The sequence below is a fragment of the Caretta caretta genome, chromosome 1 (assembly GCF_965140235.1).
Source record: "Caretta caretta isolate rCarCar2 chromosome 1, rCarCar1.hap1, whole genome shotgun sequence".
Lineage (NCBI taxonomy): Eukaryota > Metazoa > Chordata > Testudines > Cheloniidae > Caretta > Caretta caretta.
This window is the reverse complement of record NC_134206.1, coordinates 350,298,494-350,434,107: the sequence shown is the minus strand read 5'-3', so window position 1 is coordinate 350,434,107 and position 135,614 is coordinate 350,298,494. Positions and strand designations below refer to the sequence as shown.

The 135,614-nt window shown below is 63.5% G+C and overlaps 5 protein-coding genes across 11 annotated transcripts in view; 4 read left to right on the top strand and 1 right to left on the bottom strand.

The window, feature by feature from the left end:
- CCDC136 (coiled-coil domain containing 136) overlaps positions 1–31,928 on the top strand; it is a 38,715-nt gene extending 6,787 nt beyond the window's left edge. For 2 of the 3 annotated variants that reach the window (XM_048836793.2, XM_048836792.2), the window contains exons 2-8: positions 3,117–3,320; positions 5,437–5,511; positions 24,535–24,861; positions 26,837–26,954; positions 27,407–27,668; positions 27,760–27,903; positions 29,993–31,928. In XM_048836793.2, the coding sequence (XP_048692750.2) occupies positions 3,117–3,320; positions 5,437–5,511; positions 24,535–24,861; positions 26,837–26,954; positions 27,407–27,668; positions 27,760–27,903; positions 29,993–30,100 (1,238 nt within the window). In that variant the 3' untranslated portion in view covers positions 30,101–31,928. Of the gene's footprint in view, positions 1–3,116; positions 3,321–5,436; positions 5,512–24,534; positions 24,862–26,836; positions 26,955–27,406; positions 27,669–27,759; positions 27,904–28,605; positions 28,709–29,992 lie in introns of all 3 variants that reach the window. The other variant, XM_075124595.1, reaches the window with a different exon arrangement.
- Positions 31,929–42,315: 10,387 nt separating this feature from the next.
- Positions 42,316–100,387, top strand: FLNC (filamin C). Of its 5 annotated transcripts, none has more exons than XM_075124590.1 (48): positions 42,316–42,982; positions 53,325–53,573; positions 55,527–55,624; positions 56,982–57,132; positions 57,491–57,609; positions 58,290–58,367; positions 60,214–60,376; positions 60,463–60,663; positions 70,050–70,187; positions 70,579–70,705; positions 70,973–71,109; positions 71,904–72,097; positions 72,877–72,990; positions 74,335–74,478; positions 74,794–74,917; positions 75,453–75,613; positions 76,427–76,517; positions 76,887–77,056; positions 77,472–77,589; positions 78,146–78,408; positions 78,993–79,590; positions 80,246–80,419; positions 81,221–81,383; positions 82,071–82,231; positions 82,796–82,963; positions 83,340–83,463; positions 84,088–84,244; positions 84,729–84,918; positions 85,404–85,427; positions 85,774–86,021; positions 86,599–86,697; positions 87,293–87,392; positions 87,847–87,987; positions 88,686–88,814; positions 88,990–89,163; positions 90,376–90,537; positions 91,066–91,269; positions 92,290–92,442; positions 92,837–92,959; positions 93,371–93,613; positions 94,351–94,620; positions 94,934–95,071; positions 95,671–95,786; positions 96,316–96,448; positions 96,854–97,030; positions 97,492–97,710; positions 97,973–98,182; positions 98,632–100,387. In XM_075124590.1, the coding sequence occupies exons 1-48, from the start codon at positions 42,331–42,333 to the stop codon at positions 98,817–98,819; spliced, it is 8,478 nt and encodes a 2,825-aa protein (XP_074980691.1). In that variant the 5' UTR covers positions 42,316–42,330; the 3' UTR covers positions 98,820–100,387. The 5 variants fall into 5 exon arrangements, with proteins under 5 accessions (XP_074980691.1, XP_074980692.1, XP_074980693.1 ...); XM_075124594.1 differs by lacking the exon at positions 42,316–42,982 and adding an exon at positions 43,542–43,567; XM_075124591.1 differs by lacking the exon at positions 85,404–85,427.
- Positions 100,388–103,279: 2,892 nt separating this feature from the next.
- ATP6V1F (ATPase H+ transporting V1 subunit F) lies at positions 103,280–104,960 on the top strand. The gene is made up of 2 exons (XM_048836790.2): positions 103,280–103,501; positions 104,172–104,960. Exons 1-2 carry the CDS (start codon positions 103,344–103,346, stop codon positions 104,371–104,373), a joined length of 360 nt encoding a protein of 119 aa, XP_048692747.1. The 5' UTR covers positions 103,280–103,343; the 3' UTR covers positions 104,374–104,960.
- A 3,890-nt stretch (positions 104,961–108,850) lies between these two features.
- SPMIP1 (sperm microtubule inner protein 1) lies at positions 108,851–112,728 on the top strand. The gene is made up of 2 exons (XM_048836789.2): positions 108,851–109,888; positions 110,950–112,728. The coding sequence occupies exons 1-2, from the start codon at positions 109,477–109,479 to the stop codon at positions 111,057–111,059; spliced, it is 522 nt and encodes a 173-aa protein (XP_048692746.1). The 5' UTR covers positions 108,851–109,476; the 3' UTR covers positions 111,060–112,728.
- Positions 112,729–112,763: 35 nt separating this feature from the next.
- LOC142071625 (uncharacterized) lies at positions 112,764–122,248 on the bottom strand. Its single transcript, XM_075127064.1, has 8 exons — positions 122,074–122,248; positions 121,533–121,603; positions 120,285–120,417; positions 115,703–118,168; positions 114,628–114,798; positions 113,987–114,115; positions 113,449–113,540; positions 112,764–112,851 (listed from the first exon to the last, which is right to left on the bottom strand). The coding sequence occupies exons 2-8, from the start codon at positions 121,559–121,561 to the stop codon at positions 112,764–112,766; spliced, it is 3,108 nt and encodes a 1,035-aa protein (XP_074983165.1). The 5' UTR covers positions 121,562–121,603; positions 122,074–122,248.
- Positions 122,249–135,614: the final 13,366 nt, after the last annotated feature.

Below are 135,614 nucleotides of genomic sequence, written 5' to 3'. Positions count from 1 at the left end.
AAAATACCCTTTGTGTGTTTAGCAAAGGGCCATGTCCCTTCGGGCCAGCGCAACAGAGACGTTGTCTCAGCCTCTTCCTACGTGACTGTCCAAATAGAAAACACTTAACTCTGCTCAGGTGGTGGGGAGAAGAGAATTTTGCAAGTGTAAAGGCACCATGGAGGTCAAATCTGCCCAAACCTCGGTTTTGTAAACAGAAGCTTAGAGTAGCTGTAGGACCAAGAGAATCCAGTCTCTGGGTTTATTTTAGTTTCTTGTCCTGTCAGTTCCCGTTAGACTGGATTGTTAAAGAACGCCCGCTTTGTCCTGCGGGGTCCGTAACCCGGCCCTGGCCGCCTCCAGCCAGGCCTGGCGAGTTGGCAGCAGGACCGGACTAGCCTGGTTTCACTCTCCAAGATGAGGAACCTGTGGAAAGTAACCGAGGGACTGGGGCTGGAAGAACTGACCGGTTTCATTATCTTGGGAGAGGTTTTCAAAAGCAGCAGGGGGAGGCAAATGCCCGGCTCCCATTGGCCTTCTGTGTGGGCATGGCCCGCTCCTATGTGTCTTTGAAAGTCTGCCCCCTGATTAAAAAACAAAAGGTTTTAACCTGATGCTGTTGCTTTAAGAACATAACAATGGCCAGACTGAGCCATGGTGTATCTAGCCCTGTCTCCTGGCTGGTGCCAGACGCTTCAGCGGGAATGAACAGAACAGGGTAGTTATCGAGTGATCCATCCACTCTCGTCCACTCCTAGCTTCTGGCAGCCAGAGGCTAGGGACACCCAGAGCATGGGGGGCTGCGTCCCTGATCCTCCTGGCAAATAGAGGCTCGGGATACCATCCTTGCCCATCCTCCTGGCTAATAGCCATTGGTGGACCTATCTTCCGGGAACTTATCTAATTCCTTTTTGGCCTTCACAATATTCCCCTGGCAATGAGTTCCACAGGTTAACTGTGTGTCATGTGAAGAAGTACTGTCTTTTGTTTGTTTTAAACCTGCTGCCTCTTACTTTCATTGGGTGACCCCTGGTTCGAGTGTTATGGGAAGGGGTAAATAACACTTCGCGATTCACGTCCCCACATCAGTCATGACTTTATAGACCTCTAGCCTATCCCCCTTTGGTCAACTCTCTAAAACACAAGGAGGCAGGAATACCACAAGAGTAACTCATTCCCATTGTATGGACTGGGCCAAGTCCATCCCTGGTGTGAGGCCACTGACCTCGTATTTCATACCCTGGCCCATTACACTTTGTCCGTAAGCTTGTCAGTTCCGCTCAGGCGGCTCCATGGATCTCTGTCCTGTGACCCTCCTCTCCCGTCGCTTTAACCCCGGGGCAAGGCTGTTGACGTCAGCGGAGTTAATCCAGACTGATGCTGGTGTAAACTAGAAGAGAATCTGACTGAGGCTGGGCCATGTGGGGACACTGAGGGCTGCTAGGAGATCCCTAACTTTGGGATTGCCCGGCGTCCTGCGGGAATGAGGTCTGATCCTATGTGCCCCGTGTGAGTAACTGGTCATGCTGGGGTTAGTCCTGGGTGTGACGTTATTCACGTTCACGAGCATTTGCAGGATTAGGGCCTACCTTTGTCATCTGGCCATTGCATGAACTCAGGTTTGACGTTTCTACGTGCTTAAACTAGCTGCATTCTCCCCAGACGCCCCCAAAGGGGGAGGTGCCACAGATTCCCTGAAGCCCACTGGGGACTTGGCGGATGCTACAGCTTGTATATGGCAGGCGCCCAGATGCCATGGTGAGGGGCAGCAGCGAGCGATGGTTCAAACCGAGCAGTCGATGATGTTCCCCATTGCGGGGGGGGGGGAGGGGTGTTAGATGGGCAAACGGGCAGGACGGAGGCAGTGGGTGGGGCCCTGTGTGGTCCATTTTTCCTCCTTGTAAGCTGAACCCCCCGCCCCAGGGAGTGGGGAGCTGCCACTGTCTGTGTTACAGGCAAAGTGAGGAAAGACAGCCGCCAGCCCCCCCTACCCCCGGAGAGCAATCCTCTCCCCAGCCCAGAGCACTGGGCGCCCCTGAGCCCACCTGCGGGGGCTAAAGCCCAGTTCGGTAATTCCTGGCAAGCGGCTGGATAAACACGTCCCCTCCTGACTCAGTGGCTCTGCTCCGTGGGCATGTTCAGAGACCAGCCTGCTCGCTCCAGCCCTGCTCCTCACCCCCGCGAGCCTGGGAGGGCAGGGGGGTGTCACAGGCTGGAGCCTTTGGGTCCCCCTGGGTTAGCTCACATCTGGCCTGGTGAGCCTGCCCAGCTGGGAAGAATCTCTGCCCCTGGAGGGTGCCGGCAACAGGACAAGAAGAATCCGCCCTTTCCCTTGAAGCCTGGGCGCCTCTGATGGGGTGGCGCTGAGAGGGGATCCCAGCCCTTCACCCCTGCCCAGGGTAGCAGGGACCTGCCTGCCAGGTCATCTGTCCTCTCCTGCCATGCCGAGCAAGCCACGTAGGGAGGAAACAAGTGTATGGAGGGATGGTGTGTGCTTGTGACGGGTGGAGAAACGGGGACTCTGCGGGGGACCCCAAGCCCCTGGGAAATGCCTGCCCGTGGCCCCGGAGCAGTGGTCCTGTGAGCGCCAGGGGTACACAGTGCCTGGCATGGGGGCTTAGCAGCATCGGTGGAGGTGACTCCAGCCCCTACCCCTTTCTCCAGTCACCATGGGGGCAGAATTTTAACGAGCGGCTCTGGGAAACCCCGTCAATTCTCCCCCATCTGCCTCCAGCCAAGCCATTTCTCTCAGGCCCCTGGGGTCAGCTCTGGATGCACCTCAGGAGGGGACCCCCTTTTTCATCCCTGTGGCTGCCTGTGTGGGCCCGGCGGGTGCCCCACCTCGAGAGCCAATTGGCTGGAGAGGTTCCGCCCGTTGCCGTCAGGTGGAGCCAGTGGGTCACGTGCGGCGGGGCGGAATCCGCTTCTCCAGCCGGGCCAGGGTGGCCTTTGCCCCTCCACGCTGCAATGACTCAGAGGTTTGTCTCTGCCGCGGGCTCAGAGGGCTGGTACCAGGCTGGCATGGCAGGGGGTGGTCTGGCTCCCTGCTGCGAGCCGTGGCCTGGGGCACAAGCAGTGAGTGCATTGCGAGGGGCTGGAGGTCAGCGGCAGGTGGCTCACATAGTGTTCCCTGCCAGGTGATGTGGATGCCCCGGACCCAGAGGAGGAAGAGGAGGAGGATGTGGGGAAAGTGGGCTTCACGGAAGAGGACGACAAACAGCTGGACCTGACGGACCAGGAGATGGACGACCTGAGGGCCCAGGTGCTGCAGCTGCTGAAGGAGCTGGAGGAGACGCGGGAGCTGGCAGTGAAGCACGAGGATGACTCACTGGAGCTACAGGGTAAGGGCGGCACACGCTGGCCTGGGGCCATGCGGAGTCGTGTGAGCAGGAGAGCACGGGAAGGTGACTTGTGTGCACAGGGCGTCTCTCGTGAACTCCTGGCACGGTGCATGTTCCACAGAATCATATAGACCTCAGGAGGTCATTGAGTCCAACCCCCTGCTCGAAGCAGGACCAACCCAACTAAATCATCCCAGCCAGGGCTTCGTCAGGCCTGACCTTAAAAACCTCTAAGAATGGAGATTCCACCACCTCCCTAGGGAACCCATTCCAGTGCTTCACCACCCTCCTCGTGAAATAGTGTTTCCTAATATCCAACCTAGACCTCCCCCCCTGCAACTTGAGACCATCACTCCTCGTTCTGTCATCTGCTACCACTGAGAACAGTGGAACCCCCCTTCAGGTATCATAGAATCATAGAATATCAGGGTTGGAAGGGACCCCAGAAGGTCATCTAGTCCAACCCCCTGCTCGAAGCAGGACCAATTCCCAGTTAAATCATCCCAGCCAGGGCTTTGTCAAGCCTGACCTTAAAAACCTCTAAGAATGGAGATTCCACCACCTCCCTAGGGAACCCATTCCAGTGCTTCACCACCCTCCTCGTGAAATAGTGTTTCCTAATATCCAACCTAGACCTCCCCCCCTGCAGCTTGAGACCATTACTCCTCGTTCTGTCATCTGCTACCATTGAGAACAGTCTAGATCCATCCTCTTTGGAACCCCCTTTCAGGTAGTTGAAAGCAGCTATCAAATCCCCCCTCATTCTTCTCTTCTGCAGGCTAAACAATCCCAGCTCCCTCAGCCTCTCCTCATAACTCATGTGTTCCAGACCCCTAATCATTTTTGTTGCCCTTCACTGGACTCTCTCCAATTTATCCACATCCTTCTTGAAGTGTGGGGCCCAAAACTGGACACAGTACTCCAGATGAGGCCTTATCAATGTCGAATAGAGGGGGACGATCACGTCCCTCGATCTGCTCGCTATGCCCCTACTTATACATCCCAAAATGCCATTGGCCTTCTTGGCAACAAGGGCACACTGCTGACTCATATCCAGCTTCTCGTCCACTGTCACCCCTAGGTCCTTTTCCGCAGAACTGCTGCCTAGCCTTTCGGTCCCTAGTCTGTAGCTGTGCATTGGGTTCTTCCGTCCTAAGTGCAGGACCCTGCTCTTATCCTTATTGAATCTCATCAGATTTCTTTTGGCCCAATCCTCCAATTTGTCTAGGTCCTTCTGTATCCTATCCCTCCCCTCCAGCGTATCTACCACTCCTCCCAGTTTAGTATCATCCGCAAATTTGCTGAGAGTGCAATCCACACCATCCTCCAGATCATTTATGAAGATATTGAACAAAACCGGCCCCAGGACCGACCCTTGGGGCACTCCACTTGATACCGGCTGCCAACTAGACATGGAGCCATTGATCACTACCCGTTGAGCCCGACAATCTAGCCAGCTTTCTACCCACCTAGTTGAAGGCTGCTATCAAATCCCCCCTCACTTTTCTCTTCTGCAAACAAAGTAAGCCCAGTTCCCTCAGCCTCTCCTCGTAAGTCATGTGCCCCAGCCCCTGGTCATTTTCGTTGCCCTCCACTGGACTCTCTCCAGTTTGTCCACATCCCTTCTGTAGCGAGGGGCCCAAAACTGGACGCAATACTCCAGGTGTGGCCTCACCAGATCTCTGTCATGTTCTCTCAGGTCCCCATGCATGGGGCACCAGGGGGGCTTGTGATCTCTCGTGAGCACCATGGGGCATGGGGGGGCTTGTGCTTGCACAGGTTCCCATGCACAGCTCCCTCGGTGCCATGTGCTTTCCCGTTCCCTTGGGCGGGCTGGGGTCCACGCAGGGCTCCCAGCCCTGCCCATGCCCTTCCCATGTCCCTTCTGTCTCTCTCCAGATGCTCGTGGCGTGGCTGGGGGCAATTCTCCCTCTCCCCCCTGGAGGGCTCAGCTGGGCTCATGTTCCCCCAGGACGTCCCTCCCTGTGTACCGTGGCATGTAGACCAGCTGAGGCGCTGGGGGCCTGCAGCCCCATTCCTCTGATCAGCATGGCAGGGCGGGTGCAGGAGCAGGGTCTCTGCACGCTGCCTGCTGACCTTGCGCTCTCTGCTACAGGCTTGTTGGAGGACGAGCGACTGGCCAGTGCCCGGCAGGCTGAGATCTTCACCAAACAGATCCAGAGGCTCCAAGGTAACCCCCCCCCCAGCAGTGAGTTCCACAGGTTAATTATTGCCCGTGCTGGGGATAAAATGGTTTCCTTTGCTGCCCGGTCACGCCATGGTGTGCTTGTTCCCAGACTGGGAATACATAGCACTGGTGGACTGGCCAGGGCCTTCCCTGAGCGAATGGCCTTTCACATGTCCTGCCTTGCTTCGTGTTCTGACTCTCCCAGAAATTAGATGGAGCAGTGGCTGGCGATGGGCTCATTTGGCAGACAGACAGACATTAATCCCAATGTCCTGGCCAAATTCCAACTCAGGCAATTCCGTTCTCGCTCCTTCCATCCCCTTGAAACAAGATTCCTCTTCGCTTCCTGTCCTGAATGGCCGGGCAGCATTGCTGTGGGCCTTTGAGCAGCTGCCAGGCCCCGGCCCAGCAGTGGCCGCCCATCACTGCTTGGCCGGGTGATCAGTTGGGTTTGCGGCTCTCTTTCCAGATCATTTAACCCTTTATTTCCCAGCAGCTGCCCCACTCTGCTGCAGCCCTGTGGGGCAGGTGGGGCAGGTTCCGCCCGTTGCCGGCTCCCCATTGAGCGGCTGCCGCTGGGCTCCCCCGTTGCCCCTGCTCCCAGGCACACGCAGCGCCCCCAGGGGTGTCAGCTCAGAGGGCTCAGGAGAGGCAGGGCCGAGCCACCTGCTGCTGCTCTAAACAAAGCACTCTCCAGAGGGCGAGTAAGATAGGGGACTAGAGATGAGCCCCAGAAAGGGGTTCCCTATGGCTCAGGGGGCTGTGTGCTAGCTAGATCGGGGCAAAGGGCAATATCCTGGGTGTCCAGCTCTACTCCACCCCCTACAGCAGGCCTGTGGGGCCTTCCTCGGGCTTGCGGGCGCACAGACTGCCAGTTATCACTCGGGGCAGGCCTTGGGGTTGCTCTAATCTGTGCTGGTGGCTTAAATGGATTAAAAACTGCCTAACTGCTGGGGCTCGCCCTGCTCGCTGTGTGGTAGCCGTGTTGGTGCCAGGGTATTCGAGAGCCAAGGGAACGTCTTTTAGCGGAGCTTTGCTGAAGTGGACGAGCCTTCGGGCTTCCCCGAGCTCTTCTGCAGGTCGGGGGAAGGGAACCAGAGCGGGCAAGCGAATTATAAGGTGGGCCAGATCAGGCAGAAGGGGCTCACTCCTGGGACGCTCTGGCCCAGCTTGTATTTCGCTGGGACGCTCTGGTTCCCTTCCCAGCTCGGGGGAGCTCAGACACTTGTCTGGGCCACTAACGAAAGAAAACAAATGACACCCCGCCCCCGTGGTTTGGGTCACCCGCTGTAAGTGTAAACCGGGAGCCAGCGTTGACGGGGTGTTTCCAGTGCGGTCCTGCAGGGATCGGCTCCTGGCCCTGTGCTATTTCCTTAATGACCTGGGAGGAAACATTCACTCCTCCCTGGCAGTTTGCAGAGGGCCCAGAGACGGGGGAAGAGGGGGCGGCGAAGAGGACGGGTCAGAGACACAGAGCGAGCTGACTAGCTGGGCACAAGCGGACAATGTGTAATTCAATACAGCCGAAGTGGGGTCCCCTGTGTCCAGCCCCCCCTCCCCCGCATCATGGCTGGGGGGTGGCTCTGCAGTGCCCTGTTAATTTCTTCCGACCCAAACTCCACCAGGGATTGCCTCACCCACCCGCCAGCCCTTTGCAATTCTCCTCATGAACCACCGAGTCCCAGGACGGCCCCCCTAGGGTGAGCCTCCCCTCGGGTCCTCCCACACTTTCCCTGCCTGCGGCCTCACAAGGGAAACCCCATATCTCAGGTCTTTCGGCTGCAGCGTGCCCACACCCAGCAGTCTCCAATTCCCCCTGCCCCAGGCCCTCCTGCTGGGGCCTTTGCTGCTTTGGCTGGAGCCACAGATTCCTGGTCTTGGGGCCCAAATCCTTTGGTGTCAGGGTCTTCTGCCTGTCTTCTTTCCTGCCCTGCGCTCCAGCAACCTGCTGCCCTTTATAGGAACCACCCGATCCAGCCCAGGGGTGCCTCAGTAGTTCAGCTAGACCCAGATCCGCCCGCCCTAAAGGGGCAAGTCACCCTGATACGGGGTGAGGCTGTGTTCAGAAGGGCTAATGCGATCCTTGGATGCAGAAGTAGGCGCAGGGAGGGTAAATTACATCAGTATTTGGCACTGGTGTGGCCATGGCTGGAATCCTGTGTCCTGGTCTGGGGGCACGCAGGGGTCTTCTGGGGGTACATCAACTCATCTAGATATTGGCCTAGTTTTCCAACAGGCTACGTAAAAAGCACTAACGAAGTCAGTACAAACTCAGATTTCGCCCAGATGAAATGAGAAAGTCGGCAATCTGTCAGTACTAGGGTGCTGGGTCACTTTGGTATTTTTATGTCTGATTTTGTAAGCAAGTGGTTTTTAAGTGAGGTGAAACTTGGGGTATGCAAGACACGTCTGACTCCTGAAAGGGGTCCCATCTTCTGGAAGGGCTGAGAGCCCCTGGATTAGAAAACCTGCCCTGTGGTGATAGAGGGGACAAGGTGGGCAAGGTATTATCTTGTAATGGACCAACTTCTGTTAGCAAAAGAGACAAACTTTCGCACCACACAGAGCTAGGGGGACCAGACGTCCTGGTGTTATTGGGACCGTCCTCATAGAAGGGGCTTTGTCTTATATACGCAACTAGACCCAAAAGAAGTGCTCCAATTTTTCACGCTTGCCATCTGGTCGCCCTACCCAGAGCCCTTCTTCTGGTCTGCGATAGTGACAGACTCAAGGAGCTCCACAAAGAGGAGGTTAAGGGGTGACTTGATCTCAGTCTGTAAGTATCTACTAGGGGAACAAATATTTGCTAGCAGGCTCTTCACCGTCGCAGAGAAATGTGTACTGCGACCGCAACAGCTGGAAGTTGAAGCTAGACAAATTCAGACTAGAAATAAGGCATGTATTTCTACCAGTGACCGCAATTAACCATTGGGACAGTTTACTAAGGGTCGTGGTGGATTCTCCATCACTGACCATTTGTAAATCAAGACGGGATGTTTTTCTAAAAGCTCTGCTCTAGGCGTTACTTTAGGGCCGTTCTCTGGCCTTTGTTATAGGGGAGGTCAGACAAGGTGATCACAATTGTCCCTTCTGGCCTTGGAATCTAGGAATCTAAACTTGGGGTGGTGCAAAGGCCCTACCCCTAAAGACCCTTTTCTCTACAGCTCCCTGCTTTGAGCACAGCCCCAGCCCTGGGAGGCATTCAGCCGAGATGGAGCCATGATGGCCCTTGGAGTGGGGCCGGCACAGAGATCTCGGTTCTGTACTCAGCTCTGCTACAGATTCCCTGTATGACCTTGGGCAAATCACTTGAGCTACCCCGTGCCTCAGTTTCCCATCTGTAAAACGTAACCTGTGTCTGTATAAGAATAACGTTTCCCCTTTCAGATCTTCTGCTTCCTTTGATTGACTGTATTTTCGGCTTTATTCCTCTCCCCCCCCCCCCCCGGCTCATTTTTAAAAAAAGCATGAACCTTGTTTTGATTTGTTTTTTTTTATCTCTGTCTGGGGAATATTTCCCTTGAATTCAATTACAAAACACCTCTGCTCACCTCAGGGCCACGCACTCTGCTGGTTGTGTTTTGGGCTATGGAACTCCCTGCCGCAGGAAGTTGTTGAGGCCAAGAACTCATCCAAGCTTCAGCAAGGGATTGGCCATGGCTCTGCAGCATTATTAATGACAACAGACATTCCCGCAGGGCTAGCAGAGCGCCTGGCTCAGGGTCTGAGCTGGTCTCTGATTAGTAGACACCTAAAGTGGGAGGCCGATTATTCCACGTCTGCTACTGTGGGGTTCTCACACCTTCCTGTTAGTTCCTCTGAAGCATCTGGTGCTGGGCACTGCCAGTGACAGGACATTGGGCTCGCGGGGTGTTCGTTGGCTCTCATCCAGTCCGGCTGTTCCTATGTTCCACACGAGGACAAATATGCGGGGTGGAGGACCCCCCAAACTCCTCAAACAATTGGTGACGTGGTATTTGGGGGACCTGCTTGGTCACTCACTGGCACCTTTATATTCTGATCCGTTTGACCCTCACACCCCAGACGTGTCCCATGCTCCTCTGGCGGCTGGGAAAATCGATTTGGGCTCAGCTTCCCTGCCAGCGTGTGGTGAGGTTACCGGGTCCCCTCTGCTGTGATTTCTAGCCCCGACTCCATTACTTAGCGCTGTGTGTGTGCACGCGTGCACAATGGAGCTGTAAATAGCACCTGCCCTGGCTGGTACGTACGTGTTCACACTCGTACGTGAGCACACACTCACACGTGTCTGCTACCAGGCAGGTGGGGAGTCTCTTCATAGTTCTGCAGTCCCAGGCCTGAGGAAATGGACAGCCAGGAAGAGCCTTACTGTTGCGGGACCAGCCAGAGCACAGGGCGCTGGGGGTTTGGAGCCCGTCTGATTTAAAATCCTAGTGAGCTAGGTCCCTCCTGGCCTGGACGCCACTGGCCTAGTGGGTCCCCTCGGCCCATCCCTCGGCCAGTGTGGAATTATTCTCTCCAGTGTGTGCACCCTCGGCCTCCCCCGAGGCATCGCTCAGCCCAGCCAGATGTGGTCAGAGCTGTTCTCGTGGGACCGCCTGGTCTCCCAGCCCCCTGTGCTCTGTCCCTGTCTGTCCTTGCTGGATGCAGCGCTGGGGCGATCCCCTTTGTGGAATGGAAAAAACACGTGAAAAGCGTGGGGCGGCATGTTCTTGTGCGGGACATTTCAGGGGAACACCAACTCCCGTAGCAGGGCGGGTACGTGTCTGCCGCCCTCAAGGAGACCACACAGTTCTCGTGAGCTTCCATGTCATGTATGAAATGCTCCTTCTGTTCTGTTTTAACGCCTTTCGGTACATCTGAAAATACGGGGCAGTTGCGCTAAGGGACAAATCAAGAACATAAGAATGGCCATGGTGGGTCAGACCAATGGTCCATCTAGCCCAGTCTCCTGTCTGCCGACAGTGACCAGTGCCAGGTGCCCCAGAGAGAATGAACCCAACAGGGCAATTATTGAGTGATCCACGTTTCCACCTGTTGCCCAGTCCCAGCTTCCAGTGAACAGAGGCTTAGGAACACACAGAGCGTGGGGTTGCATCCCTGCCCATCCTGGCTAATGGCCATTGACGGACCTGTCCTCTGGGAACTTGTCTGGTTCTTTTTGAACCCAGTTACCCTTTTGGCCTTCGCAACATCCCCTGGCAAGGAGTTCCACAGGTTGACTGCGCATTGTGTGAAGAAATACTTCCTTAGGTGTGTTTTAAACCAGCTGCCTGTTAGTTTCATTGGGTGACCCCTGATTCGTGTGTTTTGTGAAGGGGTGAATAGCACTTCCCTACTCACTTTCTCCACCCCAATCGTGATTTCATAGCCCCGTGGCAAGGCGCCTCCCCGCACCACGGCGGGCTCAGCGCTCCCCCCTCTGGCGGTGGGGGCTGGGAGGAAGTCAGCCCCTCTCTGGACGGTGTTTACTCTCCTGCTGGACAGGGGGGAGGCTTATTTCCCAGGCAGGCCCGCGCAGTGCCCCTCCGCTAACTGGAGGGAAAAAAGAAACGAGTTCAACTACAAACCAAGGGTGAATAACGCTCCCACTCTCCTTTGGAGTGCGGGTGGCAAAGGATGCAGACAGCCCTTAATTGGTCTCGGGGTCCCTAATTGACATGAGGTGACCCCTTCTCAGCTTGTAGGGAAAAGGACCTTAATCATTCTAGGGCTAATTCTCCTGCCTTCCAGCTGTCCGGCCTGACTTCGTCACGGCCTCTGTCACATCCCCCTCCATGGTCTCTTTCCCAAGCCAAACAGCTCCAGTCTTTTTAATCTCTCGTCACATGCAAACTGCTCCAGACCCCTACTGATTTGTGTGGCCCTCGCTGTACTCTGTGCAATTCCAATGGATCTTCTCTGCGACGGGGCAACCAGGGCTGCACGCAGTATTCAAGCTGTGGGCGTACCATGGATTTATACAGTGGCATTACGGTATTTTCTGTGTTATCTATCCCTTTCCTAATGGTTCCTAACACTCTGTTCGGTTTTCTGACTGCTGCTGCCCATTGAGTGGATGTTTTCTGAGAACTATCCACAGTGACTCCAAGATCTCTCTCTCGAGTGCTAACAGCTAACTTAGACCCTCTCGTTCTGTATAGTCAGGGTTATGTTTTCCAATGTGCATCCCTTTGCATTTATCAACAAGTTAATTTTATTTTCCATTTCCTTGCCCAGTCACCCAGGTCTGTGAGATCCCGTTGGAACTTTTTGCAGTCAGCTTTGAACGTAACTAATTGGGGATGATACCATGAAATCAGGGGTGGGGGGTCACTTTCCACAGCGCTGCCTCCCCAGAGCAACTCAAACCTTCTCAGCCTGCAAAGCCTCTGCTGGTGAAGTGCTGGTCTCCCACCAGAGCTAAGCACCGTACAGAAATCACACATCTCCTCTGTGCTCTCCCGGGTGGAATCAGAACTGCTCAGGTGTGTCTCATAGGCCCTATACTGCTAGCAACTGACAGGGATTCTTCTTTAGCTCCCCGCAGGTGGGGCTTTTGGAGCAGTTATTCCTACTGCTTCCAGGAGGATCCCTGTGTGCCGAAGCCCTGCCTGGGTGTAGAATCGTTACAACCGTAACCGAAAAGCTTCTCTGCTCAGAATAGCCCCCTCCCTTCTCTGACACCTCCCCCGGGCCCTGTGAGGCAGAGATTTGTAGAACATAAGTAAGGCTAAGATTTTGTCAGGGACATTTTTTGTAAAAGTCACGGACAGGTCACAGACAAAAAAGAAAAATTAACAGAAACCGTGACCTGTCTGTGACTTTTGCTAAAAACATCAGTGATAAAATGGGGATCTGTGGGTGCCCACACCACCTGCAGCAGCTGGGGGCTGTGGGGTACCCCTGCCACCCGCAGCTCCGGGGGTCCCCCCACTGCCTGTGGGGGCTGGGAGCTGGGGGTGCTCCCATCTCCAGTGTCAGCCAGGAGCTGTGGGGTACCCCCGTCGCCCACAGCTCCAGGGGCCTGCGGTGGCCAGGAGCTCGGGGTTCCCCTGTGGTGGCCAGGAGCTAGGGGGTTCCCTGCCACCCGCAGCAGCTTGGAGCTCCAGGAGTACCAGAGGTGGTGGGGGTACCCTGCAGCTCCCTGCTCCCACGAGCAGCCCCTGGGGGACCCTGTAGCTCCCGACCACTGCAGGCTGAAGTCACGGAGGTCGCTGGAAGTCATGGATTCCGTGACTTCCGCAAACCCGGTAACTAAATCATAGCCTTAAGCATAAGGACATAGGGAGCCTTGTGATGATCTGCTCTGATCTCCTGTGTAACCCTGGCCAGAGGACTCCCCTGAATTAATTCCTGTTTGAAAGAAGGAAGATCTTTCGGAAAAACATGCAATCTGGATACAGAAATGGTTAGTGATGAAGAATCGGCCACGACCCTGGTGAATTGGTCTAAAGGTCAATTACCCTCATTGTTAAAAATGACGCTTTCTTCCCAGCCCGAGTTTGCCTAGGTCAACTTCCAGCCACTGCAGCTTGTTCGACCTTTGTCTGCTTGACAGAAAAGCCTCTGTTATCAGATTCTGCCCCCATGTGGGTACTTATGGACCGTGATCAAGTCAGCCCGTTGCTTTGGATAGATGGAGCTCCCTGAGGCTGTCACTGTAAGGCTGCTTTTCTGATCCCTTCATCCTTCTTGTGGCTCTTAGAATCATAGACTATCCGGGCTGGAAGGGACCTCAGGAGGTCATCTCGTCCGACCCCCTGCTCAAAGCAGGACCAATCCCCAATTTTTGCCCCAGATCCCTAAATGGCCCCCTTGAGGATTGAACTCACAACCCTGGGTTTAGCAGGCCAATGCTCAAACCACTGACCTATCCCTCCCCGCCCCTTCTCTGGCCCCGCTCCAATTTACCAACATCCTTCTTGAAGGGCAGGCTCCAGAACCAGACACCGAATCCCAGCCGCGGTCGCCCCAGTGCCCAAGACAGAAGTAACAGAACCTCCCTTCTACTCCTGCTTACGTAGCCAGGCATCGCATTAGCCCTTTTGGCCACAGCGTGTTCAGCTGATTGTCTCTGTGACCCCCCCAGTCTCTTTCAGAGTCTCCGCTTCCCAGGATAGAATCGCCCTGTCTCAGAGCCCCTGGGTCAGGGCTTCGCCCCCAGCTTTGGAACAGTCTCTAGGACGAGCCCTTCTACGGGGTCTCGCTCTTTCTCCAGCGATGGCCACGCAGCCTCCCCGCCTCCTAGACTGAAGCTATGGGGTTCCAGCCCTTCTGTTTCGCACCGGGAACTCCGCTCAGCCAGTCCCACGGAGACAGCCCGTTGGGAGGGACTTGGTCACTCCGCAGGGATTACTGGATTTCTGGGGCATGGGCTTCCAGTGTCTGGGCCATTGGGCTTGCCATTGTCTTCTCGGACCCTCCATTGACATGAGGTCAGCCTCGGCCAGTCCTTTTTAATGACCCATCCAGCTCAGACAGCTGGGGGACATGCACGCCTATGTCTTCCAGCCTGCCCCGAAAGCAAACAGTCCCTTTCCCCACACTGGGTAACCATGTAGCGTATATGGGAAAGTGAGGCATGCGTAGGGGTTTCCGGGGGTTAGTTGAGTGCTCTGGGCTGACAGCGCTGCCTAATGGCAATGCTCTGGGGTGTGCCATATCACGGGGAGAGTCCAAAGGCCCCTTTACTGAGTGGCTATAGTTCAGGGGGTAGAGTCGCCTAGGGGTGGGGGAAGGTAGGGGAACCCAGGCCCACCCTACTCCACAGGGTTCCGATCCGGAGCCCTTCGAAACAGTGGATCCTGCCACAGGGTTCCGGTCCCGACACCCTCACGTGCATTCCCTGTGTCGCTTCCGCCCCTCATTCCCGTCCCTCTGGTGGTGTCTTGGGGTGGGATGTGGGGTCCTTCTCGTGTTCTCTCTGATTAGTCTCCAGATTCTCCTCTGCTGGCCACAGCAGGTTGTCCCCTTCGGTTCCCGCGGTCAAATGGCTTTCCGCGGCTAGGAGGCGTGACCCTGGTGGCTTGGAGCCCAGTGGCTTCCTGGCTGCTCTGCTCCTCGGTGAGCTTCAACTGAGCTGACCTGCTCCCTTTTTAATGCTCCCTCCACAGGGGCATGGCCTCTTGGGCCCAGAACAGTTTGTTAACCCTTGCCTCTCCTGTGTGCGGTTGGTGCAACCCGTCACAAAGGGTCATAAAAATACAACAGACAATTCCCATTTGGTCCCACCCCCATCCTGTAAGTCTGGCCTGTCTTGTTTGTTCCTCGATGCGTGACTTTACATTTGGCTGTATTAAAACGCATATTGTTTGCTTGTGCCCAGCTTACCAAGCGATCCAGATCGTGCTGAATCAGTGACCTCTCCTCTTATTCATTTCCCACTGCCCCAGGCTTTGTGTCACCTGCAAACTGCACCATGATTCTTCCAGGGCATTGATAAAAATGCAAAATGGCCCAGAACTGATCCCTGCGGGACCCCACTAGACATACACCTGCATTGACAGTTATGTTTTCAGACCTAGCAGTGAGCCGGCTTCTAATCCATTGAACGTGTGCCGGGTGAATTTTATATCACTGTTGTATCTTAATCAAAATGGCCTGAGGTAGCAAGTCACATGCCTTACAGAGGTCTAAGGACCTGACAACACTATTACCTTGTGTAACGCTGCCTGCAGTCACTCAGCAGTGAGTCCCAATCTCAGGGTGAAAAAACAATGAGGAGTCCGGTAGCACCGTAGAGATGTAACGAGGCTGCCTTTGGCGGGACCCAACGGAGAGTACCAATGCAGGACAAATTGCTTAGAGCAGGGCAGTCACAGCCCAAGGCTGGGGTTCCTTTGCATACCCAGGCAAACCAAACCAGCCAGACAGAGAAGACTTTGATTTTACCCCACCGGCTGACCACAAGTCACATAAGCAATTCCCTTAGACACTCCAGTTTCCCAGTATCATCACCAGGGCCACTTGTTATGGGGACGAATGGTTATGAAAACCAATATCCCAGTAAAAGAAAAACGGTTCTCTCGATCCCAAAGGACCAAACCCCAGACCCAGGTCAACATACAAATCAGATCTTACCCACAAATCCCGCTGTTGCCAATCCTGTGACGGGTTGGATCACAGAAACCCCCTTGGGAACTGCCACCTGATGTGCCCAGACTACTTCTGCTCGTGCTTTCCTGCCCTGTCAGCTTAGGACTTCAGTGCCCTGCCTGGTTTGAGCCAGACCCGCTAGCCTGCTGCAAACCCAGACCCAGGTCTGAACCACATCCCCTAACAGCTGTAGGCTTAATTGAAACCAGCTTAGGAAGTGTTCCTGTCCTTGACACTCAGATGCCCAACTCCCAATGGGGTCCAAACCCTAAATAAATCTGTTTTACCCTTTATAAAGCTTATACAGGGTAAACTCATAAATTGTTTGCCCTCTAGAACACTGATAGAGAGATATGCACAGCTGTTCCCTCCCCCCAAGTATTAATACATACTCTGGGTTAATTAATAATAAAAAGTGATTTTATTAAATACAGAAAGTAGGATTTAAGTGGTTCCAAGTAGTAATAGAACAAAGTGAATTACCAAGCAAAATAAAATAAAACATGCAAGTCTAAGTCTAGTACAGTAATAAAAATTGAATACAGATAAAATCTCACCCTTAGAGATATTTCAATAAGTTTCTTTCACAGACCGGACACCTTTCTAGTCTGGGCGCAATCCTTTCCCCTGGTACAGACCTTGTTCCAGCTCAGGTGGTAGCTAGGGGATTTCTCATGATGGCTGCTCACTTTGTCACCCACTTATATATCTTTTGCATAAGGCGGGAATCCTTTGTCCCTCTTATCTCCCACCCCTCCTTCTCAGTGGAAAAGCACCAGGTTAAAGATGGAGTCCAGTTCAGGTGACATGATCACATGTCACTGTAAGACTTAATTACTCACTTGCCGGCACACAGGTATACAGGAAGACTTACAAGTAAAACAGATTTCAGAGTAGCAGCCGTGTTAACCTGTATCCGCAAAAAGAACAGGAGTACTTGTGGCACCTTCTAGACTAACAAATTTATTTGAGCATAAGCTTTCGTGGATTAAAACCCACTTCATCGGATGCATGCAGTGGAAAATACAGTAGGAAGATATATATATATATACACAGAGAACATGAAACAATGGGTGTTACCATACACACTGTAACGAGAGTGATCAGTTAAGGTGAGCTATTACCAGCAGAAGAGAAAAAAAACCTTTTGTAGTGATAATCAAGATGGGCCATTTCCAGCAGTTGACAAGAACATGTGAGGAACAGTGTGTGTGGGGGAAATAAACATGGGGAAATAGTTTTACTTTGTGTAATGGCCTGTCCACTCCCAATCTTTATTCAAGCCTAATTTAATGGTGTCCAGTTTGCAAATACGTTCCAATTCAGCAGTCTCTCGTTGGAGTCTGTTTCTGAAGTATTTTTGTTGAAGAATTGCCACTTTTAGGTCTGTAATCGAGTGACCAGAGAGATTGAAGTGTTCTCCGACTGGTTTATGAATGTTATTATTCTTGACATCTGATTTATGTCCATTTATTCTTTTACGTAGAGACTGTCCAGTTTGGCCAATGTACATGGCAGAGGGGCATTGCTGGCACATGATGGCATCTATCACATTGGTGGATGTGCAGGTGAACGAGCCTCTGATAGTGTGGCTGATGTGATTAGGCCCTGTGATGGTGTCCCCTAAATAGATATGTGGACACAGTTGGCAACGGGCTTTGTTGCAAGGATAGGTTCCTGGGTTAGTGGTTCTGTTGTGTGGTGTGTGGTTGCTGGTGAGTATTTGCTTCAGGTTGGGGGGCTGTGTGTAAGCAAGGACTGGCATATCTCCCAAGATTTGTGAGAGTGAGGGATCGTCCTTCAGGATAGGTTGTAGATCCTTGATGATGCGTTGGAGAGGTTTTAGTTGGGGGCTGAAGGTGACGGCTAGTGGCGTTCTGTTATTTTCTTTGTTGAGCCTTTCCTGGAGTAGGTGACTTCTGGGTACTCTTCTGGCTCTGTCAGTCTGTTTCTTCACTTCAGCAGGTGGGTATTGTAGTTGTAAGAATGCTTGATAGAGATTTTGTAGGTGTTTGTCTCTGTCTGAGGGGTTGGAGCAAATGCAGTTATCTCGTAGAGCTTGGCTGTAGACGATAGATCGTGTGGTGTGGTCTGGATGAAAGCTGGAGGCATGTAGATAAGTATAGCGGTCAGTAGGTTTCCGGTATAGGGTGGTGTTTATGTGACCATCGCTTATGAGCACCGTAGTGTCCAGGAAGTGGATCTCTTGTGTGGACTGGTCCAGGCTGAGGTTGATGGTGGGATGGAAATTGTTGAAATCATGGTGGAATTCCTTAAGGGCTTCTTTGCCATGGGTCCAGATGATGATGTCATCAATGTAGCGCAAGTAGAGTAGGGGCATTAGGGGACGACAGCTGAGGAAGCGTTGTTCTAAGTCAGCCATAAAAATGTTGGCATACTGTGGGGCCATGCGGGTACTTAAAGGTGATTTAAAGGTATACATTTGTCCCCAAATGTGAAATAGTTTATGGGTGAGGACAAAGTCACAAAGTCCTGGTTAATGGGAGCCATTAAGATTCCAAACCACCATTAATGGCCCACACTTTGCATAACTACAATAGGACCTCAGAGTTATATTTCATATTTCTAGTTTCAGATACAAGAGTGATACATTTATACAAATAGGATGACCACACTCAGTAGATTATAAGCTTTGTAATGATACCTTACAAGAGACCTTTTGCATGAAGCCTATTCCAGTTACATTATATTCACACTCATTAGCATATTTTTATAAAATCATATAGAGTGCAACGTCACACCCCAGGAAAAGAAAAAGGTTCTCCCCATCCCAAAGGACCAAGCCCCAGACCCAGGTCAATATACAAATCAGATCTTACCCACAAATCACGCTGTTGCCAATCCTTTAGAATCTAAACCTAAAATGTAAAGGTTTATTCATAAAAAGAAAGAAATATAGATGAGAGCTAAAATTGGTTAAAGTTCATTTCGTAGCAGAGGTCAGAAGCAGGATTGAAGACAAGATGGAGGAGATGCAGCTGCCTTTTATAGTCTCTTGCCACGTGGAAGGACACCCCTCCATTCTTACTGTGGAAATCACAGCAGCAAGATGGAGCTGGAGTCACATGGGCAAGTCACATGTCCATGCATGACAGTTCTTTGAAGGCGGATGCCATTGTTTACATGTTAGTTTGAACATTCCCAGGAAAGCTCAGATGTGGACTGCCGTCTCCTAAAGTCCATTGTCAGTTAAGTGTTTCTTGTTTGAGCACTTACTGAGAATAGTCCCTTCTCAAGAAGCTGACCAAATGCTTCCCTGAGGCTACTTAGAATCAAGCACATGGAGATACAAGTACATAGCCAATGTTCATCACTTCAACCACAACCACGATAGACCCATCCAGACAGCATAATCCTACCCAGCCAACCCTAACCTCTCCATAGACACCTCACACCACAACCTCTGTACAATATTTGCTGCAAATATATAACAGTGGTTGCAGCAGTGACCTATACGGTCACAGGTCATGTCAATAACATCACAAAAGACTAACAGATTTATTTGGGCATAAGCTTTCGTGGGTAAAAAACCCCACTGAAGAAGTGGGTTTTTTACCCACAAAATCTTATGCCCAAATAAATCTGTTAGTCTTTAAGGTGCCACCGGACTCGTTTTTGTGGATACAGACTAACACGGCTACCCCTCTGATACTTAGCAACCTCAGGGCAGACTCTTAGGAACTGGGGCACAAACCCCAAACTGGCTGAGAGTTCTGTACTTCAGTTTCACCAACCAATTATCAAGTGTAAACTCCACAGCCTTACCATGGAGTCACAGACAGTCCCCTTGGGTGCTCTAAACTGTCTCGCCACCCAGGGGAGCCTGCCTTTGTGAGAGATGGTCCCTTGCACCAAGAATCACAGCAATATTCAGGTTACTGCCAGTCCCAAAAGACAAGTCACTTGCCCGAGGTCAATTGCACCTTAAATCTCACACCAAAGACAATGCTTGTTGCCAATCTTATAATAAACTAGCAAAAGATGGGAAAAGGAAACCAGAGAGTTATGTACCAGGTTAAAGCAGGTAACCATAGATACACAAATGAGTTCCAGTCTTAAGTTTCACAAAGTACTAGACGTTTCTGTAATAAGCAAGCTCTGCATGTCCTTCAGGGTTAACCCAGGCTAAGCACTGGTGATCTCTTGTTTATTCCTACAAACACCTTCCCCCCGCGTCCCCCCAGAGTCCAAGCATCATAGAGATACACACCAGGTCCTTTTGGCTTGGGGTTTTTATCCCCTTCCTGCCACATGCTCTGAGCTGCAAACTCAGCTGATGGGAGGAGTCCACTTGCCTGACTCTTCTCCACTGGGAGGAGAGCAGAACCTGTTGCTGATGGTGTGTAGGGAAATTCCTGTCCCACAATAGTCTGTCTGGTATCCATGGACCTTTCCTGCTGGGCAGGGCGTGACACCTTCTGCTGGAGATCAGCCCTTCCCACGAGTTAATGTCTCTCTCCTGGCTGGTGATTTACAGTCACAGAGGCTCACAACACAACTGCTCAAATATTACCATACAATACGGGACATAGATGTTACAGGTGGGATTAATATCAGCAGCAAGTCACAACCGGCCATCAAGGTTAAACACTCAACACATTCTTACAGTTCTAATACTGAGCTTGTCAGTGTCCAGCTGAGACAAGGGGACCATGGCATGAGCTGGCATCTGGCCTGCCAGCATCCCGTCTTTATCAACCAAACTTGTCATCTGAACACACTCAGGCTCTGATGATCTAAGCAAGCTCCTGCCTCCCGTCCTCGGGGCCTGCCAGTGACAATGCTCTGGTGCCCTGGGTGGGGAGCCAGGACCCAAACCCTATAGGCTTCCAGGGATCAAACCTGCCCCAGGTCACACCAAGAGCCAGCAGGTTGTGTGTGTCCTACAGCTGGCCCCATGCAGCATGGGGCACAGGGCACTTGCTGGTTTGAACTAGAGTAAATGATGGATTCTCTGTAACTTGAAGCTTATGAATGAAGATTTGGGGAGCTCAGTGTCTCAGCCCAGGGGAGCCCAGTAAGGAGCAGGGGTTGAGGGGCTGACTAGATGGTCCCTGCTGTCCTGAGAGTCCATGAGAAGCTGCATGGGGCACCAGCCAGGCCCTGTAGCCCAAGGAGGCAGTGCTATGCTGGGGCTTGTAGCCCATGGGGGCAGTGCCATGCTGGGGCTTGTAGCCCAAGGGGGCAATGCCACGCTGGGGCTTGTAGCCCATGGGGGCAGTGCCACCTGGGGCTTGTAGCCCAAGGAGGTGGTGCCATGCTGGGGCTTGTAGCCCACGGGGGCCGTGCCACTCTGGGGCTTGTAGTCCACAGGGTACATGCCGTACTGGGGCCTATAGCCCATGGGGGCCATGCCACGCTGGGGCTTGTAGCCCACAGGGGCCATGCCATACTGGGGCCCAAAGCCCACAGGGGCCATGCCACGCTGAGGCTTGTAGCCCACAGGGGCCATGCCATACTGGGGCCGAAAGCCCACAGGGGCCATGCTACGCTGGGGCTTGTAGCCCATGGGGGCCATGCTGCACTGTGGCCTGTAGCCCATGGGGGCCGTGCTACGCTGGGGCTTGTAGTGCACGGGGGCCATGCCGTACTGGGGCCCATAGCCCATGGGGGCCGTGCCACGCTGTGGCTTGTAGCCCATGGGGGCCGTGCTACGCTGGGGCTTGTAGCCCATGGGGGCCGTGCTGTACTGGGGCCCATAGTCCATGGGGGCCGTGCTATGCTGCGGCCCGTAGCCCATGGGGGCCGTGCTATGCTGCGGCCCGTAGCCCATGGGGGCCGTGCTACGCTGGGGCTTGTAGCCCATGGGGGCCGTGCTGTACTGGGGCCCGTAGCCCACGGGGGCCGTGCTAAGCTGGGGCTTGTAGCCCATGGGGGCCGTGCTATGCTGCGGCCCGTAGCCCATGGGGGCCGTGCTGTACTGGGGCCCATAGCCCATGGGGGCCGTGCTATGCTGCGGCCCGTAGCCCATGGGGGCTGTGCTACGCTGGGGCTTGTAGCCCATGGGGGCCGTGCTGTACTGGGGCCCATAGCCCACGGGGGCTGTGCTAAGCTGGGGTTTGTAGCCCACGGGGGCCGTGCCACGCTGGGGCCCATAGGGGTGTGTCGCACTGGGCCCTGGGGGCACCAGGCAGGGGGTGCACTGGTGGGGCAGAGGAGAAGGCCCCGGCCCTGCCGGTCCCTGGGCCTGGCCCCGCCAGCAGAGGGCGCGAGCCGCAGGCCGGGCCGGAGCAGCTGGAAACGCGCGGGGTCGCCCGGGCTGCGCGCAGGGGCCAGCCCGGCCTGGAGCCAGGGGAGGCAGCCATGGAGCTCACGCCCTCCACCTCCGTGGGCAGTGAGTGCCACCGGCCCGGGGACCCCCCGGCAACCGCCCCCCGGCAACCGGCCCGGGGACCGCCCCCCAGCAACCGGCCCGGGGACCCCCCGGCAACGCCCCCTGGCAACCGGCCTGGGGACCCCCCTTCAACCAGCCCGGGGACCCCCCCGGCAACCACCCCTGGCTACCAGCCTGGGGACCCCTCAACAACCACCCCCTGGAAACCGGCCTGGGGACCTCTCAACAACCGGCCCCTGGGGACTCCCCGGCAACCGCCCCCTGGGAACTGGCTTGGGGACCCCCTGGCAACCACAGCCTAGGGACCCCCCTAGCAACCACCTCCCGGCAACTGCCCCCCAGAACCTCCCGGTGACCGCCCCCTGGGGACCCCCCAACAACTGCCCCCTGGCAAGCTCCCTGGCAACCACCCCTTGGTGATCCCCCCAGCAACCACCCCCTGGGACCCTCCCTGGAAATTGCCCCCCAGGGGACCCCCTCGGAACTGCCCCCTGGAGATCACCCTGGCAACTGCCCCCAGGGGCCCTCCCAGCCACCCCCCAGGAGCTCCTGCAGCAACTGCCCCCTGAGGATCTCCCCTGGCAACCTCCCCCAGGGCACCCTGGCAACTGCCCCCCAGAGACACGCCCCAGCAACTGCACCAGGGATACCCCACCTCCAGCAACCACGCCCCAGAAACCCCCCCAGTCGAACTGCCCCCTGGGAACCTCTGCCTGCCAATCACCCCCAGGGGTCCCCCACACCCAGCAACCACCCCCCTGGAACCTTCCAGCAACTGCCCTTCAGGGATCCCCAGCCAGAAATCACTCCTTGGGGACCCCCCACCTGGCAACTGCCCCCTGCGGACTCCCTGCCCAGCAATCACCCCTAAGGATCCCCCACTCAGCAACCGCCCTCTAGGGGTCCCCCAGCAACTACCCCCAAGGGATCTCCTTGGCAACTGCCCCCTAGGAATCCCCTGCCAGCAGCCACTTCCCAGGGAGCGCCACCAGCAATCCCCGCCCCAGGTCCTCCCCACCTGACACCCATCCCCCCGGGTCCCCTCCGCCTGGCAACCATTCCCCAGGGAGCTCCTGCCCGGCAACTACCCACCAGAAACCCCTTGCATGGCAACCACCTTCTGGGCACCACTCCCCAGCAACCGCCCCCCATGGAGTCCCCACCTGGCAACCGCCTTGGGGACTCACTGCCCAGCAACTGGCCTCCCCCACCCCGGGTACCCCCTGGTAATTGCACAGCAACCACCCCTTGGGGACCACTGCACCCAGAAACAAGCCCCCCTTAGGACCTACCCCCCAGGGACTCCCTGCCTGGCAACCGCCTGGCAACCAACCCACAGGTACCTGCCTCCCAGGGACCACCCACCCAGAAACTGCCTCTCAGGGAGCCCCCGCCCCCGCCCCCGTAATCATCAGGCAACTACCCTTCCCGGGGACCTTCCCACCCCAGCAACTACCTCCCTGGCACTCTCCTGCCTAGCAGGCCCTGCCCCAGGAATCCCCCCGTGAGACAAGCCTCCCTGACAACCCTTGCTCGGGGACCCCCACCTGGCACCCTCACCCAGGGTCTCCACCCCCCAGCTCACCCCCCAGGGACCACTCACTCAGGGGACCGTAACCCAAAGGTCAGCCTTCCAGGGGGTACTCCCTGCTCCCACCCAGCCACACCCCAACTTCCCCCAATCACCCCTGCTCCCAAGGGATCCGCCCTGCACCTGCCAGGATTCGCCCCTCCCAACCACCCCCTCCCCCCCAAACTGTCATCCCCAGCATGGCTCTCTTCACCCCTACACACCCCCTCCCCCCACTCCCAAAGGCATACCCCACGGTTCCCTCACCACTATCACGCCATGGTTCCCCCTGCTCCACACTCCCAGCTCTTTGCCTCCACAGCCTGCCTGGCCTATATCCACCCCCCCCCGCAGCTCCCCCAGGCGCTCCCCCACTGCCTCCCCAACCCCACTGTCCCCAGGACTGCCCCCCCTGGCTTGTGCTCCTCATTCCACCCACTTCCCTCCCCCTGCGCCCACCCAGTGGGTGCTCTCCAGGCACCGCTCCTCCCTGCTTGTCCGTTCCTGGCCTGGTGGTCGGAGCAGGCCCCAGCGGAGGGCAGGTGGGTTGGCCAGGGATTAGGCTCCTGGGGCAGGACCAGGAGCCAGCCCAGAGGTGGTGCTGGAGCAGGCCAGCAGAAGGTCCTGTGGCAGCCAGCAGATGGGCTGGGAGGCAAAGCCGTTTGGCATTGTTGCAGGTTGGGGCCAGGCATCCTCAGGTGGGAGGTGTCTCTTGGGGGGCCTGGCTGTTCTGTGGGGACTGGGTGGGATGCGCCATTCGCCTTTTTTCATCCTGCCTCCCCAGATCCACTGCCCAGAGATTCAATTGGCTATGTGGTTATACCTTACTTCCTGTCCCAAAGTGCCACGTCCCGCCCCAGAGGTGGCTGCATTTCAGTGGTGGGTGAAGTGATCCTAGTGCATGCAGGCTGGCGGGTGCTTTGGGATCATTCTGGCTCTCGAACGCATCCCTCACTGCAGTCCCCTGGCCAGAAGGCACTGGACAGGCGACGGGGCAGTAATGGTGCTCTGGCGCCAGGCTCTCACCCCGCCTCTCCCCCCACAGCTCAGATGCGCACGCTGAAGGATGAGTTCAGCACCCTGCAGGATATGAAGGAGTCGGAGCTGGAGCAGGTGGAGCGGGAGCTGCAGGAGGCCAACGAAGAGATCCACGGCCTGCGGCTGGAGGCAGAGGAGGTGGCTGCCATCCACGAGAACGAGATCGCCGCCCTGCAGGAGCAGCTGTGCCGGCTGCAGGCCGAGCTGCAGCGCTTCCAGAGGGTCCGCGAGGAGTACGAGACGGAGATCACCACCCTGCGCGCCGAGATCACGATGAAGGCCAGCGGCCAGGCCCGGGCTGAGGGCCCCGCTGACAAGCTGGCTGTGCTCCAAGGTATTGCCCCTGGGATCCCCACTCAGCTGTGGGGAGTGGGGTGGGGGTGGGCTCAACAGGGGATGCTCTCCCCCAGCAGTAAGTGCTGGTCTCAGTGAGGCACTAGGGGGCACTGTGCTGCAGGAAGTGGGGGGCTCAGCAGGGGGCGCTCTCCCCTGGCAGTCAGTGCTGACCCCAATACCCGAGCGTGGCGCTAGGGGGCTGTCACGGGTGCCCAGGCTTGGGGCTCTGTCACCACTCTCAGGGGGGGCCCGACAGGACCCTGGGGGCAGTGTGACACCCCTCAGGGCGTGCTCTCACCAGGGCAATCCCCCTTGGGTACAGGTTTCAGAGTAACAGCCGTGTTAGTCTTTATTCGCAAAAAGAAAAGGAGTACTTGTGGCACGAAAGCTCATGCTCAAATAAATTGGTTAGTCTCTAAGGTGCCACAAGTACTCCTTTTCTTTTTCCCCTTGGGTACAGCGTCTCCTGGGTCTGACCTTGGAGTGTTCAGTCCCCCCCATCCATGCTCCCCACAGTGAGTCCACCTGGCTGGGATGCCTGGGGAAGCCTCACACACCCCCAATGGGGCCATGCACCCCAACTCTGCAGCCAGCAGTGACTCCCAGCCAGTGTGTGACACAGGAGGTTTATTAGTGGTCGGGAACACAGCGTAGAACAGAGCTTGTTAGCACAGAAAGCAGGAAGTTACAGCAAAGTCCAGCTTGTGGGGACCAGAGCCCTGAGCTCTCCCCTTGAGTCCCAAACCTGGAGACTGACTAGCCTCCAACAGCCCACCCTCAGTCATGCCCCATTGTCCCTCCTCCTTCCTTTGTCTCTTTCCCAGCAAGCCAGGCACCTGGCCTCCACCTCTCTTTGTTCTCCAACACCTGCAGAGGATGGGCCCTGGCCTCGTCTGTGCGCAGGCAGCCATCTGGCAGTCACACCTGCCTCCTAGGGGTCTGTGCAACAATCACACACCCTTGTCCCACCACCTAGCCCTAGATATTTGTGCAACACATAGGGGAAACCGAGGCACTCTGTCGTCATTCAAAACATTAAGAAAATTCCCACTTTGTCCCGGGGCACTGTGCTGTAAGGAGCTGGGTAGGGCAGCACTAGGGGGCGCTGTGCTGCAGCGGGTGGGGTGGGTAGTCCAGAATGGGGCAGGCTCCCGTCTGTCAGCATGGTGCTGGGGGTGTCGTGCACAGCCCCGGTGTCCTCCCCTTGTCTGCACCCAGGTGGATTCTGCTCCCAGCGGTTGGTTCCCAGCTGTGTCGCGTGGGTGGGAACTGGTAGCAGGGAGGTGGTGGTGGGTAGGAACCCCCAGCCCAGGGCTGAGCCAGGCGCAGCCCCAGACTGGTGGCATTGGAATGGAATGGGTGCTTGGAAAGCAGCCCCAGGGAGCTGTGGAGGTGGTGGTCATGGGGGGCACTGTGGTGTGTGGGTCTCCTGTGAGGCAGAGGCTGGGGGGAGGGTGTGACCATGTGACGCAGCAGGGAGGGGGGAGTGTTGACCTGGGAATGTGCCCTGGGGATGGGAGACCTGAGAGCCTGTAACCAGAGCCAGGAGGGGGAGGGGGAGGTGACACCTCTGCCCAGGAATGTGAACAGAGGCTGCAGCAGGGAACCTGCTGGGGGGGTTTAGTTTCAGTTTGGGGCTGGGTGGAGGAACGCAGGGAACCCCAGGGCTGGGGTCTAAGCTCCCTGCTCCCCCAGAAGGACTTGACTGAGGGGTCCTGGGTGTACCCACAAGCTCTGTTGTGGACTGTGTTCCTGTTGTCCAATAAACCTTCTGTTTTACTGGCTGGCTGAGAGTCTCAGTGAATCCCAGGAAGAGGGGTGCAGGGCCTGGACTCCCCAACACTCCATGACAACGTGGGGGTGTGGGTCTCCTGTGAGGCGGGGGCTGTAGGGGGCAGTGTGGGGGTGAAGGTCTCCTGTGAGGTGGCAGCCCTGTTGCGGGCTGTGCCCCATTGCAGCCTGTGTGTTTCCAGAGGAGCTGCTGTCCCTGCGGGAGCAGTACCGGGACCTGACAGAGGAGTACCAGACCCTGCAAGAGAGCAACAAGATCATGGTGCACCATCTGGAGAACCTGGAAGCCCAGAAGTACAGGTAAGGGGGCTGGAAGGGTCAACAGGGTGGGGCAGGCCGGGGAGCCCAGCCTCAGACCCCAGGTGGCAGCTGGGCTCAGGACCTGCCTCCTGTCCCCTCTGGCAGCTGGGGCTTGAACCAGAATCTTCAGGGGATCTGTGAGCAGGTGGGCAGGCCCCTGGCTGGGTCGTCGGAGCTGAGCTGGGGCAGGGCTGTGCTGGGCTGGACTGGTTAGTTCTGAACTGGGCTGGGCCAGGCCACCTCCCGCTGGCTGGGCTGTTGGAGCGGAGCTGAGCTGGGCTGAGCTGGGCCAGGCCACCTCTCGCTGGCTGGGCTGGGCTGGGCCAGTCGGGGCTGTGCTGGGCCGGGAGCCTTCTGCCCTTGGCTGGGCCAGGCGCCTCCTCCCCATGGGGGCCGGGTGGGCCAGGAGCGGCTCTGCAGTCTCTGCCCGGGGCCGCGGGCTCCCGTTGCAGATCCAGGAGCAGGTCGGAAGAGTCTCACAAGTCGACGGACTCGGAAGTGATCCATGCCCCGGTGTGCCGGACCCTCTCTCCCCGGCGCGCCAGCCCCCGCCTGAGCGGCAGCGTCTCCTTCAAGATGGTGGACAACACGAGAACCATCAGCGCCCCCAGCCCCAAGGAGCCCCTGAGCCAAGACGAGGAGGACGACTCCGAGCTGAGCCTGCGCTTCAAGCTGCAGAGCGAGGAGGAGAAGGTGCAGCTGGCCCAGAGCAAGGTACCCATCCTGGCCCTGCCCGGGCGGGAGCTGCAGGGCAGGGGGAGGGGCTCCCCAGGGGCTGCTCATGCCCCTCTCCCTGCCCCTGCAGTGTGACAACATGCAGACCGAGCTGCGGGAACTGCAGCGGCAGTATCAGGCCATCCAGCAGGAGCGCCAGCAGCTGCAGGAGGAGCTGAGGCTGTGCCGGGCGGAAATCCAGAGACTCAACGGCACCGTCCCCGCTGACGGGCGGGTAGGTGTGCCCCGGGGGTGCCACACGGCCGCGGGCAGGGGCGCCGCAGGTGACAGGCGTGGGTAACGACGCTGCCACGCTGCCGTGGGGGGTGCCCGGTGGGTGCTGACTGTGCCACGCTCCCACAAGGGATGGGGCTTGTGGGCGATGGCTGTGCCAAGCTGCCGCCTCGTGGGTGCCCGCCACTTTCCCACAGACCCCGTTCTTGGCTGGAGCCGCTGAGGCAGAGGGGGACGCTGCTCCAGGGAGCCAGTGGGGAGCCTGAGTGGGGGCGATAGGGGGGTCTCAGCCAGCGGCATGCAGGAAGCAGCGCCCAGTGCTGGGGGGAGGTACCAGCCGGGCACAGAAGCTGCCTGGACCCGGACGGCGACGGTTTGAGCCCGGGGCTGGTCAATAGCCGCTGGAGCTGGGGCTTGACCTGGTGCACACTGGGCCAAGGACACTCAGCCAGGGAGCCCCCACCCGCGGCCCAGCCTGACCCACGAGCCCACCCCAGCGCCCCCTCCCGTGGCTCAGCCCCCCAGCAGGAGCCGCCCCCTCCCCAGCTTTGAGAGCCCGCTGGGGCAGGGCTAGGGTGACACCGAGACAAGGCCAAGCAGCCTGTGATTTAATCTCTCTTTTCTCTCCCTTCTCATCTCCATCCACCCCCACCCCCCGGCCTGTGGCTGCCGCTCCATTCCATTCCCTGCTCTCCCCCCATAGAGCCACCCCGCCCCCGAGATCTCCCTCCCCCTCATAGGACTGGTTGTTATAGTGGCTCTGCTCTGGTGCTGGTGGGCCGAGACCTCTTCCTAATGCGGATCAGGTACTGGTATCTCCCCTTTCCCGCGGCCTGGCCCAGGCCCCTGCTTGGCTCTCCCCGTGCATGGCAGGCTGCTCCCAGTCCCGCCGCTGCTTTGAGCCTCCAGCACCTGCCCTCCGATCCCTGCCCCTCGCCTCTCCCCTCATCCACCCTTCTGCTCTCCATCTCCCCAGGCGCTTGCTCCGGCCCGCCAGCCAGAGACAGTGCTGGGGAGGGGCATGCCCTCTTGGGAAAGGGGCTGGTGCCTCAAAGGTCAGATACGCTAAAGACATGCCACCTCGTCCCCACTGCTGAGGGCAACAAGTGCCCCTGTGTGTGTGTGGGAGGATGGCGCTGGGGCAACCATCTCCCTTCCCCTGCTGTCACACCAGGCCCTTCCTGCCCGTCTGAGCCCAGTGGCAGGGCCTGCGCCCCAGGTGGCCAGCAGGGGGCACTGTGCACTGGCAGAGGATTTGAGGGGCATCAGTAATGAGGTATGATGCCCTCAGCACTGGGGCATAGCCCCATCTCCACTGCCTCCTCGGCCAGAGCCCCGGTGTGTTCCCCACAATCGGGCTGCAGCACCAGGTCCCTGCCCTGGTGAGAGGCTTTGGGATCTCCGGGCAAAGCCCTCTGAGTGCCCATTGCGGGGCGAGGAGCGCAGCGCAACCCCCCCTGCTAAGCAGCCAGCCCCCTGCATGCCTCAGACCCCTCACCATCCCCCCACCCCCTCACAGCATCCCCCAGCTGCCCATGGTTTTTTCCCAGGACTCAAATCCCGCAATCCTTTGTGGCCGCCAAGAATCGTGGGACAACGTTTGGCCCCCCAGAGGGTGGGAACCAGCGGGCTAGGCGAGGGGAGGGGCGGGCGCCCCATCACTGGGGCCATGGGAAACAAGACGGGGGAGTGGCCCTGGGAGATTGAGGCCCACTGGGTCTGAGCCCAGGGTCCCCCCAGAGAGGGAGTGTGTGAGAGCAAGGGACCCCATCTCTCCGTGCTCCCCTGGGGAAGGCTGCCCCCCACCCAGCTGTTAGCAGCTAGCCAGTAGCTCCGCAGGGCGGCTGGTGAACTCCGGGTCCGAGGTGCTCACCGCTCCCTGCTTGCCGGGGTCCGCTCCTGCTGGCATCACCCTGCAGCTCGGCCACGCGCGCGTTTGGAATGGGGGCTCCAGGAGAACCCACCCCCCCAGGCTCCAGCTGCCTCCCAGCCTGGCCCCCACCCTGCAGCCGCTGAGCAGCCTGGGCTCCCTGGAGGCGCTGGAAGGCTGCGGGGCACAGCACTGACCTCCCCCACATCTCCTCCCACAGGTCCCGGCCGGGGGGCTGAAGCCCATCATCCTCTTTGCGGTAGCTGCGGTTGCCTTGCTTCTGTACCCCTGCCTGAAGCGGTCCTGCGCCAGCTCCATGCCAGCCTGAGGAGCGCTGTGCCCGGGCCATGCCACACACGCAAGCCAGATCCGCCCCTTACCCCCCATGGCCTTCTGCCACTGGGAGGGCTGGAGACCCTTGCTCCAGCCCCCCTCAGTGCATGGAGGTCACCCCCCTCCCCCGGTCAGTCACGCCATGGCAGCATCTGCCCCCTCGTTACTGCATCGGGGCTCAGGGTCAGGGACACTGTGTCTGTGGGGCAGGGAAGGGAGACTCCAGCCTCCTGCAGGTCAGCCCAGGATGCTGCTCTGGTGGGTGCGTGGATGTGCGGGGTGGCTGGGATAGGGAGGGGGTGGGCTGCAGGCCCCGGGGGAGAGTGAGGGGCTCCCTGGAAAGCAGCCTCAGCCATCCCTGGTGCTCCCCCCTCTGAGCTGGGTCCGGTCCCATTGGATCATAGCACCAACTAGTGGGGAGGTGGGGGGTACAAGGGATCCCTGCCATCGACTCCCCAAACAGAACCTGTTCCAGTGGAGCCCCAGCCCCCGTTCTGCCCCCTCCATCCCAGCCCCCGCCCTGACCCCCCTCCATCCCAGCCCCCACCCTGACCCACACTGCTCCCCTGCCATCCCAGCCCCCGCCCTGCCATGGGGGAGCTGGGATCCCAAGGGAACCCCAGCCAGGGCTCTGGTCCAGTCCCTGCTGATTGGCGCCATTTCCAGCGTGAGTCTGGTTCCCAGCCAGGCCAGCCCAGCTGCGCCGGGAGCCCCTCTGTGTGCCCCGCCAGGGGAGGTTCACGTTGCCTGGTTCTCGGTGCCCCTATGTGGCCACTGCCATGGAGCATTGTTACCTCGGACAAGCTGCCGACAGCCTGGGAGTGGCAGGATAGGCTTTGGCCGGGGTAGGGAGGATGGGCACCAGCCTGCCACCCCCCCTTCTGCCAGGGACTGTGCCAGGTCTCCACCCTACACTTCCACCGAAGCCCAGTCCTTCCGAACTTGCGCCCACCTCTTCCTCCCCACTCCCCTCTCCAGAACACATTGGCTCCTCTCCAGATCAGCCCGAGGGGGGTGCTAGAGACCAATACCCAAAGCTCCCCGCCCCACCCACCAGAACCCTGCCCCCTGCTGGCCCGGCACTCGGCGTGATCCACTGCAATAAATTGAAAACCAAGGAGGTCACGTGGTGCTTGAAGCAGCGGGCAAGCCTGGGCCAGGGTTTTTAGTTGGCAATATTTAAAATCTGTCTTTACACTCGTGCTCCATGTCTGGGAAGGTTTGACTGTCTCGGTGCCATTCAGCAGGGAAGACCCAGGTGCCAGACAGTCCCTAGGGAGAGAGATTTATTTATTTTTAAAGCGGGAGCCCTCATGGTTTCCTCGTCTCCACCCGGGCATTGCATCTTGCTGTCACCCCTTTGCCCGAGGGCCCCTGCTACAAACCTTCCCCCGTCACCTCATTTCAATGTTAGTGCACCCCTTTCTTCTGCCCTCGGCATGCAAGCCGTGGGCGCTGGCCCCAGGGCTGTGTGGGTGGCGTTTGCAAGCTCACTGGTATCATGACTGCTCGTGACCGGTCAGCACGGACGGGCAGGGAGGGGGCCGTTGAAGAGAAAGGGGCTCTCATGGGGGCTTCAAAATGGCCCCGAAGCTTGACACCTTTCCCTGGGCATGTATTCTGGAAGTGCCTGCATTTGGGCTGCGGGAGGCTGACCTGGCCCCATGGCCGGCTCCTGTTCTGGTCTGTCCCCGCCCAGCCCTGCGTCCCTGCTCTCCAACTGGAGCTGCGGCTGCCCCCCCCCCCCCACTCGCGTGCTTGGGGGCTCCCTCTCTTTGTGGTTGTTGAATGTTGTAACTTGGTAAAAGAACTTTCTAAATCCACGGAGCCTGGATCTGTCCTGGGAGTTGCCTCGTGCTGGGCGGGGGCTGAGCCAGACTCACAGGTTGCGCCCGGGGTAGAGCAAGAACCCGGCCTGAGCAGGCCCTACTTCTGGGGACACCAAAGGGGGCTGGCCCAGCCTGTGCTGGGAGACAGACCTGAGGGGAGCCGCTGCCTGCTCTGAAGCCATGGTCAGGATCCTGCTCTGGGGAAGTCGATGGGAAATTTCCCCCAGCTGCAACCCTGGGCCCTGTCCAGAATGGCCCAGATGCCGTGGGGATGGGCACCTTCCGAGGCAGCATAAAGCCAAGCCCAGAAGGAGCTCCTGGCTGCGGGGGTTGCTGGGCCCCGCTGTGACTGCACAGGGGCGCTCTCCTCGGGGCTAGCTGATGGCACATCTGCATCGCTGCTCCGTGATGGTGGAGAGAACGCCAGGCTGGAGAAATGGGGCTCCAGCTTCTCCCCAGAGCCAGCTCAGGCAGGAGCCAGAGCGCTCCCCAGCTGCTCTCCTTAGCTCCAGGTTTCTAGCCCAGCCTGTCCCTGTCCAGCCCCCTCCTGAGCAGGCTCAGGGCCAGGCCTGGACCAGTTTGCCCCCCACGCACCGTAAGAGCCTTGAGCATAGCCCAAGCCAGGACACTCCCCCTTGCCCTGGGCACTGCAGGGAGCACGCGGCCCGCAGCCCCAGGGGCTCAGGGCGGCGAGCCAGGCAGAGGTCCAGGGATTGGGGCTATCTGGGCCAGGTCAGCTGGGCTGTGAAGTGCTGGCGTGAGTCTAGGTTCTCTACTCCCCCACACGGCCGGCGGCTGCTCGGTGGGACCCCGCTGGGGCTGCAGATGCAGAGGGTGGCTGGCTGGTGAAATGCCCCTTGCTAGCCCGAGGCCCCCTCCCCTGAGCTCTGACCCGCACCGCCCCTCTGCGGAGGGGCAAGGGCCCATTTGGCCAAGCACACCATGTTCTCTGCCGGCTGGCAGGGAGCGTGTTCCTCACCCCAGGCCGCGCCAGCCAGGTGCTTCGGGCCAGTGCTCAGCTGCTATATTGAGCTGCGAGGGTCAGGCACAGTGTGACTGTCTGATGGTGCCAGGCTCCTGGGGGCTGCCCCCCCCCCGACTCAGCAGCACGGGGGCTGAGTGTGTGTGAGGCCAGGGCCTAGCGTGGCAGATCAGCCCCCGGGGAGCTGTCTGCTTGAGGGGCCCCCCGTAACTGGAGGGCTTAGGCCACGCTGCCCTCCCTGGCCAGCCCCAGTGCTCGGCAGGCAGCCCCAGCTGGAGGTGCCCAGCGAGGCTCTGGGTTCTCAGCCTGCCCCTAAATCACACGGGCTGAGCCCCTTCCCCGCTGCCGGCCCCCTCTGGCCCAGGGCTCCCCTCCCAGCCTTCTGCCGCTCCATGCTGTGGGGATCGCATCATGCCAGAGGCCGCCCATGTGCCGGCTTCACCAAGAGCGGGTGTGAGGTGGCTGGATCCCATCTGCAGGTCCTGGGGCGGGGGGGGGGGGGGATTTCAGAGAGCGGGGGGCTCTGTGACCAGCTGATGGAGGCTGAGCGAGAGCCGGTGGCTGGGCGCTGAGGCGAGGCGGATGCTGGCCCCACGGTGCTATCTGTGGCCAGGGTGGCGACCGATCCCGGGATCGGCTCCCCCGGGGACAGGGCAGATTGGCCATCGCACAGGGTCTGTGCAGGGGGTCCCAGAGCTCATGCTGGAGCAGAACGGGCCACCTGACCCTCCGGGCTGGGCCTCTCTGGCTAGGCCCCAGCAGGGACCCTCCCCCCTGGGCTGGGGGAGCAGCCGGGAGCCCACCCGGGCCGGTGGGACCAGGGGAATGGGCCCCAGGTGGCGGCCTCCTGGGAAGGGCAGGGGCTGCATGGAGGGAGGGGCAACGCCTTCCTCAGCCCGTGCAAGGCTAGAGCCCCCCAGTGAGCCAGGGGGCTGGAGCAGGCCGAGCCCTGGAAGCACCTGGGCGACCCGGGCAAGGGGGCAGCGTTGGCCCTGGTGGAGCTGGACCCCAGGTGCCCCCCGGAGGAGCGCGCCCAGTGGTTGGGCTGGCAGCAAGAGCCATGTCTTGAGTGGGGCGGGGGGGTCAGTCCTGTGGGGCGGAGCCAAGGGGAAGGCTGAGAGCACATACACACCCCCCAGAACACACACACACCCCCCCAGGACACACACACACGCACAGCCCCAGGACGGACACCCCCCCCATCTCTCTCCACTTTCAAACAGCCCCCACTCCTCACCATCCTGTACAACCGCCCCAGCACCTGCAGCCTTCTTCCCCGCTCCCCACGCCTCATCCTCAGTGCCATGGTGCCGAGAGCTGCCAGTCAGGACCGGGGCCCTGGGTGCCAGGTGCTGCATGTGTACAGAGTCCTTGTCCCACCTCGAGGGGCCAATGTGCCAAGGGGGGGCACCTAAGTGTCGCCAGCAGTGTGGCCGGCAGGGCGCTCCTGGGCTGGCCGGGGAGCTGACGTGGGGGAGCATGGAGCTGGAGGACTAGGTATTATCCATCCCTGACAGGTGTTTGTCTAACTTGCTCTTAAAAATCCCCAATGCTGGAGAGTCCACAACCTCCCTGGGCAATTTATTCCGGTGCTTAACCACCCTGACAGTTGGGAAGTTTTTCCTAATGTCCAACCTAAACCTCCCTGGCTGCAATTTAAGCCCATTGCTTCTTGTCCTAGCCTCACAGGTTAACGAGAAGAATTTTTCCTCCCTCCTCCTTGTAACAATCTTTTATGTACTTGAAAACTGTCATGTCCCCTCTCAGCCTGGTCTCCTCCAGACTAAACAAACCCAATTTTTTCTATCTCCCCTCATAGGTCATGTTTTCTAGGCCTTTAATCATTTTTGTTGCTCTTCTCTGGACTCTCTCCAATTTGGCCACATCTTCCCTGAAATGTGGCATCCAGAACTGGACACAATACTCCAGTTGAGGCCTAATCAGCACGGAGTAGAGCGGAAGAATTACTTCTCGTGTCTTGCTTACAACACCCATTAATACAGCCCAGAGTGACGTTTGCTTTGTTTGCAAGTGTTACACTCTTGACCCATGTTTAGCTTGTGGTCCACTAGGACCCCCAGATCCCTTTCCGCAGTCCTCCTTCCTAGGCCGTCATTTCCCATTCTGTATGCGTGCAACTGATTGTTCCTTCCCATGTGGAGTGCTTGCCATTGTCCTTACTGAATTTCATCCTATTTACTTCAGACCATTTCTCCAGTTTGTCCAGATCATGTTGAATTTTAATCCTGTCCTCCAAAGCACTTGCAACCCCTCCCAGTGTGGTATCGCCCACAAACTCTCTAAGTGTACTCTCAATGCCAGTATCTAAGCATTGATGAAGATATTAGAACCGGACCCAGACCTGATCCCTGCGGGACCCCACTCGATATGCCCGTCCAGCCTGACTGTGAAGCACTGATAACTCCTCTCTGGGAACGGTTTTCAACCAGTTCTGCACCCACTTTGTAGCAGCTCCATCTAGGTTGTGTTTCCCTCGTTTGTTTATGAGAAGGTCACGCGAGATAGTATCAAAAGCCTGACTAAAGTCAAGCTAGACCATATCTGTCTAGTCTAACCATCTATCTATTTGTCTGTCTGTCTCCGTACACGCACCCTGCCGTTTGCACTGTGTGCTTTGTGACTGTCCCCAGCGCCTGGCGTGAGTGTGCAAAGGGCGAGGAGTATTTCTGGCTGCTGATGCCGGGTCCACTCTGACTCGGCCCTTTATTAATAGCGGCCCCGGCTCGGGTTCCCTCTGCTCCTGGTTATTCAGGAATCCCAGGCGGCCGGCTGCAGAGACCCCCATCCCCCACCCCGAGCATGGAGCTCCCCTCCCCCAGGGCCCTGCACATGACTCTCCCTGATGAGCCCAATGCAGGGACTGCAGCCTGGAGATGATGGCTGGGGAGTTGGGAGTTAGCTGGGGCTTGGATCCACTGGGCCCATTCCAGCCTCCTGGTACCTCCCTGCCCAGCCCTCTCCCCAACACAGCCCCCCCCCCCCAGCCTCAATAGCCAGTCCTGGAGGGGGGCAGTCAGGCCAAGCTCTCCACTGTACAGAGGGGGAAACTGAGGCAGAGTGCAGGGGAGGTGATCTGCCCGAGGTCACCCAACAAGCCAGGATTGGGACCCAGGATCCCCTGCTTAGCCCACTAGCCCATGCGGCCTCTCTCACTAGCCCCCACCCCAGCGGGCTGGCCACATGCTGCTGGGGAGAATACTGCCCCCCGTTCTAGGGGCAGGTGGTAAAAGGATGTGGGATGATTGCAGAGGGTGCAGAGCAGAGCCGCGGAAGCGAGCAAAGGCTGGAGGAAATTGGTGCCCGTGAGCAGCTGAAGGAGCTCAGCGGGTCAGCTCACCCAAAGGAGAGCGAGGGGAGACTGGATTACAGGGCCGGAGGCCATCCATGGGGAGAAACTCCCGGGCACCCCTGGGTGCTCCAAGCTGGCAGGGAAAGGTGGCACAAGCAGCCCCGGCCGGACGCTGGAGCTGGACCAATTTCAATCAGAAACCAGGCACGCCCTGTGAACAGGGAGCATGGGTGACTGGGGCAGTGGGGGATTCGCCATCTCGGGAGAGCTCCCTGGCCTTTGGGGCTCCAGGTCCTCGCGTGACGCCACGCTCGGGGATACCATCGGGCAGCCCCCCTCTCTCTGGTCAGGCTCCCATTGTGCCCCGGCTCCTCACCTCAGCCCCATGGAGAGGACACACCCAGGGCAGCGGGCGCAGAGCAAGCACAAGGCGCCACCTCTTGCGTGGAGCTGATCTGGGGAACTCATTGCTGCAGGGGATGCTGCTGCTGGATAGTGTTCAGAGCTGGGCAGCCTATGAATAAGGTCAAAGCTCAGGCTGATCCCTGCAGGGGTCTCCTCACTATGTACTATGCTGGCCAGGGCTAGGACCGACACCCCCCCCCCCCCCCCAGCAGCTGTCAGCACCTGTGCCAGGGCAGGACACAGGCTCCGCGGGTTGATGGCCTGCTTAGGTGCCGCAGGGTGGGGGATGCAGGTCTGGTGTGGCCTGGAGACGCAGCTCTGGGCCTACCTGGGATGCAGCACGTCTCTCACCCAGGGCAGGGTGGTGTTTGCCCCATGGCCTCTGGGCAGACAGTGCCCAGGTCCTCCAGCACCTGCTTGGCCACCGTGTCTGCTCCGTGCCTGCCCAGTGGGGCTCGTCTCCCAGGGCCAGCTCGGAGCTGGGGCTGGCTGATCCCTCACGGACTAAGTGCAGGGCATCGGGCACATGCCTGGCAGGGCCTGGGAGCTGGGGGTGCGACCAGCTGCCCCTTCCCTGTGCCCCGCTGTCCGTCCATCCGCCCCTGAGCCGAGGGAGCTCCGGCCTCGCAGCAAGGGCCCCGGCTGGGCTGTCAGCCACTCGGCTGGTTGCTCATTTGTTCCAGTTCTTTGCTCAGCTGGGTCGATGGAGCTTGTAGCACCAGCGGGGGAGTCACCTTGGCTCTGAAATATTGAAGGGCCGTTCCCGGCTCCAGCATCTGCCACGAGGGGCTCAGCGCCCTTGGCAAGCAATCCGTTCCCCCAGCAAGGGCGGCCGGCGGGATGGGTCCCTGTATCGCAGCTGGGGAAACCAAGGCAGAGTGTTCAGGGGACTCACCCAGAGGGGAGGGGCAGAGCGGGGAATAGAACCCAGGAGTCCTGACCCCCACTACCCCCCTGCTCTAACCACCAGACCCCTCTCCCCTCCAGAAGCCAGGGATAGAACCCAGGAGTCCTGACCCTCACTACCCTCTGCTCTAAGCACCAGACCCCCCTTCCCTCCAGAAGCCAGGGATAGAACCCAGGAGTCCTGGCCCTCACCCCTCCTGCTCTAACCACCAGACCCCCCTCCCCTCCAGAAGCCAGGGATAGAACCCAGGAGTCCTGACCCCCACTACCCCCCTGCTCTAACCACCAGACCCCTCTCCCCTCCAGAAGCCAGGGATAGAACCCAGGAGTCCTGACCCTCACTACCCTCTGCTCTAAGCACCAGACCCCCCTTCCCTCCAGAAGCCAGGGATAGAACCCAGGAGTCCTGGCCCTCACCCCTCCTGCTCTAACCACCAGACCCCCGTCCCCTCCAGAAGCCAGGGATAGAACCCAGGAGTCCTGACCCCCACTACCCCCCTGCTCTAACCACCAGACCCCTCTCCCCTCCAGAAGCCAGGGATAGAACCCAGGAGTCCTGACCCTCACTACCCTCTGCTCTAAGCACCAGACCCCCCTTCCCTCCAGAAGCCAGGGATAGAACCCAGGAGTCCTGGCCCTCACCCCTCCTGCTCTAACCACCAGACCCCCCTCCCCTCCAGAAGCCAGGGATAGAACCCAGGAGTCCTGACTCCGAGCAAACCGCTTCTCTAACCACTACCCTGTGCTGCCTCCCCCCCCCACCCCCCGCATTGTACCGCCCCTGGATCGTTTCCTAATTCTATCCTATCCCATTCCTCCTAGTCATTCTCTGGGGGTGACCATAACCTGCCCCCTGCCAGCTCTGGGGGGGGGGTGTGTCATGGGGCAGCCCGAGGCCCCTGCAACCATGGCACTAGGGGGCCTGCTGCCCTTTGCTATAGCAGGGCGCACGCTGGCTCTCCATGGGCTGGAAGGTTCCAGGGACTGGCGGTGAGCCGGGAGATCGGAGAGGACAAGTAATGAGGCAGGACCAGGGGATGATTCATGGCCTGGTCACAGGAGCTGCTTTAAACCCGAGCTGCTGTCTGAGTGAGAAACCGGAACCGACGGGGACACCCGACCCCCGCTGGCTGTCCTGCCCAGAAGGCAGCGCAAGAGCCGATGCCCCACGCCTGGGCCCCCCACCCTTGCCCATGTGCAGGGGACTGCGGATGTTCGTTATTTCTACTAATGGCCAGGCCTGTCCTGACCCCTGCTCAGCTCTTGGCCTGCATTCCATCTTGTGGCAATGAGTTCCACAGGCCAACTCTGCCTTGTGTAAACAAGGGCTTCGTTTGCCCCTTGCCAATGCCCCCTCCTCTTCGTTTCCTCTCCAAACTACAGCCTGGGTGTTTCCCTCTCTAGACCCCTGCCTCTCGGCGCACCCCCCCCCCGCCCCGCCTTCGCAGCCCAGGGCAGGGAGCTTCGCGACCAGGCAAACACAAGAGGAGATGGTGGGCTGTGCAGAGACGCGCGCAGCCGAGGTCGGAGGGAGGCAGAGCTGGGCAGCGAGAGCTGAGGAGCGGGATGAGGCCCTGGGGCAAGAAGCAGGGTGCGAGGCTGAGGCCGGATGGGCGGCAAGGCCAGGGCCGGGAGCCGAGGGAGGGCAGTGCTGAGATGTCAGGGACGCGGTGGTGGGCGCGGGTGGGGTGACGCGCTCATGGGCACACGCTGGCGGCCGGGATCTGGGATGGGGGGTGGGGAAGGGAACACAGGACCGGACGAGACTCCTGGGTCACTCCAGCCCCGTTGCGTGATCCCGTTCCCACATCTCCCCACCTCCAGCTGCAGGCCGGTTCATTTGCCATGCTGGCCCCACAGGAGGCCACCCTCTCATTGCCAGCTTCAGTTCCCTCCTGGCCAGTTATTTGGTCCTGTGCCGGCTCCATCCTTTAGCTTCCCTGGCTTTCCCCGTCCCTGGCGTTCACCCCCCGCCCCAACGGATCCCCTCCCAGGCATGTCCACTCTCCTGTCGTGAGACAGCCCCCCATCCCAGCCCTGGTCCGCCCCCAGCCGGGGCGCAGCCGGCTATCCTGCATGCGGGATTCCAGGCGACGTCTGGCCGGCGCTTTGTCCCACGCTACGAAGCCGGCCCCAGCTTAGCTGGAAGTGCCTCTCCGATGCCCCCGAGGGGCTGCCCGTCAGACTGTCTCTCTCCTCCTCGACCACTTTCACCTCAGGAGCCCCCAGCCCAGAGCTTGTGTGTTATTCATGCATGTCCCTTGCTTGCCCTGCGCTTGATTTCCATCCCCTTTCTGATCCTCCAGGGGTTAGGCCCCTCGGCAGCCACCAACGCTGGCCATGTGCCGGCGCTGGCCACCCCACGGGAGGAGCTGCTTGACCCCAGCAGCCCCGGCCCCCCCACTGGCTGCCATCCGTGCAGGGCCCCGGGGATGCACAGTGGGGAGGCTCTGGGTCTGTGCAGCAGAGCTGTGGGGTCTGACTCACGCGCCCCCACCGGGCCCATCACCCCAGTGTCCAGCTTTACGGCTCCCTCCCCGCTGTCTCTAGGGTGCAGACGTGGTAAGGAACGAGCCGGAGCAGAGAGAGCGGGAACGAATGGTCCCCAGGGCATCCCTGCTCCTAGGAGCTCAGCCAAGTGCCCGGGAGGAGCTGGGATGTCACGGGGCGGGCGGGATTCAGACACGCCGTGTCCTTTGTCCCTTGAGGAAACACGGCCTGATATTCTATCCGCTCTGGGTGCTATTCAGGCCTGGGTGACCAGGTGGGTTATTTCTATCCAGGAGAACTGGGTCGAATGCAATCTGCTGCCTCGGGAGTTGTGCTGCCAGCCAAGCAGTGGCGGGCGAGTGAACGGCACGTGGGCCGGGGGGCGGGTCTGGGTGGTTCCCACTGGGCTCAAACTGGGCGCACGGGAAGAGAAGGGAAAAGGGCAGGGCTGAAACAGGAGAAACCTGGGCCAAGCTCAGAGGGGGAGCAGGGGGAACCGGGCAGCACTGGTGCAATCACAACCCGGCTTCTCTTCGGGGGAGTTGGCGGCCCGTCAGCACCCGTGCTGCTGGAATCCACCCCTCCGTGGCTGGCGGGGAGCAGACGCGGGGCAGCACCCGGGGGCGTGGGGAGCGGATTTCGAGGACACGCTGGAATGCTGGGTGGGGGCGGGGAGTGGATGTGACACTGACATCCCGCCAGCATTCACCTGGGAACGTGACCCCAGTGCTACGCTCATTGGGGGCGGGGGGAGCCCCACCATGTGACATGGGAACCCCCCAGCGCCCCGGGATCCCATGGCCAGCCCCAGAGCAAAGGGAAAAGGCAGAAACATTGTGGTGAAGCCTGGCGGGGGGATCCCTGGCGGCCCGGAGCCATTCCCGCCTGGCAAAGTCGCTGGTTAATGACTCCTGCTCCTCCCTGACAGCCGGACTCTCAGCCCCGTGACACCGGCAAGGCCCGCTAGCAGGTGGGAGTGGCCCTGATGCCCCATGCAGGGCCCCGAGAGAGGTGCTGGGCCCACGTGCCCACCACGTGCCTGGGGCTTCCCATGTCCCAGGAGCAGAGCTGGTGTTACTGGAGACGTTGCCAGGGGACTGGGAGATGCCCAGATGCCTCCTGCAATCCTAGGGGTTGGCCAGTAGCTCCTGTGCCAAGGGAAAGAGAGTAGCCGCACGGGCTCCAGTCCTCTGTGCTGGGCTGCCCACCCTGTGGCAGTGGCGTGAGAGCTGTTTACCAGGTGTGGGAGCTGCTCACCAGGGGCAGGAGCTGCTTACCCCACACGGGACCCATTTACCAGGGGCGGGAGCTGTTTACCAGGCCCCATAGCTGTTTACCGGCCATGAGAGCTGTTTACCCCCGCTTGGGAGCCATTTACCGGGGCGGGAGTGGGAACTGTTTACCAGGTGTGGGAGCCGTTTACTGGGCGCGGGAGCTGTTTACCCTAACCTGGGAGCCGTTTAGCCGGGCGCGGGAGCCGTTTAGCCGGGCGCGGGAGCCGTTCAGCCGGGCGCGGGAGCTGTTTGCCAGGTGAGGCCCCGGCCGCGCTGTCGGGCCTGAGCCGTCCCATTGCTCAGCCAGCCAGCCAAGCTGCCCGTCACGTCACGCACTGAGCTGCGGGCTCACTGTGACCACACGGCTCATGGGCTATTCTGAGCGGCGCATCATGAGAGAAATATGAACCTCCGGGCTCCCAGCCCCCTCCGGCGCTCCAGGCCCGGCCCGTCCCCTCCCCCGTGCTCGCCAGGGCTTTCCATGAGAGGGCTTTTTCTGAGCGCTGATCACGCTCGGCCGCGCTCTAGCACCTTCCACCCGGGATCCCCAAGCGCTGGGCGCACATCCGGATGAATGAAGTCCGGCCCGCCCGCCCACGTGGGTTTGGTATCCCCCCCTCCGAGGGACAGAGGAGGAAACTGAGGCACAGGGAGGCCTGGAGCAAAGCCCCGGGGCGGGGACAGCGCCTAGAGCTCCAGGTGCCTGCTCGCCTTTGGTCCCCCCTCCAGCCCCCACATGCCCGGCCCCACTTCTTCCCAGGGTGCCCCCCGCGGACTGGGGTCCTGCGGCGGTTTGTGGGGGGTGCAGGGGCCCTGCCCCCCTGCCATTGTCTACAAGGAGAGAGGATCCTCCCCCTCCCCCTGGTTTGGGGCAGGTTAAAAATAGCAGCCAGATGTCCCCGGCGTCAGCCCGGGGGGGCGGCGGCCGAGCCAATCCCAGCCCCCCGCTCTCCTTAGCGCCCAATCCGCGGCCCGGGCGTTATCTCCGCGGGGAGGAAGAGAAAGTTCCCGCTCGGCTCTTACTTGTATATGGTCAGGGCCCGGCATTCCTGGGAGTCCTGCGTCCTGACGCGGGGCCCGGGGGGGGGCCGGCGGGCGGGCCGGAGGCGGCCCGTTAAAACCCCCCTGCGCGGGGCCCGCCGCTTCACTGGGGCGCAGCCGGGAGCCGCCGGCGCCAGCCCCCCTCGCCATCGCCGCGGCCGGGAGAGCCGCGCGTCGGGGAGCGAGTTCGCGGCCGGGCCGGGGCGCGTCGGGGAGCGAGTTCGCGGCCGGGCCGGGGCGGGTCCGGGAGCGAGTTCGCGGCCGGGCCGGGGCGGGTCGCCCCGCGCGGCGGAGATGAACAGCCACAGCTGCCCCGAGGCGCCGGCGGCCGGCGAGGAGGCGGAGGAGATGCCGGCCACGGAGAAGGACCTGGCGGAGGACGCGCCCTGGAAGAAGATCCAGCAGAACACGTTCACCCGCTGGTGCAACGAGCACCTCAAGTGCGTCCACAAGCGGCTGGGCGACCTGCAGCGCGACCTGGGCGACGGGCTGCGGCTCATCGCGCTGCTGGAGGTGCTGAGCCAGAAGCGCATGTACCGCAAGTACCACGCGCGCCCCAACTTCCGCCAGATGAAGCTGGAGAACGTGTCCGTGGCGCTGGAGTTCCTGGAGCGGGAGCACATCAAGCTGGTGTCCATCGGTGAGCGCCGGGGCGGGAGCACGTCAAGCTGGTGTCCATGGGCGAGCGCCGGGGCGGGAGGGGCCGGGGCGGGAGCACGTCAAGCTGGTGTCCATGGGTGAGCGCCGGGGCGGGAGGGGCCGGGGCGGGAGCACGTCAAGCTGGTGTCCATGGGTGAGCGCCGGGGCGGGAGGGGCCGGGCCGGGAGCACGTCAAGCTGGTGTCCATCGGTGAGCGCCGGGGCGGGAGGGGCCGGGGCGGGAGCACGTCAAGCTGGTGTCCATGGGCGAGCGCCGGGGCGGGAGGGGCCGGGGCGGGAGCACGTCAAGCTGGTGTCCATCGGTGAGCGCCGGGGCGGGAGGGGCCGGGGCGGGAGCACGTCAAGCTGGTGTCCATGGGCGAGTGCCGGGGCGGGAGGGGCCGGAGCGGGAGCACGTCAAGCTGGTGTCCATCGGTGGGGCCGGGGCGGGAGCACTTCAAGCTGGTGTCCATCGGCGAGCGCCGGGGCGGGAGGGGCCGGGGCAGGAGCACGTCAAGCTGGTGTCCATGGGCAAGTGCCGGGGCGGGAGGGGCCGGGGCGGGAGCACGTCAAGCTGGTGTCCATCGGTGAGCGCCGGGGCGGGAGAAGACGGAGAGAGCGGGATCGGCGCTGAGTGTGCCCCTGACACGCCCGTTCACGCCCACGGTGCTGAGTGTGCCCCCGACAGGCCCACGGTGTCGAGTGTGCCCCTGACACGCCCACCCACACCCACTGTGTCGAGTGTGCCCGCAACACGCCCACCCACACCCACTGTGTCGAGTGTGCCCCGAGACACCCACGCACGCACACTGATCTGAGTGTGCCCTGACACGCCCACTCACACCCACTGATCTGCACATGCTGCTGACCCTCACAGCATGTGCCACTGACACCCCCTCACCCACACACTGATCTCTCACACACGCCCTCACACCCACTGATCTGCACGTGACACGGACACCCCTGCTCCCACACCGTGATCTGTGTGTCCCTGACACATTCACGTACACCAGGGCTTCTCAGACTGGGGGTCGGGACCCCTCAGGGGGTCGCGAGCTGTCAGCCTCCACCCCAAACCCCGCTTTGCCTCCAGCATTTATAATGGTGTTAAATATAGAAAATATAGTGGTTTTAATTTATAAGGGGGGGTCGCACTCAGAGGCGTGCAGTGTGAAAGGGGTCACCCATACAAAAGTTTCAGAATCACTGACTTACACTGATGTGTGTGACACTGACACACCTGCTCACACACGCGCCGTCCCTCACATCCACTGACCTGTGTGTGCCCCTGAAACACCTGCTCACACACATTGATCTGCGTGCCCCAGACACGCTCACTCATACTGGTCTGGGAGTGACACTGATACATTCATACCTCACACCCGCTGGTCTCCGCATGTCACTAACACAGACGCCCCCCCATCTCTGTGTGTCACTAACAGTCACACACCCACCCGCACACATACACATCTGTGTCTCACGAATGCCCTTGTTCCCCTTACACACACACACACAGATCTCTCGCACACTGTGCCCTGCCACTGACACACCCACTGATCTCTGTGCCCCTGACACACACACCCATTTCCCCCCCCCCATCCCTTCACAGGGCGCCGCACACTGAAGCCGATGGCCTCCTTACACATGTACCTCGCTTTTTCTCCCCTAGACACACACTGCTCACCCTGACCCCCCAGATCTCACCCCCACGCTGATATCACACGTACACCCCCCAGGTCTCGCTCCCGCTCACACTCACACACACAGCTGCTGCCTCTCCCTGGTATGCAGTTCACTAGCAGGCCAGCCAGGTGCCCTTCCTCGGAGAGGTCAACACCGGGCCCAGGCGGCTCCTTTTCCTGTGCTGGTTTTGCTTGTGTGTGTTTTGGTGGGACAGTGAAACTCTCCCTCCTCTCTCTTGGGGGGGCTCTCCCCATACCAGGCTGCCCCCCCCCAAGAGTTTGCCCCAGCAGGCTGGACAGCATGGGAGACGCTGGCAGGGGGAGACCAGTGTGGGGGCCCGGGCGCTTGCTGCCCGTTGCTGTCTGTGAGCTGGCCCAGGGAATTAAGGGGATTAGCCGGCATGGGGGGGATGGCTGGAGCCACACGGGCAGGAAGGAAAAACAAACGAATCTGAGGGCCCCGGCTCTCACGGCCCCCGCTGAAACCTGCTGGGCCCCTGGCAGAAAGCTGGCTGGGGTGAGATCAGCCGCAGCCCCACATCTCTGTGCAGGGGGCTCCTGCCTCCCATCCCTGCGGCTAGCCCCACCCGGCCTGGCGAGGGGCAGGGGTTTCCCCGTGTGAGGAGGACAGGCGGGATCCGGCTGGGCTACAGGCCGGGGGGTGTGGGGGAGACCTGTGCCTGCCCCTGCCCCATCCATTGGGGGTGCTGACAGGCTGCTGCTGTTGGCAGAGGGCATGGGGGCAAAGCGAGAGGGGCAGTAAATGCTCCAGGGAGCTTTCTGGGCGGTCTGGGGCTTTGATTTGTTCAGCCTTCATAGTAGGGGAGGAACTGAGTGTTTGGAGCAGCCCCACCCAGGCCGCACACTTGTTCCCTGGCGTCTCTGAGCGTCCCTGTCTGGCTCACAGAGCGAAGGGCAGGGCTCACAGATCTGTTCCGAGCAGCGTGTGGGGCTAGCCCCAGCCTCCTGAGCAGAGAGGGGGCCCCTTGAAGCGTGGGGCGGATCCAGCCCCAGCTCTGGCCCTTGTTGTCTGCCCAGCGCTGGTTCCACAGGGGGCTCAGCCCTGAAACATGTGGCATTGCCCTGCCGCGGTTAAACAGCTGCCGCGTCCCACCCCAGAGGCAGCTGCATTCCGGCACAGGGCAAGCGATTCTCTTGGGTCCAGAGCTGCTTGCAGGGGCAGCAGGCCACTGAGGGTCGGCGTGGCCATTTGCAAAGCCCTGTGGAGCCTCCTCCCCCGCCCCCCCGTGGCCCCACGCCGTGACGGTCCATTTGTGATTTCATCCCTGCCTGAGCCAGGACAGATCTTTGGCCCTTCGCCCAGACCTGACCCGCGCCGCCCCACCTGGCTTCCCTCTCACTCAGAGGGGGCGGCTGCAGCCTGGCCCAGGCCCCCGCTCAGATCCCAGCCCAGGCCGTGCCGTGCCGAGACCTGATCCCAGCAGCTGTTGCCTGGCTGCAGAGGCGGCCTGGCCCGGATTTATTGTTCTCCCTCTGGGTGGTGCGGGCAGGAGGGGGGGGTGGGATTCAGACCTTGGATCTGAAGCCTAAAAAGGGCTGTGGAGACAGACTTAGCCTGCGGAGTTAACCCTTTGGTGTCCAAAACCGTCCCCCCTCCCCCCAAGTGGGCGGTGAGCTCCTGGGCACGGGGTGTGTTTGGGGGGAGGGGGGGCTTGGTAAGGGCAGATGCTGTGAGCTCTGGGTAGCTGGGATGGGAGCGAGTGAGAGCAGCCAGGACAGGGTCTGGACCCAGGGGGTTGCCCGCAGGCTGGGGCAGGGAGGAGCCGTGAGGGGGCGGATGGGGCAGTGGGACATGGCAAAGGGGCTGCAGGGCCAGAGGAGAAGGGGGGGCTCACAGCTGCCAGATACCCGGCCTGTGGCGCGGGGGCAGGGGCTAAGTCCGGCTTCCCACGCAGCCCCCGTGGGGCAGGGGAGGCGGAGAGGCCCTGGCCAAAGGAGGGGGAGGCCTGGCTCCCCCGTTCCCTACCCCGCTGCTCGGCTGGTGCCTTCTGAGCCCGGATCTGCCCCTGGCTGGGATTTGGCTGGGGGTTCCTGGGGGGCTGTTCTCCCCTCCCAGGCTACCTCCACCACCCAGGACCGTGTGTGCCCTGGGGCTGGCTCTCTATAGCCACGGGCACATGTCCCAGATCCCCTCGGCTCCCCAGGCACTGGACGGGTTTTCATCCTCTCTGCTAGGAGAGGGCTTGCCCTATTGCAGGGCAAGGGGGCTGGGGCAGGGCTGAGCCCCCAGTCTCTGTCCACCCCCAGCCCCACAGAAATCCAATCTGCTGGGTCTGGAGGGTTCCTAGCCCTGAGCTGGGCTAGCAGGGGGCTGTGGGTCGGGAGTGAGGGGCACCGGCAGACCTCAGGGGGGAGCCCAGAGCTGGGCTGGCAGGGGCTGTGGGTCGGGAGTGAGGGGCACTGGTAGAAGTTTGCTGTTAGTCTCGAGCCGTGAGCTGATCCCCGTGGGGCCCCTGGCAGCGGGGCCCCGTCTCCACACGGCCGTGGGGCAGGGAGCCCTCGGAGGCTGGTCTGCAGGGCCTGGCGGCATGGCCAGCCCCAGGCTGGAATTCCAGGAATCTCCCCAGCACCTGTCCCGGCTCCACTTCCTGCCCCACGGCTGGCAAAGCCCCTTGGGCCCAGAGCGCTCCCCCGGGCGGCCCACAGGCCAGGCGATTTAAGTCAGACCCACGGGCCCATCTGGCCTGGTGTCCTGCCCCTCCCTGCTCCATAGGCCCATCTACCCTGCCCCCTCCCTAGATCTCTCCCCACCCTATGGGCCCATCTACCCCAGTATCCTTCCCCCCCCACCCTGCCTCATAGGCCCATCTACCCCACTGTCCCCCCCACCACCTGCCCCATGGGTGCATCCAGCACAGCATCTCACCCCATCCTGGGGGTCCCAGGGAGATGGAGCCCTTCCTCCCCTCCTCTTCCCCCGCCCCCCCAGCCAGGGAGGCGCTGGAAGAAGCACCCTAAGGGGGCACCTAGGCCTGGTTCTTCCCCCCCACCCCAGTGTGGGGCTGGGTGGCAGCTGGTGGGTGGCAGGGGCTGGGGCGACATTCTCCAACTAATCCTGCTCCCGTTGCACGGGCCCAGCCCCTGCTCGCTCGGGGCAGCTGCCATGAGCAGCTGAGCTTGGGCCATCGGCCCCAAGCCCAGTGCCATCAGCCCCAGGCCCAGTGCCCCCCTCTCCCGTCCCCAGGGCTGTTCTCCCCCCACCCCCAGGCCGGGCAACTCCCCCACTGTGCAGCCAAGGAGCCTGGGAGCTGCCATGGGGAGTTTGGGGGGGAAGCTGGGGGGGGTGGGGGGACGGGGCAATGGGCAGACAGTGGGTGCCACATGGGGCTGGGGTAGGGGCAGGAGGGGAACAATTGTGGGGGCGGGGTCACTGGGGACAGGGAGGGGACTGACAGCAGGGGCGGGGTCACTGGGGAAGGGGGCGGAGTTACTAGGGTCGGGGCAGGGACAAACAGTGGGGTGGGGTCACTGGGGCGTGGCTGGGACTGGCTATAGGGGCGGTGTCACAGGTGGGGGGAGCAGGTGGGGTTACAGCAGTGGGTCAAAGAGAGCGATAATGTTGGGCACAACCCATTGGTGAGAGCAATGGGGCGGGGTCTGTGATGTCAGAGGAAACAGCCAATCAGCACATTGCTAACTTGTCGCACTCGGGTTGGTTCTCAAGCAGTGCGGGTGGGGTCGGGAGCCCAGGGATGGGCTTGAGTTGGCAGGTTCTGGGGCACGTGTGGCCCTGGGGCAGGGGGTGTGTCGTGCTGGGGGGGGTCAGAAGCCACTCTCCCGGGTAAGGGGCCCGTCCCACGTGCCGGGGCTGACGCCTCCTGACGTGGAAACGCCCTCTCCCCCCCGGCTCCGTCTGCCCGCCCACTCCCACCGTGACTCTGCCCGCAAGCCTGCCCGCCTGCCCGCTCCCACCACGGCTCCCTCTGCCCGCCCGCTCCCTCTGCCCGCCTGCCCGCTCCCACCGCCCGCTCCCACTGCCCGCCCACCTGCCTGCCCGCCCGCCCGCCCGCTCCCACCGTGGCTCTGCCTGCCTGCCCGCCCGCCCGCTCCCACCACGGCTCCATCTGCCCGCCCACTCCCACCGCTCGCTCCCACTGCCCGCCCACCTGCCCGCCTGTTCGCTCCCACCGTGGCTCTGCCTGCCCGCCCGCCTGCTCCCACCATGGCTCCATCTGCCTGCCCGCCCGCCCGCTCCCAATGGGGCTCCGTCTGCCCGCCCGCTCCCACTGCTGCTCTGCCTGCCCGCTCCCACCGTGGCACTGCCCACCCGCCCGCCTGCTCCCACTGCGGCTCCGTCCGTCCAGCCCTGCCCCCAGTGACCCCACCCCGCTCTTCGTCCCCATCCCTGCTCCCCGACTGGCCATGCCAGCCAGCCGGGCCGTGGCGCCGTGCGTGGGCCCGGTGGCTGAGGCAGACCCCTGGGGCATCGCAGGCAGGGACTGCAGGCAGGGCGCCCCCCCCACCCCCCCGGAGACAGCAAGGCCCGGCAGCTGTGTGGCCCTCAGTGAGCCCCCGTGGTCTGGGCCTGGGGCGGTCGTTGCGGCTCCCTGCCGGGGCCGGGAGGGGCCACGCCGCACGCCAGGCCCCCTCCGCCCCCGGCTGTGCTCACAGCCGCCCGCTGGCTCCCTCCAGTGCTGTGGTGAGCTCATCTCTCCGGAGACGGCGGGCTGGGCTGCTCGGCGCTGACCTCAGGCCGCAGCAATGAGCGGGGGGGTGGCCGGAGTCGCGAGGCCGGAAAGCCGAGCTTCCCGCTGGGGCTGTTTCCCCTGCTGGAGCCCTGGGAAACCTCGCAACCGCTCGGCCTGGGTCAGCCGGGCTCTGCCGGGGACCTGACCCGTCCTGCTGGCCCAGCAGTGCCGCAAAGCCCTCTGGAGGAAGGACGGCAGGGTCCGGCCCGCGCCTTCCCCCCCAGCCACCTGCCTGCCCCACCTGTCTGATCGCCCCCTCAGTCTGGTGGAACTGAGCCTTGTACACTCGTTACACGCATGGAGCTGGCATGTTCAGACCCGGTGGGGGGGGGATCCGCCCCAGCGGGGGGCCTCGGGTCTCCCCCTTGCTCTGGGGGGCCGGGCAGAGGGCAGAGCTTGGAGTGCTGGCACCAGGGCCTGCCAAGGGGTGACACGCTGGGATGGACTCAGCCGTCAGAAGTGCAGCAGCAGGGCTAGGTGGGGGGCCGGCAGGGGACCCCACAGCTGTTCACTGTCTCCAGTTGCTGCCCTCTTCTGGGTGGGTTTCAGGGGCCCCCGGACGTGCTGTCTTGCTCCCCGGCCCCTCTGATCCAGCCGCAGAGCTGACAGGCCGACCCCCCCCTTCCCATCCAGGACCAGGGCCCTTCTGGGGGAGGTTGGGGGGACCCTCCCAGTGCGGGGATGGAAAAGGGGGATCTGAGTGTGGCCTGCCCCTGGTCCCCAGGGCCTAGGCACGGCTGGGGGGGCAGGCCCAGAGCAGGTGTAGCTCAAGGGGGCCTATCCCCCCGACCCTCTGGGATTTAAACCTGGTGCCCCTAATGTTGGGTAGACCCAGGGCACCCCCCATAACAGCTGGGGGTAGGGAGAGCCTTTCATCCCGGGGTGCACACCTGGCCCCATGGGGCAGTGCAGCCACTTCTGGGGAATGTGGCAGTCGGCTGAGAGCCGCACAGTGACGCTGTCTTGATGGGGGGGGGGGCAGGATGAACATGAGCTCAGCCCTGTGGCTGGGGGGTCTCGCCAGCAACGGGCACAAGGACCCCTGGACTGTAACGATGCCAGCTCGGTAGGAGCTCACCTCTGCACCTCCTCTGCAAGGCAGCACCTGCATGAGGGGGCCCCGCTGCCCCCCAGTACAGCGCCCCCCGCTGAGCCCCCACCCTGCCCCTCGGCGCAGCACCCCCTGCTGAGCCCCTGCTTTGCCCACGTAGTATCTCCCTGGGACGCTGACCCCCCAGCTGGCCCCGCTGAGATCTCTGCAAGGCTCCCAGCAATAACCACGGGGTGGGGGGTGGGGAATGCACAGGTCATTTCCAAACCCGGGGGCCTAACCCCCCCCCATCTGTGGGGCGAATCCCCTGGGGCTGAGGCTCGGCGGCCTGGGTGCAGGATTGGGCCCCAGGCCTCTCTGCTCAGACCCCTGGCCCCTTGGAACAAAGGAGCCAGTTTCTCAGCGTGTCCCCCCCACAGCACCCCCCGCTCCCCCCCTCGCAGCTGCTGCCCGGCTGCCGCCCCTTCTGCAGCGAACAGCTGAGCGGCTCCCTTTGGTGGACAAAGGCAGCTGGGGGGGCCCTTGGGAACAGCAGCTGTTGCCCCCCCCAGCACAGCCCCCCTCCGAGCCAGAACAAATCAGGCTTCGAGCCCTGGCACTGCGGCTGGCAGAGCTGGGGGTGGGGTTGGGCCACTCTGGGCCACTCCCTTGGTCGCCCCATCCTGGGCTAAGCTGGGGCCGGGTGCTCCCCGGTCTCCCAGACCTGCCCCCCCCCACCCGCCGAGCGGGATCAGCCCCCCCAGGTCGCCTCAAGGTCAGAGGCTGGCTGGGCAGGACGCCCGGCCTGCGTCAGGGTCAGCGCTGGGCACGGGACCCGGCCCCCTTGCGCCTGCTGGGGGGGGTCCCCTTCGGCAACAGCTCCGCCCCTGCTCTGCCCCCTCCCCCGCGCTCCCCTCCCCCCACAGGGATCGATGGAGCCTGGCTGGGAACATCTGCAGCCCATTACCTCCCTGGGCCAAATCCAATCGCTTTTTCCATGTCCACCGCCCCTCCCCCACTCGCCGGGGGGGGGTGCCCACAGCGCAGAGCCCCTCCCCCCTGCCTAGCATCCGGGCTCCCCTCCCCCACACCCTGGGGGGCCACAGCGCAGGGCCCCCCACTCACCTAGCATCCCAATTGCCCCTGTCCCACATGGGCTGCCTGGGGGGAACCCACAGAGCGAGGGGGTGGGGGGGGGAGCTGAGCCTTGGGAGTGGGGAGGAGCGGGAGGCCAGGGGGCTATATTGGGGAGGGGTGTAGTGCTTAGAGCAGACGATCTGGGAGCCAGGACTCCTGGGTTCCATTCCTGGCTGGGGGAGGGGAGGGGAGTTAAATGGTTGGGGAGGTGTGGGGAGCCGGGACTCCTGGGTTCTGTGCTTGGCTTTTCCACTGATTCACTGGTTTATCTTGGTTGAGTCAGTCGCCCTGCCTCAGTTTCCCGGTGCTGGCGGGGGGCAGGGGGCTGTTGTTAGTCCGGGCGAGGAGGGTTTGTGCAGCGATGCCCCCTGGGAGCCCAGGCTCTACGCTGCTGGAAGGCCGCTCATGCTTTGCTGAGCCCGGCAGCCCCCAGCCTCGCGTCCCCGGCGTGCGGAGCTAGCGGCCCATGGACGTCTCAGACCCACACGCGGGTTGGACCGCCAGCTCTGAAATGCAGCCACCTCTGGGGTGAGGTGCGGCCGCTGGGTGATGCTGGGTACGAGACAGTCCCTCCCTGCCCCATGGGAGGGCAGAACATGGCCGGCAAAGCTGACAAGTGCCGGGATGGCAGGGGTCACGCCCCGCCGCGTGGCACCAGCACTGAGCGGAGGGCACCCTCGTGGGAAAGTCCTGCCCACCCGGGGCATACCCACTGGCGTCCAGCTGGGGCAGGGGGCTGGCACAGACCCAGCCTGCACCGCGCCCAGGAATGGGCCCACCATTCCTCCAGCATTGGCATCTCCCCGCTTGGCCCAGCTGCCCCCTCAGCCGGGCAGAGGTGCAGGGCCTGCTGGGGGTGTGAAGCAAGCCGGGCCGGCGTTCCCCTCTCCCACAGGCCATGGCGCAATGCTTCCGGGAGGAGCGCTGCCCCCTGCGGGCTGGGAGGGGGACTGGCCGGTTGTGTGTCAGAAGCTCCGTAGCGCTCCGCGCTGGCGGGGATTCTCCCGCAGCTTGGGCTTAGCAGGATGCCTGGCCGTGTGGGGCGGGGGGGGGGGGGGGGGCAGCGGAGTGACAGCATGGCGGGGGGAATCCAGGGCAGAGACCAGAGGCGCAGGGGGAGGGGGAAGGAGCTGCAGTGGGGCGGGGGGGGGGATCAGGCTGGATTGGAGGCATTCAGTGTTCGGCCTGCACTGGGCCCCCCTGCCCTGGGGCACCCCCTGTCCCTCCTGAGCCTAAGACCTGGGGGGGGTCCATTGTTAGGGCCCCCCCCAGCTCTGCTCTCAGCCCAGCCCCTGCGGCTCCGCCCGGCGAGTGTTTATGGAAAGAGTGAGGAGCAGGAAGGGGCGGGCGGGCGCATTGTTCCCTGGACCCAGGCCTGGCACGCTGCCAGAGCACGGGGCACAGGGGGTGGGGCGGGGCAGGGGAGGGTCACACAGCACCCCATGCACCCCCGCTGGAGAGCCATGGGTGGGGGGGCCCCAGGTCACTGCCGAGGGGAGCCCCCAGCTGCCCAGTTTGAGGATACTGTTGGGGTGGGGGGAGTACTGGCGATGGGGATCTTTCCCCCCGCCCCCGACCTGAGCAAGTTGCCTCTGGCTCTCCCCCAGGACAGGGGGCAGGATGGGGCTGCGGGTCGGGTGTGAGGGGCGCCGGGGGGGCTGCTTTGCACCTGCCAGCCATGTCCCGGGTGATCCCGGCCCGATGCCCACAAGGGGGCTGCTGATGCCCGTGAGACCCCCCTCAAGGGGCAGCCGGCGCCCCCTGCCTGACCCCCCTGTCCCCACAGACAGTAAAGCCATCGTGGACGGGAACCTGAAGCTGATCCTGGGGCTGGTGTGGACGCTGATCCTGCACTACTCCATCTCCATGCCCATGTGGGAGGACGAGGACGAGGAGGACGCCAAGAAGCAGACGCCGAAGCAGCGGCTGCTGGGCTGGATCCAGAACAAGGTGCCCCAGCTGCCCATCACCAACTTCCACCGGGACTGGCAGGACGGCAAAGCCCTGGGCGCCCTGGTGGACAACTGCGCCCCGGGTGAGTGACTCCCTGGACCTGCCCCGGACTCCCCGGATCCACCCATACCCCCCTGGACCTCCCCATACCTGCCCTGGACCCCCCATATCCACCCATACACCCCTGGACCCGCTGGACCCCACCATATCCCCTGACCTGCCCTGGACCCCCCGTATCCACCCATACACCCTTGGACCCCCTGCCACACCGTATCCCCTGCACCCCCCCTGACCTGCCCCAGACCCCCTGTATCCACCCACCCATACACCCCTGGACCCTCTCAGCCCTGCCCCGGATCCTCCCATATCCCCTGTCCCCCCGTCCCCATACCTGCCCTGTACCCCCCCATACCAGCCCCAGATCCACCCATACACCCTCATACCCCCTGTACCTGCCTCGGACCCCCCTGTACCTGCCCTGTACCCCCCATATCCCTGTACCCCTCCATATGCCCCCTGTACTCCCCATATGCCGCACACCCCGCATATGCCCCTGTACCTCCCCTGTTCCCCCATATGCCACCCATACATTCCCATACCTCCCTGTATGCCCCCCACACCCTTGTTCCTGCCCTGTACCCACCCTGTAGCCCTGTACACGTGCCTAGTACACCCCCTGTACACCCCCCTGCCCTGTACACCCCCAGACATCCACTATATACCCACACCCAGTACACTCCCCTACACGCACACCCTACAGACACCCACCTATACAAAGACCCCTACAGACATCCCCTGTTCACCCCCGCAGACACCCCCACCCCCCCTGACAGACACCCAGCTCCGATATCCACACACTGTACACACCTGCCCCCCACTCCCTGTACAGCACCCCCCCAGCACACACAGCCCCCCCCGGAACCCCCCCAGGGCCTGTGCACCACACTCAACACACAAGGCCATGCCCTGCCCTTCCCCCACTCCCAACATGCAGACCCCACAGCACACGGCAGTGCAAATCCCCCCCCAGACATGTGCCCCCATTCAAGATGCGCCCCCCCCACCACAGGTACACACACAGGTGCGCCCCCCCCCCAGCTTGGGGGTCCATGGGCTCCCTGTCCCCCTGCGCACATGACTTGGGGATCCCACAGGTCCCTGTCCCCCATGCACACATGGCTTGTGGGCCCCCATCTCCCCATTCCCCCCCCACGGCTCGGGGGTCCCCCAGCTCCCCCTCCCCCTGCGCACATGGCTTGGGGGGACCCCATCTCCCTATCCCCCCGCAGCTTGGGGGTCCTCCATCTCCCTGTCCCCCTGCACACACGGCTTGTAGGCCTGCCATCTCCTCTTCCCATCCTGCCCGGCTGCCCTGCTCTGGCAGACAGCTGCTGCATCCCACCCCAGAGGGGGCTGCATTTCAGCGCTGGGGACATGGTACCTGGCAGCGGCCGGGCTTAGCCAGACACCTTGGGTGCCACTGGGCAGGGTAGGGGGGAGCGCAGCACCATGTGGAGGGCGGCTCTGGGCGTGGCACCAACGGGCACATCGCTCTGAGCCTAATATTTGGAACAGTCCAGTTCTCTGCCCTTCGCCAGCTCTCACTGCCTGGGAGCGCCAAGCTCCCAACACGTTCCCAGCCTGGCCGGGCCAATACACCCGTGCCTGCTGCATGGCCCAGATGGGGAAACTGAGGCACGCACAGGGCCAGGCCTGGCTCTACCACTCGGCGCACTCCCTCCACAGGTAGCTCTAGGCTGGACAGGAGCAAGGAAGGAGCCGTCCTGAGTCCAATCGGGGGGCACAGGAATCTGGCTCCTGTTTGTCTCCTCCCCCCTGCAAGAGTGGGGGGCTCCCATGCCTGTGGAGACCCCAGCAGGGATCCAGGAGCCCCCAGACCAGAGCTGGCACAGTGCCAGGGAAGCCCACAATGCCCCATTGTCAGCAGGGCTCCTGGCGAGACGTATCTCTCTGCCAAGGCCGTGCCCGCCCCGCCCGCCGGTCTGACTCCGTCTCCCGAACTCCTGCCCCATAGGCCTGTGCCCGGACTGGGAGACCTGGGACCCCAACCAGCCGGTGGAGAATGCCCGGGAAGCCATGCAGCAAGCGGACGATTGGCTAGGTGTGCCCCAGGTACGGGACCCAGACGGGGGGCACCCCTGGGCACTCTGGGGCCATTCTCTGGGCGGGGGGGCTCTTGGTGGGGCTGGGGGTTCCCGGGGGCAGGGGTGCGTCAGGGCGGGGGTCTCTCGGTGGGGCTGGGGGGCTCTCGGGGGCAGGGGTGCGTCGAGGCGGGGGGGCTCTCGGTGGGGGGCACCCCTGGGCACTCTGGGGCCGTTCTCTGGGCTGGGGCATGCCCCCCCCACATGGGGGCCAGACGGGGGGGCACCCCTGGGCACTCTGGGGCCGTTTCTGGGCTGGGGCACACACCCCCCACCCGCATGGGGGCCAGATGGGGGGCAACCCTGGGCACTCCGGGGCTGTTCTCTGGGCTGGGGGCAGGCGGGGAAGCCAGGCATGGACACAGCTCCCACAGCCAGCACCCCGGGAACCAGTCGGGCCTGCTTCCCATCTCAGGGTATACATGGGAGAGTTGCCCCTGGGGCTGGGTGGGCCTGGGTGTCACCCCAGCCTTGTTAGGGACCCAGACAGGGCCTGTCCCTGCGCTGGGGAATGCATCCGGGGCAGCGGAAGGGGGTGTTACACTGGCACCTCAGGGTGAAGGGGTTGGTGGCTCCCACTCAGCACCTGGCACGGCCCCCAACAGGCTGGCCAGCTGCTGGGAACCCAGGTTGACATTTTCTGCCCCCTCGGCCCCCCCCCCAGTCAAGATTGGGGGGCAGCGGAGCCCTGGGGGCAGCACATTGGGGCTGGGGGCTCTTAGGAGGCTGGGAGCTCTGGGGGGGCATGTTGGGGCTGGGGGGTTCTCTCTGGGGTTGGGGGAGCTCTCAGTGGCAGGGGCACGTCAGAGCGGGGGGCTCCCGGTGGGGCTGGGGAGCTCTGGGTGTCGGCTCTAGGGGGCAGGGGCGCGTTGGGGCTCAGGGCTCTTGGTGGGGCTGGGGGGTTCTCGGGGACAGGGGCATGTCGGGGCTGGGGGCTCTCGGTGGGGATGGGGGGCTCGATGTTGGCTCTCGGGGGCAGGGGCGCGTCAGGTGGGGGGCTCTCGGTGGGGATGGGAGGCTCTCGGGGGCAGGGGCGTGTCGAGCGGGGGGCTGTCGGTGGGGCTGGGGGTTCCTGGGGGCAGGGGCGCATGGGGCGGGGGGGCTCTCAGTGGGGCTGAGGGTTCCCGGGGGCAGGGGCACGTCGGGGTGGGGGGTCTCTTGGTGGGGCTGGGGGGCTCTCGGGGGCAGGGGCGCGTCGAGTGGGGGGGCTCTCGGTGGGGCTGGGGGGCTCCTGGGGGCAGGGGCGCATCGGGGCGGGGGGGCTCTCGGTGGGGCTGGGGGGCCCTCGGGGGCACGCCCTGAGCACAGGCCCCGCTCCCTCCCCCCAGGTGATCGCCCCGGAGGAGATCGTGGACCCCGATGTGGACGAACACTCCGTCATGACCTACCTGTCCCAGTTCCCCAAGGCCAAGCTGAAGCCTGGGGCCCCCCTGCGCTCCAAGCAGCTGAACCCCAAGAAGGCCATTGCCTACGGCCCCGGTAGGGCCCCACCCCTGGGGCTGGGGGGGCCTGGGGCAGGGGTACCTGCTCCATTACACCCTGCCCCACGTGGGAGGGGCCCCTGGGGGCCAGGGCTGCAGGGAGGGGGAGCAGGCACAACTGGACAGGGCAGGATGGGGGCAGGAACTGGGAGCAGGGGAGGGGCAGGAACTGGGTGTGGGGGAGGGGCAGGGAGAGGGGCAGGAACTGGGAGCAGGGGAGGGGCAGGGAACTGGGTGTGGGGGAGGGGCAGGAACTGGGGCTGTGGGGGAGGGGTAGAAGCGCTCCGGGCAGGGCTATGGGGGAGCAGCCCCGGCTGGTGCCCCCCCCCCTGAGCTCCACTGTCCCGGCGCCGCAGGGATCGAGCCCCACGGGAACACAGTGCTGAAGCCGGCCCAGTTCACGGTGGAGACCCTGGAGGCGGGGCTGGGCGAGGTGCTGGTCTACATCGAGGACCCCGAGGGACACACCGAGGAGGTAGGGGCTCCTGGGGGCCGGCCTGCCACTCCCGCACCCCCTGCCCTGGGGATCCCCCTGGTGGGGCCAGGGCAAACAGAGAGCAGGAGCTCTGAGCAGCTGGGTCTAGTGGTTAGACCTGGGGGTCTGGGAGCCAGGACGCCTGGGTTCTATCCCCAGCTCTGGGAGGGGACTGGGTTCTGGTGGGTCAGAGCTGGGGGCTGGGAGCCAGGACGCCTGGGTTCTAACCCCAGCTCGGAGGGGGGTGGGTTGGGTTGGGTTCTGGTGGGTCGGAGCAGGGGGCTGGGAGCCAGGACGCCTGGGTTCTAACCCCAGCTCGGAGGGGGGTGGGTTGGGTTGGGTTCTGGTGGGTCGGAGCTGGGGGCTGGGAGCCAGGACGCCTGGGTTCTAACCCCAGCTCGGAGGGGGGTGGGTTGGGTTGGGTTCTGGTGGGTTGGAGCAGGGGGCTGGGAGCCAGGACGCCTGGGTTCTATCGTCGGCTCTGACCCTGATTCCCTGTGTGACTCTCAATGATGCCCTGCACCTTGCTGCTCTCCTCTCTCTGGTGGGCACCATGTGAGTGAGTCGCCCTGGGGCACAGCTGGGCACGGCTGGGGCCCTCCTGAGGGTGGGGTGCTGGGGAACAGTCCCCCCTGGCATAGCCTCTGCCCCAGCCTCACCTCTGGGGCCTTCCTCCGCAGGCCAAGGTGGTCCCCAACAACGACAAGAAGCGGACGTACTCGGTGACCTACGTGCCCAAGGTGGCTGGGCTGCACAAGGTGAGCTGCCCGCCCGGCTGGAGCCCCCAGCTGGTGCTGCGGGACGGGGAAGGGCTGGTACCGCTGGCTGGGCCCTGTCGGCCCCTCTGTCCAGGGCCACACAGCTGCTGTGTGAGGGTTGGGGGGGGCTCCCCATGTCCCGGGGGGTGTAACGATGCGGCCTCTGGCGGGACCCAACGGAGAGTGCCAATTCAGGACAAATTGCTTCAAGCAGGGCAGTTACAGCCCCGGACTGGTGGGTCTCCACCTCTAAGGCACCAAACCAGCCAGACAGAGAGGACGTCAGTCTCACCCCACCGGCTAACCACAAGTCACACAAGCAATTTCCTTAGACACTCCAGTTCCCCAGTATCACCACCAGGGCCACTCGTTATGGGGACGACTGGTTATGAAAACCAAGACCCCAGTGAAAGGAAAACGGTTCTCCCGATCCCAAAGGACCAAGCCCCAGACCCAGGTCAATATACAAATCAGATCTTACCCACAAATCCCGCTGTTGCCAATCCTTTAGCATCTAAAATCTAAAGGTTTATTCATAAAAGGAAAAAAGATAGAGATGAGAGCTAGGATGGGTGAGATGGAATCAATGACAGCCAGTGATGGCCAAGTTCTTGGTTCAGGCTTGCAGCAGTGATGGAATAAACGGCAGGTTCAAATCCAGTCTCTGGAGAACGTCCCCAGCTGGGATGGGTCGTTCAGTCCTTGGTTCAGAGCTTCAGTTTGTAGCAAGGTCCCTCCAGAGGCAGGAAGCAGGACTGAAGACCACGTGGAGATGAGGCAGCTGCCTTTTATCGTCTCCTCCAGGTGGCAGGTCCCCTCACAGCACCAAGATGGCGTTTGGAGTCACGTGGGCAAGTCACATGTCCCTGCATGACTCAGCTCTCTACAGGCCGACGCCATTGTTTACATGTTCGAATCATAGAATATCAGGGTTGGAAGAGACCTCAGGAGGTCATCTAGTCCAACCCCCTGCTCAAAGCAGGACCAATCCCCAACTAAATCATCCCAGCCAGGGCTTTGTCAAGCCTGACCTTAAAAACCTCAAAGGAAGGAGATTCCACCACCTCCCTAGGTAACCCATTCTGGTGCTTCACCACCCTCCTAGTGAAAAAGTTTTTCCTAATATCCAACCTAAACCTCCCCCACTACAACTTGAGACCATTGCTCCTCGTTCTGTCATCTGCCACCACTGAGACCAGCCGAGCTCCATCCTCTTTGGACCCCCCTTCAGTAGGCTGCTGTCAAATCCCCCCTACTTAGTTTGAAGGCTCCCAGGAGAACTCGGATGTGGATCGGCTTCTCCCAAGGTCCACTGTCAGTTAAGTGTTTCTTGACTGGGCACTTACTGAGAATAGTCCCTTCTCAAGAAGCTGACCAAATGCTTCCCTGAGGCTACTTAGAATCAAGCACATTGAGGTACAGGTACATAGCCAATGTTCATCACTTCAACCACAACGATGATACACCCATACAGACAGCATAATCCTACCCAGCCAATCCTAACCTGTCCATGACACCTCACACCACAACCTCTGTACAATATTTTCTGCAAATATATATATGATCTACCCGGTCATAGGTTATGTCAGTCACAGGGGGCTGTTGGATTGCTGGATGCGGGGTTCTCCTGCCCTCGCTGCCGTGTCCCCCCCCAGAGGTGGCCGCATTCAGGAGCGTTCAGGCCGCGAAGTGCTCTAGCAGGTCACAAGCCCTATGCAAACAGAAGCCCAGCCCCCTCCTGGCCAGGGGGCTCTGCCGCCACCCCAGTGCCCCCCTGGCTGCGGCTGACCCCTCGCCCGCTCCCTGGGGCCCGGGCAGGTATTCACCCAGCGCTCTCTTGGCCCAGGTCACGGTGCTGTTTGCCGGGCAGAACATCGACAAGAGCCCCTTCAATGTCCATGTGGGCATGGCGCTGGGCGATGCCAACAAGGTGACCGCGCGGGGGCCCGGCCTGGAGCCCGTGGGAAACGTGGCCAACAAGCCCACCTACTTCGACATCTACACAGCAGGTAGGGGTGTGGGGCGGAGGCCAGGGCCTGGGGGGGCTGGGGGAGCCCTGCCAGGGTCTGGCACTCACGCTGTCTGTCTGTGCCAGGTGCGGGCACGGGCGACGTGGGCGTGGTCATCGTGGACCCGCAGGGCCGGCGCGACACCGTGGAGGTGGTGCTGGAGGACAAAGGTGACAGCACCTTCCGCTGCACCTACCGGCCCATGCTGGAGGGACCCCACACCATCTGCGTCACCTTCGCCGGCACCCAGATCCCCCGGAGCCCCTTCGCCGTCAACATCTCCGAAGGTGAGAGCCTGCCCCGTGCCCCCTCGCTGGTGCCCACCCTCCATGCCAGCCCCACAGCCCACCAGGAGGTGCTGGCTGACCCCTCCCCGAACAGCCAGTGGGGCTGGGGGATCCCTGATGCCAGGACTGGGAGCGGGGCACAGAGGCGACCCTGGTCAGAGAGCAGGGTGGTAGGGAACAGTCAGCATGGATTCACCAAGGGCAAGTCATGCCTGACTAATCTAATTGCCTTCTATGAGGAGATAACTGGCTCTGTGGATGAGGGGAAAGTGATGGACATGTTGTTCCTTGATTTTAGCAAAGCTTTTGACACGGTCTCCCACAGTATTCTTGCCAGCAAGTTAAAGAAGTATGGGTTCGATGAATGGACTATAAGGTGGATAGAAAGCTGGCTAGATTGTTGGGCTCAACGGGTAGTGATCAATGGCTCCAGGTCTAGTTGGCAGCCGGTATTAAGTGGAGTGCCCCAAGGGTCGGTCCTGGGGCCGGTTTTGTTCAATATCTTCATAAATGATCTGGAGGATGGTGTGGATTGCACCCTCAGCAAGTTTGCAGATGACACTAAACTGGGAGGAGAGGTAGATACGCTGGAGGGTAGGGATAGGATAGAGAGGGCCCTAGACAAATTGGAGGATTGGGCCAAAAGAAATCTGATGAGGTTCAACAAAGACAAGTGCAGAGTCCTGCACTTAGGACGGAAGAACCCAATGCACCGCTACAGACTAGGGACCGAATGGCTCGGCAGCAGTTCTGCAGAAAAGGACCTAGGGGTTACAGTGGATGAGAAGCTGGATATGAGTCAACAGCGTGCCCTTGTTGCCAAGAAGGCCAATGGCATTTTGGGATGTATACGTAGGGGCATTGCCAGCAGATCGAGGGACGTGATCGTTCCCCTCTATTCGACATTGGTGAGGCCTCATCTGGAGTACTGTGTCCAGTTTTGGGCCCCACACTACAAGAAGGATGTGGAAAAACTGGAAAGAGTCCAGCGGAGGGCAACAAAAATGATTAGGGGACTGGAATACATGACTTATGGGGAGAGGCTGAGGGAACTGGGATTGTTTAGTGTGCGGAAGAGAAGAATGAGGGGGGATTTGATAGCTGCTTTCAACTACCTGAAAGGGGGTTCCAAAGGGGATGGCACTAGACTGTTCTCAGTGGTAGCAGATGACAGAACGAGGAGTAATGGTCTCAAGTTGCAGTGGGGGAGATTTAGGTTGGATATTAGGAAAAACTTTTTCACTAGGAGGGTGGTGAAACACTGGAATGCGTTACCTAGGGAGGTGGTGGAATCTCCTTCCTTAGTTATTTTTAAGGTCAGGCTTGACAAAGCCCTGGCTGGGATGATTTAGTTGGGGATTGGTCCTGCTTTGAGCGGGGGGTTGGACTAGATGACCTCCAGAGGTCTCTCCCAACCCTGATCTTCTATGATTCTGTGGCAGCCTCTGCCTCTGCTGGGTGCTCTGCAGCACTCTGCCCCGGACAGCCTCTGCCCCACGGGGTTGCTGTGCCCTGTCTGCTGCAGCCCGTGGGAAGGGGGACTCTTAACACCCCCCCACACCACAGTGGTGGTGCTGATCCCCCTGCTGACCAGGAGACACCTGTCCCTGGTATGCGGCGCCCGGGGCTGCTCTGTGACCCGGAAGCCCCAGGCGACCTCTCCATCCCGCCAGCCCCAGCCCCACCACGCAAACAGGAATCCCTGACTCACCGTGGCTTCCTCCCGCTGCTGGGCTGCCCTGAGATGGCTTCCCCCGCCCCGTTCACACTCAGCCCCACCCGTGGGGGAGCCAGGCCCCTGACGGTGCCCCCCAGGTCCCAGGCAGACCAGCTCCAGCTCCGCAGGCCAGGAGGGTCCAACAGCTCCTGGCCGGCTGGATGCCCGCACAACGAGGGTTGTGCGGCACAGTGCCTCCCCCAGGAGGAAGGCAGCGAGCCAGGGGTTTGGTCTCTGGGACACTGGCAGGAGTGGGGGGAATGGTGCTGCCGGGCTGGGGCCAGTGGGGTGGGCCTGCTAGGTCCCCTCTAGCCCATGCCCCGGGCCCTGTGCTGCGCCCCCCTATCGCCAGTGGTCTACATATAACAGCCCCAGATATTCCTTAGCTCGCCAGGGGTGTGGTGGGGGGCTCCATTCTTCAGATGGGTAAACTGAGGCACAGGGCAAGCCGGGGTTAGGATGCCCTTGCAGCCTGCTGGGAGCTGCCACCGCTCCCATTGCTCAGTGCCCCTCATTACTGCTAGCCCTGCCCCTCCATTTCTTCCCCCAGCTCTGTGCCTCTCCACCCACCTGTGACGTTATTGACATGAACTGGGACCGTATAGATCATCGTTGCAACCAAGGTCCTGTAGTGGCACCAAATCTTCTATAAAGGGGGTCAAATAAGGTGTCTAAGACAAGGTTAGGGTTTGCTGCTTAGGAATATGCTCTCTGCTTGCATGTATCATTGTTGTATTTAAAGTTATAAGTATTGGCTCTCTACTGTCTGTAGTTCAAACTTGTGCTGTGCTTCTGGGGGACACCCCAGACATGTTGGTTCAGCTCTGCCTAGCTGGCCGGATGGCCCATGAAGGACCATCAGCGACACACCTGACCCACTGAGAGAAGGCAGATACACCTTGCGACTCAGCCAGGTACACAGGGACCTGCCTATGGACAGACCTCTGAGGGTTTTCCAGGCCATGTGAGGGGCAGCTTGTCTCTGGGACAAGGAAAGCAGAGACCACCTGGCAAGAGACTATAAAAAGCTGCGGCAGCTCCTCCACCTGGTCTTCAATCCTGCTTCCTGCCTCTGGAGGGACTTGGCTACACTGAAGCTCTGAACCAAGGACTGAACGACCCATCCCAGCTGGGGACGTTCTCCAGAGACTGGATTTGAACCTGCCGTTTATTCCATCACTGCCACAAGCCTGAACCAAGAACTTGGCCATCACTGGATGTGATTGATTCCATTTCACCGATTCTAGCTCTCGTCTGTATCTTTTCCTTTTATGAATAAACCTTTAGATTTTAGATTCTAAAGGATTGGCAACCGCGAGTTTTGTGGGTAAGATCTGACTTGTATATTAACCTGGGTCTGGGGCTTGGTCCTTTGGGATCGAGAGAACCGTTTTTCTTTCACTGGGGTATTGGTTTTCATAACCATTCACCCCCATAACGGGTGGCCCTGGTGGTGATACTGGGGAACTGGAATGTCTAAGGGAATTGCTTGTGTGACTTGTGGTTAGCCGGTGGGGTGAGACCGAAGTCCTCTCTGTCTGGCTGGTTTGGTGCCTTAGAGGTGGAAAAACTACCCCAGCCTGGGGCTGTAACTGCCCTGCTTGAAGCAATTTGTCCTGAATTGGCACTCTCCGTTGGGTCCCGCCAGAACCAGCATCGTTACAGTGGCGTAGTCGTGCTAGGATCCACAGAACCAGGTCAATTAAGCTTTAGTTCAGAACCCCACACTATCCAAATTTGACTTTAGGTATTGAGAGTTTGGTTGGTTAAAGAGCAGTTGCAATGGGTGAGCAAAGAGCATATGAGGGGCTTGACAAAAAAGCCCTGAAAGATTTGTGTTCAGAAAAGAGGATAAGCTTTAGAAAGAAAGCTACAAATCAAGAACTGAGAGCTCTGTTAATGGCCAGTGATCAGAAGGCAGGAGCACAGGGCTTACCTGAGAAGCAATTAGAATGCAGAAGGCAGCAAGTAATCTGCAACTTGAGCATGAACAAAAACTGGCAGATATTCGAATGAGAGCGAAGCAAGCCTTGGCCCAGCTGGAGAAAGAAGCCAAAGAAATGAATGCTGAATTCGAAAAAGAAGCTGATGAAAGGAAGAAGAAAGCTCACCAGATGCAACAGAAGACGCCCAGACTTCTGCTTCCAGTCAAAAAAGCAATGGAAGAAGAGCAGAAACTGTATCCTCTTGGAAGTCCAGTTTATAACAATGTTGGTATGTTGCATGACTCTGAGCAGTTGTCTGGGTGTAACCAAATGTACCCCAACACTGCCACCTTATACGGAAATGCTCTTACTGTGAGTTCAGTAGAGGGTGGCCCCATACATTGTGCCAATGCTCTGGATGGGAGTTGTGGTGAAAAATTCAGAGAGTGTAAAAGTCAATGGTAAAAGCTGTTTAGGGCAAATTACGGCTTCTAACATCACTCTTGTTAAAGCAGATCTAGTGAAAGAGGAAGATTACTTACCAAATCATAGTGTGAATGTTGTAGTCCTCTGTGAGTTTACTGTAAGCTGCCTTTAGCCAGAATCCACCTTGAATGGGATGGTTCTAAGCATGAAGTTATATGTATGCATCTGATGAAGTGAGCTGTAGCTCACAAAAGCTTGTGCTCAAATAAATTGGTTAGTCTCTAAGGTGCCACAAGTACTCCTTTTCTTTTTGTGAATACAGACTAACACGGCTGTTACTCTGAAACATGAAGTTATAGTTGGTATAAGGAAGTTACTGCCTAAGGATCTTTTGATTGGGGAAAATATTAAAGCTTTGTTCAGTCCAGGTAGCCAGTCACAGGAAAGGAATGATCTTAAACCTGTGTCTATCATGGGCAATGATTTGCCTGGGGCGGGTTTCTCCGAAGGTTTGTCTAAGGAAAAGAGCAGTTTGTCTGTGAATGAGGTTTCGGAATGTCTGTCTAATGTCTCAGAAGTGAATCTGGAGTTAGATAAAGAGCAGAAAGAACTCATTGGTCAGGACAATGTTTCTCAGATGAAAGTGGATGGTCAGGTGGAAGCCCTAACTGAGGAAGGAAAGGGTCGATTTTTGATGGGTGATGGATTGTTGGCTAGTACAGCTTGTAAAAGTGAACCTGGAAAAGGTAACTGTGATTTGCTGGAAGTACCTCAGAGTAGTGAAAAGAGCAGCAGGTTATCTGTTGGGAGTGGCAATGTGCCTGGTAAGGAAAGTTTGGATGAGCCTAGGCGGCCTTGTGAGCTGATGGCTTTGTCTAGTCAGCAGGGTGGGAAGGCAAGGAGAGTGGAAGATGAGTGTCCCTGGACCTTACCTGTTAGCTGGGTGGAGAATTGGGACAGTGAAGGAAACGTGTCTGTCAGGGGTATTGACTTGCCTATGGAGGGAGCTACCCCGGTCTCCAAGCAGTTGTCTGTGACCAGCCTTGTGTGCTGGGGCTAGGGGAATGAGATCCCAAGCTGGGTGTCAGGTAAAGGAGAATGTGTCTCCAGCTCTTCTTTGTCTGTGGAGCAGACAGAAGGGGCCTTTCAGCCTGTGATGGTTGAGGGTCGTGCAGTTGTCTCAGAGCTGGTTCTGGATTCAGCTAAAGCCCAGGAAGGGAAGGGTCCTAAGTTTGTGTCTGCTCGGGAGAATGGCCCTGTAACTAGGTTGCATCCAGTCAGTGTCATGGCAAAATCCCAGAGACCAGACAATTCTGGTGCTTGTATTTTGCACGTTGCTAGTGTGTGGCTGGGAAAGGGTGTCGCAGCTCTGTCTGATCAGGGTGAGATCCTAGCCAGGGCACAAGGAGAGCATGAAGGGGATTTGATTGTGTTACCTACTGAGCGTGTGGAAACCTGTAGCAAGAAGGAAAAGATTCCTGAACTTGTGTGTGGCAAAGGGAAGGAGAATGCTTCTGACCTTTTATCTAGGAAATCTGTCAGTTTGCCTGAAAGGGGATTGTGTAGGAATCCACCTGATGGGCCAGAGGTGATTCTGGATGTAAGGGAGACCCAGAAAGAGTCTGTTGTTGCTCAGGAAAGTGTTCCTCTAGAGCAAGCCCTAGGTGAAGAGGGAAAAGGCAGAATTTCTGTGAAGGATGAATTGTTGCATAGAAAAGCCCCTAGGGAAAGGAATCCTCATGGAGTCTTTGCAAGCAGTTTACAGCAACTGAAGGGTGTGAAAGTGATTTAACCAAGAAAGTTTCAGTTCCTAACAGCCGGACATTTTCTGCTGTGAATGGATCCACTGACTTTCCTGTTGAAAGATCCAGTGTGGATAGCTCTGAGAAGGTCTCAGATGGAGTGAAAGCTGTTAAGAAAGTTGAACACTCCTTTAACCAAGTGGCTAGGTTTGGCCAGCTTGTGGGGGAGACAAGGTTGTCGAGAGAGGAGTGTCTCCATGCTGATTCGGTAAGTGAACAGTCTGTGTCTCCGGTTCAGAGGGAAGACAGGGTAGCTGAGTCTGCAGAGCAGAACAGCTGGGCAGTTAATCTCTTGAGAATGCAGGGGATGGCCGGTAAACTGTCATCTCCAGGCACTTTGGATATGACTTGTAGTATCTTGGTGAACTTAACATCTAATTCCATGTGGAATCAGAGGTTGGTAATGGAAGGACCACAGAACTTTGAGTCTAGCTTGTTAGTGAAAATGGACGGTATCTCTTTAAAACAGAGTCCAGCCTTGGAATTGGTAGCAGTTTAGGATCTGAAAACTGGTGAACTGGCTCCTGTCTGGGGTAATGCAAATTACTTGGCTGGCAGGGAGAAGAAGGACTTGCTAATAGCTGGTTTCAGAGGAACAGCCGTTTCCACGGTATGCATCTGATGAAGTGAGCTGTAGCTCACGAAAGCTCATGCTCAAATAAATTGGTTAGTCTCTAAGGTGCCACAAGTCCTCCTTTTCTTTTTGCTAATAGCTGTTAGCACAGAGAGCACACCCAACCAGCCAGTGAATTCTGTTAAGCAAGAGAAATCAGGGTTTGATCCTTCAGGAGGAAAAAGAGAACTTAATTTTATAAAGGGAAGCCACAGGTTAACCCTAAAATGCCAAAACCCCAATGGTATTGAGCCAAAGGTGTGGCATGACAAACATGACTGTAGATGTCAGGTTTCAGAGTAGCAGCCGTGTTAGTCTGTATCCGCAAAAAGAAAAGGAGGACTTGTGGCACCTTAGAGACTAAAAAATTTATTTGAGCATCAGATGCATAGAATGGAACCTATAGTAAGAAGATAGATATATACATACAGATAAGTTGGAAGTTGCCATACAAACTGAGAGAGGCTAATTAGTTAAGAAGAGCTATTATCAGCAGGAGAAAAAAACTTCTGTAGTGATAATCAAGATGGCCCATTTAGACAGTTGACAAGAAGGTGTGAGGATACTTAACTTAGGGAAATAGATTCAGTATGTGTAATAAGAAAAGGAGTACTTGTGGCACCTTAGAGACTAACCAATTTATTTGAGCATGAGCTTTCGTGAGCCACAGCTCACTTCATCAGATGTTTCATCTGATGTCAACATCTGATGAAGTGAGCTGTGGCTCACGAAAGCTCATGCTCAAATAAATTGGTTAGTCTCTAAGGTGCCACAAGTACTCCTTTTCTTTTTGCGAATACAGACTAACACGGCTGTTCCTCTGAAACCTGTCAGTATGTGTAATGACCCAGCCACTTCCTGTCTTCTGACTGTAGATGGACACTTGCAATGAATTTGTTATTATTGCTCATGGTAATTTTTGAACTAATGTGTTGCTATTAACAAGAACTGTAAAAATGTACAATGTGCCTAATCTTATGAAAAAACTCTTAAACCTGCTCAGAGTGATACATAAAAACACACTTTATGTTAAAAAGGCCTTGTAATACTGATGTTTCACAGTTAGTGCCTGTAAACAGGCTTGAAACTTTTCACTGGGGAAAAGACATTCCAGACCTAATGTGCTGTATGAAAAGGGAAACTGAGGCACACTACCATATTGCTTTCACGACTAACTGCCAAGATTCCTATACTATGGACAACATTAATATCTACATTGACTATGTTAATTGGGTTCCACACATTTGCCAGAGCTTGTATGAATAAAGTATCAGAGGGGTCGCCGTGTTAGTCTGGATCTGTAAAAGTGGCAAAGAATTCTGTGGCACCTTTACAATTGACCCATTGAGAGAAGGCAGACACGCCTTGCGACTCAGCCAGGTGTGCAGGGAGCTGCCTATGGACAGACTCGGACTGTAACGCTGCTGGTTCTGGTGGGACCCAACGGAGAGTGCCAATTCAGGACAAATTGCTTCAAGCAGGGCAGTTACAGCCCCAGGCTGGGGTTTTTCCTCCTCTAAGGCAAACCAAACCAGCCAGATGGAGAGGACTTTGGTTTTACCCTGCTGGCTAACCATAAGTCACACAAGCAATTCCCTTCGACACTCCAGTTTCCCAGTATCTCCACCAGTGCCACCCGTTATGGGGGCGAATGGTTATGAAAACCACACCCCAATGAAAGAAAAACAGTTCTCTCGATCCCAAAGGACCAAGCCCCAGACCCAGGTCAATATACAAGTCAGATCTTACCCACAAATCTCGCTGTTGCCAGTCCTTTAGAATCTAAAATCTAAAGGTTTATTCATAAAAGGAAAAAAGATACAGATGAGAGCTAGAATTGGTGAAATGGAATCAATCACATCCAGTGATGGCCAAGTTCTTAGTTCAGGCTTGTGGCAGTGATGGAATAAAATGGCAGGTTCAAATCCAGTCTCTGGAGAACGTCCCCAGCTGGGATGGGTCGTTCAGTCCTTGGTTCAGAGCTTCAGTGTAGCAAAGTCCCTCCAGAGGCAGGAAGCAGGATTGAAGACAAGATGGAGGAGCTGCCGCAGCTTTTTATAGTCTCCTGCCAGGTGGTCTCTGCTTTCCTTGTCCCAGAGACAAGCTGCCCCTCACATGGCCTGGAAAACCCTCAGCGGTCTGTCCATAGGCAGGTCCCTGCGTACCTGGCTGAGTCGCAAGGTGTATCTGCCTTCTCTCAATGGGTCAGGTGTGTCGCTGATGGTCCTTCATGGGCCATCCAGCCGGCTAGGCAGAGCTGACACCAGCTTGTCTGGAGTGTCACCCAGAAGCACAGCACAAGTTTGAACTACAGACAGTAGAGAGCCAATACTTATAACTTTAAATACAACAACGATTCACACATATAGACAGCATAATCATAATCAGCAAACCCTAACCTTGTCTTAGACACCTTATTTGACCCCCTTTATAGAAGATTTGGTGCCACTACAGGACCTTGGTTGCAATGATGATCTATAGGGTCCCAGATTATGTCAATAGCGTCTCCCCACTCCCCCCCCCATCCTCCCCCTCCAGGCTAGGTCTGTCTGCCCCCTTGTGAGACAGCCCCTTGCCCTTTGCAGGCTGTGTGTGTGTGTGTGTGTGTTTAATCCTTCTCCAGCCCCTGCTGTGGGCCTACAGGCTGCCTGGCCTGGGCACAGACACCTGGGTGCCCCGGCTGCAGGGGGTCTAGGCCACCCGGGATGTGAGATCTTCCAAGTGACATGGCCGGGTGCTGGTGCACCGCACATGCCACGCAGAGGGCAAGCTGCTTCCCAGCCTCGGGCCCAGTGCAGCCCCCAGGCCCAGGCCAGCAAGCCAGCTGGGTGACCTGGGTGAGGAGCAGGGGGGTGGCAGCCGGGGCACCTCCCCACTAAGCTCTCTCTTCTCTATCCCCACAGCCTGCAACCCCAATGCCTGCCGGGCCACAGGCCGTGGCCTCCAGCCCAAGGGCGTGCGAGTCAAGGAGGTGGCTGATTTCAAGGTCTACACCAAGGGCGCTGGCAGTGGCAAGCTCAAGGTCGTGGTGAAGGGGCCGAGTGAGTGCTGGGCAGGAGGGGAAGCTGTGTGGGGCCCGGGTGGGAGGCGAGGGCCAGTGCCCTGGAGCATCACGGGAAAGATCCGTCTCTCTCTGTCAGCCTGTCCTCAGCCGGGGCAGAGCAGCACCTGGGCCAGAGTGCTGGGGAAACTGAGTCACGTGACGAGCGGGGGTGTGGGGGGGTGAGTGTCACTGCTGCCCCCTGCTGGACAGAGCATGGCACACTGGCCGGCTCTGTAGCGCAGTGTGTCTGGAGCGGAAGGCGCCAGGTTCTGCCCTACTGGCAACGGACGCGGTGGCTGGGCAGCAGTCCCGCTGCGCGCACTGCCCAGGCCGGGCGGGGTGCTCCCCGGCCTGGTTCGGCTCTCACCGCCTTGCCCCTCTCTCTGCAGAAGGCACGGAGGAGCCGGTGAAGGTGCGGGAGGCTGGCGAGGGGGTGTACGAATGTGACTACTACCCCATGGTGCCTGGCAAATACGTGGTGGCCATCTCCTGGGGTGGCTACAGCATCCCCCGCAGGTAAGGGACCGGCCTGGCGCGTGGCACTTGGGGCTGGAGCCGTGTCCGGACAAGTGCCGGAGCCTTGCACGCGCACGTGCGCGGGAGGAGGAGCTCGGAGCGCCCTGGCGGCACTGCCTGCAGATTCCTGCCCAGGGTCGTTCTGCGCTCTCGAGCCGGGGAGTGGCTGAGCCCTGTCACGCTCGTTACACTAGTGGTGTCCCGGGCGCAGAGCAGCAGCCTGGCCGCCCGGGGTCCCCTGGCTCTGACCCTCTGTCTCCTTCGCAGCCCCTTCGAGGTGCAGGTGGCGTCGGAGCCGGGCACCCAGAAAGTCAGGGCCTGGGGCCCGGGCCTGGAGACTGGCGTGGTGGGCAAATCCGCCGACTTCGTGGTGGAGGCGATTGGCACCGAAGTGGGGACCCTGGGTAAGAGGGCGGGCGGCAGGGAGGGACCTGGAGGAGTGGGCAGTGGGGCCCTCGGGGGTGGAAGGGATCTGGGGGAGCAGGAGATGGAGACCTGAGGGAAGGGAGGGATCTGGGGGAGGTGGTGGCAAAGCCCCGGGAGAAGGAAGGGATCTCAGGGAGCAGGCGGCGGGGCCCGGGGGGAAGGAGGGAGGGATATGGGGGGAGTGGGTGGCAGGACCAGGGGGGGCGAGGGGTCTGGGGGAGCGGGGCCCCGGGGGAAGGGGGGGATCTGGGGGAGCGGGCGGCGGGGCCCTGGGGGGAGGAGGGGATCTGGGGGAGCGGGCGGCGGGGCCCCGGGGGGAGGAGGGGATCTGGGGGAGCGGGTGGCAGGACCAGGGGGGGCGAGGGGTCTGGGGGAGCGGGGCCCCGGGGAGTGGGGGGGATCTGGGGGAGCGGGCGGCGGGGCCCTGGGGGGAGGAGGGGATCTGGGGGAGCGGGTGGCAGGACCAGGGGGGGCGAGGGGTCTGGGGGAGCGGGGCCCCGTGGGGAGGGGGGGATCTGGGGGAGCGGGCGGCGGGGCCCTGGGGGGAGGAGGGGATCTGGGGGAGCGGGCGGTGGGGTCCGGGGGGGAGGGGGCAAGGGGTCAGGGGGAGCGGGGTGCGTGGAAGGAATTTGCTGAGCATCCCCTCTTTGGTGGGCTTGGGCAGCCTTTGCCATCGTCCCGGGGCCTCGTGGGCTGGGTGGGGGGCGGCGGCTGCGGGGCGGGAGGGGGGCCCTGGCCCAGCCGCTGATGCTGGCCCGCGGCTCCCCCGCAGGCTTCTCCATCGAGGGCCCGTCGCAGGCGAAGATCGAGTGCGACGACAAGGGGGACGGGTCGTGCGACGTGCGCTACTGGCCCACGGAGCCCGGGGAATACGCCGTGCATGTCATCTGCGACGACGAGGACATCAAGGACAGCCCCTTCATCGCACACATCAAGCCGGCCACCAACGAGTACTTCCCAGAGAAGGTACGGCCGCCCCGGCCCTTTCTGGCCTCCCTAGCCCCTGCCCCTGCCACTTGAGCTGCAGGAGACTCTCCATTAGCTCTGTGCAGTACAGGGCCTATGACACATCAGCTGCAGTCCAACCTTTCAGCCGCCTGTCTGCTCCCCCACTCCGGCTCATCCCCTCTCCCCCTGCCTCCCCAGGCGTGGGGGTCCCCTCCCCCAGGAGCCCAGCTCGGGGTGGGTCTCAGGAGACAGGCACAGAAGGAATTTTATAAAACTTTGGCCAGATGGATGAGTCTGAAATTAACTAGGGAAACTGAGGACAGATCCTCTTGGGGGGGGGGGGGGGGGCTGGGTGGCTCTCTCAGTGGGGCGGGAAATGGGGCATAGGGCCTTTCTCCTCCAGGGGGCACTGGTTCTGATCTGGCTCCAGGGCAGGGGACTGGCTGGCCCAGTGGGGTCAGGAATGGGGTACAGGGCTTTTCCCCTCTAGGGGGCGCTGTCTCAGCACAGAGTAAAGATCATTGCCATCCAATAGTTGCATTGGGGCCTGGGTAAAATGAGTTTGGGGGGGTCCCAGCCCCGTTCCCAGGGGTCCCAGCCCCCCATGCACCCTGGCAGGGACAGGCTCTCTCCCCGCAGCACTGGCATTCGGTGGTGGGAGGCTGGGGTCCCCTCTCCCCTGGGGTGTCCCTTTGGGGCAGGGAGCTGTTGCCCGGCCCACGCAGGGCACGGCGCACCCCGCCCAGTCGTGCGTTCCTGGCGGGCTGCCTGGCTGAGGTCCCGCTCTCCCGCGGCAGGTGAAGGCCTTCGGGCCCGGCCTGGAGCCCACCGGCTGCATCGTGGACAAGCCGGCGGAGTTCACCATCGACGCGCGGGGAGCAGGGAAAGCCGAGCTCAAGATCTATGCCCAGGTAGGAGGGGCCCCAGTGGGGGTCTCAGCGCAGGGTACCTTGCTGGGGCCAGCCCTGGCAGGGCATCCGGGGCAGTGCCCCAAGGGCCAATCTCTGCTGAGGACCCAAGCATTACCCAGAGGGCAGGTTCCTCCTTGTGGGGTACACTGGGGGCATTTCCCTGCCGGCATCGGCTGCTGTTGGAGGCTAGGAGACGGGGCCAGATGGGGCCAGGGTCAGGGCTGGTCTCAGTGGTGGCAGATGACAGAACGAGGAGCAATGGTCTCAAGTTGCAGTGGGGGAGGTCTAGGTTGGACGTTAGGAAACACTTTTTCACGAGGAGGGTGGTGAAGCCCTGGAATGGGTTCCCTCGGGAGGGGGTGGGATCTCCTCCCCCCGGGATGTTCCGTTGGTGCTATTACCACGCAGTTCAGCTATCGTCCCCTCTGGGGCCTGATCCTGGGCTCCACTCAGGACTAAATCCAGAGTTGCCTCTCCTCTCGTGGGTTCCAGAACCAGCTGCTCCAAGAAGCCGTCCTTGAAAGCGTCCGGGACTTTATCTCTGCATCCCGTCCGGAGGTGACGTGGACCCAGTCAATATGGGGATAGTTGAAATCCCCCGTTATTACTGAGTTTTCTATTTTTATAGCTTCTCTAATCTCCTGAGCATTTCACAGTCACTGCACCACCCTGGTCAGGCGGTCGGTAATACATCCGCACTGCTGTACTCTGCTTATTGCAGCCTGGAATTTCTCTCCAGGCAGAGTCTATGGGACAGTTTGATTCATTTGTGATTTTTACTATGAAATGGTAAAATCTTTACTGTAAAATCAGTTGGGCCCACGGCGCGAAGCAGCAGGCAGGCGGGATACCGGGCCAGATGGGCCCACGGCGCGAAGCAGCAGGCAGGCGGGATACCGGGCCAGATGGGCCCACGGCACGAAGCATCAGGCAGGCGAGATACCGGGCCAGATGGGCCCACGGCGCGAAGCAGCAGGCAGGCGGGATACCGGGCCAGATGGGCCCACGGCGCGAAGCAGCAGGCAGGCGGGATACCGGGCCAGATGGGCCCATGGTGTGAAGCAGCAGGCAGGCGGGATACCGGGCCAGATGGGCCCATGATCTGATCTGAGTTAGACCGGCTATAAATCCAGTCCAAAGTGAGGAATCCCCCGGAGCACGTGGCACTAGTGGGGTACCAGCCAAAGCCCCATCCTATGCAGTACCAGGTTCCACAGGGGGAACTGGAGGATCCTCCAGGGAGCAGGAGGGGTGGCTCTCTCTGGCCCGCACACAGCCTGGGGCGGGGGTGACCTTTGCCCTCTGGTGCCTGCCTTGCGGCTGAGCTCCCAGTTGTGCCCACAGGATGCTGAGGGCTTCCCCATTGACATCAAGATCAAGGACAACGGTGACAACACCTTCCACTGCGTCTACGTGCCCACCAAGCCCATCAAACACACCATCATCATCTCCTGGGGCGGGGTGAACATCCCCAAGAGCCCCTTCCGGGTGAGTGACCCTGCCTCTTGCTGGCCCTCCGGTGGGGGACTGAGCGGGCACCGGTGCCCGCCGGCTAGGCACCCTGCCAAGCTCCCAGAGGAGCGACGAGGCAATGGCAGGGCGCTGAGGGGGCTCCGGATTCAGGGGGATCCCAGCCCTCCACTTGGCTTGGAAACATCCCCTTCCCGGCGGTGTCCCAAAGGAGCTGGCCCGGGCGTCCTGCCCAGCCCGCCAAGGATGGAGCGGCCCCCTGTGGGTGTGGGGCGGGGGGCTGGGCCCCGCGGCTAGCCAGGGCCCATGGACACGGTGCGTTGCTCCCGGCAGGTGACCGTGGGTGAGGGCAGCCACCCGGAGAAGGTGAAGGTGTACGGCCCCGGCGTGGAGAAAACGGGGCTCAAAGCCAACGAACCCACCTACTTCACTGTGGACTGCAGCGAGGCCGGGCAAGGTAGGGCCGGCCGAGGGGCCGTGGGGCGTCCCTGCTCCTCCATGCCCTCTGCTGGGTGGCACGCGGCCCCATGGGACTCTAGCTGTGCTCAGGGCACCGCTGTCAGGGCTGCCGTCTGATAGCTTTTGGGGGTTCACGTGTGTAGCGAGCGTGATGGGTCTCAGCCCGATCTCTAGTGGGATGGGCACACCACTATTGCAAACGCCACCATGTTTGTGGGGCCTGGACTGGCCAGCTTGGCTGCGGGTCCGCGGGCTACATGGGGCATGAAGAGCAAGCTGCCCCTTGGCCTCAAAGAGTCTCTCGGGGCAGGCCTAGGGAGTGATGGGGGCTGCTTGTGTCCTCCAGCCTCCCCGCCCTTACCCAGGGCTAGAAAGCAAGTCCCCCCCTGTTACTCGGCCCCCACTGTGTGCCAGCCCCCCTGCCCCTGGGGCTCAGCCAGTCCAGCCCCCCATGACCAGCGCCCTGCGTGCCAGCCCCCGCAGCGGCTTGGCTAGCTCCCCGGTGATGGGGGCTGCCTCGGCTTTTGTTGCAGGGGATGTGAGCATTGGGATCAAGTGCGCCCCAGGTGTGGTGGGACCAGTGGAGGCTGACATCGAATTTGACATCATCAAGAATGACAACGACACATTCACAGTGAAGTACACGCCGCCAGGCGCCGGGCGTTACACCATCATGGTGCTCTTCGCCAACCAGGTATGGACTGGCGCCGGGCATTACACCATCATGGTGCTCTTCGCCAACCAGGTATGGACTGGCGCCGGGCATTTCGCCATAATGGTGCTCTTCGCCAGCTGGGTATGGCCTGGCGCCAGGCATTTCGCCATAATGGTGCTCTTCGCCAGCTGGGTATGGCCTGGCACCAGGTATTACACCATTGTGGTGCTCTTCGCCAGCCGGGTGTGGGACTGATGCTGGGCCCAGGGCAGAGGAATGGCGCATGGGGCCATCTCATCTCAGGGGGGCTCAGACCAGCGTCAAAGCCACCGTTTTCCCCAGGTGCCCCCCCCTTGGGGGGCATCTCAAGGGGCTCTGTAGGGGGCTCCCTGTGACCTCTCACCCTGGCACTGGGGATACTGGGAGGGACCTGCCATTGGCTGCCCCCCTGAGCCGGCGGGGGTGGGGGCTGGGCTGGGCTGGGCATGCTGCTGTCCCAGGCTAAGGAGGAGGCCCCTGGGGGAGAGTGATGGGAGCCCTGTGGCCAGCGCAGACCCCATGCCTGGGGGCGTCTGTGCTGCTGGAGGGGCCTGGCCGGGGCAGCTCTCGGACCCATGGCTGCGAATTCACGTCCCCACTGGTGGATCCAGCCCACCCGCCCAGCTGCCGTGTTCCACCCCAGAGGGGGCAGCATGTTGGAGCCGGCTGGGCGATTGCCGGGTAGGCGGGGGGCTCCAGGAGGAGAAGCAGGAGGGTCTCCCCCTGTCTGGCCCTCCATGGGATCCTGGCCCCCCAGCCTCAGGTTCCAGCCAGCAGGACTTCTCTCACCCCTCTCTTTCCTGTGCCCCCCAGGAAATCCCCACCAGCCCCTTCCGCATCAAGGTGGACCCGTCCCACGACGCCAGCAAGGTGAAGGCTGAGGGGCCCGGGCTCAGCAGGACAGGTGAGGGGGTGTCCATGGGCTAGGAGGCTGCAGTGCCCCCACCCCCCGGGTCAGGGGATGGGCCCCCCCCCAGGCTGGCAGTCCCCCCTGAGCAGTATGGGGCCTGCACAGCACCCGGATGGGAGACCTCTGAAGAGAACTTGGGGTGCTTGCAGGGACAGGGTGGAGCAGGGCGGGGCTCGGCGGGGGGCGCTGTGTGGGGGGGAGCGGGGCAGGGGCTCGGCGGGGGGCACTCTGCCAGGCAGTCAGTGCCAGCCCCGATGCCTTGCATGGCACCAGGGGGCGCTGTGTGGCGGGTGGGTGCAGGGCGCCCGGGGGAAGCTGGGCTGGCAGGATGCTGACCCGGCGCCTCGATCCCCTTCCCACCAGGAGTGGAGGTCGGGAAACCCACCCACTTCACCGTGTTCACCAAGGGCGCCGGCAAGGCCAAGCTGGACGTGCAGTTCGCTGGGGCGGCCAAGGGCCCAGCCGTGCGGGACTTCGAGATCATCGATAACCACGACTACTCCTACACCGTCAAGTACACCGCCGTCCAGCAGGTGAGGGGCCGGGGCGCGCGCCAGCTGGGCATCGCCCCCTTCCAGGGCTGGGCATCGCCCTCCCCCGCCCACACACCAGCCAGGCATCACCCCCTTCCAGGGCCGGGCATCACGCCCACACGCCTGCACGAGCCAGACACCGTCCCCCTACGAGAGCTGGGCATCATCCCCCCTGCACACACACACCTAGACGGGCATCGCCCCCTACTACAGCCAGGCATCACCCTCCCCGCACATGCAGAAGCCAGGCATCGCACACACCCCACCCCATCCCCAGCCGAGCATCGTTCCCCACACGCTCAGCAACCGGAGATCGTCCCCCCCTTCCCCCTGCACACCCACAGCTGGGCTTTGCGGCTCCCTGCCGGGCATCGCCCCCTGTCCGTTCCCTGACTCGGTTGCTCTCCCCGCGCAGGGCAATCTGGCTGTGACGGTGACGTACGGGGGGGACCCCGTGCCCAAGAGCCCCTTCACCGTCAGCGTGGCGCCTCCCCTGGATCTCAGCAAGGTCAAAGTGCAGGGACTCAACAACAGTGAGTGGGGGCAGGGCCGCGCCCAGAGACCCGGGGGATGGGCTGGAGGGGCTGGAAAATGCCAGGGTGATGGTTCAATGGGGTGCAGGAGGAGTGGGCGGAGATGGAGGTGGCACTGCGATGTGTGGCAGGCGAGTGGGTGGATGGCACTGTGGGGCATGGCGGGCGAGGGGCTGGCACCGTGGGGTGTGGTGGGCAAAGGGGTGTCACTGTGGGGCACAGCAGGCGAGGGGCTGGCATGGTGGGGTGCCAAGGGGGGGCACCATGGGGCTCGGTGGGAGAGGTGCTCGCACTGTGGGGCACGGCGGGCGAGGGGCTGGCATGGTGGGGTGCCAAGGGGGGCACCATGGGGCTCGGTGGGAGAGGTGCTCGCACTGTGGGGCACGGCGGGCGAGGGGCTGGCATGGTGGGGTGCCAAGGGGGGGCACCATGGGGCTCGGTGGGAGAGGTGCTCACACTGTGGGGCACGGCGGGCGAGGGGCTGGCATGGTGGGGTGTGTCGGGCGAGGGGCTGGCACTGTGGGCGCAGGTCCATTGCCCTGATCTCGCACTGCAGAGGTGGACGTGGGCAGGGACCAGGAGTTCGCGGTGAACACACGTGGTGCCGGAGGGCAGGGCCAGGTGGACGTGAAGATCACCTCGCCCTCCCGCCGGCCCATCCCCTGCAAGGTGGAGACGGGCACTAGCAACGACATCCACACCGTCAAGTACATGCCCCCCGAGGAGGGGCCCTACAAGGTGGACGTGGCCTACGATGGGCACCCCGTGCCGGGCAGCCCCTTCTCCGTCGAGGGGGTGATGCCTCCGGACCCGTCCAAGGTGAGCGGGGGGGGCTGCCTGCGGGCCGGGCACCATCCCCTGTCGCCCTGGTAGCATGCCACGGGTGGATTGCTTCACACCCAGCTTCTCAGGCTCCCCCCGGCTCCCCCGCCCACCCGGTCTGCTCCGGGGCGTCTTTGCGGTGCCCCCCAGCTCCCCTCTCCACACCAGGGGGCTGCGCTCCCAGCTCTCGCAGACCGGAGCGATGGCAGTGAGGAATTGACCCCCCGGTGCTCTGGTGCCAGGCAGAGAGCAGGCATTGCAGGACACAGGAGGGTGCTACCCGGCTAAGGAGATGCCAGGCAGTGTCCCAGGCTCCAGGGCTGGGAGGGAGGGCTGGGCCCGATGGGGTCCCTCCCAGCCTGCTCCCTGGGGCTGGATCTGGGATCACTTTTTGGGGGGCAGGGTCTGCCACTGCCCTGCCAGGCTGGGGTACCCCCCATGCCATGTAGGGAGACGTAACCCCGACCGGGAGCGGGCAGCCTTCGCGTCTCCTCCCATGGCCAGAGGGGAGAGAAGACATCGCTGGCAGCTGCCCCCAGGGCCGTTCCTGCCCTGCTGATGTGCGCCCGCTCCCATTTCAGGTGTGCGCCTACGGGCCGGGCCTGGAAGGCGGCTTCGTGGGCAAGCCGGCCCCCTTTGCCATAGACACCAAGGGTGCGGGCACTGGCGGGCTGGGCCTGACGGTGGAGGGCCCGTGCGAGGCCAAGATCGAGTGCCAGGACAATGGGGACGGGTCGTGCTCCGTGTCCTACCTGCCGACGGAGCCGGGCGAGTACTCCATCAACATCCTCTTTGCCGAGTCCCACATCCCCGGCTCGCCCTTCAAGGCCAACATCCAGCCGCTCTTCGACCCCAGCAAGGTGACGGCCAGCGGGCCGGGGCTGGAGCGCGGCACGGCGGGTGAGACCGCCACCTTCCTGGTGGACTGCTCCAAGGCGGGCGAGGCCGCGCTCACCATCGAGATCGTCTCCGAGGCGGGGGTCAAGGCCGAGGTGGTGATCCAGAACAACCGCGACGGCACCTACACCATCACCTACAGCCCCGCCTTCCCCGGCACCTACACCATCACCATCAAGTACGGCGGGCACGCCGTGCCCAAGTTCCCCGCCCGCGTCAACGTCCAGCCCGCCGTCGACACCAGCGCCGTCAAGGTCTTCGGGCCCGGCGTGGAGCCACGAGGTGAGGGCCCCGCTGGCTGTCCCCAGACACCCCCTGTCTACCTGTCTGTCTAAATCTGTCTGTCTATTTATCCCGACATCCCCTATCTACCTGTCTGTCTGTCTCCCCAAACACCCCCATCTGTCTGTCTGTCTAGCTATCCCCCGACACCCCCATCTACCTGTCTATCTGCCCGTCCCTGTACACATCTGTCTGTCTGTCTATCTATCCCCCACACACCCTCTCTCTGTCTATCCCTCTATCCGTCCCTGTACACACCTGTCTCTCTCTCTATCTGCCCCACATGCCCCTCCATCCGTCCCCCCCCCACACATCTCTCCCCCTCTGTCCCCATACCCCCATCCCGTATGTCCCCCTACCCACCCCCCATCTCTGCTCTTTGGGTGTGGCCAGGCCGACCTGCTCCCTCCTGAATGGGGTCCTTTCCCTGGCCCTGTGCAGCTCTGCCTGGCTCCGGGGGTGGGATGGGGGCCCCCCGGGGCCCATTGCCAGGGAAGGGGGTTCCACCAAACGTCCTGCCGGGTACCACCTCAGCCAAGATTCTGGCAGCTGATTGGCACAGCCCGGGCTCCAGCGCGCTGATAGGCCGGTGCGGCTCTCTCTGGGGGGCAGCGGCGCCCGCAGACTGGCACTCACCGCCCGCTCGCTCCGCCAGGTGTCCTTCGCGAGGTTACCACCGAGTTCACCGTGGACGCCCGCTCGCTCACCAAGACGGGCGGCAGCCACATCAAGGCACGCGTCATTAACCCCTCGGGTGCCAAGACAGAAACCTACCTCACAGACAACGGCGACGGGACCTACCGCGTCCAGTACACGGCCTACGAGGAGGGTAAGGAGCCCTGTCCCCCCAGTCAGGGCCACCCACAGCTCCAGCCCTGGGCTAGGCTATCCCTGCCCTCAACGTGTAGTAGCCCTGACATTCAGACAGCACCATATAGGCCCAGGGTCAGGGTAATTATCCCCAGCATAGAGGGGGAAACTGAGGCACACAGAGAGGTGCACCGACTGGCTGAGGTCACACTATAAATCAGTGTCCGAGTTGGGAAGGCTGGGACGCCGTGGCCGAGCCGGGGGATGATTTATCGCTGGACCGTAGGGAGCAGGTGCCCTGGGCCGGGCAAGTGGGGGGCGTTCTGGTGCCCAGGCCCTGCCAGCTGCCCTGAGTCTGTGGCTATTGTTAGAGACCTTGGTGTGCTCCAGCCAGGGCGGGGGACTCCAGGTGCACCTGTCGCCTGGGAGCTGGGTCCACAGCCCGACCCTGGTGGGGGTGGGGGTGGTGGATTTGGGATTCGGGGCTTCCTGAAGGAGGATTTCACTGGGGTGGGGGTGGGACAGGTTCCAGCTCAGCTTGGGGAGGGGTGTCCCAGGGGCCTCTATACCCCATGGGGCTGCCTGGGCTGGAGGGGAAGGAACCCATGTCAAACCTGGCCTGGTTTCTCGTGATGGGGAGCAGAGACCAGGCCCCCCCCTTCCCCCAGCTCCAAAATCCCAGTTGGCATTGCAGGCATTGGGGAGGGAGCTTCCTGACCCTTGTGTGGAACTGGGGGAACAGGGGCAGTTGGGGGGCAGGGGCAGTTGGGGGGGAGCAGAGGCAGCTCCTGACCCCTCCCCGCCCCGTCTGGCACACCAGGCCTGCACCGGGTGGAGGTGACGTATGACGAGGTGCCAGTACCCAAGAGCCCGTTCCGCGTGGCCGTCACCGAGGGCTGCGAGCCCAGCCGTGTGCGCGCCTATGGCCCCGGCCTGGAGGGGGGGCTGGTGAACAAGTCCAACCGCTTCACCGTGGAGACCAGGTACCGGCCCCTGTCCCGCCGGGATCTGCTGGGGAGAGGGGGAGACCACGGAGCCGCCACGGTCATGGCCCGGGCTGGGGTGGGGGATGGATGTTGGCGAGTGGCTCTCTGGGTCCCATTCCCACACCACTCCCTGCCCCGTGAGGTGGGCAGCTCCCGTGGTGTGAAAGCCCTGAGGGGGGACGGGCACGGCCCTGCGGGAAGGAAAACCCTGTCCTGGCACTGCTGGCCGGCCACGTGGCCTGGCTCCGGAAGGTCTGGCTGGGGACTCTGGGTAACAGCACAGGGCCAGGACAGACGCTTACTAAATGCATCCACTGCGATTGGCCTGTGGAACTCCCTGCCACAAGAGGCCAAGAGCTGAGCAAGATTCTAGCAAGCCTGTGCCATGCCTGGGGCGAATGGGACCCTCCTGGCTCAGAGCAGCCGCACCGGAGATAACTGAGGGCTGGCAGCGAGGAGGGGGCTCCCCGGGGCAGCTCACCCCCTATGCTGCCTTTGGCATCAGCTGCTCCTGGCCAGAGCCCCTCTTCAGCCCCCTGACCTAGGAGCGGTGCACTGCGGGGCCAGGCCCCAGATGCCCTCCCCCCACCCTCCCACGCCTCTGCTCTGGCCCATGGCCGAGGCGGAGCTGGATTTCCCGGGTGGTCAGCGGGGGCTCTGACCGGCCCCGGGCTCTCCTGGCAGGGGTGCTGGCACTGGCGGGCTGGGCCTGGCCATCGAGGGGCCCTCGGAGGCCAAGATGTCCTGCAAGGACAACAAGGACGGCAGCTGCAGTGTGGAGTACATCCCCTTCACAGCCGGCGACTACGATGTCAACATCACCTTCGGGGGGCGCCCCATCCCAGGTAGGAGCCGCAGCCAGGGGCCACGGACAGGCTGGGGGATGGGGTCACAGCCAGCTGGGCTGGGAGGCTGGGGTCACCTCCTCGTCCTGCCACGTGCGCCTCAGGCCGGGGTGCAGCAGGGTGGCTTGGTAGGAGCTGGCCAAGGGTGTGTCAGGGTGGGCCGGGGGGCACCGGGCCGGCTGGGCCGGTGGCTCAGGTCCGGGGCCGGGGGGCGCTGGGCCGGCTGGGCCCGCGGCTCAGGTCCGGGGCCGGGGGGCGCCGGGTTGGCTGGGCCCGCGGCTCAGGTCCGGGGCCGGGGGGCACCGGGCCGGCTGGGCCCGCGGCTCAGGTCCGGGGCCGGGGGGCACCGGGCCGGCTGGGCCCGCGGCTCTGGTCCGGGGCCGGGGGGCAGCAGGCTGGCTGGTGTGGTGGTTCCCGGCCAGGCTGGCGGCCCCTGGGGCGTGGGGTTTGTTCCCGATCTGGGTGTGAAGTCCCCCTGAAGTCAGTGCGGGCCAGGCTCCCTGCCTTGCCCTGGGGGCTGGGGTCCAGCTGCCCCCCGGTTGGTAACCACCCCTTTCCCCACAGGGAGCCCCTTCCGAGTGCCCGTGAAGGACGTGGTGGATCCCAGCAAGGTGAAGTGCTCGGGTCCTGGGCTGGGGGCTGGCGTCCGGGCCCGTGTCCCCCAGACCTTCACCGTTGACTGTAGCAAGGCCGGGCTGGCGCCCCTGGAGGTGACGGTCCTCGGGCCCTCAGGTACCTGGAGCAGACCCCTGGGCTCCCCCCACCACGGCTGGGCAGTGCCAGGCCGGGCATGACAGGGCTGGGCGCAGGGTGGGAATGGGGCATCAAACCCCCTGGGGATGGCTTGTAGGGGGGTGGGATAACTCATGGGGTGGGGAATGGGGTGGCTCATAAGGGGCGGGGGATGGGTCAGCTTGGGGTAGGGGGTGGGGGATGGGATGGCTTGGCGGAAGGGGTGGCTCATCGGGAGAGGGGGCTTGGGGCAGCCCCTGCTACCCATCCCCCCTCATTCTCCCCCCCCGCGGGGCTCTGAGCAGGGCGGTACCCATTGGGGGAGGCTCCCCTGGTGCCCGCACTGAGCCTGCTGGGCTGTGCCCCTCTGCCGCAGGCCTGGCCGAGCCAGTGGACGTGCGGGACAACGGGGACGGGACCCACAAGGTGAACTACACCCCGGCCAGCGACGGGCCCTACACCGTGGCCGTCAAGTACGCCGACCAGGAGGTGCCGCGCAGGTGAGCCTGGTGGAGGGGCTAGTGTGGGGGAGGGGGCTTGTGCCGCCGGGGGGGGAGCACAAGGCCGAAGTACAATGGCTCCTGGAGCCCGCGGGCCTGGCTGGACAAATAGCCGGCCGGAGGCAGGGGGCTGGGGCAGGCTCCGGAGTAAGGTCAGATTGAGTCCTAACCCTCCCGGAGTCCCAGGCTCGGGGCTCCTGCCCCGCTGGGGATGGAGCCGGGCAGGACTCTGGTGCAGCGTCTCCCCGCAGGGCAAGGAGCCTCCTCGGCTTCAACGCTTCCTGGGTCTGACCTTGGAGCATTCAGCCGCCGGCTCACCCCGTGAGTCCACTTGGCTGGGACACCTGGGGCAGCCTCGCACACTCCCAAAGTGGCCCTGCACCCCCACTCCGCAGCCCGCAGGGACTCAGCCAGCGTGGGACACAGGAGGGTTATTAGTGGTCGGGAACAGAGCTGGTTAGCCCAGAAAGCAGGAAGTTACAGCAAAGTCCAGCTTGGGGGGACCAGAGCCCTGGGCCCTCCCCCCGAGTCCCAAACCTGGAGATGGACCAGTTTCCACCAGCCCAGCCTCAGTCACGTCCAGCTGGCCTGACCCAGCTCTGACTCCGGCCTCTCCACCTCCAGCCCGTTTAAGATCAAGGCGCTGCCGGCTCACGATGCCAGCAAGGTGCGGGCCAGCGGGCCAGGCCTCAGTGCCGCGGGCATCCCCGCCAGCCTGCCCGTGGAGTTCACCATCGACGCGCGTGACGCCGGCGAGGGGTTGCTCACTGTGCAGATCCTGGTGAGTGCTGGCAAGGCTCCGGGGTGCTCTGCAACCAGGCGCTGGGGGCCGGGGCCCAAGGCTCTGATGGGGGTGCTCTGCAACCAGGCTGGGGGGCCCATGGTGTTGTGATTGTGGGGTACCAGGCTGGGGGGCCCAGGGCTCTGTTGGGGTGGTACCGGGCTGGGGGGCTCAGGGCTCTCATGGCGGGGTACCAGGCTGGGGGGCCCATGGTGTTGTGATTTGGGGTACCAGGCTGGGGGGCCCAGGGCTCTGTTGGGGTGGTACTGGGCTAGGGGGGCCCAGGGCTCTGATGGCAGGGTGTCAGGCTGTGGGGGCCCATGGCTGTGATGGGGGGGTACTGGGCAGGGGGGCTCATGGCTGTGATGGGGGCACTAGCCCCCTAGGGGGTGGAAGGGAGGGCCCCTAGGCCAGGCTCTGCCCGCTGCCCTGGGCTGGGGAGCTGGGGTGGCCGAGCGGCTGTGACCCGTCTGTGCCTGGCCAGGATCCCGAGGGCAAGCCCAAGAAGGCCAACATCCGGGACAACGGGGACGGCACCTACACGGTGTCCTACGTGCCCGACCTGACGGGGCGCTACACCATCACCATCAAGTATGGGGGCGACGAGATCCCCTTCTCGCCCTTCCGCACCCTGGCCCAGCCCAGCGGCGACGCCAGCAAGTGCCTGGTCACAGGTGGGTCCAGCCCCACACGGCCCCCAGACTCTGCCCCACACGTCCTCCGGCCCCTGCCTGATGCAGCCCCTGGGCTCTGCCCCACAGGCCCTCTGCCCCATGCGCCCTCTGGCCCACGCGTCCTCCAGCCCCTCCTGATGCAGCCCCCGGACTCTGCCCCATGTGTCCTCCGGCCCCCACCCCAAGCAGCCCCCAGACTCTGCCCCATGCGGACTCCTGTCCCCTGTGGCCCACAAACTCTGCCTCATGCCCCCATGCAGCCTCTGACCCCCGCCCCACGTGGCCTCCACCCCATGCAGCCTCCACGGCCTCCGGCACCCCCACGCAGCCTCTGTGGCTTCCAGCCCCCCTCCTGCCCCACACAGCCTCCAGTCCCCCACCCCACATGACCTCTGGCCTCTGCCCCTCGCTCCTGACCCGAAGCCCCATGCCCCAGCTCTGTGGCTGGCCCTGTTCTCACAAGTTTTCCCTCCCTCTCTTCGCAGTGTCCATTGGGGGCCATGGACTGGGTAAGTCCTGCTCTCTGTGGCTGAGGGAGGCTCTGGCCATTGTGAGCCATGGGGAGGACCCGGGGCACGGCCAGGCTAAGCGGCCAGAAGCCAGGGCCTCTGGTGGCTGCTCTGAGCCCGACTCCTAAGGCATGGGCTGCCTGGGGTGGGATTTGAACCCCTGGCTGAGGGCAGGGATCACAGCTCCCCCCAGTGGCTGGCCAGAGCCCCTACAACACCCCGGCCATGCTCAGCTCCCTTCAGCTGGGTGGGTGGAGCGGCAGGGCCAGATGCCATCCCTGCTTATGGGCACGGCCCTGGCACCTGTTCCCCCCCCCCCGGCCGACCATATCCCTCCACCCCGCAGGCGCCTGCCTGGGCCCCACCATCCAGATCGGGGAGGAGACGGTGATCACGGTGGATGCCAAGGCGGCAGGCAAGGGGAAGGTGACGTGCAAGGTGTCCACGCCGGACGGGGCCGAGCTGGACGTGGACGTGGTGGAGAACCACGACGGCACCTTCGACATCTACTACACGGCACCCGAGCCGGGCAAATACGTCATCACCATCCGCTTCGGGGGCGAGCTCATCCCCAACAGCCCCTTCCACGTGCTGGTGGGTCCGGGGGCGAGTGAGCTCGGCGGGGTGGGGCTGGGCCAGCCGTGGGCAGGGAGACCTGCTGGGAAACCCAGGGATTGGGGGTCCTGCTGGGACAGTTGGGGTCAGCGCTGACCGCAGTGTGGCACTAGGGGGCGCTGTGCTGGGAGGGAGGATGGGGGGAGCTCAGTGTGCTCCCCTTGTCAGTGCTGGCCCCAGTGCGGCACTAGGGGGCGCTGTGCTGGGGCTCAGGAGGGGGTGTAGGTCCCTTGTCAGTACCGCAGGGTAGCACTAGGGGGCGCCGAGCTGCCATCGTGCAGCGTGTGGGGGCGCTGGGTGTTACAGGTCCCCCAGCCAGGGTGCTGCAGGGGAGCACCCCCTTAGCTGCGGGGCCCCTTCCTCGCTGGATGCTATTGCTGCGGGGCTGTTAGCCAGCTGCTGCGTCCCACCCCAGAGGTGGCTGCATTTCAGTGCCGGGCGAGCGATCCCTGTGCCTGGTCTGAGGGATCCTGCGGGGCACCCCCCAGGAGCGTGGCTACGAGCCATGGAGCCCGGCATGGCCGCCTGCGTTAATCTGTTCCTTGCCTCCCGCCAGGCGTGCGAGACCATCCCCCACGTCGAAGAGCCGTGCGACTCGCTCCAGTTGCACCAGCCCTTCTCTCCGCACCAGGCTGGCGGCTACCCGGCGCGCTGGGTACCAGGAGCCCCCCTCGGCCCCGCTGCCTCTCTCTGCCCTATCCTGCTGCCTCTCCCCCATCTCTGCCCAGGACGCTTCTTGGTTCTGAGCCCTGGGCTCGCTTGGGCCCCCCTCGCCCTCGGCAGGGCACCCACCAGCCTCCGTCGTTACCCACCCTTGTAGGTGCCCGGGCATCTGCCCAGGGGCGAATCCCCCCGGTGCCTGGTGCGCCGTGGCCATGCGGAGCCAGCGGCACTGTCTGTCTCACACCCAGCTGGCACAGGCCCCGGCTCCAGGCAGGCTTGGGGGCAGTCGCAGGCCCGGGGGGACCCCCACCTGTCTCCCTTGAGAGGATTTTGGTGCCACGGGATGAGGGCCCCCCCAAAGCTCTGGGTGCAGTGATTTCCCCCCCCCCACAATGAGCTCCAACCATCTGGGGTACCTGCGCCAGGTCCCCGCACCCCCACACCCCCCTTCTCTTGCAGCTCTGTCTCCCATGGGCCTGTGCGGGGCCCTGGGCCTGTCGCTCTCTGCTCCTGTCCTGCTCCGCCTCGGGCACCCTGCCTGCCTTGCCAATGCTCTCTCTCTCTGCCCCCTCCCTCCACCCCGCCAGGCCACGGACCAGCCCGTCGCGCCCGCCGAGAGCCTGGACTCCATGCTGCGGCCCTTCAACCTCGTCATCCCCCTCACCGTGCAGAAAGGGGAGATCACCGGTACGGGCGGGGGGAGCCTGGCACCGAGCCACAGGGGCCCTGTGGGCGGGGCACCAGCCTGGGGTGGGCGGCGTGGGGCCTCCAACCCAGTTCCACAGCACCAGGCAGGGCGGGACGGCACTGCGGGGGGAGGGGTTGGAGCGAGTGGGTGGGAGAGGAGGTTGGGGGTGGGTCGGGGTGGGAGAGCTCAGGAGCAGAGCAGGTGTGGGGGTGGGAGAGTTGAGGGTGTGGGAGAGCTGGGGGGGGTTGGAGGGAGGGGGTACGGCTGGGAGAGTTCAGGGGGGTAGTAACGGGGGAGAGCTCAGGAGCAGAGCAGATGTAGGGGTGGGAGACCTGGGGGGGGCGGACCAGGGGGAGAGCTCGCGGGGAGTGGAGCAGTGTGGGAGGCATGGGGCAGTACCCGGGCAGGCCGAGGGAGCCCACTGATGGTGTCTCCCCCGTTCCCTCCCCCCAGGCGAGGTGCGCATGCCCTCGGGGAAGACGGCCCGGCCCAGCATCACGGATAACAAGGACGGGACGGTGACCGTGAGGTTCGCACCTGTGGAGAAGGGGCTGCACGAGATGGACATCAAATACGATGGCAACCACATCCCCGGTGAGCGATCGGCCGCCCACAGCTGGGGGGCCCCGGGACCCACCCGGCCATGGCTCCTGGGGGGGTTGGGGAACACCCGGGACCGGCCCACCCGCAGCTCCCCATGGGGGTGATGGGAGTACCCCGCCCTCATCCCTTCCCCTTGTTGCCAGGATGGGATGCTCCCGACAGGGCCTTGCCCTGTATGCCAGGCCCCAGGCCCAGGGGGTCCCATGGGGAGAAGGCCCCAGAGAGCCCTGGGGCCACCCCCTCAGCCCCCAGATGATCCCCCCCACCTTGGTGCCATGGCCCCTTCCTCCCCAGCCCCCAGACTCTGCCCCCTCCGCAGAGCCAGCACCCCCTAGTGCCAGCCTGGTTCTGAGGAGCCGGCCCCCCATGGCCCCTGAGAGCCCAGGCCTTGTAGGCGGGGGGCCCTAGGGCTCTCTCAAGCCTTCTCCCCATGGGACCCCCTGCCCCTGGGGTCCCCAGGGCTCAGTGCCAGCCTCTCCCTCCAGGCTGGGCCAAGCTGGGGGGCTCTGAGCCTGGCCCAGCCCCTGGGGCCATGCCCCCCAGAATCTCTCTGCAAGCCCCCACTCCTCCCTGCCCCACAGGACCCCCAGTGTCCCATGAGCCCCCTATCAGGGTGCCCCTGCCCCCCAGGACCACCCCACACACCCCACCAGCCCCCAGTCACAGTGCCCCTGCCTCCCCTTCCCCAGGGAGCCCCCTACAGTTCTACGTGGACGCCATCCACCCCCGCCACGTCAGCGCCTATGGGCCCGGCCTGAGCCACGGCATGGTCAACAGGCCGGCCACCTTCACCATCGTCACCAAGGGCGCCGGCGAAGGTACCAGGGGGGCGGCTGGGGGCAGGGAAAGGAGGGGTGGGGCAGGGCTGGGGAGCTGGCAGGGGAAGGTTGACGGGAGGATGGGGGGCTGGTGGGGGGGAAGGGCAGGGCAGGGGGCAGGCAGGGGAAGGGCGGGGGGCCATGGTTGCGGCACCCCTGACGGCCGGCTCCCCAGGGGGGCTGTCGCTGGCCGTGGAGGGCCCATCCAAGGCTGAGATCACTTGCAAAGACAACAAGGACGGGACCTGCACCGTGTCCTACCTGCCCACCGCACCCGGCGACTACAGCGTCATCGTCCGCTTCGACGAGCAGCACGTCCCGGGGAGTCCCTTCACCGCCAAGATCACCGGTGAGCCCCCCCGTCGGGCCCCCGCCTGCCCCCAACCAGCCCCCGGAGCCACCACCACTCCGTCGGGCCCTCACCGAGCCCCTGGAGCCCCCACTACCCCGACAGACCCCCACCTACACCTGATGGACCCCCACTCAGCCACCGGGGCCCCCGCCAGCCCACTGGGCCTCCACCGAGCCCCTGCGGCCCCCACCACCCAGACGGACCCCCACCTGCCCTCACCCAGGCCCCGGAGCCCTCGCCACCCCAACGGACCGCCACCCAGCCCCCAGGACCCCTGCCTGCCCCTGCCCGGCCCCTTCCCCCTGCAACAGGCCCCTCCCTGTGGCCCAGCTGCACCCCCCAAACCCTCCCCCCGCGCCGGGCTGTGCCCCCTGGTAACAACCCCCTCTCCCGCCATCTGGGGTTGTCAAGGTTCCCTGCCCACTCTGAACTCTAGGGTACAGATGTGGGGACCTGCACGAAAACCCCCTAAGCTTATTCTTACCAGCTTAGGTTAAAACTTCCCCACGGTACAAACTATTTTACCTTTTGCCCTTGGACTTTATTGCTGCCACCACCAAGCGTCTAATCAATATATAACAGGGAAGGAGCCCGCTTGGAAAAGTCTTTCCCCCCAAAATCCTCCCCAAACCCTACACCCCCTTTCCTGGGGAAGGCTTGATAACAATCCTCACCAGTTTGCATAGGTGACCACAGACCCAAACCCTTGGATCTTAAGAACAATGAAAAAGCATTCAGTTTCTTAAAAGAAGAATTTTAATAGAAGTAAAGGAATCACCTCTGTAAAATCAGGATGGTAGATACCTTACAGAGTAATTAGATTGAAAACATAGAGAATCGCTCTAGGCAAAACCTTAAGTTACAAAAAGACACACAGACAGGAATAGTCATTCTATTCAGCACAGTTCTTTTCTCAGCCATTTAAAGAAATCATAATCTAACACATACCTAGCTAGATTACTGACTAAATTCTAAGACTCCATTCCTGTTCTGTCCCCGGCAAAAGCATCACACAGACAGAGAGGGAGAGAGGCTTTGTCCCCTCCCTGCACCCCTCCTGCTTTGAAAGTATCTTGCCCCCTCATTGGTCATTGTGGTCAGAGGCCGGCGAGGTTACCTTTAGCTTCTTCACCCTTCACAGGTGAGAGGGTTTTGCCTCTGGCCAGGAGGGATTTAAAGGTGGTTAGCGTTCCTTTGTATTTATGACAGGGGATGACTCCATGCGGACGTCCCAGCTCAACGTGGGCACCTCCACCGATGTGTCGCTCAAGATCAGCGAGAGCGACCTGAGCCTGCTGACAGCCTCCATCCGGGCACCCTCCGGCCACGAGGAGCCCTGCCTGCTCAAGAGGCTGCCCAACCGCCACATCGGTACAGCCCCGGGGACGGGGGCACTGGGCTGGCACGGGAGGGGGCACTGGGGCCGGCGGGGCCCGTGGCTCTGGCGTGGGCGGCGGGGCAGGGGGCACCGGGCCGGCATGGGAGGGGGCACTGGGCCTGCTGGGCCCGTGGCTCTGGTGTGGGTGGCGGGGGAGGGGGTACCGGGCCTGCTGGGCCCATGGCTGCGGCGGGGGAGGGAGCACCGGGCCAGTGGGGCCCGTGGCTCTGGCATGGGGAGGGGGCACCGGGCCTGCTGGCCCGTGGCTCTGGCGTGGGCGGCGGGGGATGGAGCACCGGGCCAGCTGGGCCCGTGGCTCTGGCGTGGGCGGCGGGGGAGGGAGCACCGGGCCAGCTGGGCCCATGGCTCTGGCGTGGGCGGCGGGGGAGGGAGCACCGGGCCAGCTGGGCCCATGGCTCTGGCGTGGGCGGCAGGGGAGGGAGCACTGAGGCCGGCTGGGCCCGTGGCTCTGGGCAGCGGTTCCCATCGCCCGCGGGCACTGACCTGCCTGTCTCCCCCAGGCATCTCATTCACCCCCAAGGAGGTGGGGGAGCACGTGGTGAGTGTGCGGAAGAGCGGGAAGCACGTCTCCAACAGCCCCTTCAAGATCCTGGTAGGGCAGTCGGAGATCGGCGACGCCAGCAAGGTGAAGGTGTGGGGCAAGGGGCTGGTGGAGGGGAACACCTTCGAGGTGTCTGAGTTCATCGTGGACACCCGCACCGCAGGTGAGGCTCATGCTGGGGAGTGGCGGGGGGGTTCCCAACAGGGCTGGGATCTGGGGGACGTCCTGACCAGAGTTGGGGGGCATGGATCCAGCCTGGAATTGACCCCAGGGGAAGGACGGGGAACCCCATTCCCCCTGACAAGGGGGGTTCTGGCGATTAGGTCTAGCTGGGGCTGAGCCCTTGGGAACGAAGTGTGGGGCTGACCCCCACATGCCCAGTGCAGGGGGGGCTCCTGCTGGTGCTGTGGGGATCCCAGGCACTGTGCTGATGGGCAGCGTGCCCTGTGGGGGGCTCCGGCTGGCGCTGTGGGGGTCCCAGGCGCTGTGCTGATGGGCAGCGTGCCCTGTGGGGGGCTCCTGCTGGTGCTGTGGGGATCCCAGGCACTGTGCTGATGGGCAGCGTGCCCTGTGGGGGGCTCCGGCTGGCGCTGTGGGGGTCCCAGGCGCTGTGCTGATGGGCAGCGTGCCCTGTGGGGGGCTCCTGCTGGTGCTGTGGGGATCCCAGGCACTGTGCTGATGGGCAGCGTGCCCTGTGGGGGGCTCCGGCTGGCGCTGTGGGGGTCTGAGGCACTGTGCTGATGGGCAGCGTGCCCTGTGGGGGGCTCCGGCTGGTGCTGTGGGGGTCCGAGGCACTGTGCTGATGGGCAGCGTGCCCTGTGGGGGGCTCCGGCTGGTGCTGTGAGGGTCCGAGGCGCTGTGCTGATGGGCAGCGTGCCCTGTGGGGGGCTCCGGCTGGCGCTGTGGGGGTCCCAGGCACTGTGCTGATGGGCAGCGTGCCCTGTGGGGGTTTCCGGCTGGCTCTGTGGGGGTCCCAGGCGCTGTGCTGATGGGCAGCGTGCCCTGTGGGGGTTTCCGGCTGGCTCTGTGGGGGTCCCAGGCGCTGTGCCGACGGGCAGCGTGCCCTGTGGGGGGCTCCGGCTGGCGCTGTGGGGGTCCCAGGCGCTGTGCCGACGGGCAGCATGCCCGGTTGGGGGCTCTGGCTGGCACTGTGCCTCTGATGCTCATGCTCACTCGTCCCCAGGCTATGGCGGGCTGGGCCTGTCTATCGAGGGGCCCAGCAAGGTGGACATTAACTGCGAGGACGTGGAGGACGGCACCTGCAAGGTGACCTACTGCCCCACCGAGCCCGGCAACTACATCATCAACATCAAGTTCGCCGACAAGCACGTGCCAGGTGCGGGGGGCATGGCCGGGGCACAGCCAGGCTGGCTGAGACTGGCCACCGGGGACGGCGGCCTGCCAAGGGGAATGTGGTTCAGTGGAGCAGCTAGAGCGGGGGGAAGGGCTGGGAGCCAGGACTCCTGGGTTCTATCCCCAGCTCTGCTCCTGAAGGCAGAGAAGCAACCCAGGTGGCTCCTGGGCATTGGGGAAGCCGTTTCCGTGCCTCGGTTTCCCCTCAGCCCAGGGGGTGCAAGCACCAAGCCCCTGGCTGAAGTTGTTTGGAAGTGCCAGGCGCTGCATTGTGTCAGGCTCCCCCGTGGCGCCCTGCCACCCCCCACGGGCGGGGTGGGTGCCACGGGCAGGGTTGGGGCAGGGCGGGCGCGGCTGACTGGCATGTCCGTGCACAGGGAGCCCCTTCACGGTGAAGGTGACGGGCGAGGGGCGCATGAAGGAGAGCATCACGCGCCGGCGCCAGGCACCCTCCATCGCCAGCATCGGCAGCACCTGCGATCTCAACCTCAAGATCCCAGGTACAGCCTGGGGGGGAAACGGGGGGCAGCTCTGCTCCGAGCCTGCGGAACCTGCCCAGCCCCGTGGGCCTGGCCTGGGGCCCCCAGCCCTGTGCCCTATGCAGCCGGGCAGGAGGGAACACTGATGTGGGTCGGGGGGGGGGGGGGGGGGCTGCCTGCCCCGCCTGGGCCCCTGGCAGGAAGGCTGAGCCCTGTGGATGGGGGGCCAGGACTGGGAGCCTTTCGCAGCCCTCGGTGGGCTTGGGGCCGGGGTGGAGATGACGGGGAGGGCCCTTCCCTGGCAGTGGGACACTGCTGGCTCTGGGGAGGAGCAGGCACTGCAGGGGGCGGGCGGGAGACGTGCGGGGGCCCAGGCCTGGGGGCGGGGGCCCAGCGCCCCCCCTCTGATTCCCTCCCCCCGGCTCGGCGCAGGGAACTGGTTCCAGATGGTGTCGGCACAGGAGCGGCTCACGCGGACCTTCACACGCAGCAGCCATACGTACACGCGCACGGAGCGCACCGAGATCAGCAAGACGCGGGGCGGCGAGACCACGCGGGAGGTGCGGGTGGAGGAGTCCACGCAGGTCGGCGGGGCCCCCTTCCACAACGTCTTCGGCGACTTCCTGGGCCGCGAGAGCCTCGGGTCCTTCGGCAGCATCGCCCGGCCCCAGGAGGGTGCGTGCCCGGCACGGGGCGGGGGGCACATGTGTGCCTTATCCATGGGCAGCAGCATGGCAGCTGTGGGGGGGCGTCCTGCCCTTGGGGGCACTGGGGGAGGCGGCTGCCCCCCGTCATGCACAGGGCAGCCGGAGCTTGTCCCTGGCTCTGCCGGGGCAGGCAGAAAGGATGGGGCAGCGCTGGGGGTCTCATGGGCGCATCGGGTTTGCAGGCGCGTCCCACGCAAACGTGTCGGTGTCTTCCACGCCTCCGGGTGTGCGAGCCACGAGGCACTAGGGGGCGCTGTGCTGCAGGGGGTGCTCTCCCCTCACAGTCAGTGCTGGACCCGATGCCCCAGGGTGGCACTAGGGGGCGCTCTGCTGCTGGCCCCATCTCTGGCTGTTGTTACCCCTGGCTCTTTGCCCCACGGGGGCGTTAGCCCCGGTACCCTGCCCAGATCCCAGGGCAGGTGTCTCCATGCCCACTCCCTGCCCATTCAGCCCAGGACCCTCCTTCCTTCCTGTCCCAAACTGCCCTGGGGCGGGTGCCGCAGCTGCCTGCCAGCTTGTGGCTCAGCACCCCCCGAGTGTGGCAGGCAGAGCCTGTGCCCGCTGGGGCCGTGCGGGTGGTCAAGTCTGCGGATGTCAGACAGGTGGTGCCCCGCCCCAGAGGTGGCTGCATGGCAGTGCTGGCGGCAGGGGGAGGGCCGCAGGGCTGTGATTGATTGACGGCCCCGCCCGTCTCTCATTGCCCAGGCGAGGCGGGCGCCCCGACCATGACGGCCCAGGTGACCAGCCCGTCGGGGCAGACGGCTGACGCGGAGATCATCGAGGGCGAGGACAGCGCTTACAGCGTGCGCTTCGTGCCCCAGGAGATGGGCGCCCACACCGTCCACGTCAAGTACCGCGGGCAACACGTGCCTGGCAGCCCCTTCCAGTTCACCGTGGGGCCCATGGGCGAGGGGGGCGCCCACAAGGTGCGGGCTGGGGGCACTGGCCTGGAGAGGGGCGTCGCTGGAATGCCAGGTAGGGGGTGGGCACTGCGCCGGGTGGGCACCAGAGCCCGCAGGGCTGGAGGGGAGCATGGGGCATTGGGGGTGGGGGGAGAGATTGGAGGGCTTGGGCATTGGGATGGGGGTGGCTCAGGCATTTGGGGGGGCTTAGGCATTGGGATGGGGGTGGCTCAGGCATTTAGAAGGGGCTTGGGCATTGGGATGGGGGCAGCTCGGGCATTTGGGGGCGGCTGGGATGTTGGGGGGGCAGCTGGGGCCCCAGGGGAGCTGGAGTGTTGGGTGTGCTGGGCCCAGGACCCGCCCCTGACGGCGCGCTCTGCCCCCAGCCGAGTTCAGCATCTGGACGCGGGAGGCGGGCGCCGGGGGCCTCTCCATCGCCATCGAGGGGCCCAGCAAGGCCGAGATCGCCTTCGAGGACCGGAAAGACGGCTCCTGCGGCGTCTCCTACATCGTGCAGGAGCCAGGTGGGTGCGGGGGGCCGGGCCCTGGCTCCTCACTGCCCCGCCAGCCCCCCATCTGCCCCCCGTCTGCCTGGCTGTCCTCCATAGCCTGGGCTGCTGCCGCCCGTGGGTCGGACCCCTCTTGTCCCGCTGTGGGGTGGCCGGCGGTGCAGAGGCAGGCAATCCCTGGGCTCCGTCCTCTGCACATTGCTCCCAGGCGTCCCCCCACCGGCATGGAGGGCCCTGCACGTCCCCACAGCCATCCCACACCCCCAGCCTCCTGCTCCCAATCTGGCAGCTTTGGGGGACAAAGGAGTCCTTCCCCCACCAGATCAGGCTGCCCTTTTCTACCCCTAGACCCCCAACGCCTGCGGGGCCCCTTGAACCCGGCCTGGCCGGCTCTCTGGGTCCTCCGGGGCCAACTGCCTGGCCTGGGAGCTGCAGGACTCAGCCCCCAGGGACTCGGTGGCCCTGGGGCCAGCACCCAATCCCTGCTCCCGTCATGGCGCCAGCCCTGGGCCCATGGGACCCGGCACAGGTCGGCAGCCTGGCCTTTAGAGCTGCGCCGGTGCCCCGGGCTGCCGGGCCTGAGCCTGACCCATCCCGCTGGCTCTGCTCCCCAGGGGACTACGAGGTGTCCATCAAGTTCAACGAGGAGCATGTCCCCGACAGCCCCTTCGTGGTGCCGGTGGCCTCCCTCTCCGACGACGCCCGCAGGCTGACGGTGACCAGCCTCCAGGTACCACGTGGCCAGCCTGGCGGGGGGGCGGGCGCTCGGTGCCAGGGGCCAGTGCACAGTGTTGGCACCAGAGGGATGCGAGCCACGGTCCCACCAGGGCCGCTCAGTCCCAACTCGCAGCCCCCTGATAGCCCAGCCCTGAAGTCCCCCTCCCAGCTCTGCCGATACCCCTCAATCCTGACCCTCAGCCCCCCCCCCCCCCCCCCGCCAGGGCCCCTCAGTCCCAACCCGCAGCCCCCTGCATGTCCCCCAGCAGATGGGGCGATTGCATTGGGGCCATGGTCCCTGCAGCCTGGGAAGACCCCAGAACCGCGACCATGTGCCCATCTGGTCCGGGGGGGCAGATTTAGCAGGGGGCAGGGCTTTGACGTGCCCACTGCTGTGGGTCTCCCCCTGCCCCCCTCTGTGCTGGGGGGTGATGGTCCCACCCTGGGTTAACCCAAGTCTCCACTGGCCTCCCCCCGGGAACCGGCCCCTGCCACTCCCAGCATCGCCCCGGCCTTGGCGTCACCCTCCTTTGCCATTGCAGGAGACGGGGTTAAAGGTCAACCAGCCAGCGTCCTTCGCGGTGCAGCTCAACGGGGCGCGGGGCGTGATCGACGCCAAGGTGCACACGCCCTCAGGCATGGTGGAGGAGTGCTACATCTCGGAGCTGGACAGCGGTGAGGGCGCCCGGGCTCAGGGCAGGCGCGAGGGTCGGGCCATGGGCAGGAGGAGGTGCCCGGGGCTGGCCAGATGGGCGATTGCACCAAGGCTCCGGGCCGGGAGTGGTTTTGCCCCACGGGGGCCTGGAGACTCAGAAGATGCAGAGCCAGTCACTGGCCTGAGGGTGGCGCCGTCTTAGCTGGACCCCAGTGAGCAGCCTTGGAGCCTGTGCCAGGCCGGACGGGTTCCTCAGAGCCGCTAGGCGGGTTCCTCACACCCCCTGAGCCTTGGGTGGGCTGGACGGGTGCCGGCGAGGGGCTGGGCGGGTTTCTCGGACCCACCGAGGCTCGGTGTGTCTTCCGGGCCAGGCGGGTGCTGGTGAGGGGCCGGGCCGGGCTCTCTAAGCCCTGCTCTCCCCACAGATAAATCCACCATCCGGTTCATCCCACGCGAGAACGGCGTGCACTCTATCGACGTCAAGTTCAACGGGCGCCACATCCCGGGCAGCCCCTTCAAGATCCGCGTTGGGGAGCAGAGCCAGGCTGGGGACCCGGGCCTCGTCTCGGCGTACGGCCCAGGCCTGGAGGGCGGCATCACAGGTAGGGGCGCGCGGCCCGCTCCCAACCCTGCCGCCGGCTGCTCTCCGCAGGGGGGAAGGACGCGGCACCGGCTGGTGCCCTTGTGCCCGGCCTGGCGCCACTCGAGGGAGGGGATCCAGGCGCCGGAGCCAGTCCCCGAGCCTGGATGGGAGCCTGCCAAGGAGATCCAGCGGGCAGTGGGGTGGGTTGGGGAAGGGGGCACTCTGCCCTGGGCTGCCCCCACATGTGCTGGCACTTGGGGGACTGTGCCCGTCTCTCTCCCAACACCCAGAGGTGTAACCCTCGGAGGTTGGTATCTCCCCCTTGTGGGCACCCACAGCCCTCACTGTCCCCGGCTCCGCGTAGCTTCTGGCACTGCAGCCCCCTGCCCCTCCATTGCGGAGGGTCCCTGCTCCTGGCACCCGGGGTCTGGGTCCGGCAGGCCCTGCCCCTGCTGCCCCCTAACCCCAGTCCCGTCCCAGGCGTGTCCTCGGAGTTCTTCGTCAACACCGTGAACGCTGGCTCGGGCGCCCTGGCCGTCACCATCGACGGCCCCTCCAAGGTGAAGCTGGACTGCCAGGAGTGCCCCGAGGGCCACCGAGTCACCTACACGCCCATGGCGCCCGGCAGCTACCTCATCTCCATCAAGTATGGCGGCCCCCAGCACATCGTGGGCAGCCCCTTCAAAGCCAAGGTCACAGGTACGGCCATGCATGGGGAGGGGGGTGGAGCCTGGCCATGCATGGGGAGGGGGGCGGAGCCTGGCCACGCATGGTTGGTGGGGCAGGGTCCCAGCCATGCCCTCCGCTGGGATGCAGGGGAGGATCCTGGTCGGGCTGGAGGGCGTGAAAGGTGGGTGTGGGGCTCAGGCAGCAGGGGCTGGCTGGCTGGAGGCTGCAGGCCAGAAGAGGGTCACTGCGTGGGTGGGGGTGGTTGGTTACGTGTCCCCCTGCCCCTCTCCAGGGCCACGTCTCTCCGGCGGCCACAGCCTCCACGAGACGTCCACAGTCCTGGTGGAGACGGTCACCAAGTCCTCGTCCTCCGTGGGCAGCAGCTTCAGCTCCATGCCCAAGTTCTCCTCCGACGCCAGCAAGGTGGTGGCCCGGGGGCCCGGGCTCACCAAGGCCTTCGTGGGCCAGAAGAACACCTTTACCGTGGACTGCAGCAAGGCTGGTACGGGAGGGGCGGGGCCTGGCCTCATGGGGCGGGGTCTAGTGGGAAGGGCGGGTTCTGGCCTCCAGGGGTGGACCTGGTGGAGAGGGATGGGGCTTAGTGGGGAGGGGATGAGCCTGTCCAGCAGGGGGCAGGATTAGTGGGTCACATGGCTGGGGGAGGGGCGCTAATGTGGGGTGAGCTCTATGGGGCACAGGAGGTGACTCAGCAACCAGGTCTCCTTGGGCACCGCTGAGGGTCAGCGTGAGCCCCCCGAGAGCTGGGGGGGACGGTGGGCGGGCATATGGGGGGAGGACGTGGGCCCTACCTCCATCGCTGTGGCTGCCCTGCTTCCATGGGGTTTCTGGTGCTGGGGGCACTGTGCTCTGCAGGGACCTGGCCCAAGCTGAGCCTGCCCCCCCGGGACATGCTCTCCTCCTCACCCCCAGCTGCGCTCTCTGTCCCCCCAGGCACCAACATGCTGATGGTCGGTGTGCACGGCCCCAAGACGCCGTGCGAGGAGGTGTACGTCAAGCACATGGGCAACCGGGTGTATAACGTCACCTACACTGTCAAGGAGAAGGGGGACTACGTCCTCATCCTCAAATGGGGCGACGAGGGCGTGCCGGGCAGCCCCTACCAGGTCACCGTGCCCTAGCCAGGAGCCAGCGCCGGGAGCTGCGGCGCCTCCCCTGGGCACGGCGAGGCGCCCACCCCCTTCCCCTCCTCTCTCTCTCACACTCACTCACACTCACACACACACACACGCTTTCCCCCCCCTCCCCCGGCCGGTGCCCCACGAACTCCGTCCTGTCCACTGGTGAAGAGCCGTCAGCCACGGACTCCACTGTCCTGCCCGGCACCAAGGACTGTTCTTGTCCAACGGCACCCGCCAGCTGCCCACAATGCTCCTCTGCGAGGCTGCCCTCCAGCTGCCCACAATGCTTCTCTGCAGGGGCACCAGCCAGCGGCCCACAATACTTCTCTGCGGGGCCCTGTTAGGGGCATTGAACTGGGTGAAAGAAAGAGAGGAACTTTTTATAGTGGTTTTTCATCACTTCCTCTCTCGCTTTCCTCCAGTACTAGCCTAGCTGGAGGGGCAGAGGACATGGCCAGGGCACAGAGCGGGCACAGGCAGGGCAGAGGGCATGGCTAGGGTGCAGAGTGGGCACAAGCAGGGCAGAGGGCATGGCTAGGGTGCAGAGCGGGCACAGGCAGGGCAGAGGGCATGGTCAGGGTGCAGACTGGGCACAGCTGGGCACAGCTAGGGCACAAAAAGGGTGGAGGGCATGGCTGGGGTGCAGACCAGGCACAGATGGGGAGGAGGGCATGGCTGGGATGTAGGTGGGTGCAGGGCATGGCTGGGCACAGACTGGCAGAGAGCATGGCCCAGGGCATGACAGGGCAGATAAGGTTGTAGACAGGCTAGGTTTGAGCAGGAAAAGGGCCAGGGGCAGGAAGCCGCTTTCCAGGGTTGGGGCTCCCGGTTGTACGTGAGCAAGGGGTGAGCTGCTGTGGTGGTGGGGGAGGGAGAGGTCAGTGTGCACCCTAGGGCTCCTCTCCCCACTCTGAGCGAGAGGCTCAGCCCTGAGGACCGAGGGAGGTGCCTGGGAGGGGCTGGTTGGGGGGTGCCACCAAGGGACATGCCAGCCCATCTCAGGCGGAGATTGAGGGGCCCCTGCTTCACAGGTGCTGAGAGGGGCTAGGCTGAGAGGGGCTAGGCCAGTGGGCAGGAAGTGTCTGGGGTCCGCTCCGCAAGCCCAGGGCAGCAGGCCGTGGAGCCGGTGCCAGGGAGGGGAAAACCAAGTGGGCTGTGATACCCACCACCCCCCAGGCCGGAGCCCACTGGCCCCATGCACACAGCCCGGAGAGCCAAGCCCTGGGGAAGTGGGGAGCTCCCAAGGGTGCTGGGGGCCTGGTAGGTGTCTGGTCATCCCCTGCCCTTGGCCAATGCCTGCTGTGCCCTTCTGCCCCTCCTTGGCCTCTGGCGCTGCCCACTGCCTCCCTGAGCTGCTCAGTGGCCGACTCGCTGTCTGGCTTCTGATGCTTTTTGAAAAAAACCACACCCTAAAAATACCCCCGCCCGGGTGCCCGGCCCCGGTGCGTGGTCTGTGAGTGCCTCTGGGTCTGTACGGGCGAGGGGAGCCCCTGGCGCTCCCAGCTTCGTTCTCTGCCGAGCGCCGGGGCCGGCCACCTGCCAGGGAAATAAAGTGACTTGCTAAGGTGCCCTGTGCTGCTGCCTGTGTGTCCTGCGCCGTGGGGCCACGATGGGGCGACAGGATAGGCCCCCGCCCCAGCCGCTCCCAGTAGCAGGGCTGCCTCCGTGGCCTGGGGACGTTGCTCCCCAGGGCCAGGCATTCCCAGCCCTATGCCAAGTCTTACCCACCCAGCCGGGCCCCGCATGCTCTGGCACCCACTGAGCTGGGGGGAGCTGAAGGGCAGGGGGAGCGGCTGGCCCCCTCCTGTGTAATGTTAGCCTCGGGCTGGTTCATCCCCTCCCTTCCCTGCCCCCCCCCCCGATTCTCCATGAGTGGGGCTGGCTGGTGTCCCGGCGTCCCGGGGTGCTGCTCTGGGACTGCTCCCGACGAAGCCAGGCAGGACTCTGGGGGAGCCTCCTCTCCGGGAGCAGCCTGTCTGCAGGACACACAGCTCCCCCGGCTCCACCTTCCTGGGTCTGACCTCGGAGCATTCAGCATCCTCTGCCCTCCCTGCGCTTCCCCCAGCGAGTCCCCCAGGCGGGGTCCTGGGGGGGCCAGAGGGTCCTGCCCCCCGACTCCGTAGTCAGACGGGACTCTCAGCCAGCCAGTAACACAGAAGGTTTATTAGACGACAGGAACGTGGTCTAACACAGAGCTTGTAGGTGTAGAGAACAGGACCCCTCAACTCGGTCCATTTTGGGGGGGAGTGAGCCAGACAACCCCGTCTGCACTTCACTCCTCGTCCCCAGCCAGCCCCCAACTGACTCCCCCTCCAGACACTCCTCCTCTGGGCTTTGTCCCTGTCCCGGGCCAGGAGGTCACCGGATTCCTTTGTTCTCCAACCCTTCAGCTCTCAGCTTGCACGGGGGAAGGCCCAGGCCATCAGGTGCCAGGAGACAGAGTGTCGGCCATTTATGTACCCCGGCCCTGTGCTCTGCAACAATTACACCCCTTATCCCACCACCTAGAGACTTAAGTAATGCATAGGGGAAACTGAGACACCCCGACAGTATTCAGAGGAAACATTAGGAACAGTCCCATTTCGTCACAGCTTGGCGACTCCTGCCCCTGCTGCCAGCTGCACTGAGCCCCCCAAGGATGGGGCAGCCAGCCGTGCCTTGCCAGGGGATCCCGGTTTAGATCGGGAAGGCCGAGAGACTGTGGCACAAACAGCGGGTGCAACAGACACTGGTCAGGGCCAAAAAGTGGTGCCTTGCTCCTGGAGCTTGCTGGGGGTGGATCCCCCTAGATGGGGCCAGCAGCCGACCCCCATGGTGCCCCCTAATGTGGGGGCTGGGCATGGGCCCTAAACACAGGACCAGGCTACCCAGAACCCAAATTATGGTCTGGGCTACTCTGGATTAGCTGGGTCCCCCGCCCTGTGGAGCCAGAGCTGGTGACCCCCACCCCTCCAGGAGCTGGGGAACAGCCGGCGTGGTTGCCCCGTGGCTGGCACAGTTCAATGCAGTGTGGCCCAGCTGGCGAGGGGGGGGGAGGGAAGAGCCAGGTGCCTCTGACCCGCCTCCCCCCCCCCCCCCGAGGCTGGGGTCATGCACAGTGGCTGGGGGTTGAGCTGGGCTCCCTGGGCTGGCCCTGGCCTGCTGGCAGGTGGCTCCGTAGCGTGATGCCATCAGTGCAGGCCCAGGGTTCCCGCCTCCCGCTCCACGTGCTGCCGGAGTGGCTGCCACCCCGGGTAGGGCGGGTGCGCCAGACTCCCAGGCAGTGCTCTGCCCGGGGGTTTGCCAGTCGGGCCGCCCAGAGCAGAATGACGCCGCGGGGTCCAGAACCAGGCCCTGGCTCGGCAGCGAACAAAGGAGCCTCTGCAAACGTTCCCCAGGGCGGCTGAGCACCCACAAATCAACACCCCACGCACCATGGCGCACGAGGGCCTGGCCCTACACGAGCTCTGGGAGCGGACAGGTCAGAGCAGGGGGCTGGAGCCAGGACTCCTGGGTTCTATCCCTGGCTCTGGGAGGGGAGTGGGGTCAAGTGGTTAGAGCAGGGGGACTGGCAGCCAGGACTCCTGGGTTCTCTCCCAGCTCTGGGAGGGGAGTGGGGTCTGTCGTGGACCCACATGGTCAGCGCTGTGTCCCCAGTTTTGACTCAGTCTCTGGGAGGAGCCCTTCAGTGGGGCAGACTCCCAAGGGGGCTCACGGCCTCCAGGCTAATCCCCCCCATCTCAGTGTGCCCTGAGGCTGGGCCTGCAGCCCCCCAGGCTCCCCCCCCCCATGAGCTCTGCTCAGGGCGTCCCACCGCGGGGGAGCCGTGCAGGGCCTCTGGGGACTGGCCCCGCGCCCGGCATCTGCGGCACCGCTGCCCCGGCTGGCAGCACAGGTGGGTGTAGGCAGTAGCGGGCGCCCCGCCCAGGAGGCCTCGGGCAGCCCAGAGCCCAGCCAGGCCAGGCCGCAGGGAGCCCCGGGGTCAGGCTCCCTCAGCCCATGGTCCGAATCCACCCACCCCTGCCCCCCGGGCCCTGTTCCCGCAGCTGCGGCCGGGCGGGGGGTTCGGCGCTCCGGGGGCACCGGGTGCTCGGGGGCATGCCCAGGGCCCAGGGCCCAGCCAGCTGGGGCCACCCCGGTGAGTCCTCCCAGCCCTGCCCCGCTTGGGAACAAAGCCGCACACCCGGGAAACTGAGGCACGGCCAAGCGCCAGAAGAAATACTGCAAACAATTCCCACTTCGTCACATGGCCTGGGGGGGTAGAGTGGGGGAGGGGGCAGGACTCCTGGGTTCTCTCCGAGCTCGGGGGGGGGGGGTCACAGCGCACAGGCGCAGGAGCCCGCGGGCCGCACGCAGCGCCCGCGCACGCGTGGAACCGCTCCGCCAGCCTCCCAGCGGTCGGCGCGCGATGCGCATGCTCCGAATGGCGGGGGGCGGGGGAGCCAGCCGCGCACGCGCAGGCGGGTGCTGCAGGGGCCGGCCGCGCCTGCGCCGTGCGCGCCGAGGGTCTCAGGGGCCGGCGGCGAGCGGCGGCGGAGTCGAGCCATGGCCGGGCGGGGGAAGCTGATCGCGGTGATGGGGGACGAGGACACGGTGACGGGCTTCCTGCTGGGCGGGGTGGGCGAGCTCAACAAGCACCGCAAGCCCAACTTCCTGGTGGTGGAGAAGGACACGAGCCTGACCGAGATCGAGGAGACCTTCCGGTGCGCGGCCGGGACCACCGGGGCGCGGGGGGGGGGGGAGCCGGGCGGGACCACCGGGGCGCGGGGGGGGGAGCCGGGCGGGACCACCGGGGCGCGGGGAGGGGGGAGCCGGGCGGGACCACCGGGGCGCGGGGGGGGGAGCCGGGCGGGACCACCGGGGCGCGGGGGGGGGAGCCGGGCGGGACCACCGGGGCGCGGGGGAGGGAGGGGAGCCGGGCGGGACCACCGGGGCGCGGGGGGGGGGAGCCGGGCGGGACCACCGAGGCGCGGGGGGGGGGGAGCCGGGCGGAACCACCGGGGCGCGGGGGGGGGAGGGAGGGGAGCCGGGCGGGACCACCGAGGCGCGGGGGGGGGGAGCCGGGCGGGACCACCGGGGCGCGGGGGGGAGGGGAGCCGGGCGGAACCACCGGGGCGCGGGGGGGGGGAGGGAGGGGAGCCGGGCGGGACCACCGGGGCGCGGAGGGGGGGCAGCCAGGGGGTGCGGGGAGCTGACCCTGGAGCTGTGGGGGACCCAGGAGTCCGGCTTTGCTTATCCAGTGGAGGGTGCAGGTGCTGGTTCCCTGGGGGGTCTGCAGGTGATGGTTTGGGGGGGGCAGATGCTGGCTCGGGGGGGGGGGGTGTCAGTTCCCCCTGGTGCAGCCCCCCCCCATTCCCGCTTCCCCCCCCCCAGGAGCTTCCTGAGCCGCGAGGACATCGGCATCATCCTGATCAACCAGTTCATCGCGGAGCTGATCCGGCACGTGCTGGACGCGCACACCCGCTCGCTGCCCGCCGTGCTGGAGATCCCCTCCAAGGAGCACCCCTACGACGCCGCCAAGGACTCCATCCTGCGCCGCGCCAGGGGCATGTTCACCGCCGAGGACCTGCGCTAGGGGCTGCGCTGCCCGGCCTTGCCGGCCCCGGGCCCCGGCCGGCTCCCTCCCTCCCTCCGGCCTCGGGCCCGGTCGCCCCAGCGGGCCCCAGCTGAGCCCCGGGGGAGCGGCTGCTCCTGCCGTTCTTCGGGGGCACGGAACAGCATCTGCCCCTCCCCAGGGCTGAATTGCTGCAGCCCCCTGTGCTGGGGCGTCCGGGCCCAGACTGGCTCCCTGGGGGGGGGGGGGGGGGCGTGTTGGGCCTACGTGGCTGTCCTCCCCACCCTGCTCCTCTGACCCCCTCTGGGGCTCCAGGGGCCTCCCACCAGCTGTGGGGCTGAGGGCCACATGCACCCAATCCATGCTGCTGCCCCCGAACCCTCCCCGAGCCCCTGTGTGCTGGGGGCAGGAGCTGTGTGCCAGTTGGCATGGGGGGGGCAGCAGCAAGGTGGGTGCCAGAGCTGGCCCATGCCCCTGGCTCGGCCGCACCCCTCCCGTTTCCCAGAGCCCCGGCTCCCCTTGTCCCTCCGTGTGCTGCCGGCGGATCCGCCTCGTGTATGTTCCTGTGACGGTTGAGCTGTTACATTAAAGCAGAGGAGCCCCCCTCCCCCCCCGATTCCTGTGCTCTGTGCTGGGGCAGACGCCCTCCCGAGCCGGGCTGCGCCCCAAAGGCCCCGGTGTGGGCAGAGCACCAGCAGGGAGGGGGCTCAGCTGGAGGGCGAGGGGTTAAAACCGAGCCAGGCTGAGGAGCTGGCCTGTGCTGAGCTCCCTGCCTGTCCGGGACAGCTCCTGCCGGCCGGGGCCAGTCCCAACCCAGCTCCCGGTTCGCTGCACTGGCATTCTCCCGCCTGCCAGGAGCTCCCTGGTTAGGCCGGTCATTTGCCCGCAGTGGAGATGGGGGTGTGCGCGCAATCCTGACCTCCCCCCCACACACACACCTGCCCCCTCTCCTGCACCTGCCCTTGGCGGGGGCTGCGGGGAGGCTGGCAGCTCTCGGCAGTCACCAGCCTTCGCTCCCAGTGACGCTCTGCCAGCAGACCTCCTCCCCAGGCAGGCGCTGGCCTCTCCCCGGCGGGGGGGCTGCTTATGAGCCCGTCCCATGACCCCGAAAGGGGAAGTGGCTGCGACTCACCCGCATGCGGCTCTGAGGAGCCAGCAGCTGCTTTGTCCTCAGCACCAGCCCGAGGCCTGGTGGCCCTGACCTAGGCGGGCGGCATCCAGGCTGGCCTGGCTCCTGGCCCTGACCTAGGCGGGCGAAGGGACGTGCAGCGACCTGCACCCCTGCTGACCGCACTGCGCTCGCTGGCTGCTGCGCGTGGGGCTGCCACGGTCCCAGGGAAACCGGCTGCGGAGCCGCGGCTGGGCCGGTAGCTGACCAGCGGGTGATGCCCTCTGCCCTTCCAGCCTGGCCGTGCCGGTGGCACCAGCTAGTTCATGAACGCAGGCGCTGGGTGGGGAGTGCCAGTGGCTGGTGAATCTGCTGCTCCTGAACGGGAGGAGGGGCCGCTGAATATGGGTGCTGCTGTCTCCTTGCCCCCGGGCTCTCTCCCTCTCCCTCCCTTGGTGGCTGCTCCTCTCCCTGCCCTGGCTGCTTCCTGCCTCCTGGGTTCAGTTTCACCATGTCCCAGCTGGCTGCAATGCTGGGCAGAGCCCTGAAGGGAGGAGCTGGCCTGTGCCAGCTCCCTGCCCGCATGGGACAGCTCCAGCCGGCCGGGGCCGCTCCCAGCCTGGTTCTGGGCCTGCCCTCCTGCCTGGGGGCAGCTCTCTGTCCCCTTCCCAGACCTGGCTCTGCACAGAGCGTGACAGACCCAGGGGGACCCTGCTGCTGCCGGCAGGGCTGGGGCGGTGGAAGTGCTGAGCCGTGTGGGCCGGCTGCTGCTGCAGAGCGGAGGGAGAGCCGGGGAGCTGCTGGGACTCTTTAGCCAGGCCACTGTGCCCGGGGTGCTGGGAGCCGGCCAGGAGCTTCCACGGTCGGTGTTACAGGGTGCCCGCGTGGCAGGGGGGCGCTAGAGCGGCCTGGCCAGATGAGCCAGGAGGGCACTGAGCTGGGGCCAGCGTGGCCCGGGGGGACTGGCTCAGGGCCAATGAATTAACCATTGGCACAGCTCAGCAGGGCTGGGGGTGGCATGGTTGATACAGCGAGCTGGGCTGGGCTCTGGGCTGGGGTCAGGGAGATGATCACAAGGGGGGGGTCTCTGGGTCTGCCCTCAGGCGGGTCCTGCTAGGGAAGCCCAGTAGCCCACCCCCATTCCAGGGCCAGCTGAGGGTGCAGTGATGATGCCCCCCTGCTCCTCGCTCCCTGGGCAGGCCGAGCGGAGCCCAGGTGCTCTCTAGGGGGCATGCTCTGCCCTGGGGCATTGCCCACCAGCCAGGCTCTAGGGGCGTTGGGGCCTTGCCAGTTCCACGGCCTGGTGCTGGCAGCCCTGTCCCAGAGTTTGTCAACACAGAGCCTTCCCCAGCCCCCGAGGTGCCAGCCTGGGGCATGTGGCATGTGCTGCTCTGGGGGACATGATTTGAGCTTGTGTGTCAAGAGCCAGAGACGGCCCCTGAGCCCTGGGGAACCAGGGGCCGGGGAGCCTGTCTGCTCTGGCTCCCAGCCGCCCCCTCCCCACCCCATTCACTGCCCATCCTGTGGGGCATTCAGGTTAGGGGCTGTGCCCAGTCTATGAGCCTGAGGGGCACCCCAGGTGGGTGACCCCTCCTAGTGGGGCAAGAGCCCCCCTATCCAGCTGCTATCTGAACTGCATCACCCCGTGCTGCTCCCTCTGAGGGTGGCCTAAGCTTCCTGTATGCCACTGATCTGCCCCCTGCCTAGCTGGCAGTGCCTTTGGGGGACCCCCTGCCCTCTGCACAGCTTGCTTCCTTCCAGCCTCAGGCTGCCCCCAGCAGAACCTTGGATCCTGGCCCCAAATACCTGCAGCCAGGCACTGACCCTCCCAAGGTCAGTCTGGCAGAGCTGGGAACCCAGGAGTCTGGGCTGCTAGCGCCCACCCCAAGCACAGCACCTGCCCCCTGGAGCTGGCATCTGCTGGCGGGTGCCATCTGCTCTGGATCCCTCTGCAAGTCCTTGGGGGGGCGGGGGGTATTCTAACAGCCAGAAATACGGGCCCAGGTTTAATCCATTGGGGCTTGTAGCCTCTCGCCCCCCCTGCTCCCAGTCCCCTGACTGCCCTGACCCTTATCCACCCCTCCCCGACAGCCCCCCAGGGACTCCCACGCCTTATCCAACCCCCCCTGTGCCCTGACCGCCCCAGAACCTCCACCCTATCCAACCACTCCCTGTCTCCTGACTGCCCCCCAGGGCCCCCTGCCCAACCCCCCCACGGCCACCCCCTTACCATGCCCCTCAGAGCAGCAGGAGCTCGCAGCCCCTGGGAAGGGGCTGGGCTTTGTACCAGGCCACTGCAGAGCTCATGGGGGACACAACGGAGAGTATCAATTCAGGACCAATGGCTTAGAGCAGGGCAGTCACAGCCCAGAGCTCAGTGTCCTTTATTACTAAGGCGCCAAGCCGGCCCGACTTCGGTCTCACCCCACTGGCTAACCACAAGTCACACAAGCAATTCCCTCAGACACACCAATGTCCCCACCAGCGCCGCATGTTATGGGGGCGAATGGTTATGGAAACCAACACCCCAGTGACAGAAGAAGGTTCTCTTGATCCCGAAGGAGCAAGCCCCAGACCCAGATCAAATAGTAACTTAGATCTTACCCAAAATACACGCTTACAGCCAATTCTTATTAAGTCAACTAAAATGTATTTAAAAAGAAAAGAGAGAGTTGGTTGAAAGATCAAGATACAGACAGACTTGGGTTCAATTTCTTGAGGTCCAGACACAGAGCAGAGATGGGGAGTTTGTAGTTGCCAAAAGTCCTTTTAGAAATAGGCCAGAGGCTATACCCCAATGTCCATATTCAGGGTGACTCTGGTCAGTGACTGGGGATCTCCATCCTTATGGCTCAGGGTTTCCCCCTCCTGAACCCAAAGCAGATCTGAGATGAAGAAGGATCCTGTCCCAGGGTTTTTATACATTTCCTGCAGCCTCTTGGCCTGAGAAAACAATACGCTTAACTCCCAAACATCCTGGCAATTAGCACAGGGTCATTTATCCATTAACCCAGTGGTGAGCAAACTATGGCCCGTGGGCCACATCCGGCCCACAGGACCATCCTGCCCGGCCCTTGAGCTCCTGCCCCTCCACCGCTGTCCCCCCTTTTGCGAGCTCCTGCCGCTCTGAACGGCATGGTAAGGGGGTGGCCGTGGGGGGGTTGGGCAAGGGGCCCTGGGGGGGAGTCAGGGGACAGGGAGCGGTTGGATGGGGTGGAGGTTCTGGGGTGGTCGGGGCACAGGGGGGTTGGATAAGGCGTGGGAGTCCCTGGGGGGCTGTCGGGGAGGGGTGGATAAGGGTCGGGGCAGTCAGGGGACTGGGAGCAGGGGGATTGGATAGGGGGTGGGATCCCGGGGGGGGGGGGCGGTTTGGGGTGGGGTCTGGCCCTGGGTCAGGCTGGGAGGTAATTAACTCTTTCTGGCCCTGTCACCTTTCAATGAGACGTTATATTACACTCATAATGTCACCGGGGGGGGGGGTGACTCCCAGAGCATCCCCCCCTTTCCCATCAGCACCAGTACAGCCTTGGCCCATCTGATCCTTGGGGCAGCTGGTCTCCCCCCCCACACACACACTCACCGAGGTGCCACGGGGGCAGCCAGCATGTGAGCGCGATGCCCAGGCTCAGTGCCCCCTGGGCTGGCCAGCAGGGGCCGCGGGCAGCCGCTGCTGATGGAGGGCACCGCTGGGGGGCTGCTCCGGGTGAGATTCAGACGTCCCTGCCCTGGAGCCATTGCTGGGGCCCCGGAGCAGGGCAGCAGCCGGGTCCGTGCCAGGCAGCCCCTTGCCCCCTGGCCTCTGTGAGCTCAGGGGTGTGATGCGGCTGCCATGGCAACACAGCTGACAATGGTACCAGCAGGGACGGGACCCGAGCCCCGGACTTGTGCCCACAGGGTACCCGGTGCAGGAGGCCCTCGGGGCGCAGCTCAGCCTTGCCACAGGGGGGCCCCCGCAGCTCTCTCGGGGGGGGGGCGTCTGAGCGCAGGGCGCCCGGGGGCGGCCGGCGGGAGCCAGCATGGCGCGCCCGCTGAGCATGGACGCGCAGCAGCAGGAGTTCTGGAAGGAGCAGTACCTCCAGGAGCTGCGGCTCCGCTTCCGCTGGCGCCAGCGGTTCGGGGCGTCTGTCAAGGCCAAGCAGGAGCAGCGGCGCCGGGCCACTCGGGAGCCACTCAAGCTGCCTGCCCTCCGGTCTCCGGCGCCCGTGGCCCAGGCCCAGCGGCCGCCCCAGGCGCCCGCCGGGGCCGCCCCGGGCATCCCGGAGGGGGAGATGAAGCCCGTGGCGCCGGAGGTGCGGAAGCTGCTGTACCAGGGCATCTCCCAGGACGGCGAGGGCCGGCGGCGGTACCTGCGGCTCCGCACGACCCGCGGGCCCGAGGAGAAGTACTACACCCCCGTCACCACCAACTTCATCTACGGCTGGCAGATGGGTGAGCCGGGGCAGCGGGCGCTGGGGGGCAGAGCCCTGCCCCCGCCTCCCGCCTGTGCCCGCAGGGCCGTCTCGCCCCATAGCCCGGGGCTGCACTGGTGGGGGGGGGGTTCCGCGGGGTGGCGCTCTCCCCTCGGGGCAGTGCCTCCGGAACGGCTCCATGACGCTGGCTGTGACCTCGCGGCGGGCTGGGCCAATCAGCACAGCCGGCCTGAGCTCGTTTGCGTACAGCAAATCTCTTGCGGCTGGCGCTGTGGGCTGGGGGTTCCCCAGCCCCTTCCCCCACGGTGTCGGGGCACCTGGCTGGCACAGGTTGGGTTTGTGCTAATGACCTGGGGGTGGGGGCAGCCCTGCCCTCTGCTGGATGGGATGAGATCTCGTCTGCTGTGTGTCATAGGCCCTATAGTGCTGGGGTGTGATGGAGATTCCCCTCTGGCTCAAGAGGCAGGGCCGTGGTTCTTGGCCAGGAGGCTCTAGTGCTGAGGGGGCCTGGCCTGCGGCCCAGCACCAGCTGTGACAACCCCCCGAGCAAAGCCCACCAGGCTCTCAGCATTTTGCAGCTGCAGCCAGGTGCCACGTGGGCTCTGGAACTGCGATGACAGTCGCCATGTCCCCTCAGCCTTCACATGCTCTGGGCCCGCCTCCCGGGGGTGGGAGGGCTCCCAGCCAGACTGGCCCAACAGCTTCCCCAGCTGCCCCCCAAGCCAACTCCTCTGCCCACGGTGGCCTCATGCCCCAGCCCTTCACCCCTGCCAACTGGAGCACCAGCTGCCGGCTAATAGCCCAGCGAGCGGCTCTGCCCGGGGGGGGGGGGGGGGCGCCAGGGCTTGGGGTTAAAGCCGGGGTCCCCTCTTGGCTCACTGGGCATGCAGTGGGGGCGCTCTGGGGTCACCCCTGTGCCAGGGGACACTCACCAAGCAAGATCGTGGGAGCCCAGTGCTGCCGGGGGGGAAAGTTGGCAATGAGTCAACTCGGGGGTGGGGGGGGTCTGGGGTTCTGGTCTGTCACCCCCCAGCTCATTGCCCCCCCAGCTCACCGCCCTTCCCTTGTGTCTCTGCCCAGGGAAAGTCACCAACGTCTACGTGCCCCCGTCACCCAAGTGCCGCATCGAGAGCTTCTTCCGCAAGAATGGGGTCTTCTCGCTGCTGGACCCACGCGATGTGGCCTTGTGAGAGCCCGACCCCCCTACCCCGCCATGGGGCTCTGGGCCTGGGACTGGGCCAGTCCCCCCACCCCTGGATCACGCTGGCTGCTTGGGACGCTGGACTCTCCTAACACGACCGCCTGGTGCTGCCCTGCTGGCTCTGTGCATCCTTCACCCACCCGGCCGGGCACTAACCAAATGTAGGGCCCGGGGGCCTCCCCTTTAACCGCCTCTGTGCAAAGCGGCATGCCAAGGCAGCTGGCCCTGGCACCCGGCTCTGGCAGAGCCTGACCCCAACCTGGCCAGTGCCCAGCCTGTGGCTGCCAGGGCCCCTCCAAGCAGGGTCAAGGCTCTGGGAGTGGCAGCCGGTGAGGGTCAGGCTGGGCACCAAGCCCTGCGGCGAGTCCAGGGTGGGCACAGGCAACCAGCAGGGCCTGGCACGTCCTTCATGGTAACAGCCCCGGGGCCGTGCCAAGGTGAAGGGTGGATGACTTTATTGTAGGCTGTGCCAGGCTGGGCCGCACGTGGGCAGAGCCATTACACAGTCCTGCGGGCTCCTCTCCAAGGCCCCTGGCAGCGCCAGGGGGCTCCCCTGCCTAGCCAGTGTCTCCATCCACTGGGGATCTCTGGTGGCTGCCCACTGTCCTCACCGGCAGTCCCTCGCCCTCTTGGTGGGGACCCCCCCAGAGAGCCACCATGGGGGGAAGGAGGGCCTGAGCCCCACAGCACCCCTGAGCCTCCTATCCAGCCCCTGGGAATGGCCCCTGAGCTGCGGCTCCTGTCCTTCCCTGTGCCCCAGCCCCACAGCGCCCCCCCCCCCCACGCTCCAGGATCTCCAGCCCCACAGCACCCCCCACGCTCCGGGATCTCCAGCCCCACAGCTCCGAGCCGTGGTGAGCATGGGGGGAGCCGAGAAGGATGGGGCCAGCCCTGCACACAGCCGGCCGTGGTGTCTGCCCCACCTCAGTCAAAGCCCGGGGTGGCTGGGCAGCAGGCTGTGGGGTGGCTCTGGCTCCCTGGACTCCCTAGGCGCTCAGGGCTCCAGCCCCGCTCTCAGGGGGGGCCCGACAGGACCCTGGGGGCAGTGTGACACCCCTCAGGGCGCACTCTCACCAGGGCAATCCCCCTTGGGTACAGCGTCTCCTGGGTCTGACCTCGGAGCGTTCGCCCCCCCATCCATGCTCCCCACAGTGAGTCCCCCTGGCTGGGACACCTGGGGAAACCTCACACACCCCCAATGGGGCCACGTACCCCAACTCCGCAGCCAGCAGGGACTCAGCCAGCGTGGGACACAAGAGGTTTATTAGTGGTCGGGAACACAGCGGAGAACAGAGCTTGTTAGCACAGAAAGCAGGAACCTTCAGCAAAGTCCATCTGTGGGGGCCAGAGCCCTGGGCTCTCTCCCTGAGTCCCAAACCTGGAGAGTGTCCTGCGGCCAACAGCCCACCCCCCACCCCCAGTCATGCCCAGTTGCCCCTCCTTTGTTGTCTTGCCGGCAAAATCGGTCACAACGTCTGACCAGGCAGCCCGAGGTGCTCGCACCTGAGTCCCCCCACCTAGTTAATCATGCTGCACACATGGAGAAACTGAGGCACACAAACTATTCATACAACACATTACGCAAATCCCCCACTTCATCACAGGCTGTGTGCCGGCGGCCCCCTGACGGCTGGGCAATGCCGGGCTGGGAGCGAGGGGAGCGGGCTGCCCATCCCTGCATGCCCACCCATATTCAGGCCTTCCCAGCCGGGCTCAGGTCGCTGCCTTCCTCACCCGGTGCCACCAGCGGCTCCAAGAGCTCCTGGAAACTCAGCGTGTTCCTGTGGAGAGACCAGCATGGGTCAGCGTGGGGCCAGAGAGCCTGGCCCGACTTGGGCCAGTACGGGGGAGGGGCTGCCAGCCCTGGGCCAGCACGGGGGACGGGCGGCCAGCCCTGGGGCAGCACAGGAGACGGGCGGCCAGCCCTGGGGCAGCACAGGAGAGGGGCGGCCAGCCCTGGGGGAGCAGGGTAATGGTGGGGTTGTGACTGGACAGTCTGGGCCAGAGTTGGGGCAAGCGAGGGGGGGCACGAATGAGCCTGGGGGGAGGCAGGCAGGACAGCCAGCACAGGGGTGGGATGACCCAGGCCAGAGCTGGGGGTCTTGGCCCCACACGCCCTGCTGCTCTGCTCGACCCCCTCCCGCAAGCCGCACTCCCCTCCGACCCCCTCCTGCCCAGGCCACCCCTGCCCCCAGGCAGAGATGCGGGGGGCAGGTGAGGGAATGGCAGGGACCCCAGCCCTGCTTCAGAGCAGCCAGTGGGCTGGAGCGAGAGACGAGACTCCAGGGCACCCCAGCGGCTCCCCGGCCCCATGCTGCAGGACTGCTCCTCTGCCCCCCCCCGCCCCCCCAGCCATGCCGCTCCCCACGGGCACCTGCCTGTGGCCCCTGGCCTGCATGCCGTGCGTCCGCGCCCGCTTCACCTGCTCCAGGTGCTGCTTCAGAGCCTCCCTCTGCTGTGCCCGGGCCTCCTGCCAGGGGGACGGGCCAGGCTGAGCCAACGCTGCCCCACCCAGCCTGCCCCCCCGGGCACAGCCAGCCGCCTGGGGACTTCTGCCCTGGCCGGCCAAGAGCCTCGAGCGTGGAGGAGCGGCGCCCCAGAGAGAGCGGGGCAGGGGGGCAGGCCACCTCCCTGAGCCCCAGGCAGCCCTCTGCCCCATCTAGGGAGATGCCAACAGGGTCTTGCCATCTGCCACTGCTGGTGCATCTGTGCCCTGACCCCCAGGGACACTGCCCCCCCGGTCCTCCTATTGCCCCCACGCTGGGCTGGATCCCACCCCCCCATCCCCCTTGGGGCAACTGCTTCCTACTGCCCCCATGCTGGGCTGGCTCCCCCCCCCCCGGGGTGATCATCTCCCCCCAGCCCCACACTGGGCTGGATCCCACCCCCCACCCTCTGGGGTGATCGCCACCCCACACCAGGCTGGACCCCCCCCTTGGGCAGCAGAAGGGCCCTTGCCTGCAGCTGAGGCTCCGCAGCAGGCTGGGGTCTCCCCAGAAGATTCTCCACCGACCTGTGCCTGGCGATGGACAGTCGCTCCTGGAACTGGGGGGAGACGGGGTGGGGGCTTGAACCCGAACCTGAGAGAGCCCGGGGAGGGGGCAGCTGGGCAAGGAGTGGCCCCTTCTCCAGGTGCACAGAGCAGCTGTGCCAGCCCTGCCCGGGGAGCTCCTGGGGCCTGGCACTGCCAGGGCAGGGGAACGGAGCCTCCACGGGGCTGGAGAGAGTGCCCAGAGTGGGACCCAGCCACCCCCCAGCTCCGCACAGGCCAGGGCAGAGGGTGCAGTGCCCCGTGGGGTGCCAGCCTGCCCCGGAGTTGCACCCCCTGCCTGGCCCGATCTTTGCCCCTAGGATCCTGTCCCACCTCCCGGGCAGCGCCAGGGGGCAGCCGGGCCCTGGGGCACTTAGGTGGGCACTCTGGTCCCCACGCCGCAGGGGCCGGGCCCAGAACAGTGACACTCCCCAGCCTCGCCCCTGGGGGCGCCCTGGGCAGGACAACCCCTGCCCCCACAGCAGGGCCCGTGTGCGGGGCGAGTCCGGGCAGCCCCCCGCCTCACCCGCAGCAGCTGCCGCTCCTTGTCACGCCGGTGCTTGTGCCCCCCCTCCAGCTGCAGCTCCGCCAGCCTGCGCACGGCCTCCTGCTGCTCCCTCCGGGAGGGGCGGATAAAGGCCTTCTCCCGGCGCAGGGGGCTGCCCCGCAGCTGGCCGCATGGGGCGGGTAGGCCGGGCTGCAATGGCACCAGAAGCGTTAGGGACGGGGGTGCCAGGGGGCCGGGCAGCTGAGCGAGACACCCCTCCCCCTACATGTGCCTCTCCCCGCAGCGGGTGACCCCTGAGCGCGGCCCACCCCCCAAGCCCCTGGGTTTCCCAGGCCGCAGCACCCCCACCGCACAAGGGCCCCATCCTGGCCCATGGGTCGGTGCAGACGGCCCCGTGACGGGCACCACGCTAACCCCGCAGTGCCTGGGCCAGGGAAGATGGGCATTCGGGCCGGCACCAAGCCATGGTCCAGCTGTGACTCTATGGGGCTGGGACGCGGCTAGCGGGCATAGGATGGGCCCATGCCAGGGTCGGCTTGGGGGGGGCAGCTGGACCCGGCCCGCTCTGAGCTCAGCGCAGCTCCCTGGGGGCTGGGCCAAATTGGCTCCCTGGGGGCTGGGCCAAACCCCTCCCAGCTGGCAGTGCCCGAGCTGGTGGGGGGGTGCCTGTGTACCCCTCTTGTCTCCAGGGCAGGCTCCGGTGGCAGCTTCCCGCACTCGGCGCTCCTTGCGTGAGCTGCTTGGGAGCTGGTCTCCTCCCTTCGGGTTGGGGGGCTCCAGGCAGGGGGCTGCAGGGCTGCGGTGCTTTGGGGAACACCAGATCCCTGAGCAGCTTTCCCATCCCAGCCACCAACCCCTGCCCCCGGGCATGGGGGCCCCCCCGTCCCATGGCACTGGTCACACCTCCTCCCTCACCAGGCATGGAGCCCCTGCCCATGGCACTGGCCACACCTCCTCTGCACCATGGGCCACGCCCCCTCCCCCACCAGGCATGGGAGCCCCCAGCCCATGGCACAGGCCACACCCCCTCTGCACCCTGGGCCCCACCTCCATCCCCTGCCTCAGGGCTTCCCTCCCCACTGCCCCTCCTTACCCAGCATGGCCCCATGGCTTGTTCTCCACGCTTGCTGTGCTGGTCCGCCCAGCCAGGGCTCGCCCCACAGCCTCCAGTACCGAGGACTGCCTGATCCCACTTCAGGGCCTCCCCAGGGCTCTGGCCTGGATGCCCAGGGCTGGGTGGGGAAGGCCCAGTGGCTTCCGCTGGCTCCAGGAGCTGATGGGCCTGCTGCCCCCACTGGACAGCACCCTGGGCCGGCAGCACCTCCCCAGCCAGCTGCAGGGACACCCAGGGCTCCTCAGTCTCCGGCTCCCGCTGCAGGGACACCTGGGGCTCCAGGGCCTCTGGCTCCCACTGCAGGGACACTCGGGGCTCCAGGGCCTCTGGCTCCCACTGCAGGGACTCCTGGGGCTCCTCAGCCTCCGGCTCCCGCTGCAGTGACTCCTGGGGCTCCTCAGTCTCTGGCTCCTGCTGCAGGGACACCCGGGGCTCCTCAGTCTCTGCCTCCCGCTGCAGGGACTTCTGTGGCTCCTCAGCCTCCGGCTCCCGCTGCAGGGATACCCGAGGCTCCTCAGTCTCTGGCTCTTGTTGCATGGACACCCGGGGATCCTCAGTCTCTGCCTCCCGCTGCAGGGACTCCCGAGGCTCCTCAGTCTCCAGCTCCCGCTGCAGGGACACCTGGGGCTCCTCAGTCTCCAGCTCCCTCTGCAGGGACACCTGGAGTTCCTCAGTCTCTGGCTCCTGGGGCTCCAGGGGCTCCAGGGCCTCTTGCTCCCGGTGCTGAGCAGGCTCCACCTCCAGTAGCAGAGCTCTCCAAGGCTGGGCCACCTCTGGTCCTATCAGTGCCTGGGGCAGAAGAACCTGGGGACCCCCAAGTTCCCGGGGCCCAAGAGCCTCCCTCAGCAGTGCTCCCTGGGGCTGACAGGCCCCTGGCCCCCATCCCTTGAGCTGAGGGACCTGGGGAGCCTCTTCTCCCTTCAGCTCCTGGAGCTCTGGACTTTCCCGGGGCTGGAGTGGCCCCAGTGGAGTTTTGTGGAGCTGTGGGATCCGTGGCCGCCCCAGCCCCCGAGGCTGGTTCACTTTGGGGTCCCCCTGCAGGTGCCCCTGGGCCCAGAACGGCCCCAGCTCCAGCGGGGTGGCCTCCCCTGGCAGCGCTGGCTGGAGCCGAGGAGCTGGAAGCTCCTCCCCGTGCAGCATCCCCTGGGCCCGGATGCTCCCTGGCCCCAGAACTGGGGCTGGTCTCAGCTCCCTCAGTCCATGGGGATGAACCCAGGGGGGGTCCCTCAGCACAGCTCCCTGGGGCTGAGGGGCTCCTGAGGGCTCCTTCAGCTGAGACCCCCATGGCTCCGGCAGCTGAGCCCCCTGGGTCTCCCAAGGCTCTGGCTCGCTCTGGGGAGTGTCCCAGGGCAGAGGGGGCTCTACCCTCTTTGGGTCCTGGTGCACGGGGCCCACTGGCTCCCTCCCTTCCTGGGGCATTCCTTGCTCCCCCTGCAGAAGCTCCAGGTCACTCTGCAGAGATCCCTGAGGCTGAAGGGGTTCTGGGGGGCCCCTCACTTCCTGGGGTGCAGGGGCCTGGGGCTCCCACTGGAGCTGTGGAGCACTAAGTTCTGACTGTGGAGCCCCCCAGAGCCGACAGGCCTGCGGTGCCTGCTGTCCTTGGGGCTCCCTCCGCAGAACCTCCTGAAGCTGAGGGACCCCCAGGGACTCAGGAGCTCCTGGCTCCCTTTGCGGCCTCCCTGGGGCCTGCCGGGTCTCCAGCTGCCTCTGGGCAGGCTCAGGGGTTCGCAGCCCCATCGGTCCCAGGCCAGCGCGAAGGTCCTGGGGCTGGCCGGCCTCCGGCTCCCTTTGCCACGGCTCCTGGGCCTGAAAGGCTGCGAGGTCCCTCCCCAGGGACCCCTGGGGCTCCAGGGCCCCCAACAGCCCCAGTGGAGTCTTGTCCCTTTGCAGCACCCCCTGAGCCTGACGGGGCCCCAGCTCCCTTTGTGGGGGCTCAGGGGGGTCCAGCTGCTGGGGCTGAAGGACCAGTGGCATCCTCTGTTCAGGGGGCTCAAGAGCCGCTGGGTCCCCTTGTGGGGTCCACTGCACCGGAAGGGGCACCTGCTCCCCGTGTGGGCGCCCCTGGGGCTTCTGGGCCCTGGGCTCCCCCTGGTCCTGGGCCTCGAGGGCCTGTGGATCTTGGGGCTCAAGAGCCGCCCGCTCTGTCTGCGGAGCTCCCTGGAGCGGCTGGGCCCCCGGCGCTTTCTGTAGCCCCCACTGGGCCGTTGGTGGAGACCCCCGCGGCTGCCGGGTTTCCAGCTCCCCCCGTTCCTGGGCTTCTGGCTCCGGCTGTGGAGTTCCCTGCCGCTGAAGCATGTTTGGGGCCAGGAGGAGCCGCTGTCCCCTCTGGGGGGGTCCCGGGGCCTCCGGCGACCTCTGCTCGTGGGGCTGCCGGGCCCCTGTTTCTCTCTGCAGCAGCTCCCAGGCAGGAAGGGCCCCCGGCTCGCTGCACGGCATCTCCTGGGGCTTAGACGAGACACAGCCAGACATTATAGACCCTATATGGACCCCGAACCCTGTGGCGGCCCAATGATAAACCCATTGCCCTGCTGGGGCTGCTGGGGCCCCATGACCCCCCCTCCACCCGCTCAGCCATGGGGAGCCCTGCTCCAGAGCAGCATGAGGGAGGGGTTCGGGACCAGCAGGGGGCAGCCCGTGGGTGGGGGCTAGGCTGGACACAGCACCCCCTCGTGGCTGCCCTTATGGTGCCTAGCACGGGTGTGGCCCGGAGCAGGGGGTGCCCATGCGAGCTGGGTGTGAGCCAGACAGGCGCTGGGACCTGCGTCCCACTGCAGGGCCAGTGGTCGGGGCCGACGGGCACCTGGGTTCTGCTCCCTGGTGCTGTCCCGAGTCACCTGCCCGAAGCCAGCTGGGTCCACCTGGGTGGGCACCTCTGGAGGCTCGAACCCCCGCCCCCGGAAAGGAGGCAGGGGCCACAGCTGGGCTGCTGACCAGAGAGGGCACGGTGCCCCCCACAGGTATAACTGCACAGGTTCGTCTGGGCACTCGCCCCCCACCCCCCATGGCCTCGCTGCCCCCAGTAGCTGCTGAGGGGCTGTACCCGTCGGGGCAGGAGACGGCCAAGCGTGGGGGGGCGGGGGGGGGGGCAGTGAGCCAGCCCGTGTCCCGGCCCTGGCTCCGGGGAAGGAAGTCCCAGAGTGCGCCAGCCCCATTGGGACCCCTCTGTCGCGATCAGCTGGCGCCTGGTGCCACCAGATCTGACCCCCCTTCTCTGGGCACGCGGGGCCACGGCACAGGGGCAGCGGGATCAGCCACAGGCTCCGCGACCGCTTCCCCCCCCACCCTCCAGGCTGTGCCCAGTCCCTCCCCCCCGCCCCTCATGGCACCGCACTGTGCCCAGGACCCGCCCCGCACAGCACGTGGCTGTGAGGTGCCCGGCACAGGCTGCCCGGAGCCCCGTGGCCGTGCAAGCTGCCGGTCCTGCCCCACCCGGGCCACGCCACATCCAGCTGCTCAGCCAGGCCAACGGCCCAGCGGCAGAGCCTGGCACCAAGGCGATTCCTCAGGGCCAGGCCAGCCCGGGGAGCTGGGCCGAGCTCACACCTGAGGACGGAGCAAGAACCAGGAGGGGCTGGAGCAACCCGGGTCCCAGGCCTGGCAGCCACCCTGGCACCAGATATTGCTAGCTCCCTGGAGCCACCACCTCCCCCGGCCGTGCCCCATGCCACTGCGCCCGCTGACTGTGCCCCCCAGCCCCTTCCCCGGCCGCGCCCCACACCCCCTCACCGTGCCCCCCCAGCCCCTCCCCCGGCCGCGCCCCACACCCCCTCACCGTGCCCCCCCAGCCCCTCCCCCGGCCGCGCCCCACACCCCCCTCACCGTGCCCCCCCAGCCCCTCCCCCGGCCGCGCCCCACACCCCCTCACCGTGCCCCCCCAGCCCCTCCCCCGGCCGCGCCCCACACCCCCTCACCGTGCCCCCCCAGCCCCTCCCCCGGCCGCGCCCCACACCCCCTCACCGTGCCCCCCCAGCCCCTCCCCCGGCCGCGCCCCACACCCCCCTCACCGTGCCCCCCCAGCCCCTCCCCCGGCCGCGCCCCACACCCCCCTCACCGTGCCCCCCCAGCCCCTCCCCCGGCCGCGCCCCACACCCCCTCACCGTGCCCCCCCAGCCCCTCCCCCGGCCGCGCCCCACACCCCCTCACCGTGCCCCCCCAGCCCCTCCCCCGGCCGTGCCCCACACCCCCTCACCGTGCCCCCCCAGCCCCTCCCCCGGCCGTGCCCCACACCCCCTCACCGTGCCCCCCCAGCCCCTCCCCTGGCCGTGTCCCACACCCCCTCACTGTGCCCCCCCAGCCCCTCCCCTGGCCGTGCCCCGCACCCGCTCACCCACACCCACCCAGGAGTGCCCACCATGGGAAGACAAGCGGGGGCTGAGTGGGCCCAGCGGGGCTGCCCTGCCCAGGGCACGGTGCCAGGCAGAGCAGTAAGGGGGGACCCACCCGAACCCAGGAGAGCCTCTGACAGCAAGACAGGGCCCAGGGCAGGCACGGTGGCGGGGAGGGCGGTAGGAAGGGGGGTGTGGATCTTCGGGCTGTGGCTGTCCCCCCGCCCGGCTCCTACCTGGGCAGCTCTGCTCCGCAGAGTCTCTGCCCTGCTCGTCCAGCTAGGCACCGCTCGCCGCCCCGCCACCAGCCTGGGCCCGGCCAGCGCCTCGCGCCGCGACACCACCTGGAAGGGCGCCGAGTCCCAGAACCTTCCCACGGAGGGGGCAGGGTTAGGTCCTCTGTCCCGCCTGGCCTGCGCCCGCAGGGAGCCCTCACACCCAGCCCCATGCCCTCGCGGCCTGCCCCTGGGGTCTGGGACACCTCACAGCACAGCCACACGGGGGGAAACTGAGGAACGGGGGGACAGGGACGTCTCCAGGCTCTCGGGCCTGCCTGGTGCTGCTGAGGGTGTCCCAGCCAGGTGCCCACCACTTGCCCTTAGTGGGGTTGCAGCAGAGCCATGGGGCCTGATCCTGGGGCGTAGTGAGAGAGAGCCAGCCCCAGAGCGTCAGTCAGAGAAGAGGCAACATTACAGCAAGGCCAGGAGTCTCCCCCAGCTCTGGGGCTCCATGACCGTGCCCCCCTGCATGACTGCTTCCCCAGATGGATCGGGCCCGTCTGGCCCCAAGTCCCACCCTCTGCCCTGGATCGGGCCCGTCTGGCCCCAAGTCCCACCCTCTGCCCTGGATCGGGCCCGTCTGGCCCCATGTCCCACCCTCTGCCCTGGATCGGGCCCGTCTGGCCACATGTCCCACCCTCTGCCCTGGATGGGGCCCGTCTGGCCCCATGTCCCACCCTCTGCCCTGGATCGGGCCCGTCTGGCCCCAAGTCCCACCCTCTGCCCTGGATCGGGCCCGTCTGGCCACATGTCCCACCCTCTGCCCTGGATCGGGCCCGTCTGGCCCCATGTCCCACCCCCTGCCCTGGATCGGGCCTGTCTGGCCCCATATCCTACCCTCTGCCCTGGATGGGGCCCGTCTGGCCTGGCTCCTGCCCCATTGTGGGTTCCCCTGGGCCCTGGCTTGGTGCCAGTGTCCGGGGCCCGGCTTCCCACAGGCGGTGCTGGGCCCTGCCGTGTGCTGGGTGAGGGGAAGGGGGTGGTGGGGCTTCACCCTGGACCCCCCAGCTGTGTCCCGCCATGGCATTGCTCGGGTTACAATGGGGCAGGAACAGGTCGGTGATGCCCGTCCCCCCCACCCTGTTGTCTCCTGGCTTAGCACTGGCTGCGCCCCCTTGCTGTACATGGCTCAGGTCCTGGGGGGGCTGCACTGTCAGACATGGGTGAGGGGAAGGCAGCAGTGCCAGGGCGGGGGGTCAGACTTACCCATCCAGGAGCTGCCAGGGCCGGTGCATTGCCCAGGGGCACAGGAGGCTGCTGTCCTCGGTGCCCGCACCCTGCAGAGAGAGAGGGCGACCAGTGAGTATCTGGCAGGGGGCACAGATAGGGCAGAGCCTGGGGGGGGCGTTCTCCAGGGATGAGCCCCCACAAGGCACAGAGCGTCCCATCAGCACCCAGCTGGCTTGGATCCTGGCTCTCAGCAGACCAGGCATGCAGTGTGTTTGTGGGAGTCTCAGTCAGGAGGCCAGGCGTCCCCGGTGCCCCCTGGGCATCACGGCCAGGGTAAACGGGCCCCGGAGCCCAAGCTACCCTGCCTTAGAGCACCTGCCAGGGCAGTCCATGGCCCAGGGAGGGGAGTTATGGGGGGCTGGCAGCTGTGGGACAAGGACCCATGACCCAGTGGCCCAGCTAGTGAGGCTGAATGCCAGTTCAGGGGAGGGGGGGGGTCGTGATTGCCCCGGGGGCAGGCCTGGCACACGCTGGCAATGCACTGTCCCTCGGCCCCCTGGGAGTGCCCGCTCCTTACCGTCCCGCTGGGGCAGCATGTCCCCGGCTCCACTCGGCATCCCTGCCCAGGGGCCCAGGCTGGCCCTGGGTGTGGCTGGCGGTCTGCAGAGAGCCAGGCCTTGGGGACAGGAGACACACGGGTGGGTCAGTGCCAGGGCAGCCCTGGACCCTCCTTCTCCCATGCAGGCAGTGCCAGCCCCCCCCCAGCCCTGCATCCACTCCCCCCCCCCCCCAGCCTGCTCCTGCAATCAGTCCAGCTGGCAGGGCCCCAGGGTACAGTGCCCCCAGGCCCTAGCTCCATTGCTGCCCTCTGCCACCCCTCCCCAGAGAGCAGCTGAACGCCTGGCACAATGGTGTGAGGCCGGGACACTGGCAGACTCACAGCTACCAGCAGAGCAGAGAATAGAACCCAGGAGTCCTAGGAGTCCCAGCTCCCCGGCCCCTGCTCTACCGAGTAGACCCCGTGACGTTATTGACATGAACTGGGACCGTATAGATCATCGTTGCAACCAAGGTCCTGTAGTGGCACCAAATCTTCTATAAAGCGGGTCAAATAAGGTGTCTAAGACAAGGTTAGGGTTTGCTGTTTAGGAGTCTGCTTGCATGTATCATTGTTGTATTTAAAGTTATAAGTATTGGCTCTCTACTGTCTGTAGTTCAAACTTGTGCTGTGCTTCTGGGGGACACCCCAGACATGTTGGTTCAGCTCTGCCTAGCTGGCCGGATGGCCCATGAAGGACCATCAGCGACACACCTGACCCACTGAGAGAAGGCAGATACACCTTGCGACTCAGCCAGGTACGCAGGGACCTGCCTATGGACAGACCGCTGAGGGTTTTCCAGGCCATGTGAGGGGCAGCTTGTCTCTGGGACAAGGAAAGCAGAGACCACCTGGCAGGAGACTATAAAAAGCTGCGGCAGCTCCTCCATCTTGTCTTCAATCCTGCTTCTGGCCTCTGGAGGGACTTGGCTACACTGAAGCTCTGAACCAAGGACTGAACGACCCATCCCAGCTGGGGATGTTCTCCAGAGACTGGATTTGAACCTGCCGTTTATTCCATCACTGCCACAAGCCTGAACCAAGAACTTGGCCATCACTGGATGTCATTGATTCCATCTCACCCATCCTAGCTCTCATCTGTATCTTTTTCCTTTTATGAATAAACCTTTAGATTTTAGATTCTAAAGGATTGGCAACAGCGAGATTTGTGGGTAAGATCTGACTTGTATATTAACCTGGGTCTGGAGCTTCGTCCTTTGGGATCGAGAGAACCGTTTTTCTTTCATTGGGGTATTGGTTTTCATAACCGTTCACCCCCATAACGGGTGGCCCTGGTGGTGATACTGGGAAACTGGAGTGTCGAAGGGAATTGCTTGTGTGACTTGTGGTTAGCCAGCGGGGTGAGACCAAAGTCCTCTCTGTCTGGCTGGTTTGGTGCCTTAGAGGTGGAGAACCATCAGCTTGGGGCTGTGACTGCCCTTTGTGACAAAGTGGGAATGTTCTTAATGTTTTCTCTGAATACTGGGTTCCTCAGTTTCCCCTATGTTTTTCTTAAGTATCTAGGTGGTGGTATAAGGGGGTGTGATTGTTGCAGAGCCCTAGAGGGCCAGTATGATGGTGTCTGCACAGAGAATGGCCAACACCCTGTCTCCTGGCAACTGATGGCCAGGGGCCCTCCCCTGCAAAGGTGCCAACTGAAGGGGTTGGAGAGGACCGTGAGAGACAGCGAGAGCCTGAGAAAGAGCTGCAGGAGATGCAGCAGCTGCATGAACTGGCGGTGGTGGAGCGGAGAGGCCTAGGGGACCTCCCAGGGGTGAGTGGGGATAGACCCCCGGGTGCCAGTTCTTCAGGGAGCCTCGTTACTAAATTGCTCACCCTGGTTAAGGAAGGGGGGATGTGGACGCCCACCTCACTGCCTTTGAGCAGGCTGGTGATTTGAACCAGGGGGACCCTGCGGAAAAGCCCCGGTGTCTAGCTCCCTTGCTGGGTCCTGTTGCCGGCACCCAGTGCCGAGAGGCTGAACAACAGCTTGAGTTGGTTTGTTACCCGGTGTGCTACACCCAAGAAGTGTTCCCAACAGTCCCAAGGCCGTAGACTCCGTCAGCCAGATGCGTGGGGTGGTGGACAGACTCCCACTCCTGGCCCCGGCCTATATGTCTGTGTGGAGTCTCCTGGGGTCAGGTCCCTTGAACCCCCAGTGGGAGCAGAAGGTGGTGGTCAATGGGGAGACATTCCTGGGGTGCTGGATCCCCTGGTGTCCCGAGAGAGGGACATGGTGGGCCAGGTACAATAGCCTGGGGCGATACTTCTGGGGCACCCCCAGCTGCTTCCTGATCCCCCACAGTTCTACATTCCCTGGGGGAGCCCATTCCCGGTACAGGAATCCCTTCTCCCACGGGAATCTGTCCCTGCAGCCTTCCCCAAGGGGGTTTGCAGCCTGCGGCCAGCACGTTCCCTCAGCTCCTCCAAGGAGGGATCCTTCTGCAGCTCAGTCTGGGATTCAGCTGGTTTGGGAGGGAGTGGGACCTGCTCCCTCCCACGGGCTGGGCCTGGGGTCACAGCCCCGCTGAGCCCTGTCCTGGGTCACCTCCTCCCTGCCATGGGATCACTTCCCAGCAGCACCTCTGGACTAGGCAAACCTGGTTGGCAGCCATCCTGCCCTGCCTGTGGGTCCCCCTGCTCAGCTGGGGTCTCAGCTCCCCCCATGCTCAGCGCTGCCCTTGCTGTCCCAGTGGGGGTAGGCAGCGAGCTCCCTGCTTTCCTCACTGCATCAGAGCCAGCCTGAGCCCCCTCTCCGGTGTGCAGGGGGGTGGGGAGCATCTCTCTGTCCCACCCAGCCCCAGGGCTCTGATTACAGGCAGGCAGGTAGCCCAAGCCTAGCAGCTCCTCCCCCCTGCCAGCCAGGTCATCTGCATTTTCACTGACCATTTCCCTCTCTGCCAATTGGTTCCCTGGATTCAAATTCAAACCCTTGTCTGTTACAGGAGCCGGGCCTGGATCCTGTCCCAAAGAGACACAGTCACCCCACAACAGGGTCTCACAGCTGATATCCTGGAGAACCCCAACCACCAGCCAGCCCCACCCCTCCTGTGTCTGCACAGGGATCTGGGCCATAGGCAGGGTGAGGGGCTTCGTCCCTGGCACCTTTACCCAGGTCTCTCAGCCCTGCAGCATCTGGGGGGGCTGCACCACCCAGGGCCTAACAACAGTTCTCTGTGTCCCAGGGTCTCACCACCCCAGGAATGTCTCCCCATTGACCATCACCTTCTCCTCCCACTGGGGGGTCGGAGGGGCCTGAGCCCAGGAAACTCCACGCACACATATAGGTTGGGGTCAGGAGTGGAAGCCTGTCCACCTCCCCACCTATCTGGCTGACCCGTCTATGGCCTTGGGACCCAGCTAGATACTGGGGCTTTTCTGCAAGGTCCCCCTGGTTCAAATCTCCAGCCTGCTCAAAGGCAGTGAGGTGGCGTCCACACCCCCCCCTTAACCAGGGTGAACAATTTAGTCTCGAGGTTCCCTGTGGAACTGGCCCCCCAGGGTCTATCCCCACTCACCCCTGGGAGGTCCCCTAGGCCTCTCCAGCTGCTCGATGAGTCCTTTGAATCCAGGGAACCAATCGGCGGAGGGGGAAATGGTCAGTGAAAATGCAGATGACCTGGCTGGCAGCAGGGAGGAGCGGCTAGGCTCAGGCTACCTGCCTGCCTGTAACCAGACCCCTGGGGCTGGGTGGGACCGAGAGATGCTCCCCGCCCCCCTGCACACCGGAGAGGGGGCTCAGGCTGGCTCTGATGCAGTGAGGAAAGCAGGGAGCTCGCTGCCTACCCCCACTGGGACAGCAAGGGCAGCGCTGAGCATGGGGGGAGCTGAGACCCCAGCTGAGTGGGGGGAGACACAGGCAGGGCAGGGGATCTGTGGGGAGTGGCAAGGTGCTTGGTAAGGAAAGGGTGTTGCAACTCTGTCTGATCCGGGTGAGATCCTAGCCAGGGCACAAGGAGAGCAGAAAGAGGATTTAATTGTGTTACCTACTGAGCGTGTGGAAACCTGTAGCAAGAAGGAAAAGATTCCTGAACTTGTGTGTGGCAAAGGGAAGGAGAATGCTTCTGACCTTTTATCTAGGAAGTCTGTAAGTTTGCCTGAAAGGGGATTGTGTAGGAATCCTCTGGATGGGCCAGAGGTAATTCTGGATGTGAGGGAGACCCAGAAAGAGTCTGTTGTTGCTCAGGAAAGTGTTCCTCTAGATCAAGCCCTAGGTGAAGAGGGTAAGGGCAGAATTTCTGTGAGGGGTGAATTGTTGCATAGAAAAGCCCTCGGGAAAGGAATCCTCATGGAGTCTTTGCAAGCAGTTTACTGCAACTGAAGGGTGTGAAAGTGATTTAACCAAGAAAGTTTCAGTTCCTAACAGCCAGAAATGTTCTGTTGTGAATGGATCCACTGACTTTCCTGTCGAAAGATCCAGTGTGGAGAGCTCTGAGAAGGTCTCAGATGGAGTGAGAGCTGTTAAGAAAGTTGAACAGTCCTCTAACCAAGTGGCTGTGTTTGGCCAGCTTGTTGGGGAGACAAGGTTGTGGAGAAAGGGATGTCTCCATGCTAGTTCTGTAAGTGAACAGTATGTGGCCTAGGTCAAGATGGGGGCTCTTAACCAAGAGAGCCCGAATTGCAGCCCTCCAGACTGGAGCTCTGGGAGAAGACCCGATCCCAGTTTGACCCCTGGGGGTTTTGGGGTGACCAAAGGGCACGGGCCGCATAAACCTTCCCCCATGCGGCATGTGAGTGCTATCGACCAACCCCGACCTAAGGGAGGGCATGAAACTGGAAGGGCCTGGTGTAACTCCCACCAAGGAACGGGAGAGATGCTGGGGCATCCATGGGAACGTTGGTGGCTTCGAACTTCCCCAGGTCTCCAGCTAAAATGACCCCACTCAGTTCGGTCTTGAAGGGGGCAGAGATGTAATGAAGCGGGACTGTTCTTAATGTTTCCTCTGAATATTGTGGTGGTGCCTCAGTTTCCCCTGTGCAGTTCTTAAGTATCTAGGTGGTGGGCTAAGGGTGTATGATCGTTGCAGAGCCCTAGCAGGCACGTGTGTGCAGGGGTCTGGACACAGAGAATGGCCGACACCCTGTTTCCTGGCAACTGATGGCCTGGGCCTTCCCCCCTGCAAGGTGAGAGCTAAAGGGTGGGAGAACAAAGGAATCCGGTGCCCTTCTGGCCCAGGAAAGGGACAAAGCCCAGAGGAGGAGGGGCTGGAGAGAGTTTTCGGTTTGGGGCTGGCTGGGGACATGGAGTGAAGGGCAGACGTGGTTGTCTGGCTCACTGCCCCCCCAAAATGGACCCAGCTGAGGGGTCCTGTTCTCTGTACCTACAAGCTCTGTGTTAGACCATGTCTCTGTCATCTAATAAACCTCCATTTTCCTGGCTGGCTGAGAGTCCCGTCTGACTGAGGAGTCGGGGGGAGCAGGACCCTCTGGCCCCCCCAGAACCCCGCCTGGGGGACTCGCTGGGGGAAGCGCAGGGAGGGCAGAGGAGGCTGAATGCTCCGAGATCAGACCCAGGAAGGTGGAAGCCGGGTGAGCTGTGTGTCCTGCAGAAAGGCTGCTCCCGGAGAGGAGGCTCCCCAAGGGTCCTGCCTGGCTTCGTCGGGAGCAGTCCCAGAGCATCGCCCGGGGACGCCGGGACAGAGTCCGCACAGGCGGGGTCCTGGGGAAGCCAGAGGGTCCTGCCCTCCAACTCCACAGTCAGACGTGACTCTCAGCCAGCCAGTAAAACAGAAGGTTTATTAGACGACAGGAACACGGTCTAACACAGAGCTTGTAGGTACAGAGAACAGGACCCCTCAGTCAGGTCCATCTTGGGGGGCAGGGAGGCCAGAGCACCATCTGGGCCTCCCTCCATTTCCCCAGCCAGCTCCCAACTGAAACTCTCCCGCCCCTCCTCTGGCCTCTGTTTGTCTCTTTCCCAGGCCAGGAGGCCACCTGGTCTCTTTGTTCTCCAACACCTTCAGTTGGCACCTTTGCAGAGGAGAGGCCCAGGCCGTCAGTGGCCAGGAGACAGGGTGTTGGCCATTCTCTGTCAGACACCATCACACTGGCCCTCTAGGGCTCTGCAACAATCACACCCTCTTATCCCACCACCTAGATACTTAAGAAAAGTCTAGGGGAAACTGAGGCACCCACACAGTATTCAGAGACAACATTAAGAACATTCCCACTTCGTCACACCCTGCTCTAAGCAATTTGCCCTGAATTGATACTCTAGGTTGGGTCCCACCAGAGGCAGCATCGTTACACCCCCCTTCCCAGAACTGGGGATAGAACCCAGGAGTCCTGGCTCCCAGCCCCCCCCACCTCTGTGCTCTGCCCATTAGACTCCCCTTCCCCACAGCCTTGGTCTTTGGGCAGTTGCTTGGGTACCTCTATGTCTCGCCAGGCCAGGCCATGCCTGTGCTCCTGCAGGAAGCTGTGCCAGGCTGGCCCGCTGGCGCCCCTTCCCGGCACCTCCCGGAGCAGCAGCTCCGCGTCGCGGGGGGGCAGGCGGCCGTCGCCGTCGGAGTCCAGCAGTTGGAAGTCCCAGTAAAGCTGCAGGGCAGGGGGTGCGGGTGGGGAACAAGGGACAAGGCTGAAGTCAAAGGCCCCCTCCCCCTCCCCACGGCTTGCTGGCTCAGTGCCAGCCAGCAGCAGTAGTGAGCTGTTATCCCAGCCTAGGGAGCGATGGGCTCTGCCCCAGGTCACATCAACACTAGCTCCCCCTCACCCCTGTGCCAAGCTGGGCAATCGGGGGGGGAATGTGGGGCCCCGGAGTAGATGAGGCCAAGGGGTTGTGCCAGCCCGGATCCAAGGGCCACATCAGCTGCAGATGGGCCCAGGGGGTGTCTGCACCGGGGGCAGACAGGTGGGGAGATGCTGCAGATCTGGGGACCAGAGCGGGGGAGGAGCACCGGGGGACAGGAGCAGATAGGTGGGGAGATGCTGCGGAGCCGGGGAGCCGAGCAGGCGGGGGAGGAGCGCAGGGGACAGGAGCAGACAGGTGGGGAGATGCTGCGGAGCCGGGGAGCCGAGCGGGCGGGGGAGGAGCGCCGGGGGGCAGGAGCAGACAGGTGGGGAGATGCTGCGGAGCCGGGGAGCCGAGCGGGCGGGGGAGGAGCGCCGGGGGGCAGGAGCAGACAGGTGGGGAGATGCTGCGGAGCCGGGGAGCCGAGCGGGCGGGGGAGGAGCGCCGGGGGTCAGGAGCAGACAGGTGGGGAGATGCTGCGGAGCCGGGGAGCCGAGCGGGCGGGGGAGGAGCGCCGGGGGGCAGGAGCAGACAGGTGGGGAGATGCTGCGGAGCCGGGGAGCCGAGCGGGCGGGGGAGGAGCGCCGGGGGGCAGGAGCAGACAGGTGGGGAGATGCTGCGGAGCCGGGGAGCCGAGCGGGCGGGGGAGGAGCGCAGGGGGGCAGGAGCAGACAGGTGGGGAGATGCTGCGGAGCCGGGGAGCCGAGCGGGCGGGGGAGGAGCGCCGGGGGGCAGGAGCAGACAGGTGGGGAGATGCTGCGGAGCCGGGGAGCCGAGCGGGCGGGGGAGGAGCGCCGGGGGGCAGGAGCAGACAGGTGGGGAGATGCTGCGGAGCCGGGGAGCCGAGCGGGCGGGGGAGGAGCGCCGGGGGGCAGGAGCAGACAGGTGGGGAGATGCTGCGGAGCCGGGGAGCCGAGCGGGCGGGGGAGGAGCGCCGGGGGGCAGGAGCAGACAGGTGGGGAGATGCTGCGGAGCCGGGGAGCCGAGCGGGCGGGGGAGGAGCGCCGGGGGGCAGGAGCAGACAGGTGGGGAGATGCTGCGGAGCCGGGGAGCCGAGCGGGCGGGGGAGGAGCGCCGGGGGGCAGGAGCAGATAGGTGGGGAGATGCTGCGGAGCCGGGGAGCCGAGCGGGCGGGGGAGGAGCGCACGAGCGCAGGGCCGGAGCCAGGGGGCGAACGCGGCTGGGCCCTGGCACGGACCCTCAGGGCTAAGGGACCCCAGGCCTTGGCCCCTCTGCCACACAGGGTGGGCGCTGTGCTGGGGGCACTTCCCCCCAGCCACTGGTGGGGCAGGCGCTGGCTAGGACCTGGACAGGCCACACAGTGACGGACGCTGCCCCCTCTGGGCATGGCGGGGCACAGCAGCTCCTCAGCCTGCCACAGGGGGGCACTAGAGAGCCAGGGGCTGCCCCTTCCCCGGGGTCTGGCTGCCCCATGGGTCACAGCCCTGCCTAGATCCCTGCCCCACTCCGCAGGGTCTGACCCAGCCCAGCGCACCTGTGCCAGTAGGTGGTGCCGCCACCCGGCCTCCAGCAGCGTCTCCAGCAGCATCTCGGTGCAGAAGCTTCCCTGGGGCCCAGCCCCACAGCCCTGGGGGGAGAAGGGCTCAGAGGGGTGGGGACGGTGCCAGCAGCCCCAGCCTGCTCCCCAGCAGCTGCTGCAGGAGAGCACAGGGGGGCACCGGGAGGGGGGCATCACAGCAATGTGCAAACTGGGCACTGGAAGGCAGGGTCAGCCCCAGGGGGACTGAGTGGGGAGGGGGCTGGGGTAACAGGGGGCTGTGGGTCAGGACTGAGGGGCCCTGGCGGAGCTGGAGGGCAGGGAAGGTTGCAGGGTGCTGTCCAGCTCACACCATCTCTCTGGCATTCATAGCCCATGTGCCCAGCTCATGCCAGCTGCCCCCAGCACCTGCCCACCCCCCACAGGAGCCATGGGCCAAGCTGCCCCACACTGGACCCTCCTGACCCAACTGGGTCCAGCCCCTGCCTGGCTTCCTGCCAGCGCAGCACCCCGGGGTGTCCCTAGCCCTGTCCCACCAAGCTGGCAATGGGGCTGTGGTCTGGCCCCTGGGGGCAAGGGGGTCACCAGCCCCCCCCACGTGGCAGCTGCCCAGATGTGCCCAGAGAGGCTGTGTGGGGCCAGTCTCACCTGGTGCGTGGCCCCTGGCCTCTGGGCCCCCTGTGTGTGGAGCCCACACAGCTCCCACAGGCTCGGGGCCTCCTGGGGCAATGGGTCCATCTCAGGCAGCTGGTGGCCTGCGGAGGAGGTGGTGATCAGCTCCCCTAGGGCTTGGAGCCAGGACCTGCCCCCCCCCCGCAGCACCTACCCCAGGGCACCCCCCACAGCTCCCCTGCGCCAGGCCCCAGGACTCCCCCCCATGCCTGGCACTACTGGCCCCGGTGATGGGGTCCCCCCGGCACCATGGCCCCCGGGGGCTCGAAGCCTGGAGGGGGTGGCTGGGCATCCCACAGACGGGTAGGTTGGGAGAGGCCGGACCGACCCAGGGAGGGGGCCGCAGTGTGCCGAGGCTGGGAGCTGGCCCGGGCTGGCAATGGGCTAAGGATGCCCCCCAAGTGGGCAGTGCCCATGTCCCCAGCCTGCAGATGCTCACAAGGGGCAGCCAAGGAATCAGCCCTGAGCAGATGCAGGGCCCTGCCACGCTGTCCTGCGCCCATCACCCCCGCCTCTGCACCATGCCGGGGGGCAGCTGGTGCCCCATGTGTGTGTGTGGGGGGAATCGTACCTGGTGGTGGCTGTGTCAGGCGCCCGGCTCCCTGGCTGCTGGCAGCTCCTCAATTATGCAGGGGCACCAGGTGTCAGGTTCGGGACATCTGAGCTGCAGTGTGGGGGTTGGGCGGGGGGGGCCCCATCTCCCTCCCCTGCCCATGGCTGTGCTCTTTGGGGCAGGTGCCCTCCTGCCCCTATCCTGGCAAAGGGGTGCCCCACCCCAGTTTGCAGCCTGTGGTGCTGGGGGGTGCCAGGCCCTGGGGCGGGACGTGGCCACCCGGTGAGTGTCTCGGGCTGGGTGCTGTGATGGCCTGTCTGACCCACTGCGATGGGCACTGCTGGGCACCTGCCAGGGGGTCTTGGCACTGGGCTCTGAGCCTGGCACGGCTCTCCCCCTGCCTCCTGGCACACGGCCACTGCCCCCTGGCACCAGGGCTTTGGGTCCCTGGCTGAGCTTCTGGCTGGTGCCTGTCCCTGGGGCAGAATGGCCCATAGGGCTGGGGGGATGAAGGGAACCCCCCCCCCCCTGCAACCCGACCCTCAGGGCATTTTGTCAAGGACCCTCCGGGGAGGTGGGGGTGGTGGTGTAGGAACAACAATCCTGAGCAGGTCTATAGCAGCAGCCGGACCCACTGCCCTCCCAGAGCTGGGCAGAGAACCCAGGAGTCCTGGCTCCAGCTCGGCTCCCGGTGGCCCACACTGCGGGAGGCTCAGGTGAGATCAGTCCCCCCCCCTCCCCCGCAGATCTCCCGCCAAGCTGGACTCTCCTTTGCCATCACGGGGCGCTGGGCTGACGGCAGCGTTGCTCCGAGGGGCTGGGCTCCGTCTGTGCCAGCTGCAGGCAGCCTCCCCCCAAAGCATCAATGGAACCCGGGGGGGGGGATGGAGAGAAATGGGGGGAGGTCACAGAGCCAGTGACCAGCCCCCATCCCAGGGAGAGGGAGCTCCGCAGGGCGCCAGGCGGCATCCGGAGACATGCAGCTCGCGGGCAGCACTAGTGATTTCACAGCAGCAGGGCCAGGGGCGTGGGCGGGGCAGGGCCGAGTGCCCTGGGGGACGACCCGCTGGCTCCTGGTGAGGATCTGGAGGGCACCTGGGAAGACATGGCCCCAGGTGCCCAGAGCACTGCGGGGGTGGGGGGGATATCTGCCCACAGAGAGCACCTGCCGCGATACAGATGGGCATCGCTGGCACCTGGCCAGGGAGCTGCACCCCAAGCCTTGGGGGCCAGGTGGGCAGTGCGGAGCCACTGCTGCCAATGCACCCCTGGCAGGCTCTTGGGCAGGGCCACCCAGGGACTCTGAGCCAGCTGAACCCTGCCACTTAGCTGCCCCCGCAGCTGGTGCGACTGGGCCCCATGGGGCGAGCCAGGCACAGGAGGGGCTGGGCTGGTTGCAGCCCTGACTCCACGGGCCACACTGGGTTGTGGGCAACGTCGCAGGGCTGCCCGAGCAGCAGATGCCCGGGTGATGGGCCACAGGCCCCCACTGGCCAGAGGCCGCTGCCCAAGGACCAGACGCTTGCCCATGGTTACCACGTTTATTGCTGTGGGCACAGGGGGTGAGGTCTGGCCCAGCCCCCACCACACTGATAAATACCCTTGCCCCTGTCCAGCCAAAGGGGCACAGGGGCGGCACAATCTGCACCTGGCACCTTTCCCCAAGGCCAGGGGGACTGGCCAGCCCATCTGTGCCAGGACACAGCACCCCGTGTGACTGGCTGATGGCACCTGATGGTGGACGATGCCACTGGGTGCTGGGCAGGGCGGGGTACGGGCAGGGGTGGATCCAGACTGGGGGGGGCTCCATGCCAGCCTGCGTGCCCAGCAATACTAGTGCCAGGGCACCGTTACCCCCAGGGGGCCTGCAGGACTTGATGCTAAGGGCATGGATGGGACACCGAGACCTAGGGGGTACTGGGGATAGAACCCAGGAGTCCGTTCTCCCCACTCTGTGCTGCCGGGGCTGGTGTTCAGGAAATGGTCCTCAAGCCATTGCAGCTGGGCGTGTGGGAGCCATGGCCAGCCTGGCACCCTGCCCCTCCCTGCACCCCCATGGCTGCATGCCCTGGCTGGGGCAACCTGGGGGGGATCCGAGGGGAAAAAGCGGGGACAAGGGGGTGGCAGACCCTTGCCTCCTCCCTGTGGGTGGGGGAGGAGTATTGGAGCTGCCAGGCTCCCTGTGGGTCCCCCATGGGTGCTGCAGGGGTCATATCTGGGGCACCAACTGGGAGTGTGGCCAGCCCCGGGGCCATGGCAGAGGACGCAGGTGTGAGGTTACTGGCGTGAACTGGGACCGTATAGATCATAGTTGCAACTGTCCTGAAGTGGCACCAAATCTTGTATAAAGGGGGTCAAATGAGGTGTCTAAGACAAGGTTGGGGTTTGCTGGTTATGATTCTGCTGTCTGCTTGTGTGTATTGTTTTTGTAATTTAAATTATGAATATTGGCTCTCTACTGTCTGTAGTTCAAACTTGTCCTATGCTTCTGGGGGACACCCCAGACATGTTGGTTCAGCTCTGCCTAGCCGGCCGGATGGCCCATGAAGGACCATCAGCGACACACCTGACCCACGGAGAGAAGGCAGATACACCTTGCGACTCAGCCAGGTACGCAGGGACCTGCCTATGGACAGACCGCTGAGGGTTTTCCAGGCCATGTGAGGGGCAGCTTGTCTCTGGGACAAGGAAAGCAGAGACCACCTGGCAGGAGTCTGTAAAAGCTGCGGCAGCTCCTCCATCTTGTCTTCAATCCTGCTTCCTGCCTCTGGAGGGACTTGGCTACACGGAAGCTCTGAACCAAGGACTGAACGACCCCTCCCAGCTGGGGACGTTCTCCAGAGACTGGATTTGAACCTGCCGTTTATTCCATCACTGCTGCAAGCCTGAACCAAGAACTTGGCCATCACTGGCTGTCATTGATTCCATTTCACCGATTCTAGCTCTCGTCTGTATCTTTTTCCTTTTATGAATAAACCTTTAGATTTTAGATGCTAGAGGATTGGCAACAGTGTGATTTGTGGGTAAGATCTGACTTGACTTGTATATTGAGCTGGGTCTGGGGCTTGGTCCTTTGGGATCGAGAGAACTGTTTTTCTGCTACTGGGGTCTTGGTTTTCATAACCAGTCGTCCCCATAACGAGTGGCCCTGGTGGTGATACTGGGAAACTGGAGTGTCTGAGGGAATTGCTTGTGTGATTTGTGGTTAGCCAGTGGGGTGCACAGAAATCCCAGCCTTGGGCTGTAACTGCCCTGTTTTCAGCAATTTGTCCTGAACTGGCACTCTCAGTTGGATCCTGCCAGAACCAGCATCGTTACAGTGGGCGTCCCAGGGGCTGTGGGAGGCAGCGTGGCCGGCCCCGGGGCCATGGCGGAGGACGCGGGCATCCCAGGGGCTGTGGGAGGCAGCGTGGCCGGCCCCGGGGCCATGGCGGAGGACGCGGGCGTCCCAGGGGCTGTGGGAGGCAGCGTGGCCGGCCCCGGGGCCATGGCGGAGGACGCGGGCATCCCAGGGGCTGTGGGAGGCAGCGTGGCCGGCCCCGGGGCCATGGCGGAGGACGCGGGCGTCCCAGGGGCTGTGGGAGGGAGCGTGGCCGGCCCCGGGGCCATGACGGAGGACGCGGGCGTCCCAGGGGCTGTGGAAGGCAGCGTGGTTGGCCCCGGGGCCATGGCGGAGGACGCGGGCGTCCCAGGGGCTGTGGGAGGGAGCGTGGCCGGCCCCGGGGCCATGGCGGAGGACGCGGGCGTCCCAGGGGCTGTGGGAGGGAGCGTGGCCGGCCCCGGGGCCATGGCGGAGGACGCGGGCGTCCCAGGGGCTGTGGAAGGCAGCGTGGTTGGCCCCGGGGCCATGGCGGAGGACGCGGGCGTCCCAGGGGCTGTGGGAGGGAGCGTGGCCGGCCCCGGGGCCATGGCGGAGGACGCGGGCGTCCCAGGGGCTGTGGGAGGGAGCGTGGCCGGCCCTGGGGCCATGGCGGAGGACGCGGGCGTCCCAGGGGCTGTGGAAGGCAGCGTGGTTGGCCCCGGGGCCATGGCGGAGGACGTGGGCATCCCAGGGGCTGTGGGAGGGA

What these genes read in the sequence shown, in the direction of transcription:
- ATP6V1F (XM_048836790.2), top strand. Translation starts at nt 103,344, where the DNA reads ATGGCCGGGCGGGGGAAGCTGATCGCGGTGATGGGGGACGAGGACACG. An exon ending in GAGATCGAGGAGACCTTCCG is followed by an intron (nt 103,502 to 104,171) that starts GTGCGCGGCCGG and finishes CCCCCCCCCCAG; the next exon opens with GAGCTTCCTGAGCCGCGAGG.
- SPMIP1 (XM_048836789.2), top strand. Translation starts at nt 109,477, where the DNA reads ATGGCGCGCCCGCTGAGCATGGACGCGCAGCAGCAGGAGTTCTGGAAG. An exon ending in CATCTACGGCTGGCAGATGG is followed by an intron (nt 109,889 to 110,949) that starts GTGAGCCGGGGC and finishes GTCTCTGCCCAG; the next exon opens with GGAAAGTCACCAACGTCTAC.
- LOC142071625 (XM_075127064.1), bottom strand. Translation starts at nt 121,561, where the DNA reads ATGCACCGGCCCTGGCAGCTCCTGGATGG. An exon ending in AGGGGGGGGTCCAGCCTGGT is followed by an intron (nt 113,541 to 113,986) that starts GTGGGGTGGCGA and finishes TCCCCCTGGCAG; the next exon opens with GAGGCCCGGGCACAGCAGAG. An exon ending in ATGCAGGCCAGGGGCCACAG is followed by an intron (nt 112,852 to 113,448) that starts GCAGGTGCCCGT and finishes GTCTCTCCACAG; the next exon opens with GAACACGCTGAGTTTCCAGG.
- FLNC (XM_075124590.1), top strand. Translation starts at nt 42,331, where the DNA reads ATGGTCAGGGCCCGGCATTCCTGGGAGTCCTGCGTCCTGACGCGGGGC. An exon ending in AGCTCAAGATCTATGCCCAG is followed by an intron (nt 72,991 to 74,334) that starts GTAGGAGGGGCC and finishes TTGTGCCCACAG; the next exon opens with GATGCTGAGGGCTTCCCCAT. An exon ending in GACGGTCCTCGGGCCCTCAG is followed by an intron (nt 82,964 to 83,339) that starts GTACCTGGAGCA and finishes CCTCTGCCGCAG; the next exon opens with GCCTGGCCGAGCCAGTGGAC.